Source organism: Diceros bicornis, chromosome 33, assembly GCF_020826845.1.
Source record: "Diceros bicornis minor isolate mBicDic1 chromosome 33, mDicBic1.mat.cur, whole genome shotgun sequence".
In the NCBI taxonomy this organism is placed as follows: domain Eukaryota; kingdom Metazoa; phylum Chordata; class Mammalia; order Perissodactyla; family Rhinocerotidae; genus Diceros; species Diceros bicornis.
Genome location: NC_080772.1, coordinates 32,400,731 through 32,544,909, shown reverse-complemented (window position 1 = coordinate 32,544,909; position 144,179 = coordinate 32,400,731). Strand labels below are relative to the sequence as shown.

The 144,179-nt window shown below is 36.6% G+C and overlaps 2 long non-coding RNA genes across 3 annotated transcripts; one reads left to right on the top strand and one right to left on the bottom strand.

The window, feature by feature from the left end:
- Nucleotides 1-34,780: 34,780 nt before the first annotated feature.
- LOC131396592 (uncharacterized) lies at nucleotides 34,781-125,344 on the bottom strand. 2 transcript variants are annotated; one of them, XR_009216590.1, is made up of 4 exons: nucleotides 125,259-125,344; nucleotides 99,280-99,338; nucleotides 78,151-78,295; nucleotides 34,781-34,798 (listed from the first exon to the last, which is right to left on the bottom strand). It is a non-coding gene; the product is annotated as an uncharacterized LOC131396592 (long non-coding RNA). The 2 variants fall into 2 exon arrangements; XR_009216591.1 differs by lacking the exon at nucleotides 34,781-34,798 and adding an exon at nucleotides 53,104-53,133.
- On the top strand, nucleotides 88,993-125,264 carry LOC131396591 (uncharacterized). Its single transcript, XR_009216589.1, has 4 exons — nucleotides 88,993-89,131; nucleotides 91,428-91,573; nucleotides 118,368-118,525; nucleotides 125,013-125,264. It is a non-coding gene; the product is annotated as an uncharacterized LOC131396591 (long non-coding RNA).
- Nucleotides 125,345-144,179: the final 18,835 nt, after the last annotated feature.

Here is a 144,179-nt window from a genome sequence, read left to right as displayed (position 1 = left end):
TTTATTTAGTCGTTTGGTAGGCAGCTCCTGCCTCATCTTCTATGTTCTCCAAATCACAGATACACGTAGATGGATCTCCATGAGGTTTTCATGCAGTGCCTCTAAATAGATTTGAGATGAGAAGAAAACAATCCACCACCCCAACACACAGACATACTTCTCTACCTTGGGAAGGGAGAAGAACACTGAGCATACCAACTCTGAAGAAATCTTCTATCTCCTACTGCTTATCCTCTCTGACTGTAATCACTTTATTGCTTTGGATGGGTGAGGGAATAAGATTCGAGCACCAGATTCAGGCCATCTCCTTTGTATGTCACGTCTCAGTTGTCTTTCTTACTTTGTTGTGTGTGTGGGAGAAAATAGGATCTGTCTTCTTGGAGATTTGGCCAAACCTGAGATCACAAGAGTTCTACATGAACATCAGTTGCTCCCCAAAAAAGAAAAGGAAACTTGAACTCTTTTATTCAACAATAAATCCATCTTCTTATCTCTACCATTTCATAAACTTCACTTTTTCCTTGCTGGTTATAGAACAGTAGATCTGTGATGGGAGTAATGACTTCCATTGTAAACCTATGCAAATGAATTCCAAGTGTGCTGTCAGATGATGAAAGGAAAAATGATGACAATTTTATTCTACTTGTTCTAGAGTAAACATTGGTAAACTAATTACACGATACACCTCAACTGAATATCTATGAATGGAGAAAAAGTCTCTGATTACTGGTTTTGTCTTTATTTCTATTTGATAAATTACATTTAATTATGGTGTAATTAGACAACACCTTTAGCATTAAAAATATAAGCCATGTAATAAGGTATAATTTCTGAAAACAGCATCAATTCTAATGACTGTAAATAAAGAGACCACATGATAACTCCGTGAATTCATCAGAACAGTTTGGTTTATATATTTTTTAAAAAGATTGCTTTGCATAATATGGAACTTTATTCAAAGTGTCAATTCTAGAATTCTTTATGAAAAAGCAATTGAAGAAATCAGTCTTACATGCAAATGCATTTTATAATAGATAAAATCTACCCACTAAATGAAGCCTTGGAAATTAAAAAAATTACCCACCAAATTCTCCTCTAATTGAAGCAACTAGTAATTAAATCAAGTGCTTAACTAGTTAATTACAATTAAACAGTAAATTTCAAAGCCTCTCGCAGTTGACATTGAGCCAGGAATTGCCTATGTCTCTTCAGTCCCCTCACAACTCCCCACTCCTTTCCTGCATTTCACGTCTAAGTCAGCAGGGTGAGATATCTGGAAACCACTTCCAGCAAGGTCCATTAGTCCAAGTATATTTCTATAAATCTTTTTGATCAAAATACAAGAAAATGACACTGACTGCTATTCATAACTCACTTTCATATTCTGTTATGTAAATATGTGCAGACTTGGCTGTTAGCAGTAACAATGGTGACTCCAAATCTTGCTACCTTACCAGATTAGAGGCAAAGGGGCAGAGGAGAGAAGGGCACCTTGGTACCTTTCATCCAACTGCTCATCTATACTTTTCCTACCTCTTATCTATTTGGAAGTGAAGAAAACATTTACTCCATGCCATGTAACATTTGGGGACCAACGACAAAACTTCCAGAATACATCAGAAATTATATCTTCTTTTTGCAAGTCTTGGCATGAAAGTTCTAACATTGCTCTCTTTGATCACTTTATAAATTTCCTGTTGAATGCTAGCTCTAAAAAGCCTCTACACTATACTCTCTCCTTTCAATTTATTATTCTACGGTGATCAGAAAGTCTCTACTGAAAATGATATTTAAAATTCATGCCACTGCCATCTGGAATGCATGCCTCATTAACTGAAGATTTTGGATCATGGTCTCAATCTCCATTCCAACTCTTATGTTTGTCTTAGATGATTCCAAGGCAATGTCGCTGACCCAAATTACACAGCAGTCTTGCGTCACCACCTTGCCGTCTCCAAGATCTCCACTTTACCTCATCTGTTGACTCCTCTGGGCGCCCTCTGGACACTGTCATCTACAAAACTTTCCCAGCTTTGCAATACTAAATTCAAATATCATCCTCCCTGAACACACCTGCCTATCCTTCTGTCTTGTTTCCTGAACCATTTCTGCTACATCTGTTCTCCTAACACATTGGGACTATTAATCCACCAACCCCTCTCTTTCTTCCTGTATATCAGTTCCCTGTTTCATAATATTGTTCCTGAATAAAGAAGGTAATGTGATATGGCAATAGTTCCTATTCAGACAAGACACTGAGGTAAGCATCTCCAGCTATTGAGAGAAGTAACCAAGGAGAAAGAGAGAATGAGAAGAATAAAGACAAAAGGTGGATTTAACTGTCCTTTTCCCCCAACCAATTGGTATTGAGCTCCTCTATCAACAAGCCATCTGAGAAAGATGAAGGCAAGACTCCTTGAGATGAAGAGAAACAGTCACAAAAGGAATTTTGAACTTTGAATTCATGGGATATTTGTTCCCAAAGAGACTATTTTAAAATACAAGATTCATTATCTTTAATCAGCCAATTTATTTTACTGTCCTTAGTGGAAATGGGAGGTCCAGCTCAAGATGAGCTCGGGACTGAAAAATTCAGATACACTTTTTTACTTTGAAGTCATTGTGTGTAATTCCAGCCTACCAATTACCGTCTGTTGTCATTAGTTTAGTCATTCTTTTACTAATACTCTGAACACAATCTCCCCGTTGTCCTTTAGTTACACCTCTCCCAACACCCGAATCCAGGACGTAGCCAACCATCTGTCTCTCCTGTGCAAGCTGCGGGGCTGATGGGAAAGTTCACACATCTGAGATTAAAACCATTGCAAACTACATTGGGACTTCAATCCTGCCCAGGAAGCCTGCTAGGTTTCTCTTGTCGACTCTCTCTCACCTCCTGTCATATCTCTCTCTCCCAAGAGATTACCTCATTGCCTACATTTATCTATATATTTCACAGAGACTATAGAAGCCTTCAGAAGATAACCCAACTTTGCACCGCCATATCCATCAGTCTACCTGAAATTGCTCTCTTCTTTTCCACTTTCTCTCCCATTACAATAGATGAGGTATTGTGGGAAGAGGTCATCAAGTGGATGTGAACAACTGGTTGACCCATCAGCTGGACCAGCAATCGGAGGCTCCTTACCCGCTCCTCTGCCCTTGGGATGTGTGTTCTGCCCACCGTTCCCACACTAGGAGTCATTTCAAGGACACAGCCTTGAGAGAGTAATATGTTGCTGAGACCGTCTGGACAGTATACATGACTGAACCCTGTTAAGACCTCTATATAAACTTTTAAGATTCTGGTGGGCAGATGCAGGTATCTACTTGTCTTGCAGCCTCCCAAGACAAGCCTCATATGTAAGATTCCTTGCTTATTAAAAATGCCACCTACCAATCTGGAGTAGTCTGCCTCTTTCTTCAGTCTCTCCCTGCCCTCTGCGTATGGGGGCCAGTTTTGAATTTCATCTGGGGATCTCCTGAGGCTGTGAACCAACAGGTATCTCCATTCTTCAAGAAAAGAAATATTTCGATTTCAAAGAAAACCCCGAATACTAACCTAGCTTCTCCTTCTCTTCGTAGGCAATCCTCTTTAAGGAGTTTTTTATTCTTAATAGTCTTCAGTGCTCTCCTTTCCTTTCTCTCCCATCTTCTCTAATCTGAAAATCTGTCCCATCACACAATTGACAACCTCCCTGTGTTCTAGAACTTCAGGGACCAGGTCTAAGGCAACTGAGAAAATTATCAACTTCTGTTTTGTTCTCATACAGCTGCCATAACCATCCACGGGAAACCTTACAAGTTGAAGAGCAGAGCAAGAAGGCCGAGTGTACATACATCTTGTACAATGATGTACAAGATGTACATCATTCTCTCCCCACTCCTCCACTCTCCATGCCTCCAACTTCTCCTCATTCCTCAACTCCTGCAAAATTTCCTTTGTGCTGATACAAGAACTTTCTTACTCAACTGTTGTCTTCATTGTGTTGTGGTTCTTCTCATCCACATATCCTTACCGTGATGGAAGAATACGTCTTCACAGTTGGCAGAGTTCCAACATCAGACTTTATGGGTCAAGCTGTAATTTTGACTAGGTCTTTAACTATCCAAAAATGGGAATATTACCTGAAAAATATGTTAACTTGTGAATTTTACCTAGTCATAGATTAAATACAATTGGTTTAAGTCACACATTTACAACGCTTACACATTCCACCACAGAGATCACCTCTCACTAGGGTCACCACCAACAAGCGTGTTCTAAATCCAGAAGGAACTTTTATTACTATTACTTGACTTGACTTTACAGAGGTATTTGATACAGTTCATTACGCGTTCTTATATCCTCGTCATTTTACAAGCAAACAAAACACCTCAATTCTGTGACCATGTGACCACAACCTCCCCTGACATTCTCCTCTGTCCTAAGCCACTCTTTTCAGGCTCCTTTCTCAGCTCTTCCTCCTCAATTTGACTATTAATATTTGATTTGTACACAGCTCTAAAGTAAACCTCGATTTCTTTTCACTCTGTGTTCTGTGCCCAGATTGTCTCACTCCGTCCACAGGCTTTAATTTTTATCTATGCATTGATTATTCCCAAATGTTTTATCTATAGCCCAAATAATTCTTCTGAGCTCAGATCCACACACAGACATCTAAAATTCACGATATGCAAAATCAAACTCATCATTCCCCCCTTCCCCCTCCAAAAACAGACTTCTCCATTATTCTTTATTTCAGTTATAGCACTAGCCTTTACCTAACTGTTAAGCCAGAAATCTGAGGTACTGTTTTATAAATACGTGTGTGTATCTGATAACATAAAATAGATTTCTTAACTTGAGTTGCATTCAGAAAAATGTTTGAAGGCCAAATTTAACACATAAATTGCTTAGGAAAGTGTCTGACACACAGTAACTATTGTAAAATGTTAGTAATTATTTTAACTATTGTCGTTAACCTCTCATTCTTCTTCACTGTCTCTTCACAGCCAATGCATCACCAAATCTTCTTGTTTTTATTTCATAAACATACCTTTATCTCATCTACTTTCCTCCCACCCTTCTGCACTGGCCTACTCTAAACTGCTATTCTCTCACCCAGCCCACTATAACAGCCCCCTAACTGCTCTTCTGATGCCCACTCTCGCCCCTCCTCAGATTCTTCCCCATCCGGCCTCCAGGTTGACCTGTTCATGAAACCAATGTGATCCAGTCCACACCTCTCCCTCCTCCATTAGCTTCCTTCAAAAAATTCATTATTAATATGGTCTATATAGCTTTGGGTTATATGCATATTGATTCACTCGTCACTCTCCCACTCTGCCAATATATTCCAGCTATACCGTCCCTTCTCTCGGTTTCCTGATCTCACCAAATTCCTTTCCAATTCTGGGCTTCTGCACCTCTGTTTTCTCTGCCTAGAATACAACCCTACAATGCCACCCATCCCCTACTTTTTGCCTAACTACGTTCTACTTATTTTCTTAGTCTAAGTTTATAGTTTAAAGTTTACATTCTCCAGGAAGCTTTACCTGGTATCTTTCAATCAGTAAATTCCAAACCATATATCATGGCCCATAGTGTGTTATGGAATCAACTCAGTGTATCTATAACCAGTATTTTTCAGAAAGTGTTACGCTATGGTGTGAATTGGGAGAGGAGGGATGGATAGGATGGATATATAACGCATTACATGCAGTTAAGGTAAAGTACTATTTTATAAATTTGTGTGTGTGTTGGTGATGAAAGAGAGTATATTTTTTCTCACTGATTCACATTCAAAAATAAGTTTAAAAGCACAAGTTTGAAAACCACTCTTCTAAATGATGTTCACCATTTATATCTTTCTATAACACCAGCGTTTGCCTTTTAGTAAAATGAACACACTCAGGCTGTTATATGTACATATCTGCAGCAGAAGTGTTTGTCTTACATAAAATTTAGGAAGTAAAGTATGCTAAGACTTAACCTCCATTAAATAATGTGTCAAAACATAACCTCCATTAAATAATAGATTATTTTCTAAAGTTGGGCCCTCATCACTGAGGGTTTCTTTTTTCAGCACCTATCATAAAGCCATAAAATGAGGAACATAAGGATGGATCTTTTGCTGCAGGTGCTGCTACCCCTGCTAATTTCAGGTTCAGTAACCACATAAACCCGGGCCAGCGGGCAGACATGCCAGAGTTCCAATGCCTTCTCTGTTGGCTGCCAGTTTAAGACTTTTTGCAAGTTACATAACGCTTTGAAGTTTTTTGTTTCCTCATCTATTTTTTGGAGATGACACTCTGCCTTATTGAGCTATAAATGTTAAATGGGACAACATGCGCTTAGAATAGTGTCTTTCAAGCGTCAGGCCTTTAATAAATGTTGGTCCCATTCCTCTTCTCTATTTCTTTTCCTTCTCCAATCCCTAGATGTTGTTCCTTTTCTAAGTACAGTCAGCATCCTGAGACTACTGGCTTGGTCTCCTGACAATGGCTTTTCTGACATATAATATGTGACCATATTTCACACTTATTTGCTAATGTAATTGTAATGTAATCAAATTAATTTCAATTGCAATATAAGCCAAACTAACGGCATCATGAAGTTTTTAATTTTTTTCATCTTATTCATATTCTCTTCTATTCTCCTATTTATAGCCGAGCAGGCCACCTGTTTGGACAATCTCTCTCAGTGATTCTACGATTCACATTCAAATATTCCAAGTCAGGTGTGGAAATTTGGTATCTCTTCTGTATAAATCGGACTGTTTGCTATACAATGGAGGTGTGCTGTCACTTTCTAGCAGATTATGCCCATGGGTTGAGGGAAAATAAAGTATGTCTCAAAAGGAAAATCTTATTATAGCTCCACCAAAATGTGCTTTATGAAATAACTGAAATGGACATCATTGATTGACCTAACAAAAGTTACTATTTTACTCATCCTCAGTTCAGGACTAAAGAATCTATCATCATTTCTTAGAGTGTCCATGAAATTCTATACAGATAACCTATTAAAGAAATAAGATGAGGAAAAAAAGATAGATATTTAACAACTCAATGGAAGTTGTAAGACAAGAAGCATTTCAAATACTAATAAAAGTCTCATTAAAATAACGATAACAGTAGTTAGTAATTTAAGGGAAGTGGGATTGAAAAAGCTTGATTCTCTTCTGTACACCTGGTTGCATTGATTTCACATGTCCCTCAACGTGGAAGACACGCAGAAGAAATGAACAAAAGTGAATTAACCACACCTAATTCCCAAAATATCCCCAGAAATTCATATTAAAGCCTCAAGCATCAATACTAATTCTTTAAAGTTTGTTTCTTGCCTTTTAAATAAAACTCTTTTCATCCAGACATGCCTCTGTTTCTGGATGTCAAAAAGAAAAAGAAAATTGAGCATAATAGTTTTAAGAGACATAACTTTGAAAGCAGCATCATCTTTTGAGCAATCTACTCCTTAATTTGTAATAACTCTGATTTTCTAAATGTGTTTATTTCATAAGATGTTGAAACATTTCTAAAGCCTGGTAACAATATTTATTCAAGTCTACATAGTGTTTATTTTAGAAAGTGTTAGGCAGTTTGCTCTTGAACAAGGTCACGCATTTTAAAAGCTGCTGTATAGAGAGTATGTAATGAGCATAACCACAATTTCTCTTTATGTTAGACATATTCATAAATAAAATAATGTTTCATAATTTAAAGTATCTTCATTTTATTATTATTATTTGTTATATGTTATCACCAACAAATTCATGTGGGCTCTGGAATCCTCACTTTTATAAGAATAATATAAAGAGATATTCCTTGAGTGATTTTGCTAAGAGAGAAAACAAATCCTGGTCTCAATTTTTTAAGTCTGTAGTAACTAAGTAGGTGTCTGCTCTGTGAACTGAATACAGAATTCAGGTTTCTATAAACAAAAAGTTCTGTTAGAATTAGAAAAAAAATTATGGTATTATTTTTAAGTTGACTTGTTAAATCGTTGTCATTATACACCTCCATCTGACTCATCTATCTTACGTACTTTATTTCAGTTTTCTCCTAAGTTCTATTTTCTAACTCCAGAAATCAGAAAGAGGCACCAGAATCATAATTCTGGATAGAAATTTGACAAAATTCTCTTTTGTAAAAATATTGAATTTGAATATATATATATTTTTTTTTCTATGTCTTTTATCTAATCCCAGGAACTGAAAATTCACTGGAAAATCTCTTAATTTGTGAAAGACTGCATCCAGTTACACAAAACGAAAACATCGGTTTTGCTAAGTTTTGAATTAAATTTTCCCAATGAAAAACTAAACTAATCAAGAGTGAATTTTTTTAATGATTTTTGCCATAATTCCTCATTTGGGGAATAAAAATCAGGACTCTGAAATTTATACTTTAAAAACTATAATGTGTCTGGGGCCAGCCCGGTGGCGCAAGCGGTTAAGTGCACGCACTCCACTGTGGCGGCCCGGGGTTCGCTGGTTCGGATCTTGGGTGCTCACCAACGCACAGCTTGACAGGCCATGCTGTGGTGGCGTCCCTTATAAAGTGGAGGAAGATGGACACAGATGTTAGCCCAGGGTCAGTCTTTCTCAGCAGAAAAAAAAAAAGAGGAGGATTGGCAGATGTTAGCACAGGGCTGATCTGCCTCACACACACACAAAAATATATATATATAATGTTTGAAAACTAATGATCAAACAATGTTTTTGTTTCCCAGATATCTAACAGATAATTTTGATTATTTTCTCTTGGGTCTGAACTGAACCATCTTTAACCACTATCAAAATTCTCACCTACTCCTTATACATCAATTATTAATATGGAAAGTAATAAGGGGGAGAGAAAAACTAACATCATTGAAGTTTATAACTAGGAAGTGGTCATTATGCTGAACATTTTATATTTCTTATTATATTTATTATATATTACAGAAAATAAAAATTAATCAAATAATATGTAATAATAGTAGTTTTAAGTCATTTGCAAAGAATTAGAGTTTCACCTTAGATTTCTAAAATGTGACCTCTCTCTCAACATCACTTCCATCACCAGTGAAATATTTTGATGTTGTACTAGAATCATGTAACATAAGTCATTTTCACTTCTTGTCCTTAGTAGCATTGAAATGTGTATATTTTAAATTAATTATATTTCAATTAATTTTGACTTGCAGCTTCTTTTCTATCACAATGAATTCAGAAAATTAATTAACTTGATGACAAGATATAAAAACAGGATTAGGCAAAAGGCCCTTATCTAAAACCATACAAGAAATAAAATGTCATCTGTCATTTCAATTCATTGTACCTTATCACTTAACTATCAAATGATATAGTTCTGACATTTAGAAGAAAGATGATATGCATAATAAATGTCAGGGCTTTTTTTCCCTCCAAATACAACTTTATTTTCAAAAAGCATAACAACAAAATGCAGGTGTCATGTAATTTGTTCTTCTTTTCACACGGTAAGCTTTGCCTAGAAACAAGCATCAACCAAACCTGATATCTGTTGCCTAGCAACCATCTGACAATTGTATGACTTAGACGACCTGGATATATTTCTGACTGTTAACGCTTACACAACTGAGTTACTTAAACACTTAAAAATTCTTAGGGTTCCTGGGTCAAGAATATTGAAATGAAATTTAATTTTAACCTGCAACTATTTAATTAGGTTGATTTTTCTTATTGAAGGAATTAAAGAATTAGAATAAACACGGTAAAGAGTTCTAAAAATAGCAATAAATTATTTAAAAAAAATTGAATAATGGCTTGAATTTTCTCATCCAGTAGGCTTAAGAATAAAAAGTACACTGAGTATCTCTTGTAATTAAAGCCTCAGTTTCTACCTTTATCATCAAATTTATATGCATATATGTTTTTCCAAAATTTCAATGTCAGAAAAAATTCTGAAAAATAAGATCATTGACATTAGTTCAGCTTTGTCAATAACAAACTTCTCCAGTGCTTAAAACAAAAATTATAAAGCTAAACAAAGAGATGTTAATCTGCCTGGCATTCAGGCAAACATATTAATCTCTAATATAAATATGAAGCAATAAAATTAAGGATTGCATCTGTTAAAAATAGTTAGACTTCCAAAAAATACATTTACTGGATATATTGTGTAAACACTAGCAAATGAGGGATAAAGAGACAAAGAAGAAAAAGACTCAAAGTTTTTGCAAAACAGTGACATTTAAATAAGTACAATTTTCCCACTTCTTGAGGCTAAAAGTACTCAAATGCTTTGCTGAACTCTCTGACAACACTGTCTTTAAAATGTTAATTTCCACTTGTAGGAACCAAGTGTTTAAAGTTCTTCCAACAAATTGAAGTAACTATAAACAAAATAATTTTTATCACATTAGTCAAACTACTATTAAATTTTATATGGATTGCAGTAGGCAAAAAAAAGTGTGTGTCTGTGTATATACAGTAATTAAGAACAAAACTAACTGGGTACTTGTATATTTAAATTTTAAAATTATTAATGCATAGGATATCTTCCTATTATAATTGAATAAATTCACTATAAAAATCAATTTATTAAATCCTGAAATAAAAAGCAGACTCACTTGTAAATGGGCTAAATGTTTGCAATATTGGAAGATGGCCCCTACTCATTGCAGAGAAACACTGATTCTCCAGGGATAATTTATAATACAGTTGATTGGAAATGCTTCTATGACTATATGAAGTATCACTTTAAAAACAATGAAATCAATTTGTATCGTTCAGGCAATTTATAAAGTTGTAAAAGTAATTCAATTGATGGTTTTTAACTCAATGAAATAGTTTAAATCATAGAACCTGAAAGGTAATGGGAGAAAAATTAAGATAACCATATGTCCCAAGAGTTTTGCATCAAATGGAAAAAGAAAGAATGGTAATTAAAAGAAAAATCAGAATCAAATCAGGATGTTTGTTGTTATTTTTATAGAGAGAAAAAAGAATATTCTCAAAGATAGAGACGAAGAATAAGGGCAATAATAACAATGAAGAAAAAGGCACCATTTATAGAATGAGAGGATGATTTTTGTGGAAGTAAATCTGAGAAAAGTAAGGAAAGGAAAGGTTCCCTAGAGACGGAAGAACATCATCTGGTGTTGGGATTAAGGAGTGAAAGTTAGGGACTCCATTTATATACCAAGGTGAACATTGGGAAGAGAGGAGTATAGAGATGTAAGGTAAGTTTCATCTTTGCGTTTCTCTTTACCCGGACATAGCGAGCTGGGTCTTTTCTGACCTTCTTAAAGATGAAGGAAAGACAAACAACCCTCCCATTACAAATGCTCCAGTGCAGTCTGACCAGTCTGTCCAGGAAAGACCTCTTCTGCAGCAGTCATGGCCGTGTTCCAGCTCTGCCCTGGGTATGAAAGCCCACCTGTGGGAGGGCAAGGAGGCCAATGCAACAGGGAAGGAGCCAAGAGCAGTTGGAGTGTCTTCACACAATCTGGTGGAAATGCCATTAAATTGTCCCTGCCTTGTTGCCGCAAACATCATACACTCTGTGCTTGTGCAAATCCAAAGGACATAGAACAGGAGGACGCTGATCCTGTAGGACAAGAAGGGAAAAGAAATTAACTTTAATGGATACAGACTTTATTCCAGCTGTTTTAAAATTGAACAGTTATGACCGTTGAATTTCGGTATCAGATAAACCCAGATGCCAGTGTAGGCTTTGCAACCTGTGTGAACTTGGGCAAGTTATGGAATCTTTATGAGACAAGATTTTCATTGTCAATTAAAAAGACCAATACCTTATTAAAATAAAATGAAATGATGTATGTAAAGCACTCAGGATACTGCCTGAAGTGCTTGAAAATAAATGGGGAAAAAATGTGTACTTGGGGGCTACAGGATGGAACAGATATTTTGCACTTATAAACACATTCACAGATATTCCCATGATATGTAAATAAGAAATACAAGACTTTCATTTCACATCCACTCTGTACTCAATTTGAGTATATTAACTCATTTATAGTCTCAAAACTCTTTGTGAAGTAAACACAATTACTGTCACTTACTAAATGAGAAGCCTGTGATTAAAATATGTTTTGTAACTTATCAAAGTTGGCTCATCTAGCAATTTTTAGAATCTGTTTTGTGCCAAGTACTTCTCTAGATGTTCAGTATACAGAAGTCAATAACTAAGAGAAGATGAAGGCAGCCAGCGCTCATCTTCTAACCTGGGCCTTGTTATTCCAAAGCCTCTGTTCCTTTCGTATGCTGCTTTCTCATTTGAAACAGCTACATTGAATGCCCTTTTCCCTGGTGGTGAGCAACCAAGAGAATTTTAACAAGGTAGCCACAGTTTTAATCAGCATAAAATATCTAAACCACAGATCGAGTGGGTTTAGTGTATAAATCCCAGAGGAAAGTTAATGAAACCAGAATGTTGAATATTGTTATACATATATATTCAGCCATAATTGGCCAACAGTAAATGTTGGTTTTATATAAGCAATCAAGCTAAAATAATTATATAGTTTTAATGTTAGTAAGGATTCAGCTTAAAGGTTAATAGAATAGCTCGTGCATTCAGCGAATATTTATCGAACACTTCCTAAGTACCAAAGTGTAATTCCTAACTCCTAAATTAGGAATTACAGAGGTAAAGATGAGCAAGACTTAGAGTCCTGTATGGGATGTAAGTAAGCAGGGAATGACCATGTAGTGTGGTATGGGCTATGATGGAGGAAAGCAGGGTGTTATGGAAGCAGATAAGAGAGTAAGAATGCAACCTCATCAGGACTTGGGGGCCACGGAAATTTTTCTTGAGAAAAGAGTATCCAGAATGAGACTAGAAGGGTGCGACAGTTAATTTTGTTTGTCGACTTGACTGTGCCACAGCGTGCCCAGATTTTTGGTTAGACATTATTCTGGGTGTGTCTATGAGGGTATTTGTGGATGAGATAATGTTTGAATTGGTCGACTGAATAAAGCAGCTTGCTTTTCCCAGTGTGAGTGGGCCTCATCCACTCCATTGAAGGCCTGAATAGAACAAAAGGGCAGAGTACAGGAGAATTCACTCTCTCTGTCTGTCTTTGATCTAGGACATTGGACTTCTGCCTTTGGACCCTGACTCCAGCTAGAACTTACACCATCAGCTCTCCTGGGTCTCCAGCTTACTGACTACAGATCTTGGAACTTCTCAGCATCCATAATCATGTGAGCGAATTCCTTATAACAAATCATGTGTGTGTGTGTGCGCGCGTGTCTGTGTGTGTATCCTATGCGTTCTGTTTCTCTGGAGAACCCTAACTAAGATAAAAAGTGAATCATAAAGATGGAGTAGAGAGAGAAGTGTCTCAGGGAAAGAAAACGGCAGGGCAGAATCACTGAAGCAGGATAGTGAATAAGCTACTCCAGGAACCCGAAGAGGTTCAGTGGAGCTATAGCAGGGAATGCTGAGAGGAAGAACACAGAGATGAGGCTGGAGAAGACAGCTGGAACAGGATCATAAAGGAAACTGTAACCCACGTTAAGGAGTTTTGACTTTTATTTTAGGGCAGGGAAATCCATTCACGTGTTTTAGGCATGGGAGTGAGGTGATAGAAATAATTCTGTGCCTGCATTTTTATCTACGCAAGAAACAGGCTAACCAAACAGGATGCTGTTGCAGTAAAATGGGTAAATGATGCTGATGGCCCAAAAAGTGGTAGGACTATGGGGATGGAGAGAAGGAAATAGATTAAGGAGGCAGAATTCAGAAAATGCAGTGATTGACTTGACATGGAGGTTGTTTATGGAGAAGTAGGCATTTGGATGACACTGTTTTCTCAAAAAATAAGCAACTATATGAGTGGTGGTAACTTTCTTTAAGATTTGTGTGAAGGAAACAGTGAGTTCAGCTCTTCATAACTGTAGTTTAAATGCCTGTAGCAATGAACAGTAGGCAGTTGAGAATGCAGGCATAGAGTTCAGGAGAAAGTCTTGGGTTGACTGCACAGACCCAGAAGTTTTTGGGACATTGCAATTGAAGCCCTTGGGGGAATGAGATCCTCCCAGAGAAAGCACCCCCATAGCATTCTTATGTTGTAAATTGACTGAATATTAAAAATATATAGAAGAGTCAATAACTTCATATATGTGCTTTCCATTATTAATACAGCATTGCTAGTAAGGAGAGGATTTTATAGTAGACTGGAATCAAATGCTAAAAGTCATTGTGTGACAACAGCTCATATAGAAAGAAACAATTAGAGAAGGGAAGAGCGAGCATTGATAAGAAGATATAAGAAATTATTATAACTAGTGTTACTTAGAGCAGGAGAATGTTGATATCAAATAAGATATATTTTCAAAGAAAGCGCCAACCTGTTAATCTCATATAATTTAATGAACACACAAGTGGCCATGGTTTGTTTCATTTTCTTCATAATGCGTTTGAACAATGTATCTAGCCACCTGTATCGAAACATGACTACAAATTTTATCTCAAGGTGAAATCTGAAGTTCCCATTTCAAAAAACTTCATATCATTCATGAAACAAAATTGCATCTTGATGGTAATCACACAGCAGATTTCATGCATCATGTTACATTCAATTACTGTTAAATTGGTCAAACACCAGTATGCACTATTAATACAATGAATCACTCAAAGGCCAAGTAGTGAATCTAAAATATCAATATCATAACAATTCATTTCTGAATGCACTTTGCTCTTCAAAAATTTTCTTTCTTAAATACTATCCAAATAAGACAAATATAGTTTCTTTTTTTTTTTTTCCTTTCCAACTTTTCCTTATTATTTAATGATGTAGTTTTTCTTCTACTTTACCCTTTTTTCACTTTTCACCTTTAGGAACTCATCCTCCTGAGAAGGACATCAAAAAAAGCCAGTTCCTAGATAAGAGCATTCTCAGCATACATTTAGAGGAGAACAATATATATATGAGCAATTGGAAGCATAAAGAACTTTATTGGAGGGGCCGGCCCGATGGCGCAAGAGGTTAAGTGCACCCGCTCTGCTGCGGTGGCCCGGGGTTCGCCAGTTCGGATCCCGGGCGTGCACCCATGCACTGCTTGGCAAGCCATGTTGTGGCGGCGTCCCATATAAAGTGGAGGAAGATGTGCACGGATGTTAACCCAGGGCCAGTCTTCCTCGGCAAAAAAAGAGGAGGATTGGCAGATGTTAGCTCAGGGCTGATCTCCTCACAAAAAAAAAAAAAAAGAACTTTATTGGAAATGGAGGCAGGAAATGTTGGGGTGGAAATATAAGGGTAATAATTTTAATAATGACTAATATTTGTTGAGTGATGTTATATGACAGACACTTTGCCAAATACTTTAAAATGCTACAAATGCTAATTAAAACCAAAAATGTAAATAATAAAGCACGTGGTACAAAAGAAATGGTGGCCAGAAATAAAGAGAAAGGATATAATGTTTGTTGAACACCAACACTGTGCCAGAATCTTTGCACATATTACTAAATTTACTCTTCTCAGCAACCTTATTGGATGAAACTGAGATTCAAGATGGATCTGTTTGGCCACCAAATCCTCATGCTTTCCTCTGACTATGCTGCCTTTATCTGTGTCCTGTAGCCTCATGGAGGAGGGAGAGACCCTGGTCCTAGGGTCGCTCAAATTCATGCTGCTGGGGAAATTATCAAGAGAAAAAAAAAGGCTATGGAATTAAAAAGGAAGTTTGACTCAAAAAAGTACAACAAACATGTCAGAACTGATGGTGTTTCTAAATAAAGGAAAACAAAAGAGGGCCTTGTCAATGGTACAGTCATTGGACACGCAAACTAAGAGCCAATGAGGAGTTTTCAGCAGTGAGAAATGAGGGGCTGCTGTTTTAAACAGAAAAGTAAATCTATTCACATAACTTGGGACATGGAAGTTCATCTTTTTTGACAAACAAGGGTCTTCAGAAGGAAAGCACCTAGAAGACACATTCTTAGTTAGCTACTTTCTAAAAGAGTAAAATTGTTAGTGTTATGAAATACTGGACCTTTCAACACAATCTTTTTAAATGATATATTTTTTAAATGATCTGGTGGTAGTTTGAAATATGATATGTAAACATGGTTATTTTTAGTTACATTTAAAGAGTAAATTATTGGAGAACTTGGCCTAAAATAAGAAAAAAATATCAGAGAAAGGCCAGATTTTACTTTGCATACATGCAGAAATAAACCACATAGCTATAATTCCAGGATTCCAGGGAAACAGGCCAAATCAGAGGGTCACAAACAGCCAACTTCTATTCCACAGATCAAGAAAAACTCAATCCTGAGATCTACTAAGTTGTGGAAGAATCTTTTAAGAGAAGACATGATTCTAACTCTATTTATTGTCACTGGATTTTTTAAAGATGCCCCATGGAATAAAAGTAGAGGCCAAGAACTCTCCTACCATAGATGTATACAGAAAAATGGCATTGAACATCCGGGCTAGGAAAAGAGATAATCAGTATTTCCCGTTAACGTCAGATATACAAGTCTGGAATTTTTGTCCGGGTATATTATTGAAAGGATATCTGGGAAAATGCAGGCACTTTAATGAGTCTTTATTCTTTCATTGGAGGGGGGAATAAAATTGTAACCCTAAACAGCATGTCTCTCATTCTAGTTAAAACAAGGTTCCACTGGGATTTCATTTTAAACGACTATAAATTGACAAGTCAGAGGATGAGATGAGAAACTGCTTGACTCTGATAGTGCAATGAGCTGGAGCACAATGTGACAGAAGCGCCGAAAGACAGGAGCGTTTGGAGTTGGTTCTCTCCATTGACTTGCTAGCAAATATAAAAATCACGTCTGCACCACCGTCTGCTACCCCAGATACATCTGGTTGAAGAGAAGGAGGTCATTAATGGAGATACCATTAAATTGCAACATACTCTTTCATTATTCTATTAATTTCCCTTAAATTTGCAGGAATGTAATTCAGCTATCTTTAAACTCACAATCTTAATAAACATTAAAGACTTTTCAAAATGCAAACATAAAACTTGCCATTTTTGTCAAAGTTGCCCTAGTTTGTTTTTCTTTAAAGAAACACAAAGGAGAAAGTTACTTAAAATAGAGAACAGAATTTAAATAGCCATACCTCTCTACATCTGCAAATATCTAGACCTGCATATATTTTATATAATGAATTGATATTCACCCTAGCTTTACCTTGTTTGAATACATTCCATGTTCCTTCCCCAGCAGTTAATTCAAATGCCTAGAGTTTTACTGTTTTTGTAGAAAAGATCTCTTGACATTGTGCCTCTGACAGAATAACATGCAGAGCACACACCCACGCACTCACACACAATGGATGTCAAAGAACATGACATGACAAAACCAAACAAAGCTTAATATCCTTTCGATAATTTCAAAATTTCAAGCTCCATGGAATTTGCTGTGCTTCTGAGAGTTTAACCTTGTGAACTACAGCATGTTCTTTTTTTAATTATGTAAATTTTCAAATATATACAAATGTGAGAAAATAGTATAATGAATACACATTTTATCTACTACTTCCCTTAAGAAGTATTAACATTTACCAATCTCAGCATGTCTTTTAAAGTTATATGCCCTTATAAAAGAAAATAAACTCTGAACCACAAAGCAATAAAACTACTACTATATTTTACATTATTCATTATAATTTGGGTTTTACTGGATCCCATAAACCCAAGAGTTTAATATACTTCCCTTTCATTAAACTATTGGGTTTATAAGATCCAGTTTAAATCTAAATTTTATATGTATATAAAATTTATATATATATATATCTCCTCTACCCTCTTTCTTAAGAAAGAAACACTTAGTGGATGCTAACTTCAACTGGAAAACATAATATCAGAATTCTAGTTCTGGGTCTGTTGCAACAGATAAGATAAACATGTGCAAGTCAGTTAGGTATTACATTTTCTGGTATCAGTTTCCTCCTTTTCAGACATAAGAGGTTAAAATCACTTCTAGCTCTAAGATCTTGTGATTTCAAGAGAGTACACTTCAGTTGAATGCATAATGAAATTATTATTATCATTTCAGATCTTGCTCTAATTTACATGGCTTTACTACAAAATGTTGATTTTTCTTTTGTTAAAAGATGCAGATTTAAATCATTCAAATGTGCAGGATGTATGTTCGACTAAAGGCAAACTTAAATGATAAGCAGGAAATATGTTGTATACCCCATTAGAAATTAAATCTTTTTTATTATTCTTATTTTTTGAGTATGTTATAAGGAGAATTTCACAAATGTCATAATTTTTGCAAACTCTTCCATCAGTAGTATGAGACTGCAAAAGAATATGTAAAAGAGTAAGATTGAAATTCATGACATGAAACAAACATTGAGTAAATGTTCACAAATCTAAGGACAGTAAAGAGCATTCTCCCCAGATTAAAAGGAAAGACTTTAACTCTGAAGACCCCACTGCAGCTCAGAACTGGATAGGAGGTTGTAGTAGTTTTCTATATTGCGGTAACCACAAATTTAGTGGCTTAAAACAACATGTATTTATTATCTTACAGTTCTCTAGGTCAGAAGACTGACATGGATCTCACAGTGCTAAAATCAAGGTGTCCACGGGCCTGTCTTCCTTTCTGTAGGCTCTAGGGGAGAATCCATTTCCTGCTCATTTTGGTGTTGGCAGAATTCAGTTCCATGCAGTTGCAGGACTGAAGACTTCAAGGCCTTCTGGCTGTCAACATCTGGGGCCATCATTAGCCCCTGGAGGCCTCTCTCCAGTATTTGCATATAAGCCACTACATCTCAGAACCAGCAATGGGGTGTCAAGTCCTTCTCACACAGCCATCTCTTTCTTAATCAACCACAGAAGGTTCTCTGATTTTTAAGAACTCATATGCTAAGATTGGGCACACCTGGATAATCTCGCTATCTCAAGGTCCATAACCTTGATCTGCAATGTAAAAGAATACATTCAGAGTCTACGGGGATTACGGCATGGACATGTTTGAGGAGCCATTATTCCACACACCACAGAATTACATCTTCAAAAACAACAGTAATTGGCCTGCTCTCCAAATTCCAAACTCAGGAAGAGCACCCTGCATTGCACACAAAACTTAAAATAGCCTCCCATAATGCTGAGCCCCCAAAGATTATAAAGAACAAATTAGGAAAAATTCTCTTTTCATGGAAGGATTTCCATTCATTCATTTGTCTGCTTATTTGTTCATTTATTCATCCATCTAGTAAATGTTTATTATGTGCCAGGCACTATACCAGGTGATAAGGAAATACCTATAAATGAAACAGACATCATTCATCTGCCATGGAACTTAAGTCTAGTGCTTGGTACACGCATGAGACAAATAACCATATAAATTCAAGTCCTGCGAGTAGGTGATGTGAAGAAAACCATACTGTGGTTTCATTAGGGCCTGCTGCAGAGAGCTGACATAGCACGTGCTGGCGAGGAGAGCATCCCTGGGGAGGCAACCTTACGCTAAGAAATGAAAGATAAGTAGGAGTTTGCATGAAAGGTTGCTGGCCAGAGGAATAGAGAAGCCGAGGATAAGAAGAAGGCATGCAAGACAGAGAGAACAGCGTGTGAACAGGCTCTGAGGTGTGAAGGAGCATTGCCTATTTCAGGAATAAGTAAAGGACAAGAGAGAGAATACAAAGACCAGGCCTCCCTTAATATCTGCAGAGTCCAGGGAAGAGCACTAGTGCAGGCTCCTGACTATCACCTCCCTCCACCCCGGACCCATCATGCCCTTTGCGGGCTTCATACACATGTATATGGACACCCCAGGCTACGCGTCCAAGTTTTTCCACTGTCCTCCAAACAGGTACCTCTTGACCGAATATTGGGCAGAGGGGTGCACACACTGGGGACTTGACCAGTCACTGAAAAAACATACTTGGGAAAGAAGCCCCTAAAGACCTTAGAAGTGAGCTGGGTCCATTAGCTCAGAGAATTCTGGGGTCCTGGGAGGAGCGCAGCGTTCGACGTGGGAGCATCTCTTGACCCTGCAGATTCCTCGCCCCATGAGGAGGGGAAAGGCTGAAGCAAAGCCATCATTTATAGTGCACATCAAAACTCTTGCAAATGCCCAGGTTAAATTTGGAACGCTATTAGCATTTTTCTGTTTTCATAAAGGGTAACTTCAATAAGGAAAGCTTTCACTGTCAATACTGAATGTGAAATGCTAATTTGCTAAATCGGAGTTTGACTTTATCGGTTAATGATAAGGATTTTTTTTTTCTGGAGTAGATGCTTATTAAATGGCTATTGATTGATTTGTTGATTAATGAAAATAAAAGAGACATGTGAGGCTGCATGAAGATAGTAGACTAAGCACTATGCATTGCTAAGGGGTATGTATCATGACCTGGTAACCTCTGTATTGCCATAGTAGCTATTAGAGTCCCCAGCAGGTAATACACAAGTAATAAATGTATGTCAAATACAATTGACTTAAACTATCCAACCAAAGGCAATTTTTCCCATTTCAGTGCACTGTATTCAGAGGAAATTGCCTAGATACTAAGTATAGAATCATATAATCTTAAGTTTAGAGTCATCTACTTTCAGCATAGGAATCTCTTCTGCAGCTTCCTCTGGTTCTAAGGTCTTGCCTGTATCATCCCTTCACTTTGTCCCCCAAAGCTTCATTGTCTCCAGCTGATTTTAGCCTCCAGATCCCATAACTTTTTCTGTTTAAATGAATTCACACTAGTTTCATATTGATAATTCTAAAAATTATTTAACCTTATAGAAAACAGAACGATATATGTGAGCACTGTCAAATTAGAGATCCTCATTTAATTACTCACACAATTCTCTACTATCATTCACCTTGTGTGCTCTCTCCCATAGTTTGAATATATACCCCAGAGTCGTCTTCATACCATTGTCAGGAGGATAGTTAAGCATTATAAAAATCTTAATGTATTAACAAGGATTCTATACTTCTTTAATCATGTTGTGTCGTTTTTCTTATTTCAATCACTTTTCATGGAAATCAATCTATGATACATATCTTTATACTTCAATTATAAAGAATAATATATGCTTTTTGAAAAAAATTGTAAAATGGATAATTGCACATAGTGAATATTTCTCATAATCACATCATCAAAGAAAAAATAAAACAACCTTTGTTTAAACTTTTATTAAATATTCTTTCAGAACTTTTCTATGTGGTTAGAAATAAAGGGTTTTATTTTGTTTGAATCAAAATAAGATTACATTAAACATATTCTCGAGGAAGAAGTCAAGATAGCAGTGTAGGCGGACTCTGAACTCACCTTCTCCCACAGACACAGCCAATTTACAACTACTCGTGGAAAAATTACCCCTGAGGCAGAACTGAAAACTGGATATGAGGAACTCTTGCAACAAATGACAATCCTAACTGAGGTGGAAGAGGCAGAGACTCCCTTCTGGAGAGGAAAAACGCCGCCTTCACAAGCCGCCAGCTTCACGGCCGCCGGGAGCAGCTCACAGGTCCGCAGCCTCCCTGGAGGCGCGGGGCCCTGAGCCGAGGAGCGCCCCGCTGTGGGCATTTTGTGGACCCAGCACAATCAAGACGAGTGGCAGAATATCTGACTTTGCCTGCTACTAAAACATTGGGGAGTACCCCCAGAAAACCCGGTTCACAAAGATATTAAAACCGGATCTTAAAGGGCCCACACACAAACTCACCCGTTTCAAAGAGCAACCTAAAATCACTAGAAAGAAAGGTGCACAAGCCTTTGGGGAAAAGAGACTCATCTGATAGGCCCTGAGTGCATCTGGGTGAGAGGTGAGACCTCTCCAGGGACTGCGACATTGGTGGCGGCCATTATTGTGATCTGGTGGGGGCGTGCTGACATAGACACCGGCAGATGCCATTGGAGTTCTCCCTGAGGTCTGCTAGTCCAGGGTCTGCCCCACTCACTAGAGCACCGATTTAATCCAGCTCAGCCAGGGCAGGCAGCCCACCCTAGAGACTGGCCCCACCCAACAACAAGCCCTCAGGCAACTTGTGGGCCTACATAGATTGGTGACTGGATTCTTTGCAGCCTGGTGACTGGGTCCACCTCTGTAGGGCAGGGTGTGTGCAAAGAGTGGGTGGAGAGTGTGGGGCAGTGGTGGAGAGTGTGGGGCTCCTGCCTTGGAGAGACAGGGTCCACCTCAAGATGTCGGGGTGCACGCACGGGGCAGGACTGTGTTGACTGTATGTGTGGGCCTGTGGGCGGCAGGGCTTGCCAGCTGCAGAAGACTTGTGCTTCTCAAAGACCCACATAGGGGGTTGGCCCCACCTACCAAAGCCTGAAACAATTGGGTGCTCCCGTGCCTGAGGCCAGCCCCACCCAGCTGCAATCCTCAGAGAGCTGACAAGAGACCTAAAGGCTAGAGGCTTATAGCAATTGTAAGCCCCTGAGCCTAACAACCTGCCATGCTGGAGGCCTACTCACTTAATAGAAATAAGGCAACAGGATTGTGCTATTAGACCTTGCAGCCAACTGTGCTGGGACACCCCACACCCGATAAAGAGACTGAAGGGCCCACAACAACTACACGCAGCTGAGTATTACAACGGCTGGCCAGGGGCACAGCTCAGCCTCCCTGGGCACCTATGGGAAGAACAACCCCACCACAACAGAAGGACACATGTAGCCCACACAGGGGTCACTCCTGGAACATTTGCAACTGGAGAGGAGAGGGAAGCACACTGCCACTCCTCCTAAGGCATCACTTATATAAGGTCATCTCTTCGAGAGCAGGAGATGTGGCCAACCTACATAATACATAGACACAAGCACAGGGACAGAGGCAAAATGAGGAGGGAAAGTAATACATTCCAAGTAAGGGAACAGGACAAAATCCCAGAAAAGGAACTAAGCGCAACAGAAATGAGCAACCTACCCAACAGAAAGTTCAAACAAAGAGTGTTAAGGATGCTCACTGATCTTGGGAGAAGAATGGATGAACTCAGTGAGAATGTCAACAAAGAAACAGAAGATATAAAAAAGAACCAACCAGAAATGAATACAATACTGGAAATGAAAAATTCACTAGAGGGACTCAAAAGCAGAGTAGAGGATACAGAAGAACGGATCTGTGAGCTGGACAAAAGACTAGAAGAAATCTCCCAAGCTGAAAAGAAAAAAGGAAAAAGAATTGAAAAGAGTGAGGACAGTCTAAGGGACCTCTGGGACAACATCAAGTGCACTAACATCCATGTTATAGGTGTCCCAGAAGGAGAAGAATGAGACAAAGGGGCAGAAAATCTGTTTGAAGAAATAATAACTCAAAACTTCCCTAACCTAAGGAAGGAAACAGTCATCCAGGTATGGGAAGCACAGAGAGCACCAAACAAGATAAACCCAAAAAGGCCCACACCAAGACACATCATAATTAAAATGTCCAGAATTAACGATAAAGAGAGAACCTTAAAAGCCACAAGAGAAGGACAAGTTACATACAAAGGAAACTCCATAAGGCTATCAGCTGACTTCTCAGCAGAAACCTTACAGGCTAGAAGAGAGTGGCATGATATATTTAAAGTGCTAAAAGGAAAAAACCTACAGCCAAGAATACTCTACCCAGCAAGATTATCATTCAAAATGGAAAGAGAGATAAAAAGTTTCCCAGACAAGCAAAAATTAAAGGAGTTTGTCACCGAGAAACCAATACTACAAGAAATGCTAAGGGGACTTATTTAAGGAGAAAAGAGAAGACCACAAATAGAAAAAAAAATCTATTTCCATGATAAGGGGATAATGGATACAAATGCACAAAAAAGAGGTTAGATATGATATCAAAAACATAAAATGTGGGAGGAGGGAAGTTAAAGAGTAGAGCAGAGGTCAAATTAAAGAGACTATAAACTTAATATAGACTGCTATATACGTATGTTACTATTATGAACCCCATGGTAATCACAAATGAGAAGGCTATAATAAATACACAAAAAACTAAGAGGAAGGAGCCCAAACATAATACTTAAGAAAGCCATCAAACCACAAAGGAAGAGAGCAAGAGAAGAAGAAAGAAAGGAACAGAGAGAACTACTAAAACACCAAGAAAAAAAGTTTAAAAATGGCAGTAAGTACATACTTATCAATACCTACTTTAAATGTTAATGGACTAAATGTTCCAATAAAAAGGCATAGGGTGGCTGACTTGATAAAAAAAAAGACCCATATATATGCTGCGTACAAGAGACACACTTCAGACCTAAAGACACTCACAAACTCAAAGTGAAAGGATGGAAAAAGATACTCCATGCTAATGGCAATAAAAAGAAAGCTGGGGTAGCAATACTCATATCAGACAAAATAGACTTTAAAACAAACACTGTAAAAAGAGACAAAGAAGGGCACTACATAATGATCAAGGAAACAATCCAACAAGAGGACATAACACTTGTAAATGTCTATGCACCCAACACAGGAGCACCTAAATATATAAAGCAATTATTAACAGACATAAAAAGAGAAATAGACAGTAACACAATAATAGTAGGGGACTTCAACAGTCCACTTACACCAACGGATAGATCATCCAAACAGAAGATCAATAAGGAAATATTGGCCTTAAATGACACACTAGAACAGATGGACCTAGTAGATATATACAGAACATTCCATACAAAAACTGAAGAATACACATTCTTTTCAAATGCACATGGAACATTCTCCAGGACTGATCACATATTAGGCCACAAAACAAGTCTCCATAAATTTAAGAAGATTGAAATAATACCAAGCATCTTTTCTGACCACAATGGTATGAAACTAGAAATCAACTATAGGAAGAAAATCAGAAAAGCCACAAATATGTGGAGATTAAACAAAATGCTACTGAGAAACAATTGGGTCAATGAAGAAATCAATGGATAAATCAAAAAATACTTGGAGACAAACGAAAATGAAAATAAGACATGCTAGAATTTACAGGATACAGCAAAAGCGGTTCTAAGAGGGAAGTTTATAGCAATACAGGCCTATCTCAACAACAAGAAAAATCTCAAATAAACAATCTAACAATGCACCTAAAGGAACTGGAAAAAGAAGAACAAACAAAGCCCAAAATCAGTAGAAGAAGAGAAATAATAAAAATCAGAGCAGAAATAAATGAAATAGAGACCAAAAAAACAATAGAAAAAATTAATAAAACCAAGAGCTGGTTCTTTGAAAAGATCAACAAAATTGACAAACCTTTAGCTAGATTCACCAAGGAAAAAAGAGAGAAGGCACAAATAAGTAAAATCAGAAATGGAAGAAGAGAAATTACAATGGACACCTCAGAAATACAAAAGATTATAAGAGAATACTATGAAAAGCTATATGCCAACAGATTTGTCAATGTGGAAGAAATGGATAAATTCTTAGAATCATACAATCTTCCAAAACTGGATCAAGAAGAAATAGAGAATTTGAATAGATCAATCACCAGTAAGGAGATCGAGAGTGTAATCAAAAACCTCCCCAAAAATAAAAGTCCAGGACCAGACGGCTTCCCGGTGAATTCTACCAAACATTCAAAGAAGACTTAATACCTATCCTTCTCAAACTCTTCCAAAAAATTGAGGAGGTGGGGAAGCTCCCTAACTCATTCTACGAAACTGACATTACCCTGATACCAAAACCAGACAAGGACAACACAAAAAAAGAAAATTACGGGCCAATATCACTGATGAACATCGATGCAAAAATCCTCAACAAAATACTAGCAAATCACATACAACAATATTTTTAAAAGATTATACACCATGATCAGGTGGGATTTATTCCAGGGATGCAGGGATGGTTTAACATTCACAAATCAATCAACATAATACCCCACATTAATAAAATGAAGAATAAAAATCACATGATCATCTCAATAGATGCAGAGAAAGCATTTGACAAGATACAGCATGCATTTATGATAAAAACTCTGAATACAATGGGTATAGAAGGAAAGTACCTCAACATAATAAAGACCATATATGACAAACCCACAGCTAATATTATCCTCAATGGTGAAAAACTGAAAACAATCCCTCTAAGAACAGGAATAACCACAGAGGTGAAAGATCTGTACACTGAAATCTATAAAACTTTGCTGAAAGAAATTGAAGACACAAAGAAATGGAAAGATATTCCGTGCTCTTGGATTGGAAGAATTAACATAATTAAGATGTCCATACTTCCTAAAGCCATCTATAGATTCAATGCAATCCCTATCAAAGTTCCAACAACATTTTTCACAGAAATGGAACTAAGAATCCTAAAATTTGTATGGAACAACAAAAGACCCCGAATAGCTAAAAGAATCCTGAGAAAAAAGAACAAAGCTGGAGGTGTCACACTCCCCGATTTCAAAACATACTACAAAGCTATAGTAACCAAAACAGCATGGTACTGGCACAAAAACAGACACACAGATCAATGGAATAGAATCGAAAGCCCAGAAATAAACCCACACATCTATGGACAGCTAATCTTTGACAAAGGAGCCAAGAACATACAATGGAGAAAAGAAAGTCTCTTCAACAAATGGTGTTGGGAAAACTGGACAGCCACATGTAAAAATATGAAAATAGACCATTACCTTATACCATACACAAAAATTAACTCAAAATGGATTAAAGACTTGAAAGGAAGACCTAAAACAATGAAACTTCTAGAAGAAAACATAGGCAATACGCTCTTTGACACTGGTCTTAGCAACATATTTTCAAGCACCATGTCCGACTGTGCAAGAGAAATGATAGAAAAAATAAACAAATGGGACTACATCAAACTAAAAAGCTTCTGCACAGCAAAGGAAACCATCAACAAAATGAAAAGGCAGCCTAACAATTGGGAGAAGATATTTGCAAACCATTCATCTGATAAGGGATTAATCTCCAAAATATATAAAGAACTCATGCATCTCAACAACAAAAAAACTGACAGCCCAATTAAAAAATGGGCAAAAGACCTGAACAGACATTTCTCCAAAGAAGATATACAGATGGCCATCAGGCACGTGAAAAGATGTTCAGCATCATTAATTATCAGGGAAATGCAAATCAAAACTACAATGAGATATCACCTCACACCCGTCAGAATGGCTATAATTAACAAGACAGGAAACAACAACAAGTGTTGGAGAGGATGTGGAGAGAAGGGAACTCTCATACACTGCTGGTGGGAGTGCAAACTGCTGCAGCCACTATGGAAAACAGTATGGATACTCCTCAAAAAATTAAGCATAGAACTACCATATGATCCAGCTATTCCACTGCTGAGTATTTATCCAAAGAACGTGAAAACACCAACGTGTAAAAATACATGCACCTCTCTGTTCATTGCAGCGTTATTCACAATAGCCGAGACGTGGAAGCAACCTAAGTGCCCATCGAGGGATGAATGGATAAAGAAGATGTGGTATATGTACACAATGGAATACTACTTAGCCATAAGAAACGATGAAATCCAGCCATTTGTGACAACATGGATGGACATTGAGGGTATTATGCAAAGTGAAATAAGTCAGAGGGAGAAGGTCAAATACCGTATGATCTCACTCAATAAGTAGTAGATAACAACAAACAAACACATAGAGACAGAGATTGGATTGGTGGTTACCAGAGGGGAAAGGGGGAGGGAGGAGGGTGAAAGGGATGATTAGGCACATGTGTGCGGTCATGGATTGTAATTAGTATTTGGGTGGTGAACATGGGAACATGATGTAATACATGCAGAAATAGAAGTATAATGATGTACACCTGAAATTTATACAATGTTATAAAGCAATGTTACCACAATAAGCCAAAAAATAATTTTTTTAAACAAAAATAAATTAAAAAAAAATATTCTCTAGTAAGTTGCTTTGTTTCCCTCATCACTTGTATTAACATATATAACACGCATTTTTGCAGGCGCGTATGCATTTGTGCATGCATAGAGGTAATATATTTCCATGTCAATATACGTAATGTTACCAGACTCAATTTAATAGCTATGATTCACTATTACAAACAGTGCTGTTACAAATCATTTTGTACAGTTTAGTAAATGGTTGAGAGAATGAAATCTAAGGTCAAACTGCTTGGATTTAAACCCTGGTCTGGTCAAGTACTGGCTGTGTGTCCTTGGGCGTATTACTCAATATCTCTCTTCTTCAATTTCTTCTTATGTAAAAGATAGATTATTATAGTACTTATATCAAAGGGCTGAAGAGAGGGTTATTTATATAAAAAGTATATAAACGGTGCATGGCATATGGTAACAATTTGCTACAATAGAGAATGAAAAAACAGAGGATGTCAATGAAGCCAAAAGTTTGTTCTTTGAAAAGATTAACAAAAGGGACAAAACTTTAGGTAAACTGACTAAGAGAAAAAGATAGAAGGCTCAAATTACAAATCAGTAATGAAAGAGGGAGCGACCCTAATGACCTCACATGAATAAAAAAGAGTATAAATGAATACTATTAACAACTGTATGCCAACAAACTAGATACCTTGCATGAAACGGACAAATTGTGGGGCCAGCCCAGTGGCACAGTAATTAGGTTTGTGTGCTCCACTTTGGCAGCCACGGTTTGTGGGTTCGAATCTCAGGAGCGGACTGACACACTGATAACAAGCCATGCTGTGGTGGCATCTCACATACAAGGTAGAGGAAGATGGGCACAGAGGTTAGCTCAGAGCCAATCTTCATCAGCAAAAAGAGGAAGATTGGCAACAGATGTTAACTCAGGGACCAATCTTCCTCACAAAAATTAAAATAAAAAAATAAAGAAAAGGGAAAATTGCTAGAAAAACATACTACCCAACCTGACTCAAGAAAAACTAGAAAATCAGAATATACTATAACAAGTAAAGAAATAAAATAATCAAAAACATCTGAAAAAGTAAAACTCATGCCCCAATGGCTTTACTGGTGAATTCTGCCAAATATTCAAAGAAGAATTAATTGCAATTCTTCACAAACTTTTCTAAAAAAAAAAAATAGAATAGGAGGTAACAGTTCCCAATTCATTGTATGAAGCCGGCATTATTCTGATACCAAAAAACAGACAAAGATATTACAAGAAAAGAAAACTATACAACAATATTTCTCATGAATACACAAACATCTCCAAGTTACTAGCAAACTGAATCCAATTTATGAAAAGTGTATACGAAAAAGATTATACATCGTTACTAAGTGAGATTTCTCCCAGAAATCCAAAATTTATTCAACATCTGAAAATCAGTTAGTGTCACACATCATATCAATAGAAAACATGACAAAACCACACGATCTTCTCAATAGACAGAAAAAAGCAATTCACAAAATCCAACACTCTTTCATGATAAAAAACATTCAACAAACTAAGACGAGAAGGAAAGCTCCTCAACCTGATAAAAGATATCTACAAAAATCCCTACAGTTAACATTATATTTAATGGGCAAAGACTGAATGCCTTCCTCCCATGACTGGAGACAAGACAAAGATCTGCTTTCACCACTTCTGTTTAACACTGTACTGGAGGGTCTAACCAAGGCAATTGGGGAATAAAAAGAAATTTGAAAATATCCAGATTGGAAAGGAAGAGGTAAAACCACCTCTATTCTCAGATGGCATAATCTTATGTATAGAAAATCCTAAGGAATCCACTAACAAATTATTAGAACTAACAAATGGATTCATCAAGGTTACAGGACACAGATCAAAGTAAAAAAACCGATTGTATTTATATACAGTTGCAATGTACAATTAGAAAATAAAATTACGAAAACATTTTCATTAATAACATCCAAAGAATAAATGACAGGGATAAATTTAAGAAAAGATGCAAAACATACTCTAAAAACTATAAAACATTGTAGAAAGTAAATGCAATCTAAACAAATGGAAAGACATTCATGTGTAAGGATCAGAAGACTTAACATTGTCAAATGGCAATGCTCCCTAAATTGATTTTCAGATTCAACACTATTACCATCAAAATGCCAGCTAGTGGTTTTCGCAGAATTGACAAGTTGATCTTAAAGTTCATATGGAAACACAAGGGACCCAGAGTAGCCAAAAAACTTAGAAAAAATAACAGAGTTACAGGACTAACACTAGCAGATTTCACAATTTATTACAAAACTACAGTTGTTAAGACACTGTGGTATTGCAATAAGGTAGACATATAGCTCAATGGAAAAGATTTTAGGTCCAGAAATAAACCCTCGCATTTATGGCCAGATGATTTCGAGTACCAAGACAAATCAATGGGGAAAGAATAATCTTTTTAACAAATGATGCTGAGACAACTAGATATCCACACACAAAAAAATGAATTTGGACACCTTTCTCACGTCATACACAAAAGTTAACTCAAAATGGATCAGAGAGCTAAATGTGAGAGCTAAAATGCTAAAACTTTTAGAAGAAAATATAGGAATAAATCTTCATGACTTTGGATTAGGTAATGGATTCTTAGATACGACACAAAAACACAAGCAACAAAAGAAAAAGTAGATAAATAGGACTTTATCAAAATTAAAAACTTTTGTTCTTTAAGGAACACAATTAAGAAAGTGAAAATACAACCCACAGGATAAGACAATATTTGCAAATCATATATCTGATAAGGGACTTGCATTCAGAACATACAAAGAGCTCTCACAAGTCAACAATAAAAAGATAAATAACCCAATTAAAAATAGGCAAAGGATTTGAATAGACATTTCTCCATAGATAATATACAAATAGCTAACAACCACATGAAAATATGTGCCATCACCATTAGCCATCAGAGATACACAAATCAAAACCATGGGACACACTTTATACCTAGTAGATTGGCAATAATCAAAAAGACAGATAAAAACAAGTGTTTGGTGAGGATGTAAAGAAACTGAAAACCTCATATACTGCTGGTGGGTAGAGAAAACAGTCTGTCAGTTCCTCAAATGGTTAAATATAGAGTTGTCATATGACCCAGCAATTCCTCCTAGCCAAGAGAAATAGAACATACATCCACACAAAAACTTGTACGTGAATGTTTACAGCAGCATAATTTATAGTAGCCGCAATGTGGAAACAACCCAAATGTCTATTAAATGATGAATGGATTTATCTATTTATTAATAGATAATAATATTTGGCTTATCTATATAGTGGAATATTATTTGGCAATAAAGAGTAAAACGTAGGGGCTGGCCCGGTGGCGCAAGCGGTTAAGTGCGCGCGCTCCGCTGCGGCGGCCCGGGGTTCGCTGGTTCGGATCCCGGGCGCGCACCGACGCACTGCTTGGTAAGCCATGCTGTGGCGGCGTCCCATATAAAGTGGAGGAAGATAGGCACAGATGTTAGCCCAGGGCCGTCTTCCTCAGCAAAAAAAAAAAAAAAAAAGAGGAGAATTGGCGGATGTTAGCTCAGGGCTGATCTCCTCACAAAAAAAAAAAAAAAAAAAAAAGAGTAAAACGTAATTAAGTGCTGATCTATACTACAACATGGATGAAGCTCCAAAACATCATCCTTAATGAAAGAAGTCAGTCACAATAGACCACATGTTGTAAGATTCCATTCATGTGAAACGCCCAGAATAGACAAATTTTAGAGACAGAAATATGTTAATGGTTGCCTAAGGCTAGGGTGTGTGGGACGAGGGTATGGGGTTTCTTTTTTATTAACGGTACAGGGTTTCTTTTTTGATTGATGAAAATGCTCTAAAATTACATTATGATGATAGCTGTACAACTGTGAGTATACTAAAATTAATATAAAAATTCAATTGTACACTTTAAATAAAGGGTGAATTGTATAGTATGTGAATTATATCTCATTAAAGCTTTTTCAGAAAGCATCTGCTATAGATTTGTGCCCAGCAACTTGGCTGTTTTGTATATTGCTTTCAAATTCTCATCCTTTCATTGCTTTTTCTTATCTTAATATGTTTACTAGGATCACTAGCCTCATGTTAAATAGAAACAATCATCAGTGGTCATTCTTCAGTCCTCATTTTAAAGGAAAATTTCTAACCCTTCACTGTTAACTATGTTTGCCGTAGATTTTAGGAGATACCCAACTCATATCTTACGTCCTCCATAAAGAATTTTCAGCACATTCCAGCCTTGAATCATGTCTTCCTCTTTGCGTGCCTTTGGTATTTATTGTCCGCCTCATGGATGTAAAGATAAAAATCTTTTGTGTTCTAATATTGCTTAACGTGAAACAACCTTCGAAGAGTAAACCAAATGCTTGTAAAACTTCCCAGATTAGACCAGCATAGAATGAGCTACTTCCCTTTAAATGCCCACACCAGTCACTTAGCATATAGCACTGAGCAGATTCAAAAGAGCTTTTGCATGATTACCAATTATATTTTATGCATCTTTTATGACTGCATCTTATTTCTCTGATCAATCTCCTAGTGGGCATGGACTATATTTGTTTGTATTTCCATGAAGTTTTACAATAAGTCCTCAGTAAATATTGGTCAAATTGATGTAATATAGTCCTTTGAAGGCTGGTACTATCATTACCACCCCAGTGTTTTCTATCATATCCAGCACCTCCTCCATGTCTCTACAGGACACACATTATTTTCGAAGGTGAGGGAATATGGATTGAGAGCATTGGATGAATCAGTGTGAACCTGGGAAGGGAGATTCTGCTGTACTTAACAATTCGTACAACTTCAAAGTCAGCAGCAAAACAGTCTTGGAGACAAGGGCCTGTAGAATGCCCATTTGGAAATGGGACACATCTTTGTTTTCCTTTTGTGGTTCTTTTTTAAATTTGCCCATTCTGTTTTAATGGTCAACAGCTTCAGCTCCAATTTTGTGCAGCCACAGAATCAAAGCAGTGTTAAGAAGCTATTCTTAAGGTGATTCAGGCCTATACTTCTCATTTTGAAGGTGAACAAAAGAAAGAATAAATCATCCACTGAGCTCTTGTAGTGAACTGATGTTACTACTGTAGCTAAACCGCCCCAATTGTGCTCTACTGAATGAGCGACAAAACTACTACCCACCCGCTTTACTTTCCCTCTCCCACTCAAGACGTTTCACTTAATGAACTGGTTGAGGAGATTTGAATCGTTGCCATTCCCTGGGCTGCTGAGTTAAAAATACCCAGGCTTTATGAATAAGAATTATACAGCTAGATTTTCTCAAGTCTGCCAGTATCACCATAAAAATGTGAATAACATCTTCAGATCAAATAGTACATAAAGGAAACTTTAGCAATAAAAATTAATAGTGTATCCACTCACTGCCTTATGGTCTGCTGCTTACTGAATTAGTCCAGTTGCCGAGGATAAAATCATAAAGCTGACTAAAGAAAAATAACATAAAAACGTATTTGTTTATGATCTTTCAATACCAAGAGAGGAATCAAATCTGTGATTTGAAAACCATTTTTCAGAAATATAGTGGACTATGGAATAGAAGGCAATTTACCCTTCCTCAGTAGGGTATAAGGTATTAAGACTGCAGGAATAAGGCCAAGAAACTCTCCACCATGTGCAGTTTTTCAAGGTGAAAGAAAATCCTTGTCAAACCCCAGCAGTGAAAGGAAATGAGGAAGGATGATTAATAACACTGTTGGCAGGGCAAAATAAACCTTGAAATCTAAACAATCTTCCATCATACGGAAAGAGCATGCATCTATTGTCTCTATGCATTTTAATTGTTGGTTTGTTATTCCTAAAGTACTGTGGTATCCTGTTTAAATGTGTGCAAATATTTCTCAGCGTGAAAGTAGAAACATGGAAATTGTTAGTGAGCCATATAAATATCCGATAGTTCATATTGCTCTCAAGTACATATAAATCCTTTAGCTTCTCCAGAGTCATTTAGCAATTCCTAAAATCTACATTGCTCACCCACTGTCTTACATAGTTATAGGTGTGAGTAAAGTTTCTAGCTACATAAACTAAATATCATGGCTGTGTGGAATGCTCTCCTCTGCAGCATTACTTGGATTACTATGCCTATCCTTAAACAAACAAACACAATCACAAACATCGTCCCCTGAAATATTTCACTGATTAACAAACTCTTAAAAATTATTTTTCTTTTTTATTTTTGATTTATAGGTTTTGAGGGATGATAAATTGTGTCTTCTCTGAAATAGGATACTTCTGTTCCATTTGAGATTGCTCAAATTTGAACATTTATTTTTCCTAGTAAGAAAATTATAAATAGCCAAAACTTGGAAGCAACCCAAGTGCTCATCAACAGATGAATGGAGAAAGAAGATGTTTTATATATATGCAGTGGAATACTACTCAGCCATAAAAAAGATGAAATTGTGACATTTGTGACAACATGGATGGACCTTGAGGGTATTTTGCTAAGCAAAATAATTCAGATGGAGAAAGCCAAATACCATATGATTTCACTCATATGTGGAAGATAAAAAACGATCAAACACACACACACATAGATAAGGAGAGTAGATGGGTGGTTACCAGAGGGGAAGTGGATGCGGGGAGGGCAAAAGGGGTAAAGGGGAACATATGTATAGTGATGGATGGAAACTAGACTTTTGGTGGTGAACACAATGCAGTCTATACAGAAGTTGAAATATAATAACATACATCTGAAATTTATACAATGTTGTAAACCAGTGTGACCTCAATAAAATAATTTTAAAAAAAGAAAATTATAGTAATATTAGGAGAGAACCCTCACCCTCTCTAATTGTACAAGTTAGGGTAACACTAGCTGTTGTTAACAAGTGTATCCCCAAATGATCTAAAAGCATTAGATTATTGTGTTTTTCACACCACGTTACCGGACAGGGGAATGTGTTGGTGGGGAAACTCTCATCCACACAATAACTCAGGGACTCAGGTTCTCAGCAGCTCAGCAGTCTTCAAGGTCACCATTGATTGTCTCCAACCCAGCCAGCCTGAAGAGGAACAAAACAAGGAGGACTGCATGGAAGAGGCCTTTAGGAACCAGGACTAGAAGAGGTATGCAATTCTCCTCTCGCATTGTACTGGCTAGAATTCAGTCATATAGCCACAAATACCTCCAAGGGAGGCTGAGAAATAGCCTTCCTATGTACCCAGAGAGCAAAGGGAATGCATATTTTGATGAACAACTAACTAGTTTCTTCTTTCACAGTTAAATAACTTAAACCCTTGATACTTTTTAACTTGATGAAAAATGAATGTTTATATTCCATTAAAACCCAACCAATTAGGTCATTTATAAATTAGGCATAAATTCAGAATACTTTATCTGATGTAACACATTTTATAGATAGATGCATTATATCTATTTTTTAGGTAAGAAAACTTGCGCTCAAATGAGTCTCATGACTAAATCTAAGGTTACAAGTTGCCTCATCTTTAGGTCTAGCTCTTTGACTGGAAGATTTCAGCAACTTCAGTGAAATATCAAGAATACTAACAAAGTAATGTCTCTTTGCATCAAACCTACTTATTTATTTTTCTTTCCATCGATACCTTGTGCTAACTTAAGCCAAAACTCACTGTAGAGGTAATAAATGTATTATAGAAATTGAGAATATACTTGAGAAAGTGACCAATATTTCAGATACATTATACGTGCTGAATTACATGTTTTAAACATTATTCTGACATTTTAACAAGGGAAAATCCAGACCCAGATTATTTCAATGATGAATTCTTCAAAACATTTAAGGAAGAAACAATATCAATTACACATAATATCTTTCCAAAAATATAAGAGGATAGAACACTTTCCTCTTATACTTTTGTGGGGCCAGCATAATGTCAATACCAAAAGCAGACAAAGATATCACAAGAAAACAAAACTACAGACCACTATCCCTCTTGAACATAGACACAAAAATTATTAACAAACTATAACAAATTAAATACAGCAATGTATATAAAAAGGATAGTATGTCATAATCGAGTGGGTGTATGGGTGTATCTTGGAAATGCAAGGCTGATTCAACATATAATCAATCAATATAGTTCATCACATAAACACACTAGAAAATAAAAACAATAAGATCTTTTCAAATAATGCAGAAAAAGCATTTTATAAAATTCCACATCCATTCATAGTAAAAACAAACAAACAAAACCCTCTCAGCAAACTAGAAACGTACAGGAACTTCCATTAACCTAAGTAGCATTTAAAAAAATTTACAGCAAACATCATATATAATGGTACAAGACTGAATGTTTCCCCCCAAACTTGGGGAAGGCAAAGATGTTCACCTACTCCTATTCAACATCACACCACTAAGACAAGGAAAAGAAATAGGCATACATATTAGAAGGGAAGAAATAAAACTATCACTATTCATAAACTACCTGATTATCTACTTAGAAAATCCTTATGGAATCTACAAAAAAAAAAAAAAAAATGAGAGAGAGGACTCTTGAAACTCAGTGAGTTTACAAAGTCAAAATTATAGAGTCAATATACAAAGTTCAATTTTTTTATATACTAGCAATAAACAATTAGAAATTGAAATTTAAAAAGCAACTAAATGAAATACATAGTTATAAATTTAACAAAATATGTGCAGCACTTGTGTGCTGAAAACACAAAATGTTGATCAAAAAAATCAAAGGGAACCTAAATAAGAGAAATAATGTGTTCATGGATTAAGAGACTTTATATAATAAACATGAAAATTCACCTCAAATAAATAGCCAGATTCAATACAATCTCAGTCAAAATCCCAGCAGGATTTTTTGTTTTTTTGTGAGCAAGCTAACTCTAAAATTTATATGGAAAGACAAAGTAATTAGAATTTCCAAAACAATTTTGAAAAAAAGAACAAAGTTGGAGGACTCACGATACCTAATCTCAAAGCTTAATATAAAGCTACACTAATCAGTGTGGTATTAGAGAAAAGAATGACACATAGATCAAGGGAACAGAATCAAGTCCATAAGTAGATCCACACATATATGGTTAATTTATATTTTACAAAGATGCAAGAGCAATTCAATGAAGAAATGATAGTCTTTCAACAAATGATTGTGAAACAATTGGACATTTTATTTATCTATCTGTACTTCAATTTATATCTCACACCTTGTACAAAAACTAATTCAAAATGCATCATGGACCTAAATGTAAAATGTAAAACTATAAAATTTCTAGAAAAAAACGTAAGAGAAAATCTGTATTACTTTATGTTATACAAAAAGATTTTAGATCCAACACTGAAAGCATAACTCATAAAAGAAAAAATTAATAAATTAGACTTTGTCAAAATTTAAAATATTTGCTATGCCAAAGATATTCTTAAGAGAATGAAGACAAGCCATACCCTAGGAGGAAACATTTGCAAATCACATATCTGAAAAAGGATTTACATCCAGAATACTATAGAAAGAACTCTTAAAACACAGCCATAAGAAATCAAACAACACAATTTTTAATAAATGAGCAAAATATTTGAACAGAAATATCTTCACCAAAGAAGATATAAGGATGAAATATAAGTAGATGAAAAGATGTTCAGTGTAATTAGCCATTAAGGAAATGTTAATTATAACCACAATGAGATTCCACTACATATCTATTAGAATAGCTAAAATCAGAAAAGCTGACAATACTAATTACTGTGAGGGAGTGGGAAGCTGGAAGTCTCACTCATTGCTGGTGAGAATGCAAAATGGTACAGTGACTCTGGAAAACAATTTGGCATTTTCTTATAAAGTTAAACATACACTCACCGGATGGTACGATAATACAATCAAATCTCCTTATTCACAGATTCCACATTTGTGAATTTGCCCACTTGCTGACATTCATTTGTAACTCCCAAATTGATACTTAGGAGGCTTTTGTGGTCGTTCCTTGGCATGTACAGAGCAGTAAAAAATTTAAGTCACTCAACATGCACATTCCCAGGTGAGATTGAACAAGGCAATGCTCTGGCTTCTTGTGTTAACTCTCATGTTGTAAATGTGTCCTTTTCTCAGTCTATTTAGTTTTCTATTTTTTTTTGTTGTTGCATTTTTGTGCTTTTTGTTGGTGACTTTGCTGTTTAAAATGGCCCCCGGGTGTGTAGTGCTGAAGTGCTGTCTAGTGTTTTTAAACTCAAGATGCCTGTAAAGTGCCTTATGGAAAAAATGTGTTAGATGAGTTTTGTTCAGCCACGAGTTACAGTGCTGTTAGCCATGAGTTCAGTGTTAATGAAGCAACAATGTGTATTAAATAAGGTGTCATTAAACAGAAAACACACTTAAAACAAAGTTACGTATTGATCAGTTGACAAAAACATTGCAGCTAGAGGCTCACAGAAACTTAACCCTGCGTTTCTCCCAGGAAAAATGTCTCATTACTCGCTAACTCAGTGTTCAAGGTGACTTTATAGAACATAACTACCGCAAATAACAAGAATTGATTGCGACACTCCTAGATATTTACCCAAAATAAATGAAAATTTATGTTTAAAAAAATCTATATTTAAATTTTATAACAGTTTTTTTCATAATTGTCCCAAACTAGAAACTATCTATATTAATTTTCTGTTACTGTCATAACAAATTACCACAAATGTAGCCACTTTCAACAACGCAAATTTTTATTTCACAGTTTCCATAGATCAGAAGTCCAGTAGACTCAGCTTAGAATCTCACAAGGCTGAAATCAAGGTGTTGATAAAGCTAAGTTCCTTTCTGAAAGTTCTCGGTGGCAGTCCATTTCCTTACTTGTTTTTCCATTTTCTTTCCTGACTGTTGACCTGAAATTTATCATTACCATTACATCTGGTTAAAGATTAGGGAGATTAGGGCAGTTTAGTCTTTGCATTGGCTAAAGACGCACGAGATATGATGAATCCAGGATGATCACTACCAAAATGAGGATGGGGCTCTATATGCTGAGTCTGGATGAGATGGTGACCAACGTGAACAGAGTTGAGATGGCACTCAGCTGAGAATTCAATGAAGAGATACGAGTGAGGCAGATCTCCTTCTGACTCCAGGTATTTCATAGCTGCAGCTCCCAGGTCTGTAGAAAACTACTCGGAGCGCTGAGGTCTCACCTCGCTATTCTTGGGTATGTTCCCCTCCCACTATGGAGAAATTAATGTAAAATACTCATTTCCCTATCTCTTCCCCTCCACCTCCCAACCTCTCTAAGAACTTAGTCTCTACCTAGACAATTCCATTTGCTTCACTCGCAAGAAAAGTAAAAGAAGCATTATGGAGCTGCGTTTTTCCTTCTGTTGTGGATCCATTTTTATTAGGCAAGCTTGAGGAGCTCAGAAAGGGGAAGTGCTCAGTCTAAACTCTGGGATGGGCATAAACTTTGCCTCCTAGGTAAGATAAACCTTCGCCTCATACCTGCAATTATATCACTCTTGTCCAGGGATATAAGTAGGTACCAAAATAAATCATAGAAAACTAAGACGAAAGGTTCATCATTGAATCTATGTGGTTATTTGTATATGTACATTTATGTATGTATGAACTACTAAACCTTGATCACCTCACTAAATTCCCAGACATTTACCACAATGTAATAGTAGTTATGACAAAGTAGTTCTTGAATATAGGATATTTAACTCAAAATTCACTTATTTATATCAATCTCAACAACAGGAACTTGGGAGAGAAACTTCAATTTTCCTGCCCCACATCTTTCTCCATTCAACTAGATGATCCCCTGGCCACTACATTAATCTACCCATTCCTCTGCATAGCCCCAAATGCCAATGAACCCCTTCAACTGGAAGTCTCTACCATCACCTTCATATTTTTTAGAATCAAAGCCTTGGTCTTTCTCTACTTATCATCTGCCCCTTTGGATTTATTATTTCTAGCAGTTTCACTGTTTTTCATTTAATGACACAAACTAAAATTCTTGAATCTTCTTTCATTTATCTCTTTCTCTTGCCTATACCACCTATATACACTCAGTCAACTTTTTAAAATATTTCTCAATTCATTCCTTTATTTTTATTCCCATTGCCATTGCCTTGGTCTAGCTCCTTTGCAGTCCATTCTTTGGCTATTGAATTACCTCTAAATCAGTCTCCCTGGCTTCAGTTTTATTTCATTCACCCATCAATCATCCCAGGTACCACAGGCAGATTGACCTTCCTAATAAATGGAAGAGATTTAGTTTTTAGCTTATTGAAAGCTTCCAGTGCTTCACAATATAAAAAACTCAATATATATTTGTGAAATGAAAGAATAAATATTACTCAGATTGTCTATCATGGAACTTTGCATACGAGAGGCACTCAAGAATTGGAATAAATTTTCCAATTGATATTAATTTTTAATAGATCTTGAAAGAGAAAGTCTGAATGCATAGAAATCTAAATTTTTTCCTCATAAAGAAGATAATCAGAATCGTCTCCTAAAATATATCTGAACAATATTCCAGCAACACTCCTAGATCTTTAAAATGGTCCTTTTAGCAACTTTAGTGCTAATTTTATCATCTTAGTGAGCTCCTGGTATGCTTAGTTTCACGTAAGGTTTTTCACAAAGTGAAATTTTCCATAGATTCAAATATTTCTCCCAAACTTCTGATTTTTTTCTGTAATATTTCAGGTATGTCACTATCGTAGCCTTTGTTAAATACAAACACACACACTTATGCACACACACATGCATTTAATAAATGAATTAATTTTTAAAACATAAAAGTAAAGCTTTATGCCAATTGCAATATTTCATTTCTTACGTATTCCTTAAAGTTCAAAATTAGAGTAGTTTTATTTATTTTCAGTGTAAACAGAACAACTGAAATCCCTCATTAGAATTCTAAATACCTAAAAGTCAACACATATATCAATTATACTAAACCATTTAGTCTATTAGGCAGTTTAATAATTACCAAAGGAAATTAGAAAGCTAATTACTTGGGTAATATAAATCCCCAAAAAGCTAGTCTCAAGCATAAAAATAGAGGAAACAATAACACTATACGGCAAGGATAGAAAGTAATTTTTTCTAGAAAATCCCTTTTCTTCAATTTTCATGGTTCAGGTTATGCCAGTCGTATTCAATAGCTATGTAATTTTCTCTCTCTAACCAGTGATGACTATTTTTACAGTGGAGAATGAGTTCTGTACAAGGTCAAAAACAGTGTGAATGGTTCTATAAGGAAAGTTCTTTGAACAAAGTTCATTTAAGACCATTTACTAGCAGAGGCAGAAAACTGTTTCCATTATCCACATGAACCAGCATTACTGCTGTAAGTCGGAAGCACGGTTGCCAAGAGTGATGTGAGTCATTAAGCTTCAAGCAGACGCTAAGACTCGAAGGTCCAGGGTGTTGCACGCTGTTCCAGTATAGTGCAGCCCTTAACATCTAGGCAATCAGAGGTCAAATGAAGAAAGCATGAGTCTACTATTACAGAAGATTATTTGGCTTACACTCTCAATTTTTACTGTCTTCCCTGGTGGTCAATAGCGTTAACCTGAAATGCCATAAATTTTATACAGAACTTGCCATAAGAAGCATCATTCCTTTAGATAAAACTTGAAAGTGAATTGCCTACATCATGAATAACTTGCTACTGCATGCCAATTTACTGCTTTGGGATGACCACTGATGCTCTATTTTTAGTGAAAAGAAACCTAATAATTTCACTAGTCCCAATCTTCACATCACCACACTCTGATCTCTGCCCAATCAGTATTAACACAGAGAATGTTCAGTCGGGAGGAAGCACAGCACCTGTTATTGCCTCCTTATGCATACAGCCGGAGGGATGGGATATGAAAGGAAGAACCATAGACTTCTCTTTGTAAGCTGCATCCTAAATATGAGACAGAAGAATGAATATTTATTACACTGACTTTCAAAAGGAAATATTTAAAACTGAAGACATAATGACACAGAAACAGAACACCAAACATACTAAAATTCATCAGATAATTTAATGGTTTTCCAGTATTCTCAGTCTCTCCTCTATGACTTCTCCTTTTCTGCCTTCAAACATGTTAATTACTACTTTATTAAAAAACTATTTTTAACTCATGCTATCCATTGTGCCAACCAAAGTTCTTTCTGTTTCTAACACTCAAATTCCCCTTGTTTTATGCCTTCATCCCTCTCTGTTCTCTCTTAGAACTCCATGCTCCAGCCGTACCAGACTAGGGACAATTTCCCAATGGGACCTGATCTTTCGTTCCTGGCCTTTACCAATGCTGCTGTCCACTTCAAAAGTCTTCCATGCTTACCTTCCTTTCTTAACAAATTCATACTCTAATCACTTCCTCTTCCAGACCTGTTATGACAGTCCAATAGGTTCAACTTCCCTATGCTCCATTTGCATCCAATTTTTATTTCTATTTCATCACTTTTCATGCTGTGTTTTACTTGTCATATTATTTGACTCAAGAGTATATTCTCCTTGAAGATAGGAACTGTGTCTTTTATCTCTCTAGCCCTGGCCTAAGCACAGTCCCCAGCACTCAACAAGTACTGAATATTTATTGAATAAATAAATACAAATAAACAAAATGTATTCAAAACAATGATTTCACTGTGCTTTTGATCCACAAATTCAGTCTCTAGGAATTTATCTGAAGTAGTCTATTAGACAACTGTGTAAAGATGTCAACACATACAGGGGACCCAACTCTATGGTATTGTCTTAAGTCTTGAGCTGAGTGGTGAGTATATGTACGTCCATTTTATTTTCCTTTATATATTTTTGTTATGTCTGAACTATATCCTAATGAACTTTAAAAATATAAAGATATATCTAAAAGCCACACAAGAAAATATTATTTATAATAGTGAATAATTCGGAAAAACTAAATTATATTTCAATAGGATATTGGTAAAATTAATTATAGTATACGGATATAAATTGAAGTCTACATAAGCATCGAAAATCTTAGATCATCTTTTTCATGAAAAAATGACCATGATATATTATTCAGTGGGAAAACAAGCAGATTGCAAAACACAAATTATATTATGACCCTATTTATTTTAAATTGTGTATTAATACAAAAGGTACCTTAAAGAACTTTTTCTAAAAGGTTCATTGTGGTTAATTCTGGGTGGTAAGATTTTAGGATATACACATATTCTGCTTTAAGTATGATTTAAATGTTTCTAAAATAATTGATTAATATTCAGAAAAAAATGTTGTTTTCATTTGAAAAACAATTTCCTCAAAATATTAGGTAATTTGTTTTTTATATTTCTTTCAAAATCAAAAGAAATCCAGAGGGTGTTTTGTTGCCGTTTTTGTTTTTATTTTGATTTTTTATTTGTTTGCTTCAAAACAGGTAATGATCTATAGTTAAATAATAAACCAAGGAACACACAACAAAACAAATTTATTTTGTAAGATAATATATAAAACATCTCATTCTTTCCTCTTTATGTTATAATTAGAAAGCACAGTTTTTCTATGTTCCTATTTCCTACCCATATTGTGGAAGGAGAAACAGGGGAGGGACAGGAAAGGGGAAAATGAAGACTTGATGAGACAAAATAAGGCTGACATATAAAGACAGAATAAGAATTCTCAAATTTATTCAGTCCCATTCCTCTTTGAAAATCTCATGAAAAATGTGGATCTTCACCGAAAAAAAAGTCTATTCACACAGCCTTTGCATATAACTTGAGTGGATTCATAGATTCCGTGAAGCAGATGCACACCTCAGGACACAAGACGTGATCTAGAGAGACAGAAAAAGCAGAACACCACACAGAGCTAGACGCAAAAAACTGGAGAAGCAAAGTCTAGATGCAGATTATCTGTACGGCAAACCTTTCTCATCTCCTTTAGTTATAGTTGCTACAAACGCATTTTAAAACCGGAGAGTCTTTATCACTTCAGACAGGAGTAGGCAGTAACATTTCTCACCACTTGTCTTAAAAAGAAGATTTTGTTTTGAAAAGGGTGGATTCCAGCTCCAGATGCAGAAATGCGGAAGTGAACACCTGCACCCATGCTTTAACAACTAGAAAAGATATGAGCATAGTAGGTTCATAACAGGTGACACTCTGAATGGAATTTCATCAAGCCAAGCTTTGTGATCTTGAAAGTCTGGTTTCCCATAATCCAAATCTAGAAACCTTGGAAGGAGAAGATGCATGGGCTAGGGGTTGGGGATTGAGTGTGGGGAAAACACGGAAGAACATAGGAGGCTTAATCAGAATTTAATTAAAAAAAACAGTTGAATGGGAAATTAGACAATTTTGCAGAATGATATCTGTGGGCTAATTTCAATAATTTACATCTGAGGAGCAGTTGCCAATTTTTATTCGTACTGTAACCTAAGGAACTAAAAGTTTGTTATATAAAAGTTTGTTATATAACAAACTTTTTAATATAAGATAGAGTTTGTTATTTTGCCTACAACTAATCTATTCTTCCTACTGTGCCCCCCGTTGTTTGTGAAGTAAATACCCAATCTAATCTAAAGTTTAGTCTGATAGCAAAAACGAGCCCCTCAGGACAAGTTCAGTCTCTTAGATAAAAACGCTCAGTCTTGCAGACAACATCCCTCCAGCCGCTTCTCTCCCTAAGATGAGACAGCTGTACTGCTCACATGGTCTAGACTAGAGGCAGAGGAGAGCAGTTTACGATTCTTGAATACGGATTGCTTCCCAACCTGTTGTCAGGCTCCTCTAGTCTCCAGCACAGAAGTTGGCCCTGGTAAACTTCTGGTCCATTCTTCTTTGGTTGGACCCATGTTTCTGCTCAGGGTTCAGGGACAGAAGGTCTCGTCGTATCTCCTGCTGGCACTAAAGACAGTTCTAAGGCCTGACTTTGATCCTACCACTTCCTGGCACAGATGATCCATCCTATGGCCATGGCTAAAGGGCCATGCTGCTAGTCCAGTGCTTTCTGTCAAGTTCTCCCAGCATGTGGTGTGGGTCAGTCTACAAAGCGCAAATCTACCTTCCCCCCAGAGTTGCAAAGAAGGGCTTGAAGAAGTCCCACATCTCTTTACTATGTGATATACATATATATATATATATATTTTTTTTTTTTTTTTGCTGAGGAAGATTCACCTTGAGCTAACATCTGTGCCAATCTTCCTCTATTTTGTATGTGGGTTGTCATCACAGCACGGCTGATGAGTGGTGTAGGTCCGCCCCTGGGATCTGAACCCATGAACCCGGGCTGCCGAAGCAGAGCGCGAGAACTTAACCACTAGGCCAGGGGCTGGCCCCTACTTTGTGATATTTTTATCTATCTGACACACTACCTACTCTAGATTGAAGTCTGGAGAATAGAAATTGAGACCCCTGTGGGTTTTTTTTTTTTCTTTGGTGAGGAAGCTTGGCCCTGAGCTAATATCTGTTGCCAATCTTTCTCTTTTTGCTTGAGGAAGATGGTCACTGAACTAACATCTGTGCCTATCTTCTTCTATTTTTTGCATGTGGGACCCCGCAACAGCATGGCTTGATGAGCAAGTGTGGGTCTGCACCTCGGATCCGAACCCAAGAACCTGGGCCACGGAAGTGGAGCACGAGAACTTAACCACTACACCACCGGGCCGGCCCTAGAGACCCCTGCTTTTGACCACTTCACACGATACTTTGTCTCTTTCATCTTTCTCCTTCCCACAATCCTTCAAGACTGGAAAAGTGAACTTTTGCCTTTTCCTCTTACTCTTCTACCTATCAAAATTTCTTCTATTTAAAACCCAGTGTTCTAACCTGCGGAACAAGATTTCTCCCATGTTTAAAGAGAAATAAACTTTAAACAGTTCATCAACCACCAGCCTGGTTTGCAAGGCAAAGGATAGAAGCGAAATCTCTCCTTTTGAATTTCAGAACCTAAGATCTCTTCCTGGATTCATGGATGCTCAAGCGAACAAGAGTGAAGGAAGGCTCAGGAGGTCTTCAAAAAGGGAATCACATTAAAAATGTAAGCTATTAACGTTGCTCTATATCCCACGTCATCCCTCTGTTGCCCCTGTGCACACTCAGATAAATTAAGCATCCCTTAACAGCAAAAGTTAATTTACAGGAAGCGTTGACAGAAAAGTAATAGATAGAAATACCAGCGCCTGCCCCCTCCTCTACTTTCCCACTTCTGGCCCCAAGGCATGCTGGGATGGCTGTGGTGCACAGCTAAAGCAAAGATCACTGTTCCTCCTAAACCATGGGTCGGCTTCCAGCACTCAGTTCCTGGGGGAGATTCAGTGGAGTTGCCTTGAGTCTCAGGGCATCACCTTGACTGAAAGCAGGGAAGCACTTAACACTATGTGAATTAGCCTCCGCCAATGAACAAAACTATCTAGTTTCTTTCCCAATGTCCGTCCATCAGAGTGGAACCTGTTTTATAGTTCTCTCTCTCCCAAGGCTCTCATAGCAGAATTATTTCCTCCTGAGACTCCGAAAGAAGAGACTCGAATTGTCTATTAGCTCAACTACTTTATCTTACTTAAAAAGACAAGTTTAATAAATCAGAACATTCTTATGGCTGAATCCTGTCTGCCAGGATCATGTTATCTTTAATTCATGAGTGTACGGACTACACGAACTTTGAACAGTAGTATGGCCTTGAGTCTCTTTTTAATCTCTGGGGGAAAATTCCCAGGTACAAATTAAAATCTTATTTCACATGTTTCATCCCTACTTCCAAGTTGCTATATTCACATCCAGAATCTTTAGAAATAAAAGAAGGTAAAAGCGATTCATGGTGAGAAGCAGAGGAAAAGAGGGCAAAGTTCAAGTCTACTTTTCTAACCACCCTAGAAAAACCAGATGTTCTGTGAAAAACCACATTTGAGAACATGGTGAGAAGGACATAACAATTTGCAGATGTTGGGGATTGGGGCTGGGAGATGGTCCCATACAGAGTTAATAGTTAATGGAGAGAGGAAAAGTTTGTTCCTTGTCAGGGTAAGCTGGAAAACACTTCCAAGGGATATGCCTTAGTCCATTTGAGCTGCTATAACAAAATGCCATAGACTGGGTGGCTTATAAACAATGGAAAGTTATTTCTCACAGCCCTGGAGGCTGGGAATCCAAGATCAAGTCCACTGGAAGATTTGCTGTCAGGTGAGAATCTGCTTCCCCCCAGAGGGCTGTCTTGTTTGCTGTAACCTCACATGGGGAAAGGAGCAAGGGAGCTCTCGGGGGTCTCTTTTATAAAGGAACTAATCCCATTCACGAGGTCTCTGCTCTCATGACCTAATCCCCTCCCAAAGGCCCCACCTCCCAATACCATTACACTGGGGATTTGTTTTCAACATATGAATTTTGGGGAAACACAAACATTCAGTCCATAGCAGGAAATTGGAAAAAAGAATTCAAATTTGTTAGGTTAGAGTTTTCAAATTCATCATCATTCCAAGAGGTTTTGCTCTGTATTAACAGGGCTGTCACATTGTGAGGCAAGTTGCCCGGCTTCTGTTGAAGTATTCTGTCAAAACATTTAAGCTTCTCACCATCTTTCTCACTAAATCCTTGTGAGAATTATGCAATTTAGCCCTTGCAAAGTATTGATTTCATAAAATTTTTGAAAACACAAAACACTTTTAATGGAAAAATTCTACTTTAATTACCACATATCTCCCCAAGTAACTGAGCTCATTGAAGCCAAGTAAAGAGGTTTGATCATCACTGGTCAACACTATGTTACACCTGGCATATGGCAGGCACTGGAGAGAAGAAGGGAGAGGGAGAGAGAGAAAAAGAAAAGAAAGAACAAAAGAACGGAGAGAAGGAAGTAAGGAGAAAGGAAATAAGAACAAAGGAACACAGAGGGAAGATGAATAAGTAAATATTAGACAGACATAGCAATGCTTCTTGACATACAAAATAGTAAATCTTGTATCAGTTGCTGACAGAGAATACCTCAGGGAGTAACTGAAGGAAAACTAAAAAAAAATAAATATCTTTTAGGCCAGTAGTATTCTGAATATTTGAGAATGGTCAGGTCTGGGCCTGAAGAAAAGTCCTCGGATAGCAGATTTGGCCACGGCAGATCAAATCTCTATACCACGCAGTCACAGGGGTCTTCAACGCCTCGTGTAACTGGGGAACACACGCTGAGAATGTCCAAATAGTCCGCCTGTGCCACAGACACTACAGCTCTGGAAGCTTTATTAATTCACAGCTGCTCTCAGAGCTGATGCTGTAAAACAAAGAGATCTGTACTCTGGGAGGGGTGTGTGTGTAAATATGTGCTCACATAAGTGTATGCAAGCAGAAGGATCAGTCTTGTTTCATTACCTTTTGTGTATAATATTCAGTAACTTTGGATAGCTTTCTTCTGGTTACAAAACCAAGAAATTTTGGAAAATCACACCAAAAAAGAAATAAAAATTATTTATAATGTCTCAAATAAGCACTATTAATATTTTGGTATATATCTCCCAGGATATTTTCCACTAGGATTATACTATGCATAATATTTTATAAAATATTCACATAATATTAATCATCCTGAATATTATTGCCTGCCATGAAGTATATATTCTTCTGCCATGCATTATTAATGCCTGTAAGTATTCCCATCATATAGATTCGAGATCCTTCAATAATACTCTATGGTTGTAAATGTGAGTAGTTTAAATTTTATTTTATGTTTGCTGTTAAATATTAGTGCTCTAATTCACACCCATGATTATTTCCTTAGGGTAAATTTTAGGAGAAAAAATTACTAGATCAAAAGATATTATCACTTAAAATATTTGATACATATTACCAAATTGTTCCACACAAATGTGTCACTTATTCCCTTCTATAACATGTAAGTCACATTTACCTGAACTATTGCCAACACTGGCTATCATTTTTCCTCAATTTTTCATATTTTAAAATGAAAAAGTTATAGATTTTTATTTTCTTCAATTAATTGTGAGGTTAAACAAATCCTGTTCTTTTTTCATTTTGTATTGCTTTGTTAGCTCATGTCCTAATCACTTTTTTGTTACTTGTGTTTTCATTACTCATTCTTTCATTATTTTTTGTAAAGGCCCTTTATTTAATGAGAATATTCACTTTTTGTTTTTTTTTTTAATACTTTATCAAGTTGTTCTTTATTGTGGTAAGAACATTTCACATGAGCTCTACCCTTTTAACAAAATTTTAAGTGTACAATACAGTATTGTTAACGATAGGCATAATGTTGTGTAGTAGATCTCTAGAACTTATTTTGCATAACTGAAACTTACATTTTTAAATTTTTATTCATAATATGTTGACATTCAAAAATTTTGAGTTTTTTGTAGGCAAATGTACCGATTACCATTGTTTTTACTTTTAATGGATCATGATTTGAGGTAGAGATCTTATCTTCTTATATTTGATAATGCTTTCAGCTTCACTATTTAAATAAACTGTTATTTTCCTACTGATTTGAAATTTTACTTTGCCATATATCAAATTCTGATTACAATTAAAGTCTGTGGCTGACATTTTTATTCAGTCCCATTAATCTGATTGTTGGGATTTGGTGCTAATCACATTCTGTTTTGATTACCATGGCCCAGTTTTGATATCAACTACTTGGTAGTGCTATCTTACGTTACCCTTCATTTTAAAAAAAGAAATGTATACCCTTCTCCCCTTTTTTGTTCTTCCATTAAACTTTTGTATGACTTTAAGTTCCAAAAAATTCTTTGGAAGTACATAATGGAATTGAATTAAGCCTTTAAATTAATAGGATAAAATTAACATCTTTACAATATTCATACTTCCCATCCTGGAACATGATATACATTTATCTAATGAAGGCTTTGATTGTGTCTCAAGTAAAGTGTATTAGCTCTATTTATACAGGTTCTACACTCTTCTTGTTCATTATATTAGTCCTTGATCATCCAGAATATATTTTAGGGGGAGCCTTTCATGAACCAGGCAATGTGTTAACTTATTCCTGAAATTCTGCTACTAATGTGAATGAAAACTGTTCTCCACAACGTTTCGTGATCATTGATGATAAATAATATAGCTCTTTATTTTTCTACATGTATTTTATAAATATCTAATTTCTTGTTAACCTCAATAATTTTGAATTATCTGGATAGCAAATCACATTATCTACAAATAATGATAATTTTGCACCATCCTTTTGAACATTTTTACTTCAAATTTGTGTTTCTTTATAGTATTTGGTAATTGATTCCAGAATAGTATAAAGAAGGACATATTAGTAAGCCTAGAATTAATCATAATAATCTTTGTCCCTGTGATCAATTTTCATTCTTCATTTTGTGTATGTTTTCTCTGTTTTACTTGATTTTTAATTATGAGAGCTTTGTCAATTTTGTTAGACTTTTCAAGGAAGCAATTTTTGATATTAATCTATAACATGTGAAGATTTTTCAAATTATTAAAGTCTCCCTTTTGCCCTATTATTCATGCCTATGTTCTCCTTAATTTTTATTTTCGGGATTAAAAAACATATTTTTAATAGAACACAATTATTTCATTTTCTTTCTTCCTACTTTAATAAGGAAGGTTTCAAGGTATAAGTTTTTCTATTATTATATGTATGGATGCATTTTCTAAACTTGGGTGTTCAAAATGACACACATTTTTAAATTAAAATTTAATTTAATTTTAATTATTTAATTATTTAATTTAATTAATTAAAAATTAATTTTTTTAATTTAAAGTAGATTTAATTTCTGACCATGAGCTACCAGCCTGTTTGGTGCAAAGAACTTTCTCAAGTCCTTTCTGTGTTAGACTTTACACCGGTGGTTCACAAGGAGTCCACTCCCGGTACTGGGACCTGTGGAGTTCTCTCCCATATTAATTTTGAGCTCGGACATGAGACTGGCTTTGGCCACGTGTCAGCAGGCACGATGCAAGCAGAGGGTTGATGAGCATTTGTACACTGGGATTGTCCTCCCGGAACCCAGTCTCCATGCTATAAGGAATTCCAGGCTATTCTCCTAGGAGAGAAGACACACGAAATAAGACACCACGTGGAGAACCGAGGTGATCTGGCCAAGCTCCCAGCTTCCAGCAGCTGACACTACGTGGAATAATAAACCACCCTGTCAACCAAAAGGATCGTGAGAAAAAAATAAATGCTGTTATTTTAAGCCACTAAGTGTTGAGAATGTTTGCTATGCAACAATAGAAAAATGACAATTTTTCTGTTTAAACTTGATCTGACTCGCTGATTTTTCTATTTAGCCAAGTTTCAGAGAAAGCTGCCGAGCAGGAAGATGTCTAAGTCTCCACATATCAAGTACGCCACCACACCAAGAAGGCAGGAATGTCCACAACCAAATGTGGATTGAAGAACCATTTTTTTCTCTTTTGTTTTCTGGTGCTGATGAATCCTTGCATCATTTCTGTATCATTTTGTTAGTGATCCAACAGAAACACAGGGGATGACTTCCTAAATATCGATACTCTCAAAATCCTTGAATGTAATTCTAAATCATGTCTCCTTTTGAAAATGTAAGATGTCATGCATAACATTTGACCAATGATGATTTGCTGTGAGTTATAGATTTCTTTAAATAAATGAGAAATTTGTGTGCCCTCTCCTCAGAAAAATATGTCTGTATATGAAGAAAGGAATTATTACAAACAGTTTCAGCAGGTTCATGGGTCACCTGATGCAAAATCATGGACTCATTAAAGAAAACATGCGGTGATTTTCAAATATATTTTAGCCAACTAATCTGCCCTCACATAAAACCTTACTGGGAAGAAAAACAAATAAAACAGAAAAAAAACAGAGCTATCATAGTTGAAACCAAGGTGGTGTCTGACAACCCTCCTGTTGCCTCCATCCCTCCATCTACTAACCACCACCACACGTCCCTCACAGTGGGACCACTGTTTTAAAATGACACGATAGAATTTAATACATGCAAGAAAGAGGTAAACACGTGATGGGATGAGAGCCAGGGAAGTTCTGACCCAAGCTAAGGGCAAGTATAGAACAAGAAGAGATAGAATTCATTCAAGTAAATGTAAAAGAAAATACTGTGTGAATCACTGTGGACAGAGGTTCAACATGGAATTAAATCATCTGCTGCTTTGAAATAAGTTGGATGACCATTGCACTTACAAATTTTATGTGTCAACTTGACCGGGCCATGGGGTGCCCACATATTTGGTCATACATTATTCCGGGTGTTTCCGTGAGGGTGATTTTGAATGAGATTAAAATTTAGGAGCAGGCCCAGTGGCTTAGTGGTTAAGTGCGCGCGATCCACTGCTGGCGGCCCGGGTTCTGATCCCGGGTGCGCACCGATGCACCGCTTCTCCAGCCATGCTGAGGCCACGTCCCACATACAGCAACTGGAAGGATGTGCAACTATGACATACAACTGTCTACTGGGGCTTTGGGGAAGAAAAAAAAAAATGAGGAGGATTGGCAATAGATGTTAACTCAGAACTGGTCTTTCTCAGCGAGGAGAGGAGGATTAGCAAGGATGTTAGCTCAGGGCTGATCTCCCTCAGAAACAAACAAACAAAAAAATTTAAATTGGTGGACTAAGTAAAGCAGATTGCCCTCCATAATGTGAGTGGGCCTCATCCAATCAGTTGAAGTTCTAAATAGAACAAAAGGCTGGCCCACCAGGAGTAAGAGAATTCTCTTGCTGAACAACCTTCAAACCAGGACATCAGCTCTTCTTGGTTCTACAGCAGCTTCCAGCCTTCAGACTAGAACTGGGATATGAGCTCTACAGATTTTGGATTTTCCAGCTTTCATAAGCTCATGAGACAATTCCTTATAATAAATCTCTTTATATATATAATACATATAAAGAACCCTGGAGAACCCTGACTAATACGACCACATGTCCCAGTGTGTCCAGGACAGACCAGGTTTATGCCTGTGGTCCAACTGTGAACATGAATAGCTCCCCTTTTCACTCACATATGCATCCAGTGTTTTGTTTTTGTTTTTGCAAAGCAGAGAGAGGTTGTGTTTGCCTGAAACGCATCACAGGCAAGACTGGTGGTGGCCCCAGCTCAGTTTAGAGGGCGGGAGTTGCACCGAGTAAGGCAACCAGCGGACCCTCTGGGGCCCTGGGGATGAAAGCCCCCACGGGTGGCAGTGTGAGCAGGTGACAGGGTTGGCTGCCTGGGAAGAGGTGGCTGTTGGCCCTACCCAGGCTGTTTTTTCCAGGGCCAGTGGAGGCTAGTGGCAGCGTGGCCTGATTTAATGTTCCCTCCCAGCCCTGCCCTGCCCCTCGGGCATCTACAGAAGACCCTGGTTCTTACCAGTTGTTCTAGTGGACGCACTGGTATCGAGATGTCCTTGCTCCTCCTCAGGGCAGTATGTTACATCTTAAGTAAACCCTGCAGCACCAGCAACCCAAAAGGAGAGACACCAGTGAGACGGGACACGCTACTTAAATAACCAAAAAAGAAAAAGATAAGAGTTCTCGTGAACAAAATTCTCAAAAAAATTTTTTTTCTCAAAGTTTACAACAATGGCTTAATGGAAATGCTATACCTTAGATAGAAGGAAACACAAATAGGTTTCACATTCACCTTTTCCTCCACACAAGTGAATCGAAAATTCTAAAGCCTTAAAATATATCACCATTTTAAGTTCCATCCTATAGGATTATATCTTCACACTTTGGTTCTTTTTCCAATTAATGGTCCATTTGCGGAATGCATATGTAGTTATTTCAGTTCTGTATGGCTCATTAGAGAGCCCTATCAGTAACGGGCTTCACTCCCCTCGGTCTGATGTGAATGTATTCATTAAGGACATACCATAAAATAACTAATAAAGTAAATTTGGAACATTTAAAAAGAATAAAGCACAACTTACTTTCCTTAAAGAAATAATTTAATCTGTTGTGGCTGTTTTAAATATTTGAAATAGGGAGGAAATTCTTTACAGGTGGTTTTTATTGTAACTTGGAACCTGACTCCTCATTCAAATGTGCATATTAATGTCTAATGCATATCAGAGCAACTCCTGTGGGAAGAATAAATGTGTTAGACTGTGCAAGTATAAAGAATAAACATGAAACCTGGCAGAAGGTCAGATGGGTGGAACTTACATTCTGTTTCTCTTGCCCTGAGTAATTGCCCAGTTTGCAAGAAACCGTTGTCCCATTTAAATAGTAGGGTTGATCATGATGTAGTCTGACTTGTAGATGAAACCCTATGTAACTGTGTTGCTCACGCAATTCTACTCAATCATTTTTTCCTTTTACTTTTCTATTGTTTCAAGGAGGGGCCAGTTTGCACCTTCTTGATTAAAGAATGATTTCTTCAGCAAAACTCTCCTACTTCAGACACGTTGACAGTTATATATTGAGAATAAAAACCCTAGATTTTTCACTGGCAACCAAAAATTAGATGTTTTGTCCTTCTCTACTGAAAACAGGAAGTTAACAATAATTAAAAGGAAAATATTGAATAAAACATTGACTATCCTAGATGCATCCTATAATATGAATTGTATATGACATATTAAAAGCAAGACTAAGTTGTTAATTCACAAATTGTGAAACTGTTCATTTGACCACGAGTATGGTCACTTACAGGTAAATAATTCATCTGTGAACCAAGATCTAGAGATACCCTTCACTGCTTTAGACATAACATGGTTACCAAGAAGGTGTCATTTGTAAGGCAAGTTCCCTCAAATTCACACGTGTGCTGTTCCATTAAACTCCATGTCTGTCTAGTCTTATACCACATTTAACATTCAAATGCAAACCATACAGACAACAGCAAACAAAACCAGTGTACTATCTTTAACGTGCAATGCTAACAAACTTTTGAAGAAACAACCATTTTCAACTTATCTCTTTCTGGTGTATTGCTCCTGAGCTAAGATGGGTATTTTTTAAATGAGTATTTCAGTATCAGTGATAGGTGATACCACAGCTCTCTTGTTTTCAATATTGCCCAACTCATATATAATTGAAAGAGCGACAGGACATGGAGTTGAAAAAATGATGATGTTATTCTTAGCTACACATTATGATGGTCATAGATAACTGTAATAGTAGAATACCAAAATATATTAAGAATTTTATGAGTTTTATGAAATACACACCGAAACTCAGACTTCAAAAGGTCTGAAGTAGACTATAAATAAATGACATGAAGTAGTTTTCATAGGGAACATATAAATTTGTTTAGGTGAAATGAGGTCTTTAATTGACAGGATGGCAAGTTATAAATAGTCAATTCAAGAGGGTGGAAAGTAGGTCATTTAAGACCATTCTCAGACTTTCGAATCTCTAAATTTGTGTTTCCTCTGTCTTACCTCTGCCATCTCCTGCTTCAGCCATTTATAGCAAGGCATCTAGCCTCAAATAGGCTGGCTGGTCATGAATAAACCATCCATCTAGCAATGTATTATACAACCCTCATATGGAAGCATATTCATTAAATATTTAAGATATTTATATTCTGTTCTGGCAAGAAGGCTGATTCCTGGATGCAAGATTCAGGGTCACTGGATGAAGGGGAGCCACTCCTGTTATTAGCCAACCGAGGCAAGACAGAATGCAATGGAGAGGCCTTTGTTTAAAAGTAAAAATGATGCATACTAACTTGATATTTTCCTTGAGGGACCGGAAGGGAGTGGCAAAAATAAAGAAAAGAAAAATCAAGAACTTGGCTTCAGAATTGACCAACCAGAATTCCTCATGTGCCTGTATTTCTTGCAAGCTGTATAACCTCTCAAAGCTTCATTTTCCTATAAAATTTGCCTAAAAAAACAACTGAACTTACCCTGGATGTTAGTATTAAACGAAGAGATACAAGTGTAACCTGGCTGTATTTACCACACCTGAGAAAGTCTCAAGGTGATCTAGTTCAGGTCCCCCAAGTAGAGGGATGTGGTTAGGGATCACACTTTTCGACCCCCTAATTTTTTACTTACAAATGTCCTGGGATTTGTAGTAGGCAGATGCAGGGGGTGAGGGAGGGCAACAGTAAAATAATCAAACAGGAATAAAGCAAGTCGTAGGGCAAGGTCAAGTGTCTCTCCTGCTGGGCAAAAACAACATGGGGCCCTGAATTATGAAGAGGTGAGGTCCTCAGAAGACACTGAAAGGAGAAACTGCTAGGACAGATTCTAGTGGGAGCAGCCCATGGAAGGTGTAGCTCGAGAGAAAGTGAAAGAGTTTGCTATGGCTCCGTTCCTACATGGAGCCAGGAAACCCGGCAATGACTCTGCATTGACCATCTGCAGTGCCTTGCACCTGGCTCTTCCCAAATATCAGGCTTCCTTTTTGGGAAACTTTCTGGGGATTGGCCGTCAGAGAATACTTTTTCTGAAAACCCTCTCCTTTATATATTTTTTGTCTTCAAGCCATATATATATAAATATAGATGTATAAATATTTTCTTTGGCCAAAGAAATGTCCTGTCTTTTGTCTGTTCTGCAAACCCTTGTCTCCTTTCTAATTTCTGAGTAAACTCTTTTCTCTTTTCTTATATCCTTTAACAATAGCACTTAGTGACCCTTAAAATTCAGTTTGAATGAAGGAAAATAAATTCCCTTTTGGCTTAATCTTCAAATCCAACCAGGTACTGAGGTGAAGAAGTAGTTGCACCCAAATGCAACTTCTAATGCAACCAAAAAAAGGGGGAAAATGAACATCTATATCCTGCCATATATTTACTAAATGCTCCATGGTGCCTGCATGCAATAAATATTAAAACAATAGATAATATTTCGGTTTGAGCACCAAAACATGATGTTCTATCATGTAGATAGAACAGAGCTGTGGCCTTTGCAATAAATTACCAATGTTAAATTTAGGTTGCTATTGCTCATAAGTAAAAACACGTTTCTCTATATGTTTGCATAGCTTTTATCTCCCTGTCTATCCTGTAGATATCCACTGTACCAAAGTGAACCACACTTAGAACAATGCATTACAGCGTGATCATGTAAACCAAAAGTGTTCTTGAGTCCTCCACACAGAATGGTAGTAGCAGTGAGTGATAATTAAGGATTTGAAAACCTCCAAAGGGTGAGTGGAATTCACAAGAGCCTGAAGCATGGACTGCTAGACTCCTTCCAACCTGTGCTTTAATTCAGTGCATTTGCATCTCAGCCCAAACCAAGTAAGACAACTTATCAAAGCCCTTGCCCCATCAAATGGCAAATTTTAAAAAATTTTTGTACCTCCTTGGTACTGTTTCTCTAAATTTCTAAAACCATTTGTATGTCTCCCATGGGGAAGACAGGTCACTTACTTGATCCCTACTTTCTGTGCTTCTTAGACACCCAGGCCTTCTCTATTTTCTTTGACCCTCAGAGTCCTGAAGTTCTAATAGTCCAATGGCCCTGTGCAGCTTCTGAAGCCAATTTACTAGCACATTCCATTTCTCCCCCCACATCATCTTAGGTGAATTTTCCTAAATTTAAAGCTCCTTCATCTCACAAAGCTGTACCATTCCCCTGTCCCACCTACTGCTTTCGCCTGGAGTCTCAACATCCACTAGAAAAAGATTGGATTTGTAAAACCCCTGACTGAAGTTGGTCTATGAAAATTTTGGCCCACTGAGAGAGCCAAATTCACTTCACCTCATCTCTCCTGTACACTTTTTATTGCTTTCCCTTAACTTTCCTTCCTCACTTGGTCCACATTTGTTTACAGCATATGAGCTAGCATTGACATAAATGTGTTACCAACAAAGAACACATTTCTTTTCATTATTAACATTATCTGCCCCATAGGATTAGGCTCAGATAACTATAAAGTAGAATTATGATATATTCAAGTTTTCAAAAATTATCACCACTCTTCTCCTCTTTTGACAAGGGACTGAGCAGAGAGTTTGGCAATTTAAGACTTATATCCAATTAGAGTAGAAACACAGGTATTGCCAAACATCAGTGCTGCAAAATACCATTTTTGCAGCCCTATCAGTAATATTATTTTCTAGTAAGCAAACATTTCTTCACTTAATCCCATATTAGATTGTACCTCTGTCAATGTTTGTAATGAAGGTGAGCAGTTTGTTTTTTGGCCCCAGGACATGCTGTTAGAAATAAAATGTGCAACTTCCACTGTACCTTTGGGAAGCATTTAGACATCTGTACACTTTACATTGTCTTTCCTACGTTGCCATAGAGAGTATCATCTTGTCTTCTTCTTTGGCAGCTCTGAGATAATATACAGAGCTGGTGTGGAGTTAGGGAATGCCATTTGGAGACTCCTCAAAGCGTTCTCAAATATAATTCACTTCCTTTGGAAATATGTATTATCGGTTCTTCCAAAATACAATTTAATTATGCACTTTCATAAAATGTCATCATCCTAGTACACTTGACATTTTTAACACATATTCTATTCCTGTCATCTCTATCAATGACAAATGACAGAATAAAGGCCTCGTTAAAAAATTATATCATCCAAGGCATTTTATACAATTATGGGCAATTAGAATTTATAAAACATTTAAATGAATTTCGCTTTTCTTTTAAAGCCCATGAAGCTCATAAGAAAGCCAAAGCAAGCACTGAACACTCAATCTCTCAATCAAAAGGCAAGATTTTGAACCAGGTGCCAGACGGAATCCTGGCAGCATCACTACCTCACCTTTGACCTTAGACAAGCACCTCCTCCTTCCCAAGATTGTTTCTTCATTTGCAAGACTAGAGAACTAAATTACAAGCTTTCTAAGATTCTTTCAGGCAATAAATTCATAACCTCTTAATATTTACTGGGTATCTATATGTCCAGAACTTACTAGATGCTATAAGAGATCTAGACATAGCTCTTATCTTGAGTTGCTAATAGTCTATTTTTGTAAGAAATAGGGAAAACATTAAAGCACAATAAAGGACAATTAATAAACAATTACCAGAGTATTTACTAGAGATTGTGTGGTAGCTAACCCGTGTCATAGAAACTAAGAAAAGGGAGAGATAAGTAACAGAAATCTCTACATTTAAGTTTAATAAGAGCATCCAGATTCTCTTCAGGTGAACTATAGCCTGCTTTTCTTAGAAAATCTACACCAGATGAAATTATATCCAATTCAACTTGTATTTATTGAATACTTTCTACATAACTAGTTAACTTATTTCAACACAAAATTTTCCTTTCCTATTTTGTTTCATCACTGTTAGTTCTTCTACTAAACTTTGAATCCTCAAAAGCTCTTTGGAATTGTTTTTAGTCCTTTCTCCCTTAATCTAGGAAGTCACTCAGTGTTACCCAGCAACAAAGTAGTGTAGACAGAGTTAGGATTCAGGTTTTCTACTATTTAATTCTCCCCTATGCCCAGTGCCTCTATTACCACACTCTCCTGGGCGAGCTCCCTCTTAACAGCGCTTCCTGCACACTGCCACAACAAGCATCCTCAAATCACTCCTTTTCTGCAAATCCCATCAGACTATACCAGGCAACTCAGGCAGTGAGAAACCTTATAAATCATCTAGTCCTGTTTCTCTCCGCCACCCACAGGCACATCCTGTAGCAACTACAGAATGGCAGCGTCCAGTGCTATTAAGTGATTACTTAGTGCACTGACACTGTCAGGATTTCATCCCAAATTGGGACTTTTCCCACAATCAACCAACATAAATTTTCTCATTTATGAAAATCAAAACATAATTCCTACCTTAAGAGTTACCATGAGAAATAAATGAGACAGTCTGTGCCTAGTATACAGTAAGTGCTTCATGCTGTATTAACCATGAATTTTTATTCTCTATATGCTGATGCTTTGACATCTGGGGCCCTAATGACCTGGGAGGGACTGCCCTTCTCAGGGTTAGCTAATTCCTAGTGATATCGAACAACTTGCCCATGAGCGCAACTTTCACATGCAAATCAGTCAATGCAGAGCCCACACACCCAACCCTCTCTTCATCAGCCTCTCACATTGCAGGCCACTATCCATCTGCCCTAATCACCCTAGGGCCAGATACCAAACTATTGGTGAAGCTCCTATACCCCATAGCCCACTGAAATCATTCAAACTAGCCAAAGCTAGTCTGCTTACCCTGCCTTGCCTATTCCTTCTCATGGAAACCACAACAAAGGATCTTGCCCATATTTTCCCCTCAGCGTGAGCAACTGACCCTTCTGACTGACACTGGTGCTTCCCTGTGAGGCCCTGTGTTGCGTGCCATGCCTCCTGATTCTAGGGGTCTGTGAATATAATAAACTTCTTCCTTTATGACAATCACTCCCATGTCTCAGCTGCCCATAAAACAAATACATATTAGTTTTTCCTTTTCTGACCCTCCCCAAATGATGGATATCCCATCCTTAAACTTCAGCATCCCCAACTGTGACTCCTAGAATTCTCTCCTGCCTAGTAAACTCATAACCAAGACATATTATGTTTTATTTACCTATGGCCTGGCTGTCTCCCCTGTCCCTCTTTCAATAGATACATCCAGTCTTGGGTAGAGTTCTACATTTTTCAAATGGTTTTCCCATGTCTCAGGTCGTTTTCCTCCTAGATCTGATGTTCTAACCTACATTCTAGATTTTTTCCTATGTAGTTTTTCTTTTCTTAGAATAAACAAAACTTGGTTTTAGTCTCAAGTCTACAAACTTTGTCTGTGTAGGTACTCCAGAACCCTCATCTTACCTCTCAACACACTCAAAAATGAAAAGGCAGGATTGTGTTAAGAGCGAGAACAATGGATTAAGAAAGATTTGATTTTAAAAACTGAATCCACTCTCTGCAGTTCTTGGACAAATTGCCTAGCCTCTCCGAGACTCAATTTTTCACTTGTAAAGTGCAGACAATCATACCACCTATATCATAGAGTGGTTATAAATATTAAATGAGATTAACGTATGTAAAGTATCTGATATACAGTATGCTCTAAAAATGGTAGCTCGTATTGCTGGGATTTTAATTGTGGTGGGTACGATGGTAATGTCAGTAGTAGTGATTATTATAAAAACAAGGTCATCACTGAAAATAAACTTTGTAAGCGCCTTTAAAATGTTTATATCTGTCACCTTGGAAAAGTATGGCTCAATATTTGGTTTTAAAATAATGGGCTTTTTTGCATATCTCCATGTAAATTTAAAAACAAGTCCAACCATTTAAATATCTATCGTGTAGAGGCAATTCTTTTTGGATCAAACTTATTTTTTAAAGGAAGAGCATCCATTCGTTGGCTGTATGTGTTCAGTGTTCATTTGCTTAAAACATGTCTACCTCCAAATATACAACAGAAAAATAAAGATTAAGTGTACATTTGTGTAACTCTGCATAGGTTAACTTTTCTCATGCGTTGTCATTGGATCCTTACAAAAATCTAGTGATATGAGCATAAAAAGAGTGTCATGAGCATAAAAGCATCGTTATCACCATTTCACACATGAAGAAACTGAAGGAGGGAAAAGTAATTAAAATTAGTAGAATGTCTAACTTTATATATAAATGATTTTCATAATAACCGTGACTACTCCACTAAAATGGCTCTTGTCAAGGCCACTTAATACCTCCAAATTAACCAATCCATCACTTACTTCTATGTCTTTATTTTATTAAAGCATTTGACAAAGTTGACCCCTTCTCTTTTCTTGAAATATTTTCTTCACTTAGCTTATTTGACACTGAATTACCCTATTTCTGTTCCCACTTTCTCTTCCTCCTTCTTGGTCTCTTTTTGCTGGATGCATCCCTTAGTCCTGACTTTAAATTATGGAGTAGCTCTGATTTTTCTCTTCTTTTTCTATAATTTCCATTTAGATGACCTCCTGCAGTCCTACTGCCTTAAATATCATCTAAATGTTGGTGACACCCGGACTCACGCTGTAGCCCCAGACCCGAACCCCATGAACTGCAGACCTGAATATTTACTACTTACAGTACCTCTCCATGGAGGTCTTACAGACACCTCAAAACCTAACTTATCCAAAACAAGTATATTTATTTCTGACCCCAACTCTAATACCATCTCCTCTCCCAATCTTCTCATGTCTAAAATGGTTCCTATCATCCACCCAAAGTCCGAAACAGAGTGCTCATTTTTCCTAACTTCACAGAGCCAATCCTTCAGGAAATCTTGCCTGCTCAACCTGCACAGCATATCCCCCGTCTACAACTTCTCCTTTCCACAGCTCTGTCTCAGGCTCAAGTTTAATTATTTCTTACTTGGACTACTGAAATACCTTTTCACTAAGGTCTCAGCTTTCATTTTTGCTCTCCTACGTTCCATTCCCTATGAAAGAGCTCCAGTAATCTTTATAAAACATACATAGATTGTATCACTTATCTGTTTAAACCCTCTGAAGGCTTCCCATTATTGGCAGAATAAAGCTGAGCTCATGATCATGGCTCCAAAGCTCCTACATCATCAGTTCCTTGCCTACCTTTCTGATCACTTCTGGTACAACACTCCTCATTTATCACATTCCAACCATACGAGACACCTTTCTCCGTTCCTTGATCTTGTCAAAATTCTTCCCACCTCAGGGCTTTTTTACAAAAATTCCTCTGCCTGAAATGCTTTCCCCCTATATTTTCAAATGGTTGGCGGCCTCTCGTCATTCAGGTCTTTGTTCAAATATATACCCAGGACCTAGTAAGAGCTCAACCAATGTGGGCTGCATCAGTGGCATGAATGAATGAAATGGCACCCCCTCAGAGAGACTCCGCCTGAGTATCTGAAGTACACCCATCTAGGTATCTGTCTCAGTCATTCTTTAACATTACTATGTTTTATTTTTCTCACAGAACTTATCACTCTCTGGAATTATTTATTTTCAGATTACCTGTTGATTAGCTGCATATGCCACAAAAATGAAATGTCATGAGTGCAGGGATTGTCCCTGCCCTTATGCTCAACTGTATCTCCAGTGCCTGGAACAGTGCCCAGTTAAAGGAATATCACAATGATAGCCACTTTGTTGAATGAATAACAAGTGAATAAATAAATGAACCCATTTTGCAGGTGAAGAAAATGTGACTCAGAGAGGTTAAATAAATTTCCTAAGATCATACAGGTCATATAGATTTGTGGCTAAACAAGGATTCCACGCTGAAACTGTTGGATCTCAAATTCCTTTCCATTTCCAATATGCCATGGTAGGTGGAACTTGAGATCTGGACAAGATGTGTAGACTCATTTCTCCCTGTTTCTCCTACTAACTATAACTATAAATTCCAGAAATAACACAAGAGGCAATCAAAAGAAAACTCTGAAAGGCGATAAAAGGAAGGAGAACTGGTTTCGGATCCCAGGACTAGAAAAAATAATACAAGCGCAATTTACACGCACACTCTTCTCAACCTAGCAACAGCAGACAGGCTCATTCTTTCCCTTGGTGGATTGGAAGTCTCTCTGACAACACCAGATGAGCTCAGCAACACCCATAAGGGAATGGATAGGGAACCTCACTAACAATAAGCTGCCAGAGGAAGTGCTCTCCTCTGCACAGGGCCTGACATGCCCCTCCTTCACCAAGAGATAGGGGGTAGCTGGAAAGAGGGATCCCGCCACAACCTCACTTGGACCTGGAAGACTCATAGTCCCTGTGGGCTGAGGCTCCTCCCCTCCACCCAGAGACGCCAGCTCCCCAGCCCCAGAAAACCCCTTGAGTCCTCTTGGGCAGCACCAGCAGGGCCCAATAGCAACCATATCAGTAACCGATTAACCAAGTAGACCAGAATAACACTGCAAATGCTCTGAAAGTTAAACTGAACCACAGACCAAAACTGTAGCTAAGGCCTGTGTACTAATCAACAGGGTAACTGCCTGATAAATATGAGATTTAAATAGGATCCAGAGTGTCCTATCAAAATAGATGAGATGTGCAGGATACAATCAAACAGCACTCATCATGTCAAGAATCTAGAAATCACAACTTGAAAGAGGAAAGACAATCAAGTGATGCTAACAGCAAGATGAAGCAGATATTGGAATTATCTGACAAGGATTTGAAAGCAGCCATCATAAAAATGCTTCAATGATCAATTACAAATTCTCTTAAAACAGATGGAAAAAATGGAAAATCCCAGCAAAGAAATGTAAATAATAAATATTAACTAAATGAAAATCATAGAACTAAAAATATGATAATAGGAATAATAAACTTGCTGGATGGTCTCAATAATAGTGGAGACGACAGAGGGTTGAATCAGTGAACTTGAGGAAAGATCAATAGAATTTAGTCAGTATGAAAAAGAGAGAAAAAAGACCAGGAAAAAAAAATGAACAGAGACTAGAAGACTTGTGGGAATATAATAAAAAGTTTCAACATTCATATCATTGGAGCCTCGGAAATCAAGGAGAAAGACAGTAGGGCTGAAAGGGTATTCAAATAAATAGTAGCTGAAAGCTTCCCAAATTTGGCAAAAGACACAAACCTACAGATTCAAGAAGCTACATAAACCTTAAACAGGATAAACCCAAAGGCATTCTTGGCAAAATTCATCATAATTAAACTTCTGAAATCTAAGACAAAAAGAAAATTTTGAAAGCACTCAGAGAGAAATGATGAGTTACTTATAGGAGAACGTTCATTCTAATGACAGTAGATTTCTCCTATGAAACCATAGAGGCCAGAAGGAAGTAGCTAAATTTCAATATTATGTTTTTTTCCTAAACAAATAGGAAGAATCATTAACTATCACAAATATGTAGATAAATCTCTAGTGCTACTTACCTGGAAGCAGACTAGATCAAGTTGCAGTGTGAGAAGCAGCTCTGTGCAAATCAATGCCTAGAGTTCCACTGGAGGCATCTCTTTGAGGGTCTCCTGGGTCTTCTCTACATGAATTTCTTATTTAATGCATAGCCTACATGTTATGTCCTTAGCAGGATTTCTAAATTTGAGAAAATCTATCCAACCACTTTCGCTATATGCAATAACCATCAGAGAGAAACTTAATTTTATTTACATAGATTAGCCAGGAGAGCAAACTCTAGCTTGGTACTTCATGCATTTTATAGATGCACACTCAATTTTCAACATTGTACTAAAAGCTTAAGTTTAGTCTGACCATGCCTTGCCTCTAAAAATGGACAGGCGCTCTGGAAATGGACATGGTATTTATTTTTGTGGATATATATCAAATACAGTTTTCAAATTTCCTTATAAGATTAGAAACCCCATTGAAAGATTGCAAATGCTTAGTATTTAAATGGTAGGGAACTACTAGGAAAGATAGAGGGGAAAATAAGATTGCTGTTTATAGCTTCTTTAAAAGTTACTGCCATTGTTTGACCTTAGCATACCATTTTATTTAAAATATGCTTGTTTTATATATACAAAACTTCTTTTGAAATGATTATTAGACAGTTAATAAGTCTTTTGAGGACTAAAGGCAGTCTGTTAAGTATGTAAGGTATCTCAGCTTTGCCTCTGATAGTATATATCCTCAATGAAATGTAACTTGAAAATGGATTTTCTTATCATCCATGAAAAAGTATAAACTTAATCTAGGTTCAATTTCTTTATCTCAATACCCTTTTAATTGACACTTTGCCTCACCTAATGAAAAAGCACTCTCTCCACAATCACAACTATTAGAATCTTATTTTGCCCTTGTCAAGACTAACAGACAGCAAGTTGAAGCTTAAACACTGATAGCTGAAAATCTTCTCATCCAAAAGCCTGCAAAAATCTTCAGTATCTTGACTGAATATATATCTATTATTCTTTATACCTAACTTCAAGAGGATTTAGAATGACAGATAACAAGATTCAAGAAAGTCTTAATGCACTTTAATTCTAGCTTTAGAAGTATTAGGTACTGCGATTTTTTTTTCCTTTAAAACATATTTAAATACACAAGAGGAGCTAAAGGTAAGTTATACAGACTTCTTAAAATATACCATTTACTGTCTGTCTTTTTAAAAATAATTCAATTTGTTCACCATCCACGAAAAAAAGTATATCCGCTGGGATATAGCTGAGTGTAACTCTACATTAGCAGCCAAAAGCAATGTAAATCCACAAACAGAGTCCATAAGTTTCTGAAATTCTCAATCTTTCTTTGTTAAATAGCATAAATTATGATACTGGTAGTGAAATCAGAGTTCTACGGGTGATTAGAGAACTTTTTAAATAATACGTAACTCATCTATATGATGCAATACCATGCATATATTAAAAATCAGGTCCTCACAGTATACACAAAAGTGGGAAAATGCTTACTCTTTATTGTTAAAGAAAAACAGAATATGAATTGTATTTCTGGAGCATCCAGATTGTTTATATATTTCTTACTCTTGTTTATTGCTTTGTATTCAAATAAATTTCAAATATATGCATGTAAACCCTGACAGTAAGTCACAGCTGAGTTTGTATCAGTTTACCCAACTCACCAGCTGCTTTATTTTCATTGAGTCTATCTAACACTACTCTTGCCTCTAGGAGCGACGATTTGCTTTTAGTCAATTAAGAAGACACACAGAGTTTATCCGTGACGTCACCAAGATGGACAAGTAGGAGATCCCACAAAGAGCAACAATTAGACGGCTATCCAAGAACAAAAAGAGCATTGGGAGAGCTCTGGGGTCCACTTAAGAAATTTCAGCAGCACAGTGGAACAAATGGCTTGAGAATAACTGCCCAAAATGGGAAGGAAGACAGCTTCGTTTTGCCTATATCATCCCATCTCCCAAGCTGCAGGGCTCAGCAGCAAGAGGGAACTTCCCAGCTAGAAAGAGTTCCCTTTGCAGAGGAAGGAAGAGCAGGTTGAGCGACCAGCTTCCTCAGCCTTTCAGGGCACTGCGTGAAGGTCCCGCCTTGTTTCCACCCCACCCGGAGACCTGCAAAGCTGAGACATACAGAGATGGCTCAGAACAAGGAAGAAAAGCAGGGGCTACCAGTAGCAGCCACACAGTGGAGCAATCGGGGTTCCCAATAACCTACTCTGCACACAAACCCCGCTGCTTTTGCCACGGAAGAAAACAGACCCAGCACAGCTGTCATCACCGGCCTCCTCTGCCGTGAGCCTGCAATGAACCAGCAGCCAGGGTTGTGCACACTGACAGCCAGAGGCACTGGCTGGTTCGTGGGAATGTAAATTTGTACAGCCACTATGGAAAACAGCATGGAAGTTCCTTAAACATTTCAAAATAGAACTACCTATGATCCAGCAATCCTACTTCTAGGCACATATCCAAAGATGATGAAATCACTGTCTCAAAGAGATATCTGGACTCCCACATTCATTGCAGCATTATTCACAATAGCCAAGACATGGAAACAACCTAAGTGTCTTTCAATGGATGAATGGATTTTAAAATGTGATAGATATATATATAAATACAATGGAATATTATTCAGCCATAAAAAAGAAGTAAATCCTGCCATTTGCGACAACATAAATGGACTTCGAGGGAATTATGCTAAATGAAATAAATCAGACAAAGAAAGAGAAATACTGTACAATCTCACTTGTAGGTGGAATCTAAAAACATTGAACTCATAGAAACAGTAGAACAGTGGTTGTGAGGGGCTGAGGAGTGTGGGAAATGGGGAGAAGTTGGTCAAAGGATACAAACTTTCAGTTATAAGATGAATAAGTTCCAGGGATCTAATGTACAGCATGATGACTATAATTAACAATACCCGTATTGTATACTTGAAAGTTGCTTTGAGAGTAGAACTTTAATGTTCTCACCATAATGACAACAATTATGGTAATTATGTGAGGGGAAGGATGTATTAACTAACCTTATTGTGGTAAATATTTCACAATACATACATGTATGTAATCATTTCATTATACACCTTAAACTTACACAATGTTACATGTCAACTATGTCTCAATAAAGCTGGGGGAAAAAAAAAAACAAGACACACAACTTTGTAAGGTCAGAAGAACAAATAGTTTTCCAATATGGTCATGTTGTGAGTCAATGAATATAGAAACACTTGTTCTTAAGAAGTAAATTCAAATGGTAGCTACAGTTTCAGATATGCTTATCTTCAAACAGATGTAATAAAAATCTTCAGAATCCTCCAGCATTTCAGATAAAATCTACTAAAATGACCATGAGTGACAACCTTGACTAGTGGCATCTAAATCATAAGAATCATGTTCTGTAGTAAGAGAATAGAATACAACTGGGGAAAGTTTGAGTTTATGTAAAGAATGGTGCCCTTTTTATGTACAGGTCCTCTGTTACGCACATTCATGATCTTGAAGCTGGGTACCTGAGTGTTACTGTAAATATTCCATACAAGCATGGTTACCCTCCAACTTTGCTCCCAACACAGACACAGATGAAAAGAATAAATAAACTTAGTTCCCATTAGATGTATTTGTTGAGTCCAAATGCTTGCTTCACAGAACATGCAAATTTATAGCTTATTAACTTGTTGTTTCCTTGTCTAACCAAAGGGGTCACTCAAGGTTCACAAGGATTTATGAGCCTATTTTGCAGGAGAAAAAGAATGCCTTTAAGGAAGTTACAACTACCAGATAACCAGCCCCCTGTGCTGCCACTGACGCCAAGAAGTCTGGTTGCCCAAGGTCTTATCTGAAGTGAAAGAAACATCGACTTTCCCTTTGTTTCCCCAAAATTCCACCTCCCAAGCCCCTTAGCCCTATGAAGACCCCCTGCTTTCTTCCTTTGTTAAGGCAGCTCTGAGTAAACCTATTCTCCCGCATTCTCATTTTGGCCAATTCAAATAAACCTTTCTCTACCTCCAAGCACCAGTGTCTCAGTGACTGGCTTACTGTGCACACTGATCTGAGCTTAAGAGGTTCAGTATAAATCTCATCTAATGTTTTGATCACAAATGAGAAATCTGTGTTCACAAAATCTATGTAAATTTCTCACTTCCCAAAGCTGGCAAAAGGCAGAGCTTAGATGTCTCAATATCAATTCTTTTCACTACATGAGACAGATTGTGGGATCCCATATCAAAATGTCTGAGAGAGTTATAAAGGAAGAATGGGTAGGTGATAGGCTACTCCAGTCATCTACATATTAGATGAGTAAATAGCACCACCATTCCCCCAGTTGCTCAAGACATAAGTTTTTTATGCTTCTCTTTCCCTCAATACATTTATCAATCTATGAGCAAGTCTTGTCTACTCTACCTTGAAATCATATTTCAAATCCTTGCACTTTGCTCTGTCCTTACTACCATCACTCTAGTCCAAGGCATAACCATATCTTACTTGGCCAATGCAACAGACTTGTGACTGGGCTTCCTAAGTTTACTTATGGCCCCTTCTAGTACATTCTTCACATGACAGTCAAAAAATATAAACTAAATAAAATATTGCCACTTCCTACTTACAACTTCTTATTTTGGCTCATACGTAATTCTTATTACTACAAGATTTATCCCCACTTGTGGCACTTCTCAATTTTCTCACCTATTATCTACTTCTCTCCTGACACGCTGACCTTTTTTTGGCTCCTCACATGCAACAAGCTCATCCGTAGATTTAGGGTGTTTGCAATAAACTGCCCCCTCCTCTCAGCATGTTCTTCTACCTGATCTTTGCATAGTTGCCTTCTGATCAATCAATTCCATGTTTCAATGTTACTTTTTCAAAGAGGCCTTTCCTAGCCTCCCAATTCAAAGTGACCACACAAACACTTTCTATCACATCATCCCATTAAATTTTTCTTTGTAACACTTACCACCATCTATTTTAATATTAGTATGTACTTATTACTGACTGAGTCTTGATTGTCTCTCTGTTTCCCCATCAGCATGAGTCTAATCCAAATGAGCAAGGACCTGGCCCCTTTTGTTCACCCCTGTGTCATCAGAACAGCCTGATGTAGAATGAGTGTCCCATAAATAATTGTTGACTGAATCAATGGCCTCAATTATCTTTCAGCAACAGAGCCTTCTTTTCTTTTCATCCTATAGTCCCCTTAAAACACGTAAAACTCAGAGGTAGATCTGATATCTAATGTTTTATCTATCACAATACTTCCTATCATCAGAGTTAGCCAAACTACAATAGTTTTATTCTTGTTATCATTTTAGTATTTTCTTTTCTATGTCTGTTCAGGAAATCCATTTAATCCTCATTAAGGAAAAGTCATCCATAGTCAATGAATAATAATAACTGAGATCAAAGTAGATATATTCAATAACTTAAGCTCATAAATTAATAGATAATAACTCAATATAGCAATGTCATTTTGAATGTGGGAAGCCAAAATATGGTAAAACAGCTTTAGACACAACACATACCATCAGGACAATAACATTGCATTCATGGCTCAAAATAAATTAGCAAACAGAATGAATAGCAAGCCAAATGCAAAATAATGAGGAGGAGGAGAGAGGAAAAGGAAGAGAGGAAGAAGGGGAAAGATATTACAAAAAAATTCAACTATAAATGAAAAAGAAAAAATCATCATGGGCAGTTGGAATGTGTCCAAGTATCATAATCCCTGTGCCAATGGTTTCCAAATCAGAAACACCAGGGAAGCATTTTAGAAATACAGTCTCAAGTCCGAGTCACCGATATTCATATTTCAAAGGCTTGGAGTGGAGACCTAGAATCTATATTTTTAACAACTATCCCATGCTATTCTGAGTTTGAAAACCATTGATTTAGTCCTACAATCTGCATTTTGCAGATGAAGAAGCAAAGATGCACAAAAATTCTTGATACCTATCCCACTAACCAGCGAAGATTAAGTTCCCATACATTTTTTTGGATACTAAAAGATCACTCTATAAGAGTTTTAAATACTCCAGAAAAATAGATGAAGGAACTGGGCCAGTGGTGTGATTAATAAGCACACCTGAATGTATCCTATGGACATACTCCCCAAGGAGTGCTTCACTGTTTAAAAGCACCTCACATGAAGCAAGTGCCATTCTATAACTTAAATTTTTGTTTTGATTACTTGGGCTCAAAGTAGGAAATCAAGTAGAGAGAAATCATAGAGGCTAGTTATAGAGCTATTGTAGAAATTAAGTAAGAAGTGACATTGCTAATGTTACATATTCTTAGGATTATATTCTCTAAATTTCTCTGTTATCCTTTACACACATCATATCTTGCATACTTGATTTGTAGACCATGAAATAAAGAAAGAAGAGAACGTCTACTTATTAAAAGGATTTATGCTCCTTTTTGAATAAATGTCCTACACATTTTCCAGTGATTCCTATAAAAATAAAGATACTCTACCATCTTAATTTCTAAAATAGCTCAAAAAGAAAGAAGTTCTTAGTCATGAACAAATAAACTGATGGGTAAACAGTATAAAATGATCAAATATTTCAGAAAAATATCTTTCTTAAAGACTTTTTTTCAGAAAAGTACTATTTGCCCTTTATCTCTTTGCTTAATCCCAAATCACCATTAAGTGTTTTTCTTCCTACTTAACTTGATTTGACAAAGAAAAGAAACTAATGATATGAATAGCAGTCTCCTTAAAAAAAAAAAAAAAAACTTAAGAATCTGGTATCAGTGTTCAGAAAGTCAGAAAAGCAAGAAAAAAAGTTTTTACATTGAAACCAACACCTAAGTTAATTTTGTTTATGGTCTCTCTGCTAATTAGACTAGCTAAAAGAGAAGCTCCAAATTTAGTATACACAATGCAGCATTTGCAGTGTCTAATTTAGTATCTCTAGGAAAAACAACAATCAAGTTTGCATGCATTGATTTTTTTTCCACTAAAATCTCATGTAGTTTATTGTTCATGACTTAATTATCCATAGTTCTATAACTTTAATAAAACCTAACTCAATTAAGGAAGTTTAAATTTATTCCAAATCAGCTTGCAACACTTGCAAAAAAAAGAGTTTAGCAGAAAAAAGTTAACAAGGGCAAAAGTTACCTTGTAAGAAGACCTTTTGGTTGTTAATTTAAACTTTTTAATAGGCAAATTAAAGGTCATTTGTAAAATAAATGACCAAGTAAAATTTTTGATGTTTGTGAGAATGAGCAAGTGTTATAAACAACTAGTTAATGAAACATTCTTATGGAAAGAATGGATTAAGTTCACACTTTATGCTAACAACTACAGGTTCAAAGAGGGGCCCTACTAGTTATACATTTGACAGTATTATTATCCACCCAGTCGGCCAACCACAAACCCAGGTCAGAGTTCACTCAAAAGAACACTGACTGGACTCTGGACCAAGATGGCGACATAAGAACATCCTGAATGTCCCTCTTCCCATGCACTCAGGAAATGTACAATTCCCTCTGAGAGAAACCAGAAATTAGCTGAGGGACTCCTACTCACGGGGCAAAAAAGAAAATATGCATATCAAAATGGTTAGGAAAGGCTAAGATCATCTCTAGCCATCACCCCACCCCTGGGGACAGCCTCATACAATCTGGATGGAACCCTCAACTCCCAGCTTCTCCCAGAGGAGAGAGTTTGGACCACACATCTAGTGCCTCAGTGTCAACTGCCCCACCTGAGAGATGGACCCCTAAGCACCTAGCTCGGAAAGCCAGTGAGGCTTGTGCTCACAAGTCCCACAGGACTACAGCAAACAAAGATGCAGTCCTTAATGGGCCTGCAAGCAGGGCTGCAGCTATCCCTACAGGGCTCAGCGCAGAGGGAGCAGGCAAAAGTCCACATCTTCCAGTTTCTCCCTGGAAGAGGTTTGACTGCATAATTTACAAGCTGCTGCCTGAAGGTCTGACTTCTAATTAGCATGCATCAGGGCTGACTACAATCTCCCCTGAGCCTGGAGGAGCCAGTGGGGACTTCCCCTGCCTTCTTCCTTCAGCTGATGCCAACAATAAAACCAAGTCACCAGTATCCCCCTGGAAGTGGCTTGTTCAAACATCTAGGGCCCTAACTATTAAAGCTGCTGCCTGAGGAACAAGCCCCCAGATCACTGAGCTCTAATAGCCAAGAGGGCTCAGCATTCAGGAGTCTCACGAGACAATAGCAAACGAAGAAACACTTGCTAATGAGCAAGCAAGCAAGCACTTGCCCGCAGTGGCTATTCTCCCAGGGCTCAGCACAGAGGGAGCAGGCAAAAACTCTTCTCTGAGTTTCCCCCCTGTAAGGGACTTAACTACATTCTTGTAGACGGCCATCTTCTTCCAGTGTCTTCACAGTCTTCCCTCTGTGTCTGTCTGTGTCCTAATCTCTTCTTATAAAGACATGGGTCATGGTCATAATGGATTAGGGCCCATCCTACCAACCTCATTTAATTTTGGTTACCTCTTTAAACACCCTATCTCCAAATACAGTCACATTCTGAGACACTATGGTTTAGGACTTCAACATGTGAATTTGAGAAGGGACACATTTCAGCCCATAACACCATCTGAAGCTCTCTTGCATGCTCCTACTCCCACGGTCCTAGTTGAGACCTGTCTCCTGAGGTCTATCGTGGAATCTCAACCCCAGTCTGCCTGCACTCTATCTTCTACACTGCCCTCATTCTTGCTTTAGCTCTACCAAGATTTTAAAACAGGATAAAATTAGACCCCTTCGAATATGTTGCCCAAGGGTCAGTTCTTGTCTGGAAAACAAATATGTTGATAAAGTATGCTCTAAAAGCTTTTAAAAGTCTGCAAGCCAAAACAAAACAAAATCATTAGTCCTAGGGGTTAGCGCAGGAAAATATAGTAAATGTACTTTTATTAAATGCTAGTTGAGACATTAGAAAAATTTCATATACACCAAACACCACACCTATGCTTATGTTGATGCTTTGTATTCAGTAGACATTTCATTTCTTACCTATGAAATTTGTAAAAATTTAAATAAATTATATTACCTGCTACAGATAAGGATCAGCTCTTCTATTTTGCTTACTGCTATATCCCAGGGCCCAGAATCTACATAAAATTATCAAACACTACATTCCTGATAGGAGTGATAATGATATAGCACTTTGGAAAGTAATTTCTTCACATAAATTCAAAGCTTTAAAAATATTTATTGAGCCAGTAATTCCAATAAGATTCTAACTTAAGGACATTATTCTAAATATGGAAATCTTCTGCAGGAAGATATTTATTTCTGCACAAAAGTGTAACCCTGAGAAGATCATTTACATGTGTTTATAAGCGGGTCAAATCTTGAATAAAATAACAATAAAAATAATGGCTTAATAATGGGCCACTTACTATGTGTCACACATTAAGCTGAGTGTTTTACAAATATTAGCCAATTTAATCACCACAACAACACCATGAATTAAATATTATTATTCCTATTTTTATAGATGGAGAAACTGAGACTTAAGATTAAGTAGCTTGTCCAAATTTAAGCCACTATTCAGTGATGGAGCCAATGTACAAACTGCAAAATATAATTGATATTAGGATTCATTGCCCCCATTTCTGATATTTTTCAAGTCCGTATTCCCTTCAAGTCTACATTATTCTCATTCTTTCCCTCTCTCTCACTCAGAACTTAAGAATTTAAGTAAGTGTAGTATCCTTTCCAAGAGTCTTTAAATTTAAAAGAAGACATCTGAAAGAAACAACGATTAACCAATATCAGTGGCTCTCAAAGTGTCAGCTAGGAACCCATGAGAGTCCCTGAGATCTTTTCAGGAGACCTATGAGGTCAAAACTTATTTCATAACAAATCCAAGATATTCATTGCTTGTTTCACTCTCATTATTTTACAGTTGTATAATAGAGTTTTCCAGAAGCTACCTGATAGGTGTTATCTCAACAGACTGAATGCAGAAACAGATAAGAGAATCTAGCTGTCTTCTATGAAGCCAGACATTAATCATATTTACAAAAATGGGGGGGTGGGGATGCCACTGTTCTCATTATTATTATTATTATTTTTTTAGTCTTGGAAAATGTAGTTCTTTTCATGATAGTGTTATGTTAACATGTAATGGTCTTATTATAATATTTAAAATTTTTTTCTTTTAAATTTTAATACAGCAATATCAATAGATATAACTCACACAAACCAGAGCTCTCTGGGGTCCCCAGTCATTTTTAAAAGTGTGAAAGTGTCCTGAGATCAAAAAGTTTGAAAATCACTGACATCGATAAATTATTCAGTAATAATGAAATCCCTGTTAGTGGCTCCAGGTCAGCCAAGAAAACATTTTGGAGGATGTGACATTTCTAGCAGGTTCGATCTGTTCCACAGACGTGGAAAGCTACTCGACCCAAGTTTGCTTTTTAAAATTATATCCACCTCCAATATAAGGGACTAACAACTCATTTGTCGTTAAACCTAATAAACATTTTTTGGGCACCTACATGAATCAAGTATTTAACACAATCAATATTTGGCAGTGCTGAGACATCAACCTAAGTTTTCTTATTCCAGGTCAATTGCTCTTTCCCCTAGGTTGCCACTAAATAATGTTTTAAAGCAATTGATATAAACACACCCAAGAAGGAACATCACCACCCACTGTGCCAGTATGTTCTCTCTCTCTCTCTGTCTCTCTCACACACAAACACACAAACAACACTCACACACAAACACACACACACCCTTCCTTAATAGGAACTGACAGAGTTAGATTCACATTTTCTGAGATAAAAAGAGAAATCACTGTTCAACTTTTGTTCTCCTGTGGCAAAGTAGTCCCTTGATTATAACAATGACAGAAAAGGCTCTTGCTTCATTTCCATTGATAATAGCATTATTGAGCTATTAAGCTCTCCCCTGCATCACTTACTATTCTTGGTGTTTTCCATTCAGTATCTCAATCCTTGCAATAACCTGTGAGGTAAGTATTACTATCTCCATTTTACAAATGAGGAGACTAATGCTCAGAAAGAGTAAATAACTTGTCCAGGTCACACAGCTATTACATTACAGATATGGGATTCATACCGAAATTTCTCTGTGTGTAATGCCTCAGATTCTTAACCAGCTCTTTACTCTCCTTTGTAATCTTTAGTCTTATTAATTCTCTATGTGATGTGTGAAAAGGAGTTACTTGCTTGGCTGTCACACAGTTTGACAGCCCAGAGTAAAGGCAGTGGCTGGCTATGGTGATATGCTGCACAAAGGCATGGGGAAAACCAAGTTTTATTCCTATTGTCTACTAGCTGACTTTTCAGATAGTTTTAGTTCCTACTGTGTTATGGTTCCTCAAAGGTTTAAACAACAGGTCATGAAGCAAACGAAATGATTCATAGCAGTACTTATTCACCCAGCTATTCTGAGTTCAGTAAAAAATAATAAATTGACTCTCTTTTTTTAATGTTAACTTAGACACTAGAGAGAGCTTGTGCAATGTAGAGAGTATGGAAAGAAATATGGACACTGGCAAGTACAGTTAATTGAACATTTTATAGAACATTGAGAGAGTTCAGGGAAAGTGCATTTCCCATTTTTTATCTTCCCATGTTTAATGAAAATCCACCTATTATGACTGCATAGAAAAAGAGGAAATAAAAGAGAAGTATCATTTTTATTTCTACTTAGTAGTTCATCCAAGCATTTGAATCTGCTGGATCTAGAGGCAATACATGCAGAGAATCCGTTGAAAGAGACAGGAGAAAGCAAATACATCTGCCTTCAACCTTCCTCTCCAGACTAAAACCTTCCCTTCCCTGACCACACAGTCTAGCCTTAAAGTAAATTTTGAAATAGACAAAAATTTCCTTCAACTCCAGGGACTCCTGTTTTGTACTTTATCCCTCTTACCTTTCCAGTAGGGCACCCCACCCCATTCTCCCTTGGGTATCTGGTGCCCAAATGAACTGAAAAATGTACTTGATCGGCTTTGGTGGAATATGGTATCAGTGTCTGATACCATTTATATTTCATTGATGATAAAAATCCATAAGTTAGAAGAATAAAGCCTCAGGATGAAATTCCAGGAAATGTGATTATTGATTAGCAGCTGCGTTTTTGAAAAGCAAGTCCAGCCATATTGCTACCTTTTAAACCTAATCATTACATTTTTAAACCAAATTTTCAGTAGCAAAGTGTTTATAAATCCTGATGTTATTTTCTGCATATTCACTTTCTGATAATTATGTCTTCCATGAAATGTTTTAAAGGACATTTTATTTAAATTTTTTATAGCTTATACATATAGGAAAAAGGGAAAGAAGAAGGAAGGAACAGGAGGAGTCCAAGGGAAGGAAGAGAGAAAAACTGAGTTTTTATAAAGAAATGATGTTTTCAAGGGATTTCACTATTAAAGAACATTGAAGACTACCACTCTTCCTCCAGGGGGCCCCATGTCCTAAAAGAAAAACAAGGGTAAAAACCCAATAGGCAGAGCTCCTATTGGCTAGAGTAATATTCTGGATGTCAGACCATAATGCAAGAGCACACGTATAAAATTATGGAAAGGGCATATTATACTGACAGGACTCTGGCAACCAACATGCATGAAATGTTACACATAAAAGGAATCTCAGAGAGTATTGTAAGGGAGGAAGAAATTTTCCTCTACCCTTTTAGATTTTTCTGGCTGGTCTAAGAATTAAATTGACATGAGACCATATAACAGGAGAAAAATCAAACAAGGTTTATCCTAATAGCAACTGAAACCAAAAGACACAAGATCCAGAAAATTCACTCCCAAAAATAGTCTAAGGAAGCAAAGACCTTCATTGCACAGGCGGTAAGGATGGTGTTGTTCTCCAGGCTCCCACAGGGATTTTTCCAGCCCTAACAAGCAACAAAGGTTGAGACAGCAAAGGTCCCTTGTGGAATGGGACCCTTTATGACAAACTTCACTGAGAGCTGACACAGCCGGACAAAGACAGTGCATCTCGGAACCCCAGTCAATTCAACTGGTCACCAAGATGCATGCTGGTGTGTGCATCCTCTGGATGGCGGAGATCAGAAAGGATATTCTCACAAAGCCAAGCTCTCAAGACCTAGAATAAGACAAAAGGAAAAACTTCATCCTTTTTGTTTTTTTTTCTTATTTGCATATAACAGCTTTAGCTAAGCTTTGGGTCTCTTGGTGCCAAACTAATACCTAAGAGGGATGTGCTGTGGAGTTGGAGATTGTGTATGGTTTTTACAGTGTACCTCATTCCACAGATGTTTCCTTGAGGTTAGTGGGTGACCTAGTGTCCATCTAATCTGTTCCATGACCAACTTATCCTATCATGGGAGTCTTCTCAAGGTGGTGAGCACCCTAATGGCCCTTAAATGCTCTACCCATGCCCACCAACTTTGCAGCCTTGGCTTTCAAGATGTCCCTCAGCAATATCTTTTACCTCATGTGCATATTAAACCACAACAAAGTTTGTGACCAGACTGCAGGGGTGGCCGAAACCACAGGTTTATAGGGCCTATGCCTGTGTCCTGCCCTATGGTTTTTCCTTTCTATGACAAATGACACAAAAGACAGAGACAAGGAAAAATGGTGACCATCTCTGGGAGGAGAAGGATCAATAAAAACCAAAGAGTACTCTACCAAATTTCCCAGTCACTAAGTCCAAAAAATCATCTTCACAAATATTTTCTCCTGCTAATCCAAATTTAGAAAAGGAAAAAACCCACCACTCTCGCTTTCATTGGACCCTGCAGGCAGAGATCTGGGAGACTGACATGGTAAGAACTTTTACCTCTTACCAGTTCTTGTCAGAGGTCCAGCATCTCTCAGCTGCAGCAGTTCCAGAGCAAGCTGTGTCCAGCCAGTTAAGTTGTCTCCCATCCTCATCGCAACTGTAGGGGAGGAAAAAATTTTCCTCTACACTTCTAGGTTCTTCTGGCTAGTCTAAGAATTAAATTGACATGAGACAGAACAACAGGAGAAAATAAAACAAGTTTAGTAACATGTATACTTGGGAGAAACTCAGGAAAACTGAGTAGCTCACCAAAATGGCCAAAGCCACCACCTTAAATACCCTCTTTAGTTAAAGACAAAAGAGGATGCTGGGGGTAGTGATTTGGGACTTCAAAGGGGAGTAAGGCAATTCACATGGAGATAGAAAAGCAAATGATTGGTAAACAGATGTTTGCCCTGCCTTGTAAAGACAATGGGACATGGAGAGGACTTTGATCAAATGGGCCTTGCTAGCTTCCTCCCTGTTGACTATACCTAGTTCATATTGTACTATAGATATCTGTGGTGATAGCTCCTACATGGAACAGGCCTTCTATCTGAAATTCTTTTAAGTAGTTAAGGGGAAGGCCAAAGTTTCTTCCTGAGTCTTTTGTTCTTAAAAATAAGCTAAAGAGACACATTTTGGGGTAGCAAATTCTGCTCTCCTACAGTATTCTTATCCCATCCTCAAACTTACCATTGAAGGGAGGAAGAAAGGAAGGAATGGAAGGTAAGAGAGAGGAGGGAGTAGAAATGAAGGAAGGAAGGAAAGAAGGGAGGGAAAGACAGAAAGAAAGACAAGAAAGAAAGACAGAAAGAGAAAGAAAGAAGAAAAAGGCAGGAAGGTAGGAAGGCAGAAAGAAAGAAAGAGAAAGAAAGAAAGGGAGGGAGGGAGGGAAGAAAAGAAAAAAGAAAGAAAGAAAAGAAAGAAAGAAGGAAGGAAGGAAAGAAAGAGAGAGAGAGAGAAAGAAAGAAAAGAAAGAAAGAAAAAAGAGTAAACTAACTAATGCTGAAAATACTAAAGATTTGTTCAAGAACAAAGAGCTAGAGAGTTGCTGAGTCAATTCTAGAATCTCCATTTCATTCCCAGTTCAGAAATTTTTTTCCACAGCTCCACTAGGATTCACTCTGTTTCAGTGACTTGGATTTAAACCCACTCATTTCTAGATGCATTCTCTGGAGAAGTTTAGTAGGCACCATGTCCCCATATGTTCTCTTACTATCTTTTTTTTTTTTTTTGTAACCAAATAAGGCATCTGCATCTCTGTGATGTTTGATTTCCAAGTAGAAATTAAATGTTCAATACTACATGATCTGGTCATTCTTTTGCTTACTCTCAGATCCATTTTCTGTCCTTCTGTTTCTCTGTTCTGCGTATTGGGGGAATTAACCCCATAAACAACACAGACACCCTTCCCAACTGATTTCTACCTAGAGTTGACCAACGGAAGGCAAATGCAGGAGAATGGAGAGTGAGAGGAAGGGAGAAACAACCTTGTTTCCACTGGTGCCCTCCTTCCCACAGCCTAGAGTGGCATCTATAACTGCATCTCCCTATGGCTCCAGCCCACTCAGAACAGCTCATTCCTTCACAGACCCAGCTCCCACGGGACAGCCCTCACCACAGCTCTGGCTTTCACCTAGATCCCCAGGTTTGGGAGCTCTGGTAACAACATCTCCTCCTGCTGTCCCCTAGGCATCATTGGTAATGATTTCTTCCTGTTGCTAATATTAACTGACTTGCCATCTCTTGTTTGGCTTCTCAGATAGTCATCATCTGTGTGACTATTTTCTTGTACCAAACTCTCTGAAATGCCTAGAGAGTTTGCTGCTTCTTGACTGGACCCTCATGCATCTCAGTTGCAGAGCTAAAGTCTTCTCCCTTTAAAAGATACTTCTTTCTTAGCCACTGATGTCCTCTCATTCTTTCATACTCTTTCCTAGCCCATCAGTCCCCAAAGCCAAGAACTCACATAAGGGGAGGTTTGTGGACAAAGAAGGAAGATGGATACTTGATTTGAGCTGCATGGTGCTCCTCTATTTCTTTTATGGGCTACTTTATAAATGACTACAGCCCAAGAAGAGTTCAATGTAATCAGAATAATCGATGAAAGTTAATATTTAGTCTACTAATGTCTCCTATGCTCCCCTCCACACACACATACACATTCCCATATCCATTTAGAATAATCACTATTTCACAAAGTTGGAAAAAACTCTGAATTTGCATTGATATCTTATTTTATTTGAAACTAGCACCATATACCTGGTGTTTGACAAACTACAAGCCAGAAAATCGTATACATATGACAACTTTAAGATGATATACGTAAACTAAGACTATACAGTAAGATTGATTACGCACTATTTGTCTTACAAAATGATTCATCATGTTACTCCTTCAAGTATCAAACATCTCTAGCATATTTAAAATGTGATTTGATTACCAAAACTTATATTATACTAGCAAACGTTTCTTATCATGAGGAAAAAAAAATCAACATATGAAATATCACTATATTTCAATTTATTAGGGCACAGTTTCCTTGAGTTCAGAGTGCCGAAGTCTACAATGGAGACTGTCCTGCTGAAAATATTACTCAAGTTAACATAGACTAAATAGTTGAGTATTTGGATTTTGTTCTACTTTGGAGCATTTGCTTTATAGGGTTTCCTTTAAAATAATGGAGATTCACACCATGGAAGTTTAAAGGAGGAGGTGCTTTAGAATATTTGGGGTGCCATGAAATCTGGAGAGCAAAGATAGGACCTAAAGATCAGATTCAGGGAACCCCATTAGAAAAGTGTTTTCCTTTGCACCAAGGAGGCAGTCATAGGAAGCTACAGCTGAAAATATTTGCCTTCTCATTATAATAAGCTTCCAGAAACCCTCCACTCCTGCATGTCCGAGTGGCACAGCTTGGGGTTACTCGTTCTGAACCCCTACAGCATCAGTATTTGAGATGCATTCAAAAGTGAAAGAGCTATGGCTTGGAGAATAATTTATTCTAATTCCATTGGTTCACCAGAGAAAGATGCGCTTACTGAATGATGACTCAGCAAGTCTATGGAGACACGTAGAAATCTATGTTCTTTTTGTTTGTTTGTTTGTCACTTTATAAGTTACACAGTTTTTAAAGGTTTGAATTCACAAACGCACATATACAGACATACACGAATATTCTATAAGTCAGTTCAACTTTCTGATGAAATTTACCTAGGTCAAAATTGGGTTTACAAAATACAAGATATAATTTTATTTTTTATTGCTTTTACTCCCCTGTCAATATTTAAGTGCTAAAAACTCTGATTTTGGTTATTTCTGCATCATTTTCCACTTACTTTTCAAAGGTTAATAACTTTGTTAATTATCTTCAAATAGAAAGATGCAACACTAGAAATAGTAACATTAGAGAGCAGGTTGCAACTTGGAGATATTCATGATAATAAGAGAGATCTAATCATTCTCTAGTTTTAACCCTACAGCTCTATCAATGAACTTAACAGCAAAAGAGATGATAGTCCTAACCCAACCACAATTTGTAAGTTGATAGTAAATTTAAACCCAGCAAGATTTCTTCACAAGCTTATTTATAGCATTGATTTTATTGACTTCAGGGGAAGTCAAATGAGCCCAAATCTTGTGTCTTTTACGTGAAAGCCCTGCACCATAGCTACAGAGGGCCAACTTACAATAATATTTACAATCCAACACAAGGAAATTTTAAAATCAAATCACCAGAGTGCTTTTGCCAAGAGCTAAGGGGAGGAGGTGCCACCAGGGAACCAGGCAAAGAAAGGGTGACTGAAGGTCTGGTCAATAACTAACATGGTCTGTCAAATGTTTTTCAGACAAGAAGAACCTATGTGTTCTGTTTTGCAGAGGTTGCTGCCTCCATTTTGCAGATGTTGCTATCTTGAGGAGAAACTTACATGTTTGCACCAAGACCCCTGCAAAACGTTCCAGGCCCAAGTGTCCTAAAGTTACCTTAAATTTATTAGCATCTTAAATTCACCTCCTCTAGGAGGGTCCAAACAGCCATTTTGAGATCATGCAATGTATGCAATAGCACGTTTACCTGCTACACCTGTGCCCTAAATGAATACAGTTGTTACACAGTTGTTACAAATAAACCTTGTGTCTTCTGCTCTGTTGTGTATAAAGTCTCCATCAGCCCTAAGCTCAGAGAGACACTGCATTGGGAGCTATCACGGGTGTTCTCCTTGCTTGAGCAAGCAATAAACCTTTTCTTCACCTACCTCTGCTTTGGCTGAGATTTTCGGCTCCATGCTCACCAAGAGACAAACCCACTGAGTTCAGTTACAGAGGAGTTTGGAGTACTACAATGAAAATTACAATCAAGTAAATAAAGTAAAGTTGCTTAAAGTTTCCTTCAAAGTCAACTTCAAAATTATCTTGGAAAGTAGAATTCACGTAGTAGGAGGAAACCGGGTAAAGATCTCAGATGAGGAATAGCCAATCTGATGACTTATCAGATGTCCCAGGCATGTTAATATTCTTACTATATATATTAAAACCATTTGTTAGGCTAGAATACACAATGATGAAACAATTATGTAGATCATGGTACACTATTTCTAGTGATGATGTCTATAAAAACATGTAGAATTTTAAGGTAATCAACGGTAAAATAAGTGTTAAACAGCTTTTCAACAATCCATCTGATGGTTTTTACAAGAAGGAACATTATTGACTGGGAAAAAATAATAGGCAAATTTGAATGGAGTCAAATTTATGACAGTCACAACCACAGGAAAGTTAGCTTGGATCAAATTCATGAGACACCCAGCAGCTACAATGTCATATACCAAGAACTATGAACAATTTAACTCAAATAATTTGCTTCTAGATCATCTCAGTGTGCTCAATAAGGTGGTAGAGATGGTAAATATGAGAGCAAAGAACTGATTTAAATACTCTATGAATGTTCATCTATATACAAAACATGAGAGGTGAATACTCAGGATTGTTCTACTACACAGATTTTTCCTAGGATTCACAAAGGCAGTGTTCAGAGGCTTCTAATTTATTGCTAAAGTGTACTATTTTTTCTGTTGGAGGAAACAAAAATGTAATGACAAAGTTATTAACTCATTTATATCCTTAATAATAGAGTAATTCTTAAAGCCAGTGTAGCAATCAAATATTCTCCCAAGACTGAATGCTTAAACACTGCCATGCAAAACTATGAATATTTTTACTGCAAAACACATGATTACTAGAGCAAAAATGAAGTTGAAGAATTTGACAAAGAGAGTTGATTGCAGGCACTATAAGTTGTTTGAGCCAGTATTAATGCTAAAATTAAGAATCTTATTTTCATTAAAAAATCCCTTTGACATTATTTTTCCTAGAACAAAAAAAAAAAGCTAGAGCTCAAATAATTTTTCAGTTCACCAAATAAAAAGTTGTTCTGATGTCTCAATCAGGTGATAAGTGTATAGAAATTTCCACTAAGAATAGTTTTAAAACTGCACCACACCACCTTTTTAGGAGCATTCTGGGTATGTCCTCTTCAGTGACTTAAGGGTGAACCTGTTGTTATTTGTATCTGTAGTTTTATGGAAGTCTAGATTAATGTAAAAAAAATTGCATCAATTGTGAATTTAAAATGTGGCTTCGTCTCTTTATAATTCAGCCTAACAATCATAATGTGATAGATCAGCATAGAATTGGATCTACAATGAAGTATCAAAACTAGGTAAAGGATGATTATTTATCCTAATGGAGAATAGTAAAATATTGCTTTATATTGAAACATATATGAATATATTTTAGAGTAGAACTAGACTAATGATGCTTAATACGAAAGAAAGCACTTCAAATAAGTATGTCTTTGTGTTGAGCTATTTCAGGCTATGCCCTCAGATGCTGCCTTCCACCCTTACATTTCTTTGACCGTGAGGAGATATTTTTGTCAAAGCTTGTGAAACATTAGTGCAGTAGATACAAATTTGGATTAATTAATATCGTACATTATTGACTAGTTCTGTGACTTTGGAAATATGATTTAACTTCTCAGATTCTCAATTTATTCATCTTCAAAAATAGATAATAACATTTAATTCATAGAAGTACTTTAACAACTAAATGTAACAGTAATATAAAAATCAAGATGACTTGTTCTGTGTGTTTATCAACATTCAACTGTGGGAGACAAGCATGGAGGGAAATCATGCCTGCAGAATATGGTGAGTGCTATATCAGAATGGCTTCTAAACTCTCTGAGAGCACCCAGGAGAAACGGCTGAATTTGACCGAGGATAAAGGAGAAGTTACACAGAAGATGCTACACACAACAAAGGATATGACCAGAGAAGTTGAGTAAGAGCATAAGTAACCAAATAAAGGGAGTCACACGATATAAATGGTGAGAGGATTTTCAGGAGGTGTTGGGGACAAAATGGCAGATGAGAATTACAGGTGAAGGTTGGGGCTAAATTAAAGAGGTCCTAATAAGGATGTTGACTTTACAGCATATAAAGTAGAGAGTCAGCGGAGAAAACAGTGTATTGCTTTTGTTTTTTTAGTGATATATAATTGACATATAACATTGTGTCCATTTAAGGTGTACAATGTGTTAATTTGATATATTTATGGATCACAACATAATTACCACCATCGTGTTAGCTAACGTCTGACACCTAACACCTAATCCTGTCACATAATTATCATTTCTTTTTTGTAGTGAGAACAATTATGATCTAGTCACTTAGCAACTTTGAATTTTATAATGCAGATTGTTGACTATAATGACTATGCTGTGCATCCTATTTCCAGGATTTATTTATCTACTACTTGGAAGTTTGTACCCTTAAACAACATTTATTGGGAAGAATATATTGCTTTTAGAAAGATACTCCTAGCAGCAGTCTGGAGCATGGTGTGACAAGAAGACACAGATGAAGGAAACTGCCACAGTAGTTCAATAGCCAAGAGAAGAAACGATGAGAAAATTATAACAGCACAATTTACATAATACTAGAGTCAAAAAGACACTTTTCTAAAATTTAGGAACATACAAAACATGAGAAAAAAAGAAAAATGTATGAAAAAATGCACTAAATGCAAGCAAAGATATATTCAGAGGCAAATTTATAATAAGTATATTGTCTAACTTTTTAAAAATAAGCTAATCATTGACCTGGAGAAATTACAAAAATAATTAAGTTTTAAAAAATAAGAGTAAAAGTAAATTTGAAACAAAAGGAAAACAATAAATGAATCAAAGGGCTTATATTTTCTGTAAAAAAATATTGTTAATAAATCTCTAGAAAATCTGCTCAGGAATAAAAGATTGAGGTAAATAAATTAAACATGGAAAAAGGGATCTGCTAATAAATAAAAGGGCTGTTATTTTAAATTACCAATGAATTAAATGCAAAATTATATGTTAAGATATTTGAAAAGAAATTTGTGAAATAGATAATTTTCTGCAAAAAAAATATTAAATTACAAAATTTACTCAAAGCAAAACAGCAACCTAAATAGAATAATATTCAGGTAAGAAAAGAAAAAATCTATCAAAATATAAATTTTTGAAAAAGCTTGGAAACAATTTTACTGAGATACCCCTTATGTATTAAAGTAATATTTAGTTTCAATTATTACTAAAAGTATAGCAAATTTTCAGTGGATAGATATCTAAAGATCAACAACTGGCAAACAAATAACAAGCATATTGAAAAGTGCAATGGAGAAGAAAGATTTCATTTATAATAGCTACCAAAAACAATATAAAATATCTGAGAATAATGCTAACAATAAATATGTGGCCCCATAGGAAGGAAGCTCCCAAACTTTCCTGAGAATAATCAAAGACCTAAATAAATCTTTCTAGAAGCATCTGATCTAGTACGACTAAAGATAACAGAGAATGAGTTAATTTTGCCAAATCTAAACAAGTAAAAATATTATTAGATTATTTGAAATGCATAGATTATTGAAAATGGAAAATAATTAGAAATAATAACGGTTAATACTTATGTAGTGTTTACTATGCGCCACAGCACTTTTACATAGATAACCCATATAATCTTCATATCTATCCCTAAAACGCATAATATGCTTTTCTGCACTTTATGCAGGAGGGAAAAAAGAGCTCAGAAAAGGAAATTGCCTGAGATCACATAGCTCGTAGATTTTGGAACCAAGAATTGAATCCAGACAGCATGACTCCAAAATTCAAGCTCTAACCTGCTATGGTATTCAGGCTTTCAATCCCAAATGTCCAAAAATTGGAAACTGGTCAAATAAATTAGGATAGACATATATGTCTTTTAAAAATGGGAAATGCTTAGATACAATGTTAAGTGAAAAAAAGGAAGAAATAGAACATTATAATAATATAATCCCAGTTATATTATTTTTGCCTGTGTGTGTAGGCCTGTATGTAGAAAGAATGCATTAAACGAAAAAAACTGGACGAAAATATACCAAATATGTTAACTGTGATTTGAGGTAAAATTATGTATTATTTTGATTTTTAATACATTCCAATTTTTCTGTAAGCAGCAAGTGCTACATGTATAAGAAAATAAACAATAAAACTGAATTTTAAAAATAGGCATAAATAGTGACCATAGATTTAAAAAGATAAAAATTTGAATTAAATAATATTTTACTTAACTGAGACATTCAGACATAGAAAGTTTCCCTCCTTTAACCTTTCCAAATTATATGAAATCAACTAAGAGCCAATGATGAAGCAAAGCTAAAATACCCCTCCTGCCTGATCCAACTCCCAACCATACCCCTCCCTCCTGCCCCCAAACATATATGATACTACAGGCTAACAGGAATTAAAGTTTGATATATAAAACAAGAAAATTGCAGAAAGTCACACATTTCAAATAGTATAAAAAGTTTGAGGCTTTTATTATTCAATTAGTATATAAGGATCAGCAAATTATGCTCCAATCTGTCCGATTAGACATTGTGTAATCCTAGACTCCATTGCAGGCTTTTTCTAGTACATTTCTCTAATGCAAGACATGAAAGAAAATAAAGCAAGCCAAAATCTTTTAGATTATTTTATACCTAAATGAAAATAACAAATAAGCTAAAATATTTTACCTTTTTATTCGAATACTAGAATCTCTTATTTTTTTTTTGTTAAAAGTGCAATTTTACTGAAATTCTTATCAAATGAACCCTCCAGGATGATGATTGATTTCAGCTCCCTTTCAGTATCCTTCCTGCCTCAGAAAACAACACCCCTCAAAAAAACATGGATGTTTAACCAAATAATGATCTGTTTGAGTATCTCTCTCAAAGTCCACATCTCCTAACTCAACAGGTCTCAAGTTGCACCTGGAAACACAAATTGTATTGCAGTAATGAAAATGTCAGCACAGGCCTCTATCTGCAGCCACAGCCACTTTCAGCTTTCAATTTTTATTTAAAAGGCTTAATTGGAAGTTTTTATTACTCCCAATTAGGCTTTTTAATTAAAAAGAAAAGTTGAAAGAGGCTGCAGGCAAATACTGCTGAAACCCATATCAGCATAAAATCAAAGGAAATAAAAACAAAATTACGCCATTGTAAAACAGCAGTTAGAGGCACAGTTTTCAATAATGTTTACCTCTGGTCATATTTAATGTTGACATGTGATGAAGCATGTTGACAGTGATGGAGTGGACGTGACTGATTGGAAAAACCAGACTGTGTCTAATGTAACAATAAAATTCATCAAAATGATACTTAAAATACCACATTAGCATTCAAGGCAAAAATCTACCAAAATGCACAGTTGGCAATTCAAGTAGTTAGCAACTCTAATTCACCAACACTGCACTAACTCTACACACTAATGTAGACTCTTAAAATCTCTTTAACAAGCAGAATACTATGTATAAACAATGTGGGTAAGTGTTTATTGTTGTAAGATGATTAGCTTTTTAATTTCCTAAAGAATTTTTTTTCTTCTGTATAAGGACTTAGCTTGTCATTATTGTCGAGTTTGGCACTAGTGATGGTTTTTTAACTCAAAAACGAAATTAGAACTTGCATTTGCTTATATTTTTGGCATCTTTTGAATTTTATCTAATATCTTCAGAGCAAAATAGAGCTTCTTATATAAAGGTGAGTTCATCATCTGAGGTAATAGGAATATGTAGAAACATTAGATCTGTAGCAGACACAATTTCATACCTAATAAACTTGGCTATTTATCCCGAATTTTATAATAAGAGTCAGAAGAAGATATTTAAAACAGCTCTCATATAAGCTGTGATACTGAAGAAGTTATTTCTCCATATGGTAGCTTTCCAACTCACAGATTAGATTAATACTTGCCCCCAAAGCACACAACCAAATTTTGGGAAAAAATATGCAAATGTCTATGCAGAGAAGGTAAATTTTAGTATGATATCAAGGCTGACAGAAATCTTCGTTGTTTATGTCCAGTCATTTAAGGAGTTCATATTTTGTCAGTTGAAATCTTGACTAAAAGATAATGCAGGTGGGGGCCACCCCGTGGCTTAGCGGTTAAGTCCCACGCTCTGCTACTGACGGCCTGGGTTCGGATCCTGGGCGCGCACCGATGCACCGCTTGTCCAGCCATGCTGAGGCGGCATCCCACACACGGCAACTAGCAGGATGTGCAACTATAACATACAACTATCTACTGGGGCTTTGGGGAGAAAAAGGGAAAGAAAAAAAAAAAAGAAGGAGGATCAGCAATACATGTTAGCTCAGGGCTGGTCTTCCTCAGCAAATAGAGGAGGATTGGCATGGATGTTAGCTCAGGGCTGATCTTCCTCACACACACACACAAAAAAAGATAATGCAGGTGTAATGCAGCCCCTCTGCATTTTTCTAGAGAAAATGATCGTGCATGATCTCTTTCAGGAGGAGACATTCGCTAAACTTGAGCAGACCAGGAAGGAGGAGTGGGTATCTGTTGTGTCATGGATTACAGTCTTCTTCATCTCCCGGCTTCAACTCATGTCCTCTACAATCCATTCTCTGCATATCAAATTTTCGTAAGGCATAAGTCAATTCAAATCATTCGTTGCTTTGCAAACTCTTTTACGGCTTCTTCTAGTGGCTACAATAAAATCCACACTCCTACGCGTGGCCTGCAAAGCTCCGCCTGACTGGCTCATGACTTCAACCTCATCTTGCGTCTTCTTTCTAGCTCACTCTCCTCCAGTTACTAGGGCCTTTTTCCAGTTCTGTGAGCACACTAACCAGCTGTCTCCTTCCTTGGGATATTAGCACAGGCCCCATTCTATGCCTAACACTCTTTCCAGTTTCCTAAGTGCTAGCTTTTTCTGTGCTTCTCAATTTAAACATAGTCTCCACATAAACATTACCTCTTCAGAGAAGACTTCCCGAACCATTTAAAGGAAGGTCATCACAGTTACCATCTTATTCTTTCGTAATTCATACATTTATATGCCCCATAACTTATCACAATTGTAATGATGATATTTAGTGGTCCATTTCCTTGTTTTCATATTTTTTTAATGTCTTCAACAAAAGAATATTTCAAAAAGGCAAGAACCATGACTGTTTTATATGTCAATATATCATACCACCTACCCAGCACCAAGCCCCATGCCTGGCATACAGCAGGCACTCATTAAATGTTTTTATCCCCCTTGTAACAATGTCTTTTATTTATTTATTTATTTATTTGATTGTTTATTCAACAAATCTTTTTTCCAGCTTTATTGAAATATAATTGACATATAACGTTGTATTCATTTAAGGTGTTCCATGTGATGATTTGATACACGTATAATTTGCAAAATGATTACCACAATAGGGTTAGTTAACGTCTCTATGACCTCACGTAATTATCATTTTATTTTAGGGGTAAGAACATTTAAGATCTACTCTCATAGAAACTTTCAAGTATATAATATAAAATTGTTAATTATAGTCACTATGCTGTACATCATATCCCCAGAACCAGTCATCTTATAACTGGAAGTTTGTACACTTGGACCAACATCTTCCCATTTTCCCCATCCCCCAGCCCCTGGCAGCCACCGTTCTACTCTCTGCTCTGAGTTTGTTTTTTTTATATTTCACATACAGGTGAGATCATGCAGAATTTGTCTTCCTTCGTCTGATATTTCACTTACCATAAAGCCCTCAAGTTCCATCCATGTTTTCACAAATGGCAGAAATCTATCTTTCTCATGGCTGAATAATATCGCATTACATATAAATATATCTATATTTATATATATTATATTATATATTATTTATATATTACATATAAAAATATCTCATTACATATTATATATATATGCCACATCTTCTTTACCCATTCATTGGTAGATGGACACTTAGGATGGTATCATGTCTTGGCTATTGGGAATAATACTGCAAGGAACATAAGAATACAGATATCTCTTCAAGATCCTGATTTCATTAGCTTTGGCCATAAATCAAGAGAAGCGGAATTGTTGGAACATATAGTACTTCTATTTAGGAGTTTTGAGGAACCTACATACTGTTTTCCACAGTGGCTGTGCCAGCTGACATCCCCACCAAGAGTGCCAGAGGGTTCCCTTTTCTCCACATCCTCACTAACACTTATCTCTTTTTCATTATAGTCATTCTAACAGATGTGAGGTGATATCTCACTGTGGTTTGACATGCATTTCTCTGATGATTAGTGAAGTTGAGCATCTTTTTGTGTCCCTGTTAGTCATTTGTATGTCTTCTTTGGAAAAATGTCTATTCAAGTCCCCTGCTCACTTTTTAATCAGATTGTTGTTTTTTTGCTATTGAGTTTAGGAGTTTCTTACATATTTTGGATGTTAACCCCGTATTACATAGATGGTTTGTAAATATTTTCTCCCAATAAATAGGTTGTATTTTCATTTTGTTAATTATTTCATTTGCTGTGCAGAAGCTTTTTAGTTTAAGGTAGTCCCACTTACTAATTTCTGCTTTTGTTGTTTGTGCTTTTGTTGTCGTAACCAAAAATTGTTGCCAAGACCAACATAAAGGAGCTTTTTCCCTGTTTTATTCTAGGAGATTTAGGTTTCAGGTCTCATGTTTAAGTCTTTCTTTTGAGTTAATTTTTTTTGAGTGATGTAAGATAGGGGTCCAGTATCAGTCTTCTGCATGTGATTATCCAGTTTTCACAACACTGATTAATGAAGAGACTATTCTTTCCCTATCGAGTATTCTTGGCTCCCTTGTCAAATATGGTTGATCACATATGAGATAGTTTGTTTCTGGGCTCTCTGTTCTGTTCCGTTGGTCTATGTGTCTATTTTTATACCAGTTTCATACTGTTTTGTTTTTGTTTTGCAGAGGAAGACTCGCCCTGAGCTAACATCTGTTGCCAATCTTCCCCTTTTTGCTTGAGAAAGATTCACCCTGAGCTAACATCTGTACCAATCTTCCTCTATTTTGCATGGGGGATGCCTCCACAGCATGGCCACCAATGAGCTGTGCAGGTCTGCACCTGGGAACAGAATCCGGGCCACCAAAGCAGAGCACGCTAAACTTAACCACTAGCCATGGGGCCAGCCCCTGTTTCATACTGTTTTGATTACCATAGTTTTGGAATACAGTTTGAAATTAGGAAATGGGATGCCTCCAGCTTTGTTCTTCTTAGGATTGCTTTGGCTATTCAGGGTCTTTTGTGATTCCACATGAATTTTAGAATTGTTTGTTCTATTTCTGTGAAAACTACTATTAGAATTTTGATAGGGATTGCATTGAATCTGTATATTGCTTTGAGTAGTATGGACATTTTAACATATTAATTCTCCCGATCCATGAACATGGGGTAAATTCACATTTATTTGTGTCTTTTGCAATCTCTTTCATCAAAGTCTTACAGTTTTCAGTGGACAGATCTTTCACTTCCTTGGTTAAATTTATTGCTAAGTATTTTATTGTTTATGATGCAACTGTAAATCGGATTTTTTTAAATTTATTTTTCAGATAGTTCATTGTTAGTGTATAGAAATGCATTTTTTGTGTGTTGATTTTCTATCCTGCAACCTTACTGAATTTATTTATTAGTTCTAACAGCTATTTGGAGGAGTCTTTAGAGTTTTCTATATATCAGATCATGTCATCTGCCAGCAGAAACAATTTTACTTCTTCTTTTCTGACTTGGATGCCTTTTATTTCTTTATCTGCTGATTGCTCTGGCTAGGACTTCCAGTACTAGTTGAACAGCAGTGGTGAGAGTGGGCACTCGTCTTGTTTCTGATCTTAGAGGAAAAGCTTTTGGCCTTTCACTGTCGAGTATGATGTTAGCTATGGGTTTGTCATATATGGCCTTTATTATGTTGAGGTATGTTCCTTCTATTCCCAATTTGTTGACAGTTTTTATCATGAAAGATGTTGAATTCTTTCAAATGCTTTTTCTGCATCTATTGAGATGATCATATGATTTTTAGCTTTCATTCTATTAATGTGGTGTATCAAATTTATTGATTTGCATATGTCGAACCATCCTTGTATCTTAGGGATAAAGCCTACTTGATCATTGTGTATGATCCTTTTAATATGCTGTTGAATTCAGTTTGCTAGTATTTAGATAAAAAATTTTGCATTTATATTCATCAGGAATATAGTTTTCTTTTTTTGAAGTGTCCTTATCTGGCTTTGGTATCGGGGTAATGGTAGCCTCGTAAAATGAGTTTGAGAGGGTTCCCTCCCCGTCGATTTTTGGGAAGAGTTTGAGAAGGATTGCATTAATTCTTCTGTAAATGTTTAGTAGAATTCACCAGTGAAACCATCTGGCTCAAGAATTTTCTTTGTTGGGAGGATTTTTGGTTACTGATTCAATCTCTTTACTCATTACTGGTCTGTTCAGATTTTCTATTTCTTTATGATTCAGTCCAGGTAGGTTGCATGTTTGGGGAATTTGTCCATTTCTCCTAGATTATCCAATTTCTTAGCATATAATTGTTCAAAGTAGTCTCTTATGATCCTTTGTATTTCTGCAGTATCATATTTTATATCTCTTTGTTCGTTTCTAGTTTTATTTAGTGAGTCTTCTCTTTTTTTAATGAGTCTAGCTACAGGTTTATCAATTTTGTTCATCTTTTTAAAAAACTAGTTCTTAGTTTTGTTGATCTTTTCTATTGTTTTTCTGCTCTCTATTTCATTTATTACTGCCCTAATCTTTGTTATTTCCTTCCTTCTGCTAACTGTTGGCTTAGTTTGTTGTTGTTTTTCTAGTTCCTTGAGGTGTGATGTTAGGTTGTTTATTTGAGATATTTATTTTTTCTTAACATAGTCATTCATCACTATGAATTTCCATCTTAGAATTGCTTTTGCTGCATCCCATAAGTTTTGATATATTGTTATTCCATTTTTGTCTGTTTCAATATTTTTTTTTATTTCATCTTTGACCCATTGGTTGTTCAGGAGTGTATTGTTTAACCTCCACATATTTGTGACTTTTACAGTTTTCCTACTGATATTGATTTCTAGTTTCAAACCTTTGTGGTCAGGAAAAATACTTGGTATGATTTTGATCTTTTTAAATGATAAGACTTGTTTTGTGATCTAACGTGTAACCTACCCTGGAATGTTCCATGTGTGCTTTAGAATAATGTGTATTCTGCTGCTGTGGGAAGGAATGTCCTGTATATGTCTGTTAAGTCCATTTGATCTAAAGGATAGTTCAAGTCCAACACTTCCTCGTCAATTTTCTCTCTGGATAATCTACCCATTGTTGAAAGCAGGGTATTGAAATGCCTTAGTATTACTGTCTTGTTGTCCATTTCTCCCTTTAGATCTGTTAATATTTGCTTAATATGTTTAGGTGCTCCAATGGTGGATGTATATATATATTCATAATTGGTATATCCTGTTGATAATTTGACTCATTTGTCATTATATAATGACCTTCTTTGTCTCTGATTACAATCATTGTCTTAAAGTCTATTTTGTTGGATATAAATATAGTTACCTCTGCTCTCTTTTGGTTTCCACTTGCATGGAATATCTTTCCATCTCTTCACTTTGAGCCTATGTGCGTCCTTAATTCTGAAGTTAGTCTCTTGTAGGCAGCATATAGTAGGATCTTGTTTTTTTATCCATTCAGCAACTCTATGCCTTTTTTTTCCCCCCCAAGGAAGATCAGCCCTGAGCTAACATCCATGGCAATCCTCCTCCTTTTTGCCGAGGAAGACTGCCTCTGAGCTAACATCTATTGCCAGTCCTCCTCCTTTTCTTCCCCAAAGCCCCAGTAGATAGTTGTATGTCATAGTTGCACATCCTTCTAGTTGCTGTATGTGGGACGCCGCCACCTCAGCATGGCCGGAGAAGTGGTGCGTGGGTGCCCGCCAGGGATCCGAACCTGGGCCGCCACTAGCAGAGTGCGTGCACTTAACCGCTAAGCCACGGAACCGGCCCCAACTCTATGCCTTTTGATTGGATAATTTAATCCCTTACATTTAGAGTAATTATTGATAGATAAGGACATACTAATGCCATCTTATTAATTGTTTTTTGGCTGTTTTGTATTTCCCTTGTTCCTTTCTTTCTCTCTTGCTGTATTGCTTTGTGAATTGATGATTTTCCATAGTGGTATACATTGATTCTCTTCATCTTTTGTGAATCCATTGTAGGTTTTGCTTTGTGGTTACCATGAGACTTACATAAAATACCTTATAGACCTAAAAGTCTATTTTATGCTGATAACAATTTAACTTTGATCACATACAAAAACTCTACTCCGTTACTCTTCCCTCTTTTTATGTTTTTGATGTCACAATTTTCCTCTTATATTAAGTCACAGATTTCCTCATTAGGTTCATAGGACCACTTTGTGAGATAAAGTATTCTTTGTTGGCAGTTTTTTTCTTTCAGTACTTTCAATATATCATCCTACTCTCTCCTGGCCTATAAGGTTTCTGCTGAGAAATCTACTGATAGTCTTGTGGGGATTCTCATGTAAGTGACAAGCTTCTTTTCTCCTGTTGCCTCTGAGATTTTCTCTGTCTTTTATTTTTGACAGTTTTATTATAATGTATCTTGGAGAAGATCTCTTAACGTTTAGTTTTTTTGAGGACCAATAAGCTTCATGAACTTGGATATCCAAATCTATCCCCAAATTTAGGATGTTCTCAGCCATTATTTCTTTAAAGAAGCTTTTTCCATGCCCTGCTCCCTCTCTTCTCCTTCTAAGAGTCCAATAATTTGCAGATTGCTTGTCTTGATGGTGCCCAGTGTTTCCACAGGCCTTCTTCACTCTTTTTCATCCTTTTTTCTTTGTTCTCCTGTGACCGGATAATTTCAAAGCTTCTGTCTTTTATTTTGCAGACTCTTTCTTATGCTTGATCCATTCTGTTATTAATGTTCTGTAATGTATTTTTCCTTCCGTTCATTATATTCTTCAGCTCCAGAATTTCTGTTTGGTTCTTCTTTATTCTTTTTATCTTTGTTAAACTTCTCATTTTGTTCCTGTATTGTTTTCCTAATTTTGTTGAATTGTCTTTCTGTGTTTTGTGTTTCTGGGATTTTAGGGGGTTCACAGAGCTTTCTTAACCCAGCTATTTTTATTTTTTTGTCAGATAAATTGCAGATACTCATGTCTTTGGGATTGGTTACTGGAAAATTATTGTGATCCTTTTGTGGTGTCATGTTTCCTTGATTTTTCATTGTTTCTTCAAGTATTGAGTTGCTCTCTTCACATTTGTAGTAGCAGTCACCTCCTCTAGTCTTTACTGACTGGCTTCGGAAGAGAAATGCATTCTGTCAGCCCTGCTAAGGATTCTGAGGCTTTCTCAGGCCTTCTATAAATACAAATAATCTTACTGTCTTAATTTTCTACTGTTGTTTTAACAAATTACTATAAATATAGTGGCTTAAAACAACACTAATTTATTATCTTACAGTTCTTGGAGTTATAAGTCTGACATGGGTCTCATTGTACTAAAATCAAGATATTTGCAATGCTCTGTTCCTTTCTGCTAAGGTCTGAACGTTTGTGTCCTCCCAAAATTCATATATGGAAATTCTAATGCCCAATGTGATGCAATCAATGAGGCAGAGCTTTTGGGAGGTGCTTAGATCATATGAGTGAAGCCCTTATAAATAGGACTAGTGCTGTTATAAAAGAAACCCCACAGAGCTCTCTAGACTCTTCTGCCATATGAGGATACAACAAGAAGTCTGGAACCTGGAACAGGCCCTTCACTTGACCATGCTGGCACCCTGATCTTGGACTTCCAGCCTTCAGAACAATAAGAAATACATTTCTGTCATTTATAAGCCACCCAGCCTGTGGTATTTTGTTATAGCAGCCTAGATGAACTAAGACACTGTCTGAAGTCTCTAGGGGAGAATGCGTTTCCTTGCATTTTCCAATTTCTATAGGGTGCCTGAATTCCTTGGCTTATGGCCCCCTTCTTCCATCTTCAAAGCCATAATTTCTCATCTCTCTGACCCCTCTTCTATCATCACATCTGCATCTTTGACTACAGCCAGGAAAAGTGCTCCCCCTTTTAAGGATTCATGTGATGAGGATGGACCCATCCAGATAAGCCAGGATGATCCCAAGGCCCTCAACCTTCATCACATCTGAAAAGCCTCATTTTCCTGGGAAAACAACATATTCATGAGTTCCAGGGATTAGGATGTGGGGAAGCCACATATTTGGGGGAGCCATCACTCTGTCTTCTACAATTATCTTTCTGAGTCTCAATTCTCTCACTAGTGTAACAAAAGAAATAATAGTTTCTACCTTACATAGTTAAAAGGATAAAATGTGATTATACACACGAAGCATCTGAGCCAGCGTCTGGCGTATAATTGTGAACCTAAAACTGTTAGCTACTCTTACAAATAACAACCTGCCCCTGCTGTGCCCAATCACTTCTAACAAAGCCCACTTTCTACTGCCACAAAATGGTTAGGGTCATTGGTTTTGAACCCTTCCCTATCACAGATTCTTTTCTATTTCTCAGAGGACAGATTTTTCTGTTTCTACAGGTTAATCTTAAATCTTTCATAAGCATTTGTCTCCCCTTCAAATAAGCAGGAGAGGTGGTACCAGGGGTTACCTGTACAAATGAAATTTTCGAAACTGCCACTCACTAATGGGTCCTAAACCCCAAACTTCTCTTCTGACCATTCATGGTTACTTTCCAATCTAAATAAACCTCACACTAAAATTCATCATAAACGTTCACGTGTCTCTTTCCCCCAGGCCCAGAGCTGGACATGGTGAGGCAGCTAGCCAATCACCTGCTGTTTTCAGAGGGCCTGGCGTCACAGTGTAACCAGATTGCCAAGGTTCACCTAGAGGATTACCTGCTAAATCACAAGTTTAAAGAAAACAATTTAGAGTTACCCAAGAGGAAACAACACACTTACTTATCTCCAGACTCTCCACACAGACTGTATTAAATTTTCCGTAACCAAATTTACTGCAGGACTGAGAACAAGGATGTGATATTTCTGCTGAAAGTTTTTGATATTTGAAACTGCCTTGTGTAAAGAAGATGAAAACGTAGGTGCAATTCCCTATCTCTTTGGCAAAACATTTTTTCCATTTGGGAAAACTGCTTGGTCATCTAATTATTCCTGAGTACAAAGTAAAAATAAGTTCAAAGCACAGGACCTAAATTAAACTAGATAATGCTTTCCAAGGTCAAGATTTTTTAAACACGGTATCTGATATCATCAGACTGTTCAACAGTTCTTTTAGCACCAATGTCTGTGACGTTTTGAAATCAATAAAACAAATACTCAAACTATTGGAGAGAAAAAGAAAGGAAAGATGGCATAAAATTCCTTTCTTAACAATTTCTAAACTAAATATATATTCGAATATCGCAATTGTTGAGCCAAGCTGGTAAGGAACACTTAGAGAACTATCTAGCATTTTTCCAACACTTGGTAGTCACTTCATTAGGTGTACAGCATAGGAATTTAGAAAACAAGTAGAATTCAGCCAAATAGATTTGTTGTAGTCAACACTCACAGATGCTAAAAACGAAAGCTTGTTTTGTTTGAAAAGGGCACCCCAATTCCCATCCCTGCCCATCAAGTGAAAGGGAAAATATATGAGGATGTCAACCGTGAAATGTCAGCATACTAAGTAGGGTATATAGCTCAAGTTTCTTGATATGAAAGGGAAAGATTTTGGTGAATACTATTTGAAAGTCCATCTGCCACAGAGCTCTCCTGTACTTTCCCGTATTTTATAAAACTGCTCGGGGAGATGTGCAGAGCGCGGAATCACTATCTCCACACATCGCCCATCACCACCCACAGCTGTTCCTGGGAGTACTGGAGAGAATTGGATGTACCAAAGAAAATGAATTTAGAAATAGAAGAGCTTCAGAATTTAAACAAGAAAAGGAAGAGAACTGAAGCAAATGATACGGTTACCTTACCCCATGAGACAAGCATGCGTGAATGAATGAATATTATAAGATTTTTTACTAAGCCTGAACATAACTACAAAATATAAAAAGAGTCTAGATCTTTTGTTGTCACTATCAAAGGGCGAAAAATGAGCCAGTCCAATGTGACAGTGCTAACGGCATATAATGAAAGCTTGAAATTGAAATGGTGATAAACTCCGTGTGCAAGTCCTGTAGATTAGATGAATATTTATTACAGTTACATTTCAGATTCTACTAAAGAGCACATACCATCTTAAAGAATAACTTTAAAAGCCCTCATCTTTTCATTTCAAAGGAAAAGAAAAAAGAGGTATAATCTACATAATGAATGGCAATAGTCACAATATCGTAACGTGTTTCTCAAACCAGAAAAACCCCTAATCACGTCCCAGATTTAACAAGATGACATCCAACTATAAACAGGATCATTTCACACACAACGATATCACAGCCAGCTCTGCGGAGACAGCGGAGCGACATTACACAGTTTAAAAGCGCATTTGAAAAGGGAAAGTGCAACCAAACTACCTGGAGTATATGAGTGAACATCATAAGATTAATAATCTGTGAAATTTAGCCAAAATCTTGCCGTCCATAGCAGGTATTTCAGTTTTTCTTAGGCTGTTAAGATGGCTGGAAACTTTTAAAGATAGGAGACTCATTTGAAATGGATTTTGCTTTAAAAAAGATGGTTTTGATGTATCGCTACACAGCGTCAAAAGTAAACGGGCACCCAAGTGCAACAACGGCTCTCAGGAAGACACATTTTCAATACTGACCTGGCCAAGGGTGAGACTGTGGAAAATATACTGAGGTTTGATTTGATGGTTGTCTCAAGCTAGAAAAAAAAGAAAAAAGAAATAAAATAAATCTTCTCTCACTGTATCAACAACAAGATGGTGGCATTTCTTTTTGAATCATCAATAGAGTGATTACTTGTCCTATAGCACATAGCTCATTAATCTCTCTTATTAGACCAATGATAATTTGGACTAAAATTTACAGTCCACAAAGTATATTGGTTTGAGACAGTACAAAAAATATACCTAGCCAATGAAACTTACAATTTTTCTTTGTTTTCCCTTAATCATCTGGATAATTTGTCTAAAACATTGCCCCCATCTACCGCATCTTTTTAAATAAATATGGCTAAATACATATGACTTATTTTGCAATTGTGCCTCCCCCACCATTTCATATGAATCTGCCATCCTATTTTTCAAAACAGAGAAATCAAAAACACCCTCCGTATTTTAAGACTATAAAATCATGGCAGAAAAATACCAGAAGGTAAAATTCTTTTTTTTAATTTCCTTCCTCTTAACCAGTTTAGGTGGGGAAAAAAAAAAAAAAAACTGTCTTGCTTAAGCTTTTAATTAGTTAATCTCCCAAACAGGTAAGTCAGTGCTGTTAAGTGCTGTTCTGGTTTCAAATAAGTACCTGAAAATGAATGCCTGGGGTTTGGTTAACTATTGCCTCATCAGCATTCATCACTACCGCTATAGCATGAAGTGAAAGGAAAATAATGTCAAATGAAGAGAGGAGATAAAACTATAAAAAAACAATGGACACAATTTTTTTTTAAATCTTGGCATTGACCTTCTCCTCCCCAGACGCTATTTCATTGCACACATTGTGATGGTCACGTAAGAGCCACATTCTTGAAGTATATTTATCTGGCACAAATTTTGTGTGTTTCTGCTTTTCACGCACAGACTCTCACACCTTAGCAGCCACCAGAACCACCTGGGGGAGCTTATTAAAAGTTAAGATTCCCAGGACTCAAAAGGTTCTGAGGAATGTACGTGTACATTTGGGGGCCCAGAAACTTCCAAACATTCCACATTGATTCTCATTTAGGGGGTCTATGGATGATACATGGAGAAACACTACCCTAGAGGCTGTGCACTCCATCCTCTTCTACATATCGAAAGAAAAAAAGACAAGATTCCCTGCATGTGCCTTGTACCTGGATAAGGCAGAAATTCAGCCACAATTTTATCTCACTTTCCACTGTATGAATGATGGTAATGCCACGGACCCTAAGCTGAACCTTCCAGTGACAGGTCTTCAGCCCCTCTCTAAGTAATTTATCCCATCTTTGAACAACTCTGACTGTTCTCTTCTTCTTACATTTGCATGAAGGTCTTTGTTCTAACCTTTGGAACCATATTCTATAACAGCTATTTTATTCCAATAAGCCCTCAAACTGCCAGTGTAGGCACAGTGTAGACGGTCCCACCCAGACGACTGGCATGGGCACAAAACCCAGTGAAAATGCTCTGGAGGTCATACAAGATGGCTCATTTTTATAGAAAGATGGAAGGATTTAAGCGATTTGAGATTTGGGTAAAGCTTCATGTGAATATAAAACGTATAGACCATGAGAATGGGGAATAGAAACACAAAGGAGAGTTTGTTTTCTAAAGATACAAGATACACATGAAAAAATAAATTCAAACAATATGAAAGTTAAGAGTGAAAAAGTAAGGTCTTTTTGCTCAAATCTGACCTTCTTGCCCCATACTCCTAAAAACAGGTATTTCAACAGTTTTTATTTTCAGTTATTTTACTGGTTACCTTCTTCATAATACGTTTATTTGTCTCTCTTTACTTATAAAGGCCTAAAAGTTCCCCTTGTTTCCTCACCATGAGAGATGAGGAGTTTGGGCACCTACCTTACTTCCTCTTTCTGTCTCCCCTTCACCTTATATTACTTATTTGAGTTAGCCCAGTGGTTGCCTCTATGGCTTTAAATTACATAGTTAAATTTCCAGCCCTGAATTAATCATCTTGGGCAGCATCTAAAGATGATATGAAAAATGAGGAAATTAGCACAGATCCTTCTTAAAGGTAAGACGTTAAAAATGTTTTCTTAATCACCAACTTCTGTGTTAGGTGGCCGACCTGAGGCAAAGCTATTGAATTCATTCTCTCTTCTATCCATAGGCAGTAGTGTTGCTGACATGTATACTGTGGAGAATTGTTACAAAGTTTCTAAAACCTTATATTTCACACAAACATGAGTTTGTAGAATATACACACACTAGACTGATTGTCCTCAAACATTTCATTCAAACAGACACTCTTATCTTCTTGTAACTTTCATATAACACATGATTTTAACTCACGCAACATGATTCTAATCTGTTCCCAAAGAGTTTATGCTTTATCTTAAGCTTCCTGGGTAACATACTCTATTTTCAGCCCCATAGAAAGCCCTCTTTATTTGACAGGGTCCTTGATTTTTAATCAAACTTCAACAACATCACCCAAGAGTAATAAAACATTTATTGCAAAAAATGTCACCAACTAATGTCCTAGAACAAAGCCAAGCTATCAGTTCTGAAAGAATGGTTGCTTCCAAACCACCTCACTGGGTTAGTCTTGGTTGTAGAATAAATGACAGAAATTTACTCAAAAGCTAACATATAATGAAAGAAATGACAGAACTATAAACAGGTACTTGATGAATCACAACAGTAAAAGATACGGCATTGTTGTAACATGTTCATAAACTACAATGGCAGACTTAATTATGCCCAATGGGAATGTGGTTGGTTTCATTGTTGTTATTTTGAGTAATGATATTGACAGTGAATCAAAAAGACAGAGAAACAACACTACAATTACAAACCAAAGAACAACTTTACAAGAATTCTATGTCGTATACAGCTAGGATGCAATTGTCATTTTTTCAATCACACTTGCACTACACAGAGAAATCACTTTCAGTATTGTCATGAAAGCTAATTTATGTAGACCAAAATTTGATTTTCCTGAAAATGATCCCTTAATTTTCCCAGTATGAAGTTAGTGTCTTGTAGAATATATACAGGATTAACTAATTAGAGAATGCCCTTAAAGAATTTATAGTAAGGTTTTAAACATCAATGGACTAAATGCTCCAATTAAAAGGCATAGGGTGGCTGGTTGGATAAAACAACAAGACCCATATACATGCTGCATACAAGAGACACACTTCGGACCTAAAGACACTCACAAACTGAAAGTGAAGGGATGGTAAAAGATACTCCATGCAAATGGTAATGAAAATAAAGCTGGGGTAGCAATACTCATATCAGACAAAATAGACTTTAAAACAAAAACTGTAAAAAGAGACAAAGAAGGGCATTACATAATGATCAAGGGAGCAATCCAACAAGAGGATATAACACTTGTAAATCTCTATGCACCCACCTAAATATATAAAGCAATTATTAACAGACATAAAAAGAGAAATAGACAGTAACACAATAATAGTAGGGGACTTTAACACTCCACTTACACCAATGGATAGATCATCCAAAGAGAAGATCAATAAGGAAACATTGGCCTTAAATGACACACTAGAACAGATGGACCTAGTAGATATATACAGAGCATTCCATCCAAAAACTGAAGAATACACGTTCTTTTCAAATGCACATGGAACATGCTCCAGGATTGATCACATATTAGGCCACAAAACAAGTCTCCATAAATTTAAGAAGATTGAAATAATACCAAATATCTTTTCTGACCACAATGGTATGAAACTAGAAATCAACTATAGGAAGAAAATCAGAAAAGCCACAAATACTTGGAGATTAAACAAAATGCTACTGAACAACAATTGAGTCAATGACGAAATCAAAGAAGAAATCAAAAAATACCTGAAGACAAATGAAAATGAAAACACGACATGCCAGAATTTGTGGGATACAGCAAAAGCGGTTCTAAGAGGGAAGTTTATAACAAAACAGGCTAATGTCAACAAACAAGAAAAATCTCAAATAAACAATCTAACAATGCACCTATAGGAACTGGAAAAAGAAGAACAAACAAAGCCCAAAATCAGTGGAAGAAGGGAAATAATAAAAATCAGAGCAGAAATAAATGAAATAGAGACTAAAAAAACAATATAAAAAATTAATAAAACCAAGAGCTGGTTCTTTGAAAAGATAAACAAAATTGACAAACCTTCAGCTAGACTCACCAACAAAAAAAGAGAGAAGGCTCAAATAAGTAAAATCAGAAATGAAAGAGGAGAAATTACAACAGACACCTCAGAAATACAAAAGATTATAAGAGAATACTATGAAAAGCTATATGCCAACCAATTCGACAATCTGGAAGAAATGGATAAATTCTTAGGATCATACAACCTTCCAAAACTGGATCAAGAAGAAATAGAGAATTTGAGCAGACCAATGACCAGTAAGGAGATCGAAACAGTAATCAAAAACCTCCCCAAAAATAAAAGTTCAGGACCAGATGGCTTCCCTGGTGAATTCTACCAAACATTCAAAGAAGACTTAATACCTATCCTTCTCAAACTCTTCCAAAAAATGGAGGAGGGGGGAAAGCTCCCTAACTCATTCTACGAAGCTGACATTACCCTGATACCAAAAGCAGACAAGGAAATACAAAAAAAGAAAATTACAGACCAATATCACTGATGAACATCGATGCAAAAATCCTCAACAAAATACTAGCAAATCGCATACAACAATATGTTAAAATGATTATACACCATGATCAAGTGGGATTGATTCCAGGTATGCAGGGATGGTTCAACATTCATAAATCAATCAATGTAATAGACCACATTAATAAAATGAAGAATAAAAATCACGTGATCATCTCAATAGATGCAGAGAAAGCATTTGACATCCATTTATGATAAAAACTCTGAATAAAATGGGTATAGAAGGAAAGTACCTCAACATAATAAAGGCCATATATGACAAACCCACGGTGAATATCATCCTCAATGGTGAAAGACTGAAAGCTATCCCTCTAAGAACAGGAACCAGACAAGGATGCCCACTCTCACCACTCCTATTTAACATAGTACTGGAAGTCCTAGCCAGAGCAATCAGGCAAGAAAAAGAAATAAAAGGGATCCAAATTGCAAAGGAAGAAGTAAAACTCTCACTATTTGCAGATGGCATGATTTTATATATAGAAAACCCTAAAGAAACCACTAAAATCTTTTAGAAGTAATAAACGAATATGGTAAAGTTGCAGGATACAAAATCAACATACAAAAATCAGTTGCATTTCTATACACTAACAACGAAGTAGCAGAAAGAGAAATTAAGAATACAACCCCATTTACAATTGCAACAAAAAGAATAAAATACCTAGGAATAAACTTGACCAAAGAGGTGAAAGATCTGTACACCGAAAACTATAAAACATTGCTGAAAGAAATTGAAGAAGACACAAAGAAGTGGAAAGATATTTCATGCTCTTGGACTGGAAGAATTAACATAGTTAAGATGTCCATACTGCCTAAAGCAATCTATAGATTCAATGCAATCCCTATCAAAGTTCCAACAACACTTTTCACAGAAATAGAACAAAGAATGCTAAAATTTATATGGAACAACAAAAGACCCCAAATAGCTAAAGGAATACCAAGAAAAAAGAACAAAGCTGGAAGTATCACACTCCCTGATTTCAAAACATACTACAAAGCTATAGTAACCAAAACAGCATGGTACTGGCACAAAAACAGACACACAGATCAATGGGATAGAATCGAAAGCCCAGAAATAAACCCACACATCTATGGACAGCTAATCTTTGACAAACGAGCCAAGAACATACAATGGAGAAAGGAAAGTCACTTCAACAAATGGTGTTGGGAAAACTGGATAGCCACGTGAAAAAAATGAAAGTAGACCCTTACCTTACACCATACACAAAAATTACCTTCAAATTGATTAAAGACTTGAATGTAAGACCTGAAACTATGAAACTTCTAGAAGAAAACATAGGCAGTACGCTCTTTGACATCAGTCTTAGCAACATATTTTCAAGCACCATGTCTGACCAGGCAAGAGAAACAATAGAAAAAATAAACAAATGGGACTACATCAAACTAAAAAGCTTCTGCACAGCTAAAGAAACCATCAACAAAACGAAAAGACAACCTAACAATTGGGAGAAGATATTTGCAAACCATACATTGGATAAGGGGTTAATCTCCAAAATATACAAAGAACACATGCATCTTAACAACAAAAAAACTAACAACCCAATTAAAAAATGGGCAAAAGACCTGAACAGACATTTCTCCAAAGAAGATATACAGATGGCCACCAGACACATGAAAAGATGTTCAAAATCATTAACTATCAGGGAAATGCAAATCAAAACTACAATGAGATATCACCTCATGCCCATCAGAATGGCTATAATTAACAAGAAAGGAAACAACATGTGTTGGAGAGGATGTGGAGTGAAGTGAACTCTCATACACTGCTGGTGGGAGTGCAAACTTGTCCAGCCACTATGGAAAACAGTATGGAGATTCCCCAAAAAATCAAGGATAGAACTACCATATGATCCAGCTATTCCACTGCTGGATATTATCCAAAGAACTTGAAAACACCAATGCGTAAAGATACATGCACCCCTGTGTTCATTGCAGCGTTATTCACAATAGCCAAGACTTGGAAGCAACCTAAGTGCCCATCAAGGGACGAATGGATAAAGAAGATGTGGTATTTATACACAATGGAATACTACTCAGCCATAAGAAACGATGAAATCCAGCAATTTGTGACAACATGGATGGACATTGAGGGTATCATGCAAAGTGAAATAAGCCAGAGGGAGAAGGTCAAATACCGTATGATTTCCCTCATTAAGTAGTAGATAATAACAAGAACAAACAAACACATAGAGACAGAGATTGGATTGGTGGTTACCAGAGGGGAAGAGGGGAGGGAGGACAGCGAAAGGGATAATTCAGCACAAGTGTGTGGTGATGGGTTGTATTTAGTATTTGGGTGGTGAACATGATGTAATCTATGCAGAAATAGAAGTATAATGACGTACACCTGAAATTTATACAATGTTATAAACCAATGTTACTGCAATAAACAAAAAAATAAAAAAATAATAGAATTTATAGTAAAGCTTTTTGGAAAAGTGCAAACCTTTATACATGTTTCTAAAATCATGCACTATTATGATACCCATAATGATATCATAAATAAATACATCCTAAAGGGTAGGCTATTCAATACCGTAGTGATTGTTAGAAAATTAACAAGATGTGTTATATCATACTATCATAACATAAAACTTTAAATAGATATGTTTATTATCCAAAGAAAATTTGTCAATAGAATGATCAAACAGTGCAAGATAAAAAAAAACCCAATGAGCTTGAGCTAAATATTTCATAAGCGCCCATTCAGTGGGTTTGATACAGAGAGGGAAAGTCACATTAGCAAACAAACAATAAGCAAGACATGTGGGGTGGAAAAGACTAAGGTCCAACGTGTTTAATAAAATCACAATTAGGTCCAAAATACAAGGCAAAAGGAAACACTTTTGATATACATATTAAATGTAATATGTTACATATACCATTTGATGGTAAACCACATAGAAATGAAGACAGAGTTTTAAAGATTTTGTAAATTGTTGTCCATGTAGGCAGAAGATAGGATAATAATAATTGATTTTTTTGAAGTTAAATAATAGTGACTTTAAAAATGAAAACCCATTAAAAAAGAAAAGCCTAGTCCACACCCTGATGGTTTGGGATTAGCTACTATGCAAAGAAGAATGTCCTGATTATGTGATAGAAGTTGCTAAATTCTAGCTTTGTCTTAGGTTTTAGATTTCCCAATAGGGAGAAAAAATAATGGCTAACATAATTCAAAATCCTAATCCTAACTGAATCTTTTCACCTCCCTACCTATTTATGAATCAGAAATCTACTCCAAGAATTTATTCCAGTAGAAAATACTTCCCTGCTGCAGAGGCAATTTAATATAATGGTTTTTCATTATGCATAGCACAAACAGGTAGTAAATGGTAAAGAATTCCACAGTTGCATATGTTATTATCAAAAGTACTGAGAAATCAAGTACCAAGAATATATTCAAGTACCAAGAATGTAAATGATTATGGCTGATTCAACATTTTATCAGAACAATTATTATAAATGTGAAAGTGCATTGGGTCCTCTTTTTTATCATAGAATTTATACTAGTCCCTGGTAAACAACATTTTTTAGATGCTAATATTCTTGGTTTCAGTAATTTTTGCTGTACGCTTTATATATCAACTTGCACAAAATACTTGGTAACTGTAGCTGCTATTTACTGTGTAGTGTAACCCTAAAGATTAGGCCAGAGTTATCACTTAGTGGTTACCACAAATATGCTCAAATGACTGTTAATTAAGGGTTATTCATAATTGCTTCGTGAGATTTGAAGCTAAGTTCCTACAGAGGTAACTCTTCTAATTGCTAGTACTAGCTAGATTTAATTTTCCAATTCTTACCATTTTCAGCATTTTGTCACAAATATCAGGAAAACATAGATTGTCCAAAGAACAGACGGAGAAAAGCAGAATTATTGTAATGACGAAGGTACTGAACTGGATTCTCTCAGTACCGTTCTGAAGGTTCAACATATACTTTTCAAAGCCACTTTAAGAAGAAAGCCGAGGACTAGACTAGTGTTCTAATCCGAGATGTGCCACTATCTCTGAGAACAAACATAATGAAGTTCTCTGAGTCTTAGATACTGCTGCACCTTTGTTAATCCCATTCCTCTTTTGACCCACAGCCAAAGTGTATCCATCTTTCATGGGTCAAACAATGTCCATCTTCCTCCATCAAGTCCTTTTTGATTATGTAAGACAACATTGATGTATTTCTACTTTGAATATTTACAGTTTGGATGACCCAATTTAGCACAGGATTATGTTTTCTTGCATTTTTTTTAATAGACTTTATTTTTTAGAGTAGATTTAGGTTTACAGCAAAACTGAGCAGAAGTTACAGAGATTTCCCCTACTATACGCCCACCTCTGCACAGGCATAGTCTCTCCCATTATCAACATCGCCCACCAGAGTTGTACATTTGTTACAACTGATGAACCTAAATTGGCACATCATCAGCCAGAGGCCATAACCGACATTAGGGTTCGTTCTTGGTGTTGTACGTTCTATGGGTTTAGAAAAATTTATAATGTTGTGTATCCACCGTTATAGTACCATAGTAATTTCATTGCCCTAAAAAATCTTCGTATTCTGCCTATTTATCCCTCTCTCCTCCCTAACCCCCAGCAACCACTGATATTTTTTTACTGTCTCCATAGTTTTGCCTTCTCCAGAACGTCATATTCTTGGAATCACACAACATATAGCCTTTTCAGATTAGCTTCTCTTACTTAGCAATATGCATTTAAGATTCCTCTATGTCTTTTCATGGCTTAATAGCTCGTTTCTTTTCAGCACTGAATAATATGCCATTGTCTAGATGTACTACACTTTATCCGTTCACCTACTGAAGGACATCTTGGTTGCTTCCAAGTTTTGACAACTGTGAATAAAGCTGCTATAAATGTATGCATGCAGGTTTTTGTGTGGACATAAGCTTTCAACTCCTTTGGGTAAATAGCAAGGAATGTGATTGCTGGACCACATGGTAAGAGTATGCTTAGTTTTATAAGAAACCACCAAACTGTCTTCCAAAGTGGCTGTGCCATTTTGCATTTCTACTAGCAATGAACAAGAATTCCTATCGTTCCGCATCCTTGCCAGTATTTGGTGTTGTCAGTGTTGTGGATTTTGGCTATTCTAATAGGTGTGAAGTGAGTGGTATCCCATTGTTGTTTTAATTTACATTTCCCTGATGACATATGATGGAGGATGGTGGACTATCTGTTCATATGCCTATTTGCCATCCGTATGTCTTCTTTGGTGAGGAGTCTATTCAGGTCTTTGGCCCATTTTTTAATTTAGTTGTTTGTTTTCTTATTATTGAGTTTTAAGAGTTCTTTGTATATTTGGATGACAGTTCTTTCTCAGCTATGTCTTTTGCAAATTTTTCTCCCAGTCTATGACTTTTTCATTCTCTTGACACTGTCTTTCACAAAGAAGTTTTTAATTTTAATGAAGTCCAACTTATCAATTCTTTCTTTCATGGATCATGCCCTTGGCGTTGTATCTGAAAAGTCATTGCCAAATCCAAGGTCATCTAGATTTTCTCCTATGTTATCTTCTAGGAGTTTATAGTTTTGCATTTTACATTCAGGTCTTTGTTTGGAACAACCTGGGACTAGATGGAGAAATCTGCGTAATCCTGGAATTTCCTATTAGCAAGCTTACTTGGCTAACAGATATAAAGCCACTTGCTCTGCCTAACCTCTCTTAGTAATAAACATTATTTTGGTCTCTATATTCCTTTCGGGCTCTTTTCTCTCACTTTTCAGATGTGGAAAAAGGATGCTATTTATTGAAGTTCCCTTGAGAGACCCACAAACCCATTTTTGTAAAATTATGTGTGTACACGTACTAAAAAATCTGAAAAATAATTAAACCAAAGTGGTAGAACCACAGTCAATTTGGTTTTGCGTCTTTGTATGTTCTAAACTTTTACTTTATGAACACGTATTGTAATTAGGAAAAAAGGTTAAATATATATGTTTTTTAGTATAATGCTGACCTCCTCAAAAAAAAAATTGGTTATCCATAGGCCTTACAATAGATGTTGTCTGAAAACGCTCAATATTCTTATTTTAGGCATTTAACAGTGTTTTAATAACGAGCCCTCAAATGGATTGCACAGTTAGGAATAGATCGCCTGCCGTCTCACGCCTGCTGTATTATTAACAACCCTTTCTAATCAGTTAACAGACACTTGGAGTGATCAAAGAAATTGCCCTCTTTGACAGTTACAGATCCATGTGACTTTTCAAAAACAGATCACTGCATTCCATCCCAAAGGTAGACACAGACTCCCTTTGGTTCAGTGGAAGCTATAGTATGCTTTAATGGTGACATTTTCCTCCAAATACCGCTAAGTTTCACAGAAGCCAGCAGCTTCAAAGTACTGGAGGCAGCAGGCTGCGAATCGGGAGACATTTATTCCCTCCTCTGTCACTATATTTCTGCTCACTTAGCCTCGCTTCATTTTGCCCACCCACAAAATGAGAAAAATAATTCTTGCTTGTGTCTTAAAAGTGATAGGAAAAAATAAATGGGAGTGTATACATGAATGCTATAACTTGAGATTCTTACAAGTAAAGAAAAATATATACACACAAACATTCAGAATTGCTATTACTGTAACTAATTTTAGCAGTCCATCAATTTAGGCTATGTAATTTTTCTTTTGTTTTTTTAACTCAAGATGAGCTTAAATATGTGATATTTTTCTCCAAATACCACTAATTTTCACCAAAGCCAGTAGCTTCATGGTGCTGGAGCCAGGATAGGTATCAAAATGGCAAAGGCACAAGCTCTTTGTCTCTAGGAGGAAAGCTGGTAGTCTCCAAGTCGACAAGAAAAACATCACCCTTGAGAGATTCTTTCCCTAATCAAGAAATGAAAAATCACTTGTAGGTGGCAAGTTAACCAAATAATAGTGGAAGAACGCCAGATCTAGGAAAAGACATTTTGATGGATGTGGAAGGAATGAAATGAGATGCTGCTTTATTAAACAGCAGCTGCTCTGTGTTCTACCCACCAGAGGAGGTTTACAAAGGAGCAGGACAGGTTGTCAGGGAACCCAAACCCACAATCATCCACAGTAGTTTGAAAAGGAAAAAAGCACAAAGTACATAAAGCATACAGAGCATAAAAACAAGCAACATCTGATAAAACACGAGAGACTCAGGAGAAGGGCATTACAGCTTGCAGAGAGAAAGCAGCAAATGAGGGTCAAGTGAAAAACCTATTTTTATAAATCTGAAAACATTGAAAAGACGAGAGAGACAGAGAAAAAAAGTTGCCATTTAGCGGGGCCATAGACGCCACATAACTGGGAAAGGTTATCTTAAATAGTTCCTTTGCAAGACTTTTGCTTTATTGTTTTTTTCCTCTTTATTTTAATAAACTGAATTAGTGAGCGAGATTTCAGTGATCTTTTAATAAGTAGACAAAGGAAATAAGCCACTGTTGACAAACATAGCATTAGAAGATTGCTAAAATGTTCTGCAAGAGTTAAGCTTGTGGCCTGCAGCTAAGTCCAGCTGTTGACTTAGGGTGACGGCTGCAGGAAACACGGAGGGTTAAAAGTGTCATTTGAAATTGGGGAGATAGGTTGTGAGGTTTGTGTACTCTTTTTGAAGCGAACATTTTGCCTGATTACATCAGAGGCTTAAAGGAGATCCAAAACTCCAGCCGCTGTAACCTGCTTTGTTGGAAAGACTTCTGATTGAATCAGACGTGGACAGAATATAATTATGTAAAAAGTGGTAAAGTGTCTGATCAAGATTTGGAGCTGCAATGTTTGCACTACTCTAATTCCTTTCCTGTCTCTTTTACAAACGACATTGGTAATAATAATAATAATAATAATAATAATAATAATAAACAATAATTCCTGTTTAGAATAAGAGAAAAGAAGAACAGAAAAATTCTTAAGGACTTTTTTCATATTTCTGTTTTTGCTATAAAATTATATTCACATAAGAAGAAAGTAGGTACAGCATGGGTACGTGGTTATAATGAAAACAGATAAATGTAGCTTCATATGCGAATTTATGACAAAGCATTTGGCCATATCCGGCAAAGCATAATTCCCAACAAAACCAAGTGGAACAGCATACCACAAAGAGAAACTCACGGGAATTTTTCTCTAGAATTCGAAAACAAGTACTTATTTCTGAACATGTTTTAAACAGTATGTCTATATATTTGTTTTCCGTATCTTGGCCGACACTCTCCGGATAACTTCTGTGCTCCAATTTTGAAAAACATAAAATGACAGAGCAGTCGAGATGTTTACTTCCAGCTCAGTATTGACAGTCAGTCGGTCAAAAAATATTCTTAACACCCACAGGGCTCATAACACTACAATGGGTACTTGGAGGTACATATTAAAGAACAGGTATTGTTTTTGAAGCAAAGAAAATGCACGGTAATGATTTCAATGATACAGGGCATGTATGTTCAGAGATTCAAACCAGAAACTGGCATTAGAGAAAGAAACCAAACGCAGAAGATGCAAGAAGACATTTCCGACGAGAAACCGATTTTTTTTTCTTTTTATTTTTTGTTAGAGATCCTAGGCAGTATCACAACCAGCCTCTCCTTGCTATACACTGCCACCTAAAGGAAGCTGGCAATTGCTAGATAATAGCTTGTTTTCTTTCTCACGGCTGAAAGTAAATGTCCTAATTAATTTCACGATGCCCCTATTTTTCATGCAGCATTCAAGTTAAGTATGCAAATGCACACTGGATCTTACGCCTGTGATCATAAACTAAAAGTGCTGCCTCGAGTTTGAGATTGGTTTAGGGAAAGTGAAAAAGTTCCTCTCTGCGCCTAACATTTCATAGCAAGGCACATTTTCATTGCTGTTCCATTTCATTTCAAGCAGATTACCAGGACTAGGTGGTCAAAACATCCTGAGTAAGGATCCCAGTTCTGCTAATTGTGATAAACCAGCAGCATTCAAATGCAGCATTTCATGAATGCTTTTGAGCATAGTGGTGGTCGGCAGTAAAAGCACTTGAACCTAAATGTTTCATTAACTATGATGCCATTAGCCTCTGTTTCTCAAGAAAAACATCACCCATGTTTATATCACAAAGATTTGGACTTTCTAGATAATCTTCTTGATTAGCATATAAAAGGGGAATTAAAAGTAAAAAGACGTTTAGTGTCACATTTTAAAAAATATGTAAACTCAAGTCTTAGTATCTGCTGAATGTATATAAAATGACCAAAATATCACAGTTATTAGGAGACTGTCATGAATTAAAAGAAACAATTTGGTAACAAGAACATGACATTTTCCTTTTGGAAAGAATTATCAAATTACTTGCTTGAAAAAAATTGATCAAATCAGGCCAGAAGAGCAGCTTCCATGGCAACCGATGTATTAGAAGATCATAGATGTTCTATATCCTCATTTAGTATCTTGACTGATATAATTCAGAGAAATTCAGTAAGCCCTGGATGAACTGCAAGCTAAATTTGATTATACTGATTGGTGAAAGCTACAATAAGATTCCTGGTGAAAAAATCAACAGATTTACAAAGATGGATTGAGATTTTTGTTAAATGGTTTAAGCTCATCCTGAACACAGATTAATCAGAAACAGTCTTATATTTTAAAAAAATCTCTTTCTTTTTGTTCCACAGTAAATGTGTAAGTGGAAAGTTTTGTGTACATCACATTTCTGTTATTCAATTCACATTCTTATATGCACTGGAGGAGCGAGGAGCTCCCTATTTATAGGAATCGTATGATACATCATTTTGTAAAACAGCATCATTGTATAGAATAAATAGTAACAATTTTCTCTCCTCCGTGTATTTGGTAAATAATGATCTTCAGATATTGAATTTTCTTAAAAGAATACAGCTATAACTTGCAAAGAACAAAATGCCAGGAGACATTTTCAGAAATTACTCATTGAGAGTTCAGAATTCAAAGATATAGCACTATAAGAAGGAATTTTTACAAGCTGATTATCTCTGATTTTCCTGTATTATAAATAATAAGCATTTGTGAATTCATCAGGTCTACCATCAGACAATAAGGATCCTGTAATTCAGGTTCCCAGGTTGAGTTTAGCTCAACAGAAATTCAATGGCCTGCTGTCCTATGTACTTCAACTTGGCACCCCAGAGGGGGGGAAATAATATATCAATTTTTTCTTAGTTAATAAGCTTTACTGTAGCTAGATTTAATTTAACTCTTCCCTTTAACGCTAATTCAAAGCTGCAATATGTTGCACCATTTTGGATTGTGTGTATATTTTAGTGTGGCTTGCCTTTTGCATCTAACCATAGACCATGAGAAAGACCTCCAAAAGGAAAAAGGATCTCATTTAAAACTACAGACGAGAGGCCGTTTTGGGGTGAGGATTTCCCTCCATATAATTCCCAGATTTGTCTGAAAGTTGACATTTTGGTAGGGATACAATGTAGCACAAACATGCTAACTTAAATTCTTTATTCTTTCAGGATTACTGTGTGAACTGAAGAAAGGCTTTTTTTTTTAAATTTTTTTGTTTATTGCAGTAACGTTGGTTTATCACATTGTATAAATTTCAGGTGTACATCATTATACTTCTATTTCTGCATAGATTACATCATGTTCACCACCCAAATACTAATTATAACCCATCACCACACACATGTGCCGAATTATCCCTTTCGCCCTCCTCCCTCCCCTCTTCCTTTCTGGTAACCACCAATCCAATCTCTGTCTCTATCTGTTTGTTTATTGTTGTTATTATCTACTGCTTAATGAGGGAAATCATACGGTATTTGACCTTCTCCCTCTGGCTTATTTCACTTTGCATAATACCCTCAATGTCCATCCATGTTGTCACAAATGGCTGGATTTCATCGTTTCTTATGGCTGAGTAGTATTCCATTGTGTATATATACCACATCTTCTTTATCCATTTGTACCTTGATGGGCACTTAGGTTGCTTCCAAGTCTTGGCTATTGTGAATAACGCTGCAATGAACACAGGGGTGCATGTATCTTTACGCATTGGTGTTTTCAAGTTCTTTGGATAAATACCCAGCTGTGGAATAGCTGGATCATATGGTAGTTCTATCCTTGATTTTTTGGGGAATCTCCATACTGTTTTCCATAGTGGCTGCAGCAGTTTGCACTCCCACTAGCAGTGTATGAGAGTTCACTTCACTCCACATCCTCTCCAACACATGTTGTTTCCTGTCTTGTTAATTATAGCCATTCTGACGGGCGTGAGGTGATATCTCATTGTAGTTTTGATTTGCATTTCCCTGATAGTTAGTGATTTTGAACATCTTTTCAAGTGTCTGGTGGCCATCTGTATATCTTCTTTGGAGAAATGTCTGTTCAGGTCTTTTGCCCATTTTTTAATTGGGTTGTTAGTTTTTTTGTTGTTAAGATGCATGAGTTCTTTGTATATTTTGGAGATTAACCCTTATCAGATGTATGGTTTGCAAATATCTTCTCCCAATTGTTAGGCTGTCTTTTCGCTTTGTTGATGGTTTCTTTTGCTGTGCAGAAGCTTTTTAGTTTGATGTAGTCCCATTTGTTTATTTTTTCTATTGTTTCTCTTGCCTGGTCAGACATGGTGCTTGAAAATATGTTGCTAAGACCGATGTCGAAGAGCGTACTGCCTATGTTTTCTTCTAGAAGTTTCATAGTTTCAGGTTTTGGGCTTTGTTTGCTCTTCTTTTTCCAGTTCCTTTAGGTGCATTGTTAGATTGTTTATCTGAGATTGTTCTTGTTTGCTGAGATAGGCCTGTATTGCTATAAACTTCCCTCTTAGAACTGCTTTTGTTGTATCCCATAAATTCTGGCATGTCGTATTTTCATTTTCATTTCTCTCAAGGTATTTTTGATTTCTTCTTTGATTTCTTCGTTGACCCAGTCGCTGTTCAGTAGCATTTTGTTTAATCTCCAAGTATTTGTGGCTTCTCTGACTTTCTTCCTATAGTTGATTTCTAGTTTCATACCGTTGTGGTCAGAAAAGATACTTGGTATTATTTCAATCTTCTTAAATTTATGGAGACTTGTTTTGTGGCCTAATATGTGATCAATCCTGGAGCATGTTCCATGTGCATTTGAAAAGAACGTGTATTCTTCGGTTTTTGGATGGAATGCCCTGTATATATCTACTAGGTCCATCTGTTCCAGTGTGTCGTTTAAGGCCAATGTTTCCTTATTGATCTTCTGTTTGGATGATCTATCCATTGGTGTAAGTGGAGTGTTAAAGTCCCCTACTATTATTGTGTTACTGTCTATTTCTCTATTTATGTCTGTTAATAATTGCTTTATATATTTAGGTGGGTGCATAGATATTTACAAGTGTTATATCCTCTTGTTGGATTGTTCCCTTGATCATTATGTAATGCCTTTCTTTGTCTCTTTTTACAGTTTTTTTTTTAAAGTCTATTTTGTCTGATATAAGTATTGTTACCCCAGCTTTATTTTCATTACCATTTGCATGGAGTATCTTTTACCATCCCTTCACTTTCAGTTTGTGAGTGTCTTTAGGTCTGAAGTGTGTCTCTTGTATGCAGCATATATATGGGTCTTGTTGTTTTGTCCAATCAGCCACCCTATGCTTTTTAATTGGAGCATTTAGTCCATTGACATTTAAAGTAGCTACTGATAAGTATGTACTTACTGCTATTTTTTAACTTTTTTTTCTCAGTGTTTTACTAGTCCTTCTCTGTTCCTTTCTCCTTCTATACAGAATTGATGGTCTCTTTAGTTTGATCTCTCTCTGAAAGCTGTACTCTTTAACTCCCCTCCTCCCTCCTTTTATGTTTTTGATATCATATCTAACCTCATTTTTGTGCATTTGTATCCATCACCCTCTTATCATGGAAATAGATAATTTTTCCTATTTGTGGTCTTCTCTTTTCCCCTTAAATCAGTTCCTTTAACATTTCTTGTAGCACTGGTTTCTTGGTGGCAAACTCCTTTAATTTTTGCTTGTCTGGGAAATTTTTGATCTCTCCTTCCATTTTGAATGATAACCTTGCTGGGTAGAGTATTCTTGGTTGTAAGTTTTTTCCTTTTAGCACTTTAAATATATCGTGCCCCTCTTGAAGAAATGCTTTTAATCTCTCTTTTCTATTTCTCAAAAGGGTAATGCCATCTTACTCCAAATTATTTTAAACATTTGAAAATGTTGTATGCAAGGCTCTACAAGTCAAAAATCACTTTTGTCTGAAACACTAATTTCCCCAGAAGAAACCTAGAACAATTCCATTTGTCAAATAATGGGGGGAAAGGGTTTGGTTCTATTTTGCATTAATTAGCAAATTATTCCATTTTGCCACCTAGGTTCATGTTTGTAAAAGAAGCCTCATAATAGTTGTGATGCATTAGAAACCATTATACTTATGTTATAAGAGGCAAAAATACACATTTTGAGTAATGATATCTGATCATTACGGTGCCTATGACAGGCTCTTTATATTTTAATAAGGCATTTATATAACACACTGTTTTTAAATACATCACAACACTGCAAGAATCATCTCAATAGTTTTCACAGCATCCCTAACCAACAGACCGGATACCCACCCCAAAGCTAGTAGGTAAGGGAATATTGAACGATGGCTAAAGTTCAAGTCTGTTCTACAACTAATAATTACTCTAAGCTCCTTGAGGGTAAACATGATATTTTATCATCTCATCCCCTCTGCTGAGGACATTGCTTTGCACAATTTAAAAAGTTAAAATGAATTCATGACTTTTATGTCTCCACATCCCATTTATCTTTACACGTACTACCTAATTCCACTATAACATAAAACATTATTACATATTTGCATAGAGCTAAATTTCTGAAACTGAATTACATGTGGTGAAGAACATATATGTCAGAGTTCATCTTCCAGGTGACTGTTCTCTATATTTAACAAGCCCAATCATTCTCCTTAGTCTTTGAAAACTATAAAATGAAATAATGTGGAAATTGTAGTGAAGAAGTTTAGAACATCATCTAAAACATACAATAAAGCTAATCAGAGCATGATAATTTAATGATAATTTATCTAAATTTAACCAGAGGACCTGCAAAGGCTCATATTCTCAGTCCACTACCACTACTTAATTAATTTCCATAGGAATTACTAATTTCTTCAGAAGCAACCTAGAATGCTTCCATTTGAAGGCTTGGATGGGAAACTGAAAGACATTGTATTAGCCATCTTCAAGATAGCCCCAATGATTTTCACGTCCTGCTTCTTACAACCTGTGTAGTCCCCTCCCACATTGTACCAGGGATAGTCTGTGTGACCAATGGCACATGGGAGAAATAATGGTACGTCATTTCTGAGATTAGGTTATAGATGACTGCTGCTTCCATCTTGGGCGCTCTCTCACTTGTGCTCTCCTTTTCTCTCTCTCTCTCTCTCTCTCTTCTTAAGTCTCCAACTGAAAGCCAGCAGGGAACCAAGGCTTCCCAACAATCACATGAATGAGTTTTGAAGTGACTTTGCAACCCTACTAAAGTCTTGAGATCCCTGCAGCCCAGCGTACAACTTGTCCGCAACCTCTTGAGAGCTCCTCATGCAGAACTTCCCAGGTAAGCTGTTCCTAGATTCCTGGCCCTCAGAAACTTGGAGGTTATGAATGCCTGTTTTAAGCTGCTATGTTTTAGGACAGTTTGTTATGCAGAAATAGATAACTAATACAGATGTGGAGGTATAGCTAGAGATTTTATATTTTCTGCCAGTTGAAAAGTATGACTGTAGAAGTAAAATTAAAAAAAAAAAAATACACAGAAAGAGAACATCTAACTACATAAAAGATGATGATCAGGATTTGGTTGTCTAGACTAAGGTTTACGACTCCTAAATCATGGACTATTTGGAAAGGCTGGAAATCTAAAAAAGCCTGTGCAGAATACATTTTGCTATGATGAAGTCTTTTAAGAGGGAGGGGAGAAAATGCCCAGATTAAAAGATCAAGCTAACAGTAGGAAAAAATAAATTTGACATAAACAGAATAACGATGGAAGTGATATTAAACAATTCACAGGGAAAAAATTCAGTAATAAAACCAAGACCCTATGGGTTTGGTTATGGTCTCTATCTAGAACAGTCAGGAATATCGGTGTTTTTCAAATTAAAATTTAAAATGTAACCTAAAGAAATAGGTGGATCTCATGGGTATCAGTGAAAACCCATGAGAGACTGAACATATGCCTGAAAAAAGCAATAGATCTCTAACAAAGATACCACTGAGAAGGAAAGACAAAATAAGATCAAATGCAAAGGAAAAACATCAATAGAGAAATTCTCAGACCTAAGAGCAGAAGCACGATTGGGAACCAACCCATAAGATTAGAGAGAAAGACTAAAGGAAACAACATTGTTAGAGATGTGACCTACAGAGTACCTAGCCAGATCAAAGTTATGGATTTCAAAAGGCACAGGTGAAAAAACAGGGAAGGTGTAAAGAACTTCAAGTATAATGGTATCTAGTAAAGTCATTTTTTTCTAAATGCATTATACCTGGTAAATTCTAGACTTTCCCTGTTGACAATTCATGTTTCATGTTACACAATACCCAGGTCACTGACAATCTTGGAATCTTGGTGGGGGCAGGTAAGGAGGAAGGAATCTTCGCATATGTAAGAGATTCCAAAAATGAAGGAAAGATCTTGTCAGTGATTTTTCAAAAAGAAGAGGGAAATTATCTGATGAGTATACTAATGGCATGGATCCCTAGAAGAATTGTAGAATAATGTACGCCTACTTGAAAGACGTTATCTCGAGAAATCAGCTGGAGTCACCAAGAAAGGTCCTGTTATAATAACCTGATCTCCTTTTTTGGATCAAATTTTAAGACAAATAATTTGGAATATCAGTTTCTAAAAGAGTATATCCTGATTTAACATATCTTTCAACAAAGCCTTCCCTGAATACCTGTGGGGAAAGAATAGGACTACCTGGTTAACAGCATAGTTAGGTGGAATGATCATTATAACTAAAATATGTTAATTGATAGATTGATGAAAATTTGCAATAAGGTTCTAGTGATCTATTGTTGTTTAATTGGGGAGGATGCATTAAAGGCAAGGCTACCACATTTATTCATTAATACAGAGTCAGGAAAAATAAATTTGACCTGCAGAACTAAAATTTTTATGAAAAAGTAAATTTAAGAGACATTTAAGTTCCTAGATTTAGATTAAATCAGTTGCATACATACAGATTGGGAAATGATGGTTAATTAAACAGCCAATTGAAAAATAATCCTATGTATTTAACTGACTATAATCTCAATGTTAGCCAGAGTGATATACTGAAAAGAAACTTATATCCAATATTGTTTAAAATGTGGATTGTCCAAGTCCTAAAATGTAATAATCACTCTGCATCTGAAATCACCAGATAATTTTAGGAGTATCATATTTAGTTTTTGGCACTACTTTTAAAGGGACTAATGAAAAACTATAGAAAGTTTGGTGATGACTGATCACTTACTCTTCTAACAGCAGACAAACGTTATAGTATTTGGACATAAGTTTTTACTTGTCTAATCTGTTCCAGGCGTTATGCTCAAACTGGAAACCGAAAGATAAAAATGACCTTGTCCCTGTCAACAGTGAGTAGATGACCCAATAAGGGAAAAAGCAAATACACAAGACAGTGTGCCACTGCAAATTGGGTGATGGAAGAAATACTTGAGATAATTGGAATGTTCCACCTGGAGGAGAGACTTAAGGGAAATTCAGAAACGTCTTCAAACACCTTAACAGATGGTTTCAGGTGCATATCTAGACTTAGTGTGTCATACCAAAGGGTAAAGATGAAAATTACAGGAAGACAAATTTGGCCTAAAATCTTTTCAACAATTAAAAATGCGTAGCAAGAGAGTGGACTTAATCATAAAGTGGTGAGAATTTATCTTGGAAAACTTCTGATCAAAGGGTAGAGAAACTTGGAAAATTAGTGTAGGAAGGATTTCTGCCTTGAGGCATGGCTGGTGATGGCAATGTTACCGCCCAACACAGGGTCTTCTGTTCACCGCAAGACATGCCAATAGTCAAGAGGCAAGGTGGTAGGAGAAAAAGGACTTTTTTATTACAGCTTGCTAGTGAGAGGGAAGATGGCCAACTCATGTCCAAAAGAACCATCTTAAGGGGGCATGAAATCTTACAGCAGTTATATAGGCCATTGGGTTATTGGGGAGGGGGTTAGGAATGTTGACCTTCTGGTGTTACAGACTGGGAGTCGCCACACCAGATCTTTCAGTTTTCACTGATGATGGCTATCAGCATAGGTTCTCTGTTCAGGGGTCATCACATTCCTAAAGAACTCAAAAAAGCAGTTATCATCTTATTGCAGCTGGGAGGTACGTGCACAAGCAGGGGTCGTAAAATCTACAGAGCAGTTGGATCTCCTGGAGGGTGCAGATCCAGCTGGGTTAGTTTATCAGAGGTCATTCAAAGTTACAACAGAGTTTTTCTTTTCTACAATATGGCTTCCCTTATGTCAACCTTGTCTTGAGCCGGTATCAGTGATGGTGGTGGTGGTGGTGGTGGTGGTGGTGGTAATGTATTTAAGTGTGTTTAACAAGCAACAGAGCAGTGGGGTGAAAAGATTTGCTCTGTCTCTAAGATTCTTTGATTTCATGTATAAAAACAATCAATCTCTATCTTCATGAAACAAAATTTTCATTTTGGATTCCATGTCAAAAATGTGTAATGCTTCAAGAATCACCACAATTTAGGCAGCACATCTGAGGAAAAAATGTCCATGTCCCATGTTTAAGAGATTGATTCTAGTGTGCTATGCCTAATGTGTTTCACAAAAAAAGAGCAACTTTTAGAAAAAGTATAGTTAATAAATCCACATGTAGGAGACTTAAAAACTTAACTTGGATTTAGGACAATTTGATTTTATATGTATATATAAAATTGAAAGAAATTATGCTATCTCGGAAATCTATTCTCTTTTATATAACTTTTCAGAATTTCTTTCAAAAGATTTTCTTTTGCACAAAGCATACTCTTTTCATCTCATTCTATGATTCTTAATACTGCCTGAGTTGTAAGAAGGTGACTGATATTTTCTTTTGAGATTAGTTCAAACATCCTCTCAGGGGATCAATAACACAAATTCTAAGAAATTTAGTACCCATCGCCTGCCATGTAGTGCTAGGTTAGCTAAAGGACCTAAAATCTTCAAAACACATGACATATTTTTCTATAATCAAACACATTACTTTGAACAACAGTTAAAAAAGATGCTAGGCCATTTACTTCTTGCACAATATAATCATGTTACAGAATAAATGAAAGACAACTAAATATTCTAAATCACCCAAAATAAAACTTAAAACTAATTAGTGTATTAATTTTTTAATGGTTAAGTAGTAGGTATTTGTCAATTTGACCTTTAAGATGATATTTTAAATGATTCTTCATTATCTGTGAAACTCCTCAGGCATTCCTTCACGTCAGTGTTTTCCATGGGAATTTTTCAGTGTAGGCTCTCTCTTTGATAAAAATCCTACATTTGGAGTATTTATTGATTGCAGAGAGCCAGAAGAAACACATTGGACAGCAGAACTAATTTTTTTAAAGTTCATTTAACGGGGAGCATTTAGGGTCAAATTTTACATGGCTGCCTCCTGAATTAGTAAGATTTCATGTCTGCAATCGGGATTCTTGCCAAATAGTAGAATCACAATACCAACCGTTCTTACATTAGGCTCAACTGCGATAAACCACCTACGTGGAAAACTGCCAACTACTCCTCTAGATCAGTGTTTCTCAAATTGTGATCTCTGGACCATGGGCAGCAGAATCAACAGAGGAGCGTTTTAATAACACAGGATCCTGAACCTCACCCTTGGTCTGCTGAGTCAGAATCTCCCCAGATAATCCTTATGAAACCCGAAAATTTAGAACCTATGTCAGATGTGCTTTATTATATTTCTATCAAGCCAGACTACCAAAGAGCCACAGCAAGAAGAAAACATACGAACTCAATATTGTATTTATTTTACTTATTTGTTCGTGGACAGTGCCCACTACATCACACAATTCCCTTTCTATGAGAACACAAAAAGTATGGCTTTGGGGAAAAAGTTTGGTTTTTCCTGGAAAAAGCTTTACTTTTATCTTATCTGTGACTCTTACTTCTCTCTTTGTTCTGGTCACTAGATAACTCAGAAACAAATTTTAGACCTTTCTCTTATAATACTACAGTATATAATAAAATGCATTGAACCTACCTCAACAGTTTATTGTTATTTTTAAAGATATATAGATCGTAAACTGACTCAAATCCAGTTTGGTAGAAGAGTTGAACACAAATTCAGAGATGAGTCAATAAATCTCCTAATAATGTAATCTAAGATTACTTTCATTATTTTGGTAGCCAATAAATAATTTAAAAATTATTAACTCTGTCAATTGAAATACATATTCTTTATTACATATGCTTCACATAATTCTCCCCAATCTTTTCCTTTAAATTGTTACAAATTATTTGATTTGATTTTTCCCGTTCTCCACATCTCACAAATGGTGCAAAAAGATCATTGAAATATCAGGGGTTACAAATGTAGGGAGGAGCTAGGATGTAGCCCCCAAAGGTGAAGGAAAGTGTCCAGGAACAGTGTCGGGGGGGCACAACTGGAGAGGTAGACACCGACTCATAAACCAGAGCTCTTTGTGTGTCATTGTTTAAATGACAATCTACTTAATAAAGCCAGTACCCGGCCCATATTTCAACACCTTTTCCAAAATTGTGAGAAAACTTGTCATATGCCACAATCCATATACATTAAATATACTGTGTTCCTCTGATATTACTAGGTTAGTTGGTCATTAAAAAGAAAAATATATGTGGTCTGATGCTAGTTGCTGTCTTAATATATCAGCATATTCTCATTCCCAGTCATCACTTTCCTTCATTTCCTTCAGAAGATGCTCAAACCAATACGTCACAAACAATCTGTGGCAATGAATCAGTCTGGATTTTTCAAATTTTCAATTTATCATGGACTGAAACTTTTGTAAAATACAGTAAAAATGATTTACTAGAAACATGAAATAACATAAAAATCAAAGACACAAAATGCAAGTGTCAGGGTGGGTGAAAAGTCCCTTTCTTCCCTTATTGTGTTCTCAAGGCTGAACTAATAATAAAATAGACAAAAGACCAGATTAACAAGAGAAAAACCCAATTTAATACATACCTATTGGAGATCAAAAAGAAATGATGTTCAGAGAGTGAACAAAGTAGGCAGTATATATACCTTTTACACAAAGAAACAATAAATTTGTGACAGGACAAAGAAACTTAGGTTTGGGGTACATAAATAGTGAGCTCATGCTTGAGGTAGTAAATGAGCAAGGTTTGTTTATGCAGATTCTTAGCACTGAATTCCCAGCTCTGTTGATAAAGATGCAGGGAGACGACCTTTCACATGGGAGATTTATTTCCTGCTTTCATGGGGAACAGAGACAGGAGGGTCAGAATGCCCTTCTTTCCTCAAATTACTTTAATTTAAAATAATCAATATGCTATTGTGGGATATTTTGGGGTGGCGTGCCCTGGGCCCCAACACAAGTACATTTCAATAATTTTAACTTTTAAAATATATTTTTAAAATATTACTAGAGTCAATAGATGTAAAATTCTCTGACAAGTGTCTACAAAAGTTTCTAAATGCTTACTCTCTGTTTCTATACTTATCTTCTCACATGGAGCAGTAATGGTCTGCAGATAAGCACCTGTTGTGGACAAGACTTCTCATAACTTTCCATAAACAATCCCTGCAATCCTCTGCCAGTTTATAGTTTACAGGCTCCATTTCTTATAAATTTTTAGAAAAGGGATTATGCTTGCCCCTCTCACTTTCTTTGAACCTCCTTCTACTCCCCACAATTACTCAATAACTACTGCAAATGATTTAGCAATCAGGAGGCAAATCCTTTCAGTAGTGTGTGGGATAATCGGATCTAAGCTAATTAGAATTGCTAAAAGCACTTTCACAATCTTGGCCCCAGTTTAGGACTTCATTTCCTTCTTACCATTGTTTCTCCCCAGGTTTTCAATTCAAAGATGATGACCTCCATTCATGAACATCAGGTCCTTCTCCCTTAACGACCCAAGGAAAGCTGCATTTCTCAATCCCATTCCTGTTGGGCAGGACTATACCAGTAGAGCTATCCAATGGAGAGTGAGAAGCCCTGGAGCGGTTCTCCTGGTTCTCTTCCCCAGACCAAGTAAAAGAAAACAAAACAAAAAAAAAAACAAACAAATAAACTAAAACAGAAACAAACGCACACACACTTGTTTTAGGAGTTACATCTGCACTATAAGGTGAAGGCTGCCTCAGTTGTCTGGAGTCTCTGAATGACTGGGTTGAGCTGATCTCACTACAGACAGACCTGCACCAAAAACAAAGCATGAGAGAGAAATAAACCTTTGTCATATTAAGTACCTGAGATTTCAGAATTAACTGTTCCTGTAACATAACTTAGCCTATCCTGGTTAATACGATCCTTTTAAAAAGGAGAATGAAGCAAGAAAAAATAGACATCAAACAAATATTTAGAAATGGGATAATTATAGTAAAATTGAAAAGAAAAAGGAAATAAAGGGTGACATTCCCATAGATCAGGAGGATTGAATTTAGTCTAGGCTAGGCTAGGGGGTCAAGGAAGGTCTCTTTGAAGATGTGAAACTTAAGTTGAGATCTTAAGCGGGAGGCAGAGTTATTTGAAAGAAGAGGGAAAACGAGCACTTCAGGCAAAAGAAACTGGGAATGATTGCCTGGATGCTGGGAAATGTGGTGACTAAAATGTGGAAAGCCACCAAGCTTCCCTTCGTGAGCTTGGTGAGCTTCGTGCCCATGAGACATCTATCTGGTGTTAGACTTCTCTCTACAGTTTTAGTTCTCAAGACACTTCATCAGTGTGCTGGAGAGAGCAGGTCCTTCCGTAGTAGGTCTGGATTCACCCATTACTTGAAGAACCTCATATTTATTGCATGCCTGGCACATAGAAGGGCCTAGTAAATTGCTGACAACTGACTGAATGAGTAAAGAATGGAGGAATAATTGAAAGAAATAGTTTGCCTATCCAGAACATCTGTGTAGCATATTCTCAAGCAAAAATGAAAACCAAAAATCATGTTAGAGCTATTCTAAATTTTATGGTTTTCTAAATTGTGTTCATATTGCTTCTCTCCCGAGGATAGAGGAATATCAAATTGATTCTAATCAACCGCAGAGAAAGCCAACATAAATTATTGGAAAAAAAATCAATTTTTAAAGAGTAAAAGAAATGCCGTTTTATTACTGCCCAATACAATAACACAAATTAATGGACTAATGGAAATGCTATGGAGGCATTCTACTAGCCTCTTTTTAATGGCTCAGTCTCCCAACAAGCATATATTGGATACCATTTGTATGCAATCTTAGAGGTATAGTAAATAGTCTTTAGAGTCTGTGCTACAAATCTTGAAAAATATAAAATTTTTAAAAAAATCACCATCCTCAACATGCTTAGCTGGGTAGACTAGAAGTTACTGGAGATTACCACTGACTCAAAACATTGTATATTGATGAAAGTTAACATATTTGCATTAACATACTCATTTATCTTATTCAAACACATATAGCAAAATTAATTGAAATAAACTTATTCTCTGAAATTCATACAGTTATTTCCTAAATCTCCCTCTGTATTACCATTTTATACAATAAATTTCCCTTTTGTGAAAGGTACTGATAAATAAAATTGACTTCAATTTTGACATACACATGTGAAGAACAGAAAAGTCCAGGAAACAAATAAACATAGAAGATAGGCTCTTTCTCCTATAAGTGCTTTAAAGTTTCTGTTCTTCACAAACTAGTTTGTATGACCTTTCAAATTCTCTTTTTTCATTGAACAATAAGCATTTATGTAACAGCTACCTTAACGGTCCATCCACCTATGATTCAAGAACTATCTCCACTGATGAGCATTTGGGTTGTTTCTATATCTTGGCTATTGTGAATAATGCTGCAACAAACATGGGAGTGCAGATATCTCATTGAAATCCTATTTTCATTTGCTTTGGGTATATACCCAGAAGTGGAACTGCTGGATCATATGGTAGACCTATTTTTAATTTTTTGAGGAAGCTCCATGTTGTTTTCCATAGTGGATGGACCAATTTGCATTCCCACCAACAACAGGGTTCTCTTTTCACCACATCCTCCCATGTTTGTTGCAGTGTTATTCAGAACAGCCAAGATATGGAAACAACTCAAATGCCCATCAACAGATGAATGAATAAAAAGGATGTGCTGCACATACAGAAAGGAATATTATTCAGCAGTGAGAAAGGAGGATATCATCCCATTTGTGACAACATGGATGGAACTTGAGCACAATATGTTAAGTCAGATAAGTCAGACAGAGAAAGACAAGTACTGTGTGATATCACATATGTGGAATCTAAAAAAGTTAAACCTGTAAAAAACAAAGAGTGAAATTGTGGTTACCAGGGGATAGGGGAGGGAGGGGATAAGAGGGATGGTGTTTCAGGTTACAAACTTGTAATGAGTAGTAAATAAGCCATAAAGATCTAATGCACATAATAATGAATATAGACAACAATATTGTACTATAATTATGTACTATGATAAATATCACTATATCAGCAATCATATTACAATACATAATGTATCAAAGTAACACGCTGTATACCTTAAACTTACACAATGTTACATGTCAAATTTATTCAATAGTAATAAAAGAAGAGAAATATCTCCACTTTGTAGAAGGTCCTAGTATGATGGTTATAGAACAGATTCCAACTGCTCCTTTTTATAACACTCTCACACCTGCTTTTCCCACAAACTATTTTTATTTTGCTTTCCATATTATTTTATATACGGATAACCAATAATGCAATCTGTTTTCAGTCTTTAAAAGTCATTCAGTTTGTGGGGCCAGCCTGGTGGCATACTGGTTAAGTTCACACACTCTGCTTCGGCAGCCTGGGGTTCACAGGTTCAGATCCTGGGAGCAGACCTACGCACCACCCCTCAAGCCATGCTGTGGCCGCATCCCATATACAAAATAGAGGAAGACGGGCACAGATGTTAGCTCATGGCCAATCTCCCTCACCAAAAAAAAAAAAAAAAAAGTCATTCAATTTGAGATGTGTCCTAGATATTGTTTTCTGATCCTCCTTGCTGATAAGTAGGAAGATAGTTTCCAAGGTTGTATTTTATCTCAATCTATTTTACATTTCAACTTAAGGAAAAATCATCCTCACGAAATGATATTGCACCCTATGAATTGGTATCAGATTAATCATTTACGCAATCTTCAAGATCAAGCCAATACCTCTGCTTATTGCAACATCTAATCTAGCATAAACATGCTCCTTTGAGACAAAAATCCCTTGGAATAATTATAATTACTATATCTGTTTTCATCAAAATCAATGAATTTGACCTTCCAGTTTATAGTTGTAGTAATGCTGAATCATATTCTAATAAATTATTCTTTACTTTTGCATTTTGCTCTGCCTGTCTAGATTCCAGTTGCATGAAGGCAAAGATACATGTATGTATTCTTCAGCATGAACTATGTCAGGACTACTAGGAAGAAAACACTGGATCTAGTATCACTTAAAGTTGAGTCACTGTTTGCCTGGATAGGCTAGAGAGTTAAATACGTACATTACCCCCAAGCTTTCAACTCATCTCTTCCTTCTCCTTCTAGCTCCGAATTACCTATGTTAGTGAATCATCTCACAAAACATTGCTGAAAACGTTACCAGAATTCCATCTCTAAAAATCTGCCATATGTAATAGCATGACATTCATTTATTCCAATTGTATAGATTTATCCTGTATTCAAGGAAGAATATTTAAAAGCAGCTGATACATATGGATTCTCAGAGTAATATTCAATTTTTTTTAATTCTCTCCTTCTAAAAGAAAAATCCTTAGTAATGTTAGGGAATAGAATTAATGAAAAGATTATAAGAAATCACCTTATGAGAAGATGACTTTTACTAGAAGTCCTCAAGGGCCTTTCTAACTTCCTTATGGATTGCAGTTTAAGTTGATAGATAGACAGGTTCTGTCTCAGCCTATAATTTACAGCCTATAATTTACTCCTATGTAGAGAAGTTTAAATGGATTTGTCTTTAACTTAAACAACAGCATTTTACATCACCATTTTCTTCTCATCATATTCACTGATCAATAATGTAAGATGACTGAGGAGAGCAGAAAGATAACTTCTGCATTTGACAATTAAGAGTAGGCGATTGGTATCTTTCCAAAGTGTATTGAATGGTCAGCAGTGACCTTAAAAGTCAATTATGCCCTAAGTAAAATAGTTTGAGGTCATATTCACCTAGAACTAAGTGCGACTTTAAGGCCCAGAGATCAAGGGATTCCAGTAAGTGCAAAGAGAACGAACACCCATTCATTATCCCTCCTGAGTCACATGTGAAACTTGGGGTCAGAAAGAATTCCAATGATGATTCTTGTTTTGTACCATGTCTTCAGAGAGAAAGGTTTCAGCACAAGTGAACTTTGGCCGCCACCCTTCCTATTCCTAGCTCTATTGATGAGAGAGGGAGAAATTTGGATTGTCAATTCTATAACTATTTTGAATTAGACATAATAATGTCTAAAATTATATAGTGACTTTCATTTGCAAAGTAGTTTAACACACATATCTCACACAAGATAGATTCAAAACACTCACTAGCAGACACCCACACTTAGATTTTCAACAATCACTGTGCCTGTTGTCTTTTTTTAAAATCAACATTCATCATTACTTGAAGGTAAAAAGTATAAATGAAAACTTCTCTCCACATCATCACCTTACATCTTCAAAGACTCTAAACATAAAGCAGTAATAAAGCAAGCCAAAATGTTAATTCCTTCTACTAGCCCAGACAGAACCCCTAGAATCTCTGTCAGGAATACCAAAAAGGGATGAGGGCCAGAGGGCTGGGGTTACATGGAATATAACATAGAAAAGGCAACACTTTTCAGAGGCTAGAATTAAGAATGGTATGGAAGTGGTACATCAACTTCAGCCAGACGTTGAGGAAATCTTCCACACTATATTCTGAATACAGTAGAAAAATGGGAACCAAGCGTTTGTAGTCAAATGGACCTGCAGCTAATTAATTGAGTAGTTATATCCAAAGAACGTTAAAAAACAAATCCATGTCTAAGAGAAACAACTGTCCAACTATAAACCACATGACTTAAAACTTAGACCTAGACTGAAATTAAAGCATAAAAGACCTATTTATCAATCTTCCAGGTGAAATATGAAAGGAGAAACTCACCAAATCAAGATTTAAAATTATTTCCCAGAAATGAAATTCTAGGGTAAAATCAATCAAATTTTAATAAGAATGTGTATAGTTTCTCATTTATTTTTTTAATCAAGCAGAGAGGAGGCTAAGAATTACCTAATTTGATAGTATTTAATGTGAAAAGCGTTAATGATGTTGGTTGACCAAAATTTCAATGAGACAGTAGGATGATGCAATTACCAAAAAATGCTGATGTGGTCATGGGCTATATTAAGAAGATCATTTCAAAAGAAAAGAAGAACACAGTGTTCTCATCTTTGAAAGAGAAAGTCTGAACTCAGCACAGATAAGGTGACATTTGGAATGTTGCATTTTCCCCCTAGTTACTAACATTTAAAGAGGGATGTTGGGAACAGTGGTTCCCAAATGTATCAAAATGGTTAAAGAATAAGAATAATCTAGGGGGTTTTTTAAAGACTTAAATAATTCAGGGATCCAGGCCCCAAAATTGTGAATCAAGTCTGGGGTAGAACCCAAGATTATATACTTTTCCAAAGCCTTCCAGTTGATTCTGGTGTACCAATTGGTTTTGGATCCCCTCGTCTAGGTTCAGGCACCATTTGTTTGAGAGAGTTAGAAGCACACATCTCTAAGCCACCTGTCACTGTTATGGTTATATCTCTGAGGTGAAAAGTGGTGACAGATAGGCAAGATCTAGGACCCCAAATCCTATATCCTCAAATTTATTTTTAGTCAAAGCTCTGGCCCCAAACCCTTAATGATGAACTGAGCTGGCTCACTTTTAATTTACAAGGATGACTTTGCCCAGAGTAGACCAATTTAAGTGGCCGAGATGATGCCTCCTTAACCTGGGCTAGACTTTGGTTCTGACATGGATTTCCCTTGGCCAGAAACCCCTCCCATATTAGCAGGCAACCCCAGGCCTATCTTTCCATACCTGTTGCATGGCATTCCAAAAATGCATAATCCCAAAGATGAGCCAAAGATAAAAGAATATGACTCGTGCTCTCTTTTCCTGAGCAGAAAGCTCTATTTTGAAATTACAGTCACATAGGGCATCTCCTCCCTGAAAGCTGAGTGAGAGAACTATAAACGCTCCCCGGAAGTCAGTACTGTGTTCCCTCTAGAGAGTTTAAAGAGTGTCACCAACATTTAAAATCTTCTACAATTTTGATTCAAATTACATTTCTATTTTTAGCCCTCTTCTTCTTTTGTGAAGCCTTCACTCTAACCAAAGTGACCTACGTGCTTTCTCCTGGACATTTAATCTTTATTCTAATTACCAAGTTCTCTCATCATGTTTCCAAGCCTCTGGACATGCACTTAATCTAACCTTGGCCCCTGGAAAACCACCATATTTTAGACCAGATGTCAGCAAACTTTTTCTATAAAGGACCAGAGAATAAGTATTTTTAGCCTTGCTACCGTACTGTCACTGTCACAGCCACTCAATTCTGCTGTTTTGTAGCATGAAAGTCAGCACAGACATTGTGTTAAACAGAAACAGACACAGGCCAGACTTGGTCTGCAGGCCATGGTTTGCAGAGCTCTATTTTAGATTCAGCTCAGAAGTTAGTTTCTCTGACTCTTTTCATGAAACTTTCTTCCCTTTCACCTCAATCAAGCAGAGAGAGAATTTCTTCTTTTATGCTCACCTAGAATTTGTACATATTTTTATTACAGGAATTCTCTCATTGTATTATGTAAATTATTTACATGTTCGGTTGCCTCTCTAAACAGTGAATCCATCAAGGATAAACACCATGTTTTATTAATCAGTCTCAAACAAAACAGCTTACACCCTATAGGTATTCAATAAATGTTGACTAGTTGAATGAATAAATAAATGAGTGAATGAATAGATGATGAATATAAATGTTAATTTGAGGTGAATCTTGAAAAAATTAATAGGATTTAGCAAATGACACTTGAAATATAAGTGTAAAGTACTTTAAATCTAAGGGGAAACAGTTTCTTTTTCTCCCTGAACAACCTCGTTCACTCATTCTACAAATTTTGGTTGAAGAGTACCTGCTGAGGACAAAGCCCCTGAGAATTAGCATTCTGCAGGGAAGTGCATCCCAGAGGCGAAGACTAGAAAGTACACGAAGTCACTGTGCCCACTAAATGGGCCTATTATCGTCTGTGCATGAAAGTCCTTTTAAAAGTTAATGAGATCCAAATGCATAGAGCAGAATAAAAGAGAGGAATACTCAGACTAAATTGCACCAGAATTTAAGACACTCTGTCCCCGTATGTTGAATCAAGGGATTTGGGTTATTGAAGATCAGCTTCTAATGAAGGCTTTTCATCTGTCCTACACATCACTGTCCCTTCATTAGCAACGTATTAGAGAGGAGAGCACGGCATAGCACCAACATACTAATCCTTTGTTTGAGAAGGTCCCTAGGTCTTTATGTCCCCTTTAAGTACCCTTAATCTTCTTTGACTATGAATTTCTTAATTTGTATTGTTTATTATTCTGTCCAATTGGCTCTCCTCATGGCCATCTGCTCTAATGTATATTTCATAAGTGATCTTCATATATTTCAGGTGCCACACTACTCTGGGCAATCGTCTATGCAATTATTGCTAAAAGGACTGAGCATCATTTCTGTTGGCTGAAAACTTAATAGTTACAAGATGTAAATCTAAAAGTTTTCTTCAAACATCTGAATATCTATTGCTAAGCTTTGACCAAACATGCCTGATTGCATTAAATTCATAGCTCCAGGTTCTCGGAAAGTGAGCTGCATGTATAGATTAGTAGCCTGAGCTTCTACAACGTTCTAATGAAGTCTGATTAACTGTAATAACTGAAATTTCACTGGCTCTGAGACAACTTGCCAAGGCTGGACTTCAACCCCTTGAAAACTTTCCCTCAGACACCCTCAAGTATTTGAGCAATTCCCAGGAGATATTTCCCATATTCTCATGAGGAAATTCATTCCCACTTGGTGTTAACCCTGCTCTGCCGTCTCTTGCTAGAGAACACCATCGATATATGAAGCCCTCAAAGTCTATTGCTGTGGTAATAGAGAAGAAAAAGTAATGCCACCCTCTTTGTTATATTTTGTTGGTGAGGACAAGTTGGAGGTGTAAGCCCTTAGTGAATCAAGTCCATATTTCATGACAGTGCTTTTTATTCTTAACACACAGACGTCTGTCCATGGATCAGGAATGGGTTCAAACGGAAATTTGCAAATTGTCTTCAGAACAAGCTCTCTCCTCTGATGCCAAAAGTTTTGTTCCTGGGAAGATTTATTATCCTGATGCATTTCTTCAGGGCCAGATCTTTCTAAGGGGTCACCTCACCTCCTCAATTAATATAGTCTGATGTCTCCCACATTGGCCTACCCCCGCCCCCACGCCCCACCGCTTTTTGCTATAAGGAAATGTCCCCTTGTCTTCAAGATAGAATCCTTGCTATTTATAATTCTCTTATCTTAAATGCCTTCTTTAGTTTAGTAAAGACTATTCATCAAAGTTATGAAAAAACAGTTAATCCACTTCTTTCTGAATGAAAAATGACAAATATACATTACAAATAATATTACTAATATCTTGTCAGAAAGAGCTGCCTCATGTGGAGAAGTACATTGATTACATTTTCTTTATATTTGAGAGCTGGGAAAGATCTTGGATAGTGCCTTCAATGGCAATGTTCTACAAATGAGAATATTTAGGTCTAGAAAAATTAAAGGGATTGTAAAAGTTGCACAGCTAGAAGGTTGAATAGTTATTATGGTAATCACTTGGAAAGACTAGAAAAGGTAAAACTTTGAAGAAAACGCTGGGAAAAGTTCATCATGAACTTGAATGTACATGGTAATAACAGACCCTGGGAGACACTAGCACCAAGCCAGGAGTGGCAGGGCAAGTTAGGCAGGCCAATGACAAACCTAACACGTACATATCACGGTTTATATTATTTTCCCAGGGAAGGCTTGTAATGAGAAAACATTGTCCACCAAAAATTATGCTGAGTCTTCCATGACCTTATTCCATGCTCTGCACCGAATTTTAAAAGTTCTAAGACAATACAGGTATTGTCATTCAGTATAATTTCTGTGTGCCCTCTCCCTTTCCTCCAGAATGTGATCTTAAGGAGGTATTGAGGTTTTTTCTATATTTGTCATATGGTGCCAAAAGACAGGTCAAAGGACATCTTTGAAATTCTCTTGAGCTAAGAAAAGAGAACATATTTCAGTGTCTTCTAAAAACAAAAGGACACCAGGAATGGGAGCAATGCATCTGGTCTCTGACAGCTCCTCTGTTTGTGGTGGTTATTGGTTACAGGGCTTGACTGCTACCTGGAAGTGTAAATTGCACCCCTGGGATTGTTCTGCACGTAACCTTTAACTCACAATTGATAGCAAACAAATGAAAGAGAGGCAATACCATCAGATGTGATGATTTATTTGTCAAGCACAAGTTTTTTGTTTAATATAAATGTAAAAACACAACATTCCCTTCAAGCCAGCCAGGTAGTTTAGGCAATTTATCAAACCAAAAGCACTGAAGCTCTACAGTAAGAAAGGAAGAAAATGCATTTGTGCCCAAGTAATTGTCTGTCTCTTCCTGAAACTCAGTAAGATAGATTTGGGGCATAGGTGATTCCAAATAATGATTACAGTCAAACAAAGAAACGTCTTCATGCAATTAGTCTAATTTCATTTCATCTTTAATTTTCAGAGGTGCTACCATATAACTAATGTTAAGTTTCCTTTTTGCTCTTTGAACTGTTTTGTGAATTTTTATTTCTTCAAGAAGGCTCTCGTCAGCTTCTCATTCACATGTGAATGCAGTCCTTTCGAAAGCCATTTTTCTTCTGTTGTCTCTCTTGATGAAAGCTATTTTATAACCTTTGCACGAATCCTGCCCCAAAACAAAGCTGATCCATGTAGCCACTCTGTAAGGTCTAAGTTGTATTGTGACTATTCCATCCATTCATCCACTCAAATATTTATTGAGTATTCACTACATGCCAGGAAGTACTCTAGAAGCTGGAAATATCAGGATTAACATAAATTATAAGATTCTTGATTTCATGGAACTTGATATAGTGGGGAGAGAAGAATGAGGGGATGGGAATAAATAAACAAGATAATCTTAAGTGAGTAAAGTGACCTCAGGCAGAGATGGCAGTTACTTTAAAGAGAGTGGAGAGATAAAACTCAAGTAATATTTGAGCTGAAATCTGAATGGTAAGAAGAACTCAGGCATGAAAACATCCAAGGGAAAATATTTTGAGAAGGAATAACCAGGGCCAAGACCCTCAGTCAGGAAAGAGCTTAGCATGTTTAGGGAATAGAATAGGGGGCAGTGTGTTGAGCAGAGTGACAATGGGGGAATCACAGAGACAAGTTCTAAGAGAAAAGCAGGGACCAGAACCTACAGTGCCTTGCAGGTCACTGTAAAGGATGAGATTATTTCAAGGTGTGATGGGCAAATATTGGAAGAATTTAAACCAAAAAGTGACAATGGAAGTCTTTAGGATGGAAAGAAAAAAGAAAGAATGCAGTAATTTCACTACTATGTTTTGTTTATATGTTTGCTTGTTTGTGCAAACATTTTGTAGTTTTGGAATTTAGTGGATGAAGGTACAGCACATCCGTTCTACGGATGTAATGCTTTCTTACTGTTTTCAGTTAATGAAACTCGCTCGATGATCTTGTTTTGAAGGTGCGTAAAGGTGGGGAGATTAAGGCAGCCTGGAAATACCTAAGCTCCCAAATGTGTTTAGTAGAGACTCAAATCTGGTAGAAGAGAGAACCTGAAAAAAGAATCTGAACCTCAAGAACAAGGAAAAAATCAGTATAAATGTTATAAAACTTAAAGGATAATTAGAATCATCAGGGAAATTAACTTGGTAATTAGACCTTCTATTCTCTGTCAAATACAGAAGCCCATAGGCTGATTTTCATTAACAATATAACAACCAAATTTCAGATCAATATATACTTTAAGCTGTCTTGCCTTTACACTCTTCAAACACACACTCACAATAGAAAGAAAGTCAAATGTGAGGACTGTTACATTCGAATTAAAATTTTATACCTCACACTTCAAAATCAGAAATAACTGTAAAGCACAAAAACATTAAGGAAATAGACTATACATTAAATCCTTTCGTCTGTTAAATTCTGCACCATTTGCCACATATTCTCAGAACAATGGGGGAAAATACATAGAAAATTACTTCCAGAATTAAATCAGAAAAATTAAAGACCATTTTCTGTGCAATTTACTGTACATTTTGAAGACCAAGTTCTCAAAGCCACTGAAAGCCTCTAATAAATGTTGAGCTACATTTATGAAAGTAAAGGCAAATCTCTACCAAGAGATATAGCTGACCCGATGCGTGTTTTGAATGGTGACTATGTCAAGGGAATTACAGTAGATAGAAGAACTGGCTCAAAGTAAGCAAAACTGGTCAACTGAATGAACACTGTGTGAGATATCTCTGCAAATATGGTACAGAGGATGTCTTTTTAAAAAGCTGAAAATTCGACTTATTTGATTCTTTTTGAGAAGCCTCCATGCCCTGTTTACACTCAGAGTATCCTGCCATTTTCCTTCCCTTTTGGTCTTTTCAACTTTAAGACCCATACATCTCAGAGGTTTAGATGGGACTCTTGTCACACTGTCACTGGTGTGTTCAGGCTTGGCAGAGGTAGAACATTCTGTTCTGCTTTTTGATCTGAAAGATCAGAGACCTAGAGAAAAATGCAAATACCAACCACTGTCAATGCCCAAGAGGACCTCAATAGTTTTACCGTTAGTTTAAGTCAAGACTAGGCAAATTTGAATTGAATTTGAATTCATATTGAATACCTATAATAAAGGATACACATAACTCATAAAATATAGATGCACAAGAAGCAAAACACTAAAGATAATTTAAGTATTTGTTTCCGCTTCAAAACTTAACTCCTTAAATTCAGTTCATCTTCCACACTGTTTCTTTCATTGGTCCTATTATTCTTCCTGAGAAATGGAAACTGGCAATAAATGGATATATTTCTGAAGAGAGAACTAACAAGAGTAGGTAACCCGTTAATTAGGAAGAAGCAGAATGGCATAGAAGTTTAGCGTGTAGACTCTGGAAGTAGGTTTCCTGGGCTTGATTCTAGCTCTTCTACTTCATAGTCACTAATCTGCATTGCCTCCGTTTCCTTATTTGTAAATGGGGATAATAACAGTATCTTTTTTAGCCAGCCCTGGTGTTCTAGTGGTTAAGATTCACCGATCTCACCTCCCGGGTGCGTTTCCCCGTCAGGGAACCACACCACTCGTCTGTTGGTTGTTATACCGTGGCAGCTGCTGAGATGCTGAAAGCTATACCAATATTTCAGATACCAGCAGAGTCACCCATAGTGGACAGGTTTCAGCAGAGCTTCTAGATTAAGACAGACTAGGAAGAAGGACCTGGCCACTCACTTCTGAAAAAATTGGCCATGAAAACCCTGTGAAGAGCAGCAGAGCCTTGTCTGATAGAGCGCCGGAAGGTGAGAGGATGATGCAAAAAGATGGGGCAGAGTTCCACTCTGCTGCACACAGGGTCACTAGGAGTCGGAATTGACACGATGGCACTAACAAAACAGTCCCTACATCATAGGGTTTGGCAGATAATTAAACGAGAGGATATATACAAAGTGTACAAAACTGTTCCTGGCATGTAGTTAAAACCATATATACCTATTAGCCACTATTTTTAAAGAAGTAACAGTTTACAAATGACCAGAAGTTGTTCAAGATAATTAAAAGTCAATCCTGGAGTTTATTTAACGAAATGTGGGTAAATTATAAGTAATGTTATTTAAAAAGTAATTGTGAGACAGTATAAGGTAAGAAAATCTGATTTTTTTTATCCTAACTAGAGTTGGAGAAAAATGCAAATAATAAATAAACCCAAAAAAAGGGTCTATTAATAAATTTATTGACGATAAACAACTAATGAAACAGGAGATGCATTCCTAGTAAAATGGTAACATGAAAAACCATGAGTGGACTTAAAAATGGCTGATTTCAAATCTAGGCTCCATCACGGCTAGTTAGGGGATCTCTCTGATATTCAGGGTTTTTTGCTGTAAAATCGAAATATTAAAAAACATTCTCATGAACTTGGAACAAGGATTAATTGAGAGAATGTGTGTAAACAGCCCTCAGTGTCTGGCACACAGTAGGTGTTCAGTAAAAGTTGTCCATTCTTCCCTTCCCAAAGCTGAGGTCACTGAGGTCAGCCCAACCTTCCTCCAACACTAGTCTGTGGGGCAGAGGTGGAGGCTGAATCAAAAACTGGTCTCCTCTGGGAAAGCACTGACTGTCCCAGCATGTGTCTCATCAGGTAAAGGCAACAGAAATAAATTTTGAGTCCCACACCTGCCCCCCCAAAAAAAAGAACGGAAGAGGAAAATTCTCTTCCCTAGGGCCTCAGATTTTTTATTACCAAGATTATGTAGATCAATGTACTTTGCCCAAGATTCACTGAGTTTAGTGAAAGGTAATGGCTCTTAGCAGACTGGATCGTCCTCAAGGATAGCCACAGACCAAAATGCATTGAACTGAGACAGATCTGGCAAGACAGAGCAAGCATAAGCCAATTAGAGATGATTCGGTGAGTCTTTTTAAAAAGTGGGAACAACTGCCTCTCTTTCCTATGTTTTTTCTTTAGTGTTCATAGAAGTACACATTTGTACTTACTTCAAGCAGATGCTCTCTTACTAAATAATATGGGGGGTCGCTGGGGTAGGATTGTGGGAGGACAGATATGGACCCCTAACAAATGTGGCATTTTCCTGTGGACAAAGTCAAAGGAAATCTGGCAAATAGAATTTTCATAAGCTTACTCATTCATGCAAGCATTTGCAAGAATGTTTAGACTAGTGCTGTCATGTAAAAATATGTGAGCTACATGTTTAATTTTAGATTTTCTAGTACCTACATAAAAAATAAACACATGAAATAATTTTAATAATATATTTAACTCTATATTTCAAAAACATTATTTCAAGATGTAATCATTAAAAAATTATTCATGAAGTAGTTTACATTCTTTTCTTTTGTACTAATCTTCAAAATCCAGTGTGTATCTTATCCATACAGTACATCTCAATTCAGACCAACTGCATTTGGTTAGTGGCTGGTATACTAGCTCAGATCTAGAGAGTTGATATGAAATAATAATAGTAGACTGGGTTTTACTGTTCCTCTTTAATGAACATATGTCTGAGTCTAACAAAAAAATATGGAAATATCCCAGTACTTGAGACAATAAACATAACTTATTTTTCTGAGTCAATTTTTAATCTATTTCAATTCCTAGGTATAACCTAGGTGGTGTCTATGGCTGCAACTGTTTCATCTGAGATTAGCAGTGAGAGTTTTGAAGCAGTGGACTCCAAGGGGAACTCAGAAACACAAGGTCAAAAAAACTCACACTGATCTGCCTTTCAAAGTCATCCTGAAATGCTTTATAAATATTAATTATAAGTTGCTAAGAAGACACATTTTTGCTGAAGGAACGAGCAAAAGGAAGATGATGAAAAATGTACAATTGGACAAAATTCATGTTTTATAATTTTATAATTTGTATTTTTATTGGTAAAGATTAATTATGTGTTATATTGAACAATTTTATAGCTATAGAAAGATGATAGGTCGGTACACACATACATACATACACACATAACACTATGAGTTATCTAAAACTCCTCTTTCAAGTAAAAATATTTAATTACAGAAATCTAAAATTACTTCTAAATCATTCATTTAAGGGTAGGGACTGCATAATCGAGACCAACAGAGACATGGCATAAAGAAGTCTAGAATGGACAAAGGAAGATGAAAATGAGTAGAACCTTACACTCATTACTTAAATTTTCTCAAGACTGTCTAAATCTGTATGCTTTCCAATTATTCAAAAATTGAGAAAAAATATTATTTTTACCTTCAGTCATATTCTACTTAAGCAGAGAAATCTTAAAATAATCATTAAAACTTCATTATCACCTGTTCATACTATTATGACTTGTTATTGATTCCTATTTTTTCCCACGATGGCTTATCCAAGATACTATATCAAGGTCTTCTTATAAAACATAGTTTTCATTACACTATTCCTGTAATGGATTTCCTCTTTGCTATCGGATCAACTCCAAACTCCTCAACATCCTGAATCTTCCATCAGATGCTCACACCTAATAATGTCTCCTGACTTGCTATCTCATCGGCCACTCCTCTTTATATTTCCGCACATTCTGTACCTAACAAATTATTTATGCCCAGAGTCTATGAGAAATAGTGGAGAGAGACATGCCAAAGTGCTCTATGAAATTTCACTCTGTCTTTTCTGAGGCCAGCCGGAGTGCTCATGAATCAGCTGCAGTAGAGAGATACCCAGATCTGGCCGGGGAACAGCTATAAATGTGAAAGAAAAAAATACGGGATCAAAATCACAGGTATGGGAGATCTGATTTTATGAGATCAAATACACAGAATGGAAAATCTGTGCAGCTGACATATTAGAAACTCTTGCCAAAAATCGAATAAGTAGCTAAATCCTGAATTACTGAAGAGCTGCCCAGTGCTAAAGATTTTTAGTGGTATTTGAAGGTCTACTTTGTCAAGGCCAGTGAAATATGCCAAATTAAATGACCTGTCCAGCACATGAATCAGCCTTGGGCATTTTAAGAAAAGAGGTTTTTTTTGGCATAGGAAGAATCTTTTCAGATTAACCCAAATCATGGCTAGATGCTAAATCCTATTACTTTAGCATGAGGTCAGACCTCAGCATTATCAAGGTGAAGTCAAAATGTAATATAGACAACTTGCCTCACAGTCTGCTGTGCCACCTTTATTCAGGGAGAAGACATAAGGCCAGTTCCATAATTAAACGTAGGAGAAAAACTATGAAAGTTTTTCTATACTATAAGCTCCATAAAAGAGGGACTGTGTTTCATTCCCGCTCAATTCCCAGCGCCTAGAATAGCAGACACCTTAGAGTCTCTCTCTCAATTCTTTCAGTTGTTCATAACTGCTTAGTGAATAATCTGAATGTCAAAAGTGCTAAATGCTAAATGTATCGCAGTCCTAAACCATCTATACTATTTTCTATGGCCCAACACGTTACTCTACTTTCTAAGAGTCAAATGAGCAATACTCTAGAAAGAAAGGATTTGAGTCTTGCACTCACATAGTTATTGGTTTTGAATAAGAAAGGGAGTATTCTTTCATATAATGTGTGCCCAAACAAATCAACAATACTATCATGTAGTTTTCAGAATTTTAGGCTAGCTCTAGATAACTATATGCATTTGGCTAATATGTAGTTTTCTAATTTAAGTTAGAGTTGATTATTTCTTTCTTTTGGAAATATCAAAAAAGCCATGCTGTTTAATAGTGTCAAATACATAAAAAAAGGCTATGTAAGTTTTTTTTAGTATCATTATTGTTCTTTCTAAATATAAAATTTTATATAAAAGAGTTGTTCTTTTACCTAGGGGAAAAAATAAACAATTTGTAACAATGATACCTTTAAAAAAAAACTCAATTAAGTTAAATTTGTCAAATAAGAGTTCTACTATAAGAACAATCTCATAAGCATCAACGTATATCTGATATAATTACGGTCAAAGAAACATTCTATCAAACACTGGTGCAAATATTTTTCTCCTCTGTTAACCCACTCTTAATATGGGTGACTGGTCAACTTCACCAAGATCATTAGTTATAAAATACTTATAAAAGTCAGATTGATGTACGGGTCAAAATAATGTGATAAATAGTCCCCATTTCCCCTACATACACACATACACATACATGCATACGCAAACTCAAAGACACACATTTTATCACGGAAAATGGAAGTCATCTAACAGTGGTGGAGTCCTACTATTATTAGGCATATATTATAGTATGCATTATCTCATTGACTCTTCACAAAAGTATCTCCGTTTTACAGATGGGGAAAGGGAGTCTCAGATGCATAAGGTAATTTGCCAAAGCTCACACATCTAGGATGGTGGAATCAGGATATGAATTCAAGTGCTTTGCGTCTATAAGCCATTTCTTTCTACTCTATAACTCCTCTTTTTCCAGATCTTTGTCCTTGAGACATTTCAGGGAATTAGAAGAGCCTCATATTTTCCCTCAAATTAATTCTGGTACAGAAACATACACACAAACACACTTTCACACAATTATATATAAAAGGTTTTAAAATTAAGACTTCTAATCACTTGTGGTGGACCTTTGTCCACTTATGATGCATTCCCAATGTGAAGACGCGATGAGAGGGGCTGGATAGTTGTGGTGGTTACAAACATATTTTAGAGCCAAAGGCTTGATTCCTTCGTTTAATCTCTGTGTGACCTCGAGCAAATTGTAATTTCTCTAAGCCTCAGATTCCTTGCCCATAAAGTGGATCTAAGAATGCTACCTGTTTCGTAAGGCTGTTACATAGATGCCTCAGCTCAGAGCCCGGCACTCGGCAAGAGAACAGTTAAAACAGGCTGTCGGCAGGTTCAATGAGAATAAACAGAAAGGCGGATTCCTGGTCCCTAGACCTGCTTTCTAATTTCTGGAGGCGGGTTCCACACCACTAACCGTGGAGCGTTTTGCAAAGTGAACTTTGTGGGTTTTTATAAGAGAAATAATTAATTCACATGCTGGGCTGACATACACTGGCTATTGAGAGGACTCCGGGGCTGAAGCTAAGTTGTTAAAGTTCAAAAAGCAAGCTCCTCAGCTGAGCTACATAATAGGAAAAAAGGTCACCTTTGACTGACTTTGGCTGTTGGCTATCAACGGTGAACTTTTTTTCACAGCATAGTCCCATGTGCTTTAACAGCCCCCCAATGGATGCTTTTGACAGAAGGTTGGAAAGAAATGCTAAGGAAGTGAAATATCTAGACAAAGCTTTCTCTCTGCAAGAAGCCATCTCCTATTGTAACGACTTCTATCTCCACCCATGGAGCCCTCTTGAAAAGGACCCCTTACAAAGCCAAAGATACAAATAAAGAAAAAATCTATGTTGCAGCTCTTCTTTAAAATGCTTTTAGATTAATTTTGAAGGTTCTACAAATGTTTAGGGACTCAGCTGGAGATTATTCAGGAAGGGCACCTCAGATTCCAGGTTCCTGATGAACGCACTGCCACCTGGCAGTGTCCAAATAAACAATAAATCAGACTTATTAGCATTTACTTCCTAGAAGATTTCAAAATCATAGGATTTAGAAGTTAAATAATGTGCAAGCAGTAGCCAATGTGTAGACTCTCCATAGACTAAAGCATTGTCTGCATGAAGCCATTATAACCATCTGTAATGAAAAAAAATTTTAATCAATAGAAGTATTGTTTGGTATGTACGAGGCAAACTAATTTGTTACATCCATTTGTTTTTTTGATTTTAATGAATCAATCGCTTCCTTATCATAGAGAAAAAGCTTAAGAGGCCAAGTTCAGTATTATTGAAATATACATATGTACAAGAAATTTGCAATTTTGGGGAGTGGGTGAGGAATAAGTCTAGGAACTATAAAGAAATCCAACTTGGATACAGATGATAATGTTTAAATTTAATTTTATCTTATTTAAAGAGAAATGCATATAAGTAATAGAGGTAGAAAATGTGCCTTTGCACCTCCCAGTTAAGTAGAAAACTCTGTGTCATTAGTAGCCTTTTTGAGCATGTATTAAGATCTAATATTTTGTGTGATGCAGCTCTTCATTTAAAAAGACAGCACTTCCAAACCACCATCAATGGATAATATAGTTAGAATGACTCTTTGAAGGCAGTGATAAATTTCCTTTCAACAGGAAAGTTGTGGGATGCAGTATTGTGGTAAATTGGATTATTGTTCTCAATCCTTCGCTCCTTCTTATTATAAAATT